Below are 103,131 nucleotides of genomic sequence, written 5' to 3'. Positions count from 1 at the left end.
CACACACACACACACACACACACACACACACACACACACACTTGTACAGGTTTGGTCTTAGTTCTTCCAGAATGACATAATGGAGCTGGAGATGATCCAGAGAAGAAGGGCCACTCTATAATCAAGGGGATGGGGGAAGGTGGAGGGGACTGCCATATGAAGATAGATTAAACAAACGCAGACTCTTTAGTCTAGAAAGATGAAGGCTGGGAAGGGATGTGACCAGAGTATAAAATTATGCAGGGGTGGAGAGAGGGAACACAGCCTTATTCACCAGATCTGAGAATTCTAAAACCAACGGCACCCTAAGAGCTAGAAGGAGATTCAGCTAAAACAAATCAGACTCTGCATCAGCGCCCCAGTTTGTGCTTTTATTGAAGGAGCTTTTGTGTCAAAGATCTCATTTTCTCATCTTAGCGGCCATGCAAGGCAGAAAGAGGAGGTATCAAGAATCCCATTTTACAGATGAAGAACCTGAGTCTCAGAGAAGGGATGAAAATTTCCTGTAGTCACTCAGTTAGTAAGAAGCAGAGGTGGGATTTGAACCTAGATCTGTTGTACTCCCAGGTTAGTGCTCTTCCTACTAGGGCAGCTGAAAAGAAGTATTAGTCTATATACCATATTGAAAACCTAAGGAATTCATTAGTCCCAAGAGATGCAAGAAGATGAAAATGAAGTGGCTTTGGAAAGAGTGAAAAAGTCATGGCTGAGAGATCCACTGTGGATTTCTAAGAGAAACTGGTATGAGGTAGGAATGTCCTGGATCTTGGAGGACAGCCAAGTCCTTCCCCAACCCGTCCTTCTGGACCCCATTAAGATATTGGGCTGGAAGCACTATGTTTTTGGCCCAGAAAGGTAGTTCTGGTGTTCTCAAAACAGCCACAGAACAGGATGAGGCCTTGTTGGAATACCCCAAGACATCAGCCTGGTGGCCAGTGGAGGTCCAAGATGAGCAAGGGGATAACAGTGGGCACCAGCTCCTTCTGGAAACTCATCCCTGTTCATCCCAGGGAATTGATCTGTTTGAAGGCATTCATTCTGTCCTAGTCATAGCTCCCAGTTTCCGCTTACCAGGTCTCCTTCCAATCACCTTCCCCTTTGTCCGTGACCATCACCCCTACTCCCACCCCACAAAAAAAAATCCACCTTAGAACCAAGTATAAAACTTTTCTGAGAGTTGATGAAGAAGAGTACTTGGTTTTTCCCACCTCTGGTTTGTTCATCTACTGTGAGGCTTTGTTTCCTTTTGCAGGAAATGGAACCAAGTGCCCTTTCCTTTTCCCATCTTCCAAAGGAACAAAAGATGCTTCCTGAAGGTTAAAAAGGAAGTCCTTTGTAAAGAACTTGGGCACACCCGAGGGACCAGGCTGAATGCTGTGTCAGGTATTATTAGCAGCCCTACACTATAGACGGTGTTTAGAAATCTGCGATATATGTCATAGATAAAGACGATATGCCCGCTGTTGTAGAAGTGTGTGTCTTAATCATGCTTGGCTTCTGTGTCAGTCTCCAGGAGCTCCACAAAGGCATAGAGAAATCTCATATTTACACTCTTGCCATATTTGCTTTCAGGTCTGTTTACTTACTTCTTCCCCCGACTCTAAATATCTCATATATTTCATGTAAAAAACTCCAGCAAGCAGCACTAAATTCTCAGGACTACTTCATAATTAACTGAATTTGTTTCTGTGAAAGTAGCCTCAAAGGAAAGAAGGTTTTATATAGGCTGGGAAAGACTGCTTTACACCTTCTTTAGAGATTTTGGCTTCCCTATAGCAACTAAATAGCTAGAGATCCCTTAAAGAAGCCAGATAGAAACTTGTTACCATGCTGGTTTCAAGGGGGAGAATGAGGCCTTTTCATTGTAGAAAGAAACATATTACTCATCAATTGACACAGAGGGCACATGTAATTTGACCTTTATAATCAAAGCCATACGCTAGTGAGGTGCCTTTAATAGGGGTGCGTCTTGCTTTATGCAACATCTCTATTCCTGAATCCCGAGTGAAGATTAAATGTTATTTTAGAAATTGCTAGAGGAGCTGGCTATTTAAAAGAACTGCACATTGCATATTTCCTTTGGACTGTCTCTTGAGGTACCTTATGGTACTTAGAACTCAGAAGGCTCTCAGTCAAGTTAAAAATGACTCTGAGACCAGTAGTGGTGATAATAGTAGCAGCTGTGGCAGCTCAGAGTAGTATCAGTCTTCTCCCCAGAGATGGTGTGCTTGTTTAGACAGAGGAACTGAAATAAGGGGAGGGACTAGAATGGGAACTCGGGAAATAAACTCACATTTCAACCAAGCCTGTCACAAAGACCCCTTTTCCTCCAAAAGTAAGTTAATTTTTTAAAAAGATTTTGTTTATTTATTTTTAGAGAGAGGGGAAGGGAGGGAGAAAGAGAGGGAGAGAAACATCAATGTGTGGTTGCCTCTCCCATTCCCCCTACTGGGGACCTGGCCTGCAACCTAGACATGTGCCCTGACTGGGAATCAACCAGAGACCCTTTGGTTCGCAGGCTGCCACTCAATCCACTGAGCCACACCAGTCAGAGCAAGACGAGTGAGTTGGAGAATTAAAAAGCAGAGGCAGTTGTTCATGAGCCCCATTCTGATTTTATTCGAAACACATGTGGATTTGATACGTTAATAAACTCATAGCAAAATTGGCCAATAGGCAAGCCACCTAGATGAAAGAACAGGTTTTTCATGCCAGTGAAGGCTACTATAAAACTACTTGGTTAGTTTCTGATAAAAAAGAAATTATTAAAATGGCTTAAAATAAATCCTTTCATTGCAAGCTTAATCAAGCTTACAGTGTTGCTTTAGGTTGCAGCTTCTCTTCATCTTCAAAGCAATGATGAGTGTGCTCCCCAGAAGCCTTCAGATCACTAGAAAAATGCCAGATGGTGCTCTGTTGCTAACACATTCACCCTGGGAATAGCCATAGCACTCACATCCTTATATTGATGATCAATTTGACTAGTTAAGTTACCATAGTACTTTCCTGATTTCCAATTTTGGACTGTGGGTCTGACAGATCATGTCTACATGGATGCATGTAGACACACATATTTGAAATGGTGGTCACACAAGTATACACACACATGCCAGCCATTGTCTCTCCACCCTAATTATCACCACCCACCTCTCAGCTCCTAGATTTGAGCTGACCAAGGATATAAGGGTAGCTTCAGAATAATGGAGAACCTCAAAGAGTTTAAACACCCTAATTTAGGTTGGCATTGTGCCTACTTGACTACCTTAGGTTAATTCCTGGTACCCACTGCCCACACCACACACAGGTGAATCATCACTGAAGAGAACCATGGTTGGTGGTGTGATTTCAGCCACAAAGCTTGACTGGTTCTCATTGTCAGCTGGTCACTTTCTTTTGGTACCAGGAAAATCACTACAGCATCAGGGAAAAAAACTGGTACTTGTCTTTGCTTTCTTGTTTTCTTCCTATCCTGCAACCTGCTTCAGTTACCAAACACTATATCATAAGTGTTTTCCAATACCTATAAGAAATTTTTGATGACATGATTTTTAAATGGATGGAACATCATTTCTTTACCATTCCCTATTATTGAATATTTTTAAGGTTTTTAAATTTTTCAACATTATAAATAGCACAGTGACCTAGATCTTTGCATCTTTATTATGATTGGATACAATATTATCGTGGAATTATTGGCTCAAAAATTCCAAATATATTTTTCTAATTAAAACACTTTTCAACATGTATATAGTGAAGCATCTTAAGTGTACATATTGATGACTTTTTAAATCCTCACACAAGGATATTTTTTCATTGCTAGAGAGAGAGAGAGAGAGATTGATGTGAGAGAGAAATATTAATCGGTTGCCTCTCGTACATGCTCCAACAAGGAATTGAACCTAAAGTTTTCTATTTATATAGCTGTCCAAATTTCTCTAATAATCACTACATAGTAGGCACTTAAAATACTTGGTGAATATACAATACTTTTAATCTATTGGGGTTTTTTTGCTTACCGAAATAAAACATGATGCGGTAAAAATTCCCCAAACTGCAGCAGTACACATGCAGCAAGGTACCCTCTCCCCCACAATTCTCCTCTCCAGAGATAACAACAATTTTTATCCATACATACTTTTGTTTATTTGTTTTCAGAGTTAAATACTCCTTTGAAAAGGTAAACTTTTTCAATAATAAAAATATTTTTTAAGCATTGTAAGTTGCATTTAATAGCTTTGAAATACACCATATCAAACTCCACTTTAAATCAATCAAACTCAACAGCAGTTCATTCTTGCACAATAAAATTCCCTTAAACTAACATTACAATACTTACCTAGCTCTTATGGGAAGGGGATGAAAACTGCATCTCATTTCTGATCACTAATGCATGATGAAGAGAATAAGGAGAATTATACAAAAATGAATATAAAGAAATCATTCTGATTTCAAAGTGCACTGTTTGGAAACATTAACAAAAACATCAAAATGATACAGGTATACATACTTCTAGTAAATTCTTGATAGGCAAGTTCAGAAGGACAATCTGTTTCTTACTACAGAAAGGAAGTAGTTTAAAGATCCAAACTTTATTTCTTTCACAGAATTTCATATTTTCCTAATTTGAAGGCATAAAACAGCAACAGAGAACAATAATACATGCAGTAATGAATATACTAGGGAAATCTTGATATTCAAAAAGGCTAGATGATAATGCTTTTTTTGAATTTTAGAATAAATGCAACAGAAGTTAATAATCACAAATGTTGCCCTGACCAGTGTAATTCAGTTTTTTGGGTATCGTCCAACAAAGTGAAAGGTCACAGGTTTAATTCCTGGTCAGGGCACATGCCTCGGTTTCAGGTCCAGTCCTTTTTCGGGGTAGGGAGTGCATATAAGAGGTAACCAATTGATGTTTCTCTGTCACATCAATGTTTCTCTCCCTTTCCTTCTCCCTCCCTACCCCTCTCTCTAAGAATAAATAAATAAATTTAAAAAAAAATAATCACAAATATTAAGGTTAGAGCGAGGTCAGTCAATGCATAAACACAATTAACATTTTATACAGTAAACTTTATTGAAGCAACGATCTATACAGAAAAGTTCACCATATGTATTACTTTTTAAAAAAATATTTTTAGAGAGAGGGGAAGGGAGGGTGAAAGGGAGGAAGAGAAACATCAATGTGTGGTTGCCTCTCATGCGCTCCTTACTGGAGACCTGGCCTGCAACCCAGGCATTTACTCTCACTGGGAATCGAACTGGCGACCCTTTGGTTCACAGGCTGGCACTCAATCCACTGAGCCACACCATCCAGGGCTGTATTATTTTTTAATAAGGATAAAAGGGCAGGAGATGAGGATAAGTTGCCTTAAGCCCACAGGAATGGGTTGGGAGACCATTAAAGGGGTCTCCCAGTTTAAATGGCCTGGTTTACCTACCAGAGATGGTAGTTGGTGATGACCGGATTCAGTTAAGCTGTAACTGTCTTGTTTCCTTCCTCTAATTAATTAGAGCTCAGTACATCCTTTTTCTTTATCCTCATCAAAAAACATTCATTAAGCACCTAATTAGATGTGGAATTATTGCAGGCAGGGGTGGGTGGGTTGGGGGTGTGTGTGTGTGTGTGTGTGTGTGTGTGTGTGTGTGTGTGTCTAACTGCTTGGTTCATGTCTGGACTAGAGAGGATTTCTGTGTTCAGTAGTTTCTGAGAATCAATAGATTTGCTCCCAGTTCAAACTGCTCCATAGAGCCTGTAAAAATGTTTACATTCTGTGACCCAGTAATTCCACTTCTGGGAATCTGTGCTTAGGAAAGAGAAATATGGACTAAGATTTATGTGTAAGGATATCCGTGGCAACGTTATTTATAACAAGGATAAAAACTGAACCCTCCCCCCTGAAATGCCCCAAATCAGGGGAATGATTAACCAGATGGCACCACAGCCATAGGATGCATGTACTATATACAGCAATTACAATCATGTTTTCAAGTGGTAAGGACATAGAAATATCCATAATAATGCGTGAAAAATCAGGCTAACAATTGTATATATAGTTTGATCCCAATTTTGTTTAAAATAGCATATATATGCAGAGAAAAAAATGAGTAGAAGCAAAGCCATAAAAATATTCACTGTAGTTATCATGGGAGGTGGAATTATAGGTGACTACATTTCTCTATATTTTTCTGTATCTTACAAATATATTTGATGAGCATGTATTATTATTAAAACCAGCAATCCTCCCAAATTCCATTTCATAAATAAACAAGTGACTGTTTCATTAATTGCTCTCTGTTCTCCCTGAAGGCTGCTCAGGACCCATGTCTGTCTGTCTGTCTGTCTGTCTGTCTGTCAGCCTGTCTCCCCACCCCCTGCCGCACACACACACACAGGGTTCTGGTTTCAGTCTTCCTTGCCTGAATGTAAGTTTCAGGGAATATTTCACCTCTCTCAAGGGAATTTGTGTTTCTCTTTCATAGTGTAATTAAAGCTTGTTGGCACTGGCAGGTGGGCAAGTACTTTTTCTGGTCCAGCTATTTCTATGGCCCTGGAATTACACCGGTAGGGGGCTGTCTGCTCTGTGGATTCAGCTTTCTGGGAAACTGCCTTGTCTGGAAAAAGGAATTCTGCCTGGGGTGGAATGGGGGGAATTTGAGGGAAAGACAGAATATAGAAAGAAACAAAATGAGCAACTTGGTTTATTAGAGATGATTCCTTTGGTAAGATTGTATTTTAGTGTCTTGCTGTTTAAAAAGAAATACCTGCATTGCAGTTCAATTGGAACTGCAAGAAGTTCTATGGAAGGTGAAATGCGTCCCTTAGCTCTGCCCAGGAACCCAGAATCCTACTATAATGAGGAGGGGGTTGCTCAATAAAGGCAGCTATCTTTTAACAAACAGCCAACAATTGTAAAAGTAAAATATGAACCTAAATTTCAAACAATAGAGAAGTATATAAATTAAAACACGAAAGTATTGGCTTCCCCAATCTCACTCCTCAGAGGTAAACTCTATTAAAAGTCTAGTATATATTTTCCCATACTTTCCCACTTTTGTTATGCACATACAGATATGTTCATACACACAAAATTACACACAGTGGTATTGAACAAAAATGGAACCAAACTATAAACATTATCCTGTAACTTACCTTTTAAAAAACCCAATACTATTCCATGGGCATATTTCCATATCGGTATATATAGATTTACCTCATTTTTTTTTAGCAGCTGCATAAAATTCCATTCTGTAAATGTTTCAGACTTATTTAACCAAGCCCCCGTGGTTGAACATTTAATTTAGTTCATTTTTCACAGTCATAAGTAATACTGCAATAAACACCCCTGTACATATATCATGGAGTAAATTTAAGGGTAAATCTTTCCATCAGCTGTGCATTACCTAACCATTTGCAATTAGTTTCCTAGGCTCTCAAGAACAGTTTTTAATGGCTATGCCAAGTGTTCTGTAAGAGTCCTGAATGGTCCGAGGCATCTTTTCCAATTAAGCTGCAGTCTACTACATACTGCATTTTAAATGGCATTATGCTTTAAGGACAGGCCACTGTCTTACTTTACTGATACAGTGTTATAATGTTCTTATCTTCATTCTAATGCCCTCGACTTGAATGGGCGCCACCTGAAGAGTGGGCTGCCAGAGGCTTATGGCGCACAGCAAGGGCAGCCAAAGCCAGGAGAACACAAATATGTGAGCTTCCTGCCTCTGCTGACATCCAGCATCTCTCCACCACTTCTGGCAAGAAAGCTCAATTTGAGATAAGGCACTTTATTTTCCACCTACTGGCTTGAGGGAAAGAAATAGGGGAACACTAATACTAATATCTGAATTGAAGGACACCAGGCTGCTTTCCAGCTCTTTTGCCTCCCCATCTTCCCCCACCCCCTTTACCCAGGTGTTCATTGTCTCCACCAGCCCTCCTGGCTGTTTTCAGGTCCTTGCTCTGACACCCTTCTTAGAGGTGACCTCAGCCATTGCCTGCACTCCCATCAAAACAAACCTGTTTTTAGAATTCTCAGTTGCCAGTATTCATTTGTGTAGTGTGACAGAGTGCTTAAGGTTTGGCATCAGGAGGCCAATTTTTAACCCTAGGTCTTTGACCAAATCAATTAATCTCTCTGAGCTTCCATTTTGACATCTGCAAAAGATGAATAATAATAATACCTTCTTCACAGGGTTGATATAAAAATAGGATAGCATGTGGGAAAGAATGTTGAAAGCAAGGAGCCATGGACGATGTGGCTCAGTTGGTTGGAATGTCATCCCATAGACCAAAAGTGCATGGATTTGATTCCAGGTCAGGGCACATACCCAGGTTGTGGGTTCGATTCCTGGTCAGGGCATATGGGTGGCAACAGGTTGATGTTTCTCTCTCTCTCTCTTCTCACTCCCTCCCTTCCTCTCTCTCTAAAAGCAATGAAAAAATGTCCTTGGGTGAGGATAAAACAAATCAAGGAAAAGTGCTCTGTGGTTGTAAAGTTTCATTATTATTTATGGATTCTTTAAGATAAACCTATTTTATTTTATTTTGTTTAAACGGGATTTCTGGAGATTATAATATTTTAACTGTTTAAACGGGATTTCTGGAGATTGTAATATTTTAACTGGGAGGAGAGCTTATTACAATGATAATGTCAGGCAGTGGAGAAGGCTAGTTGGGAAGCTATTCTGATATGGAGAATCTCTTCTATACCTTCAAGTCCACATATGTAGGGGGTTTCTGGCACCACCAAGACAGAAGACTGGCCACAGTGTCCCAGGCAAAATTGTCAGAAAAGTCTGTTATCCTTCCTATCTCTAGGGAAGAGAAGGATTGGTTGGAAGGGGGGGCAAGGACAATATAGATTTCTGTGGGCTGGCCCAGGGACCTGTCCTCCTTAAGGAGACATGTTCTAGCAACTGTTTGGTGTATTTTTAAAGGTCAAAGAGGTTTTGGCTCTATAGGATGGAGTGCTGTGACACCTGATTAATGTCTGTCCAGTACTTTCCAGAATGAAATTTAATCAGCAGAATGATTGCAGCAAGCAGCTGCCTGGAGGAAAACGATCCTGTTCTAATGGTGGCTTGTTTGATGTGTTGGCATTGTAGTGGGGCACGTACATTATTAGTCCAGCCCAGGTGGCCCCAACTAGGACACTAGATCAACTAGTAAGGAAATGCATCAAACACCAGCAGCCCCTGTATGGCTCTGTGTGGGGTCATCGCTGTCATATTGTCAGTTCCTCCTCACTCCAAGGACCTTTACTGTCAGCCTCCCTCCCACCCCCAGGGCCTTCCCTGTCAACTCCTTTGACCCCCTCCTATCATTATTATCTATTCCCTGAGTCCCCTCAGATCTATCACTCTTAGTGACCCCCAATCCCAGTTTCAAGACCTTCACTGACAGCTTCCTCCAATACACTTACACGTACATTCCCCTTTCCCCACACAGGTGCCCTCAAGGCTGAAGCAAAATAAAAAATTGCCTCTCCTCACAAAGTGACTGGGGCCCCCTGGTCTAATGAATCCTTCTTGGTCTATTTTTCCACCAGAAACACGAGAGTTATTACACTGACTTGCAGAAATTCTGTACTTGCATTATACTCCTTAACAGGTAGAAAGAACATACAGCGAGACCTAAATGACTGCCATGTGCCATTACTCAAATGACATGGTGTGCTTTATATTAAAGCTGACTACATTGGGCCTTCCTCACTGGGATCTGTGTTTTGAGATGTTTCTTAGTAGTGGAGACATAGGTTGAGTAACCTAGTCACATTTTCTTGCTGATTTTTGTTTCCTTAGTATGAAAAACTTTCACCTAAGCTTGCCAGAGTGTACCCTAAGATCACCACAGGTATCTGACCCAGGATGAGGGCAGTGCTTGGAATTATTAAGGCTCCAGTTTGCTGTGGAAAGAGTAGCCTTTGAGGACCAAAAGGAACAAAATGGATATAGCTGCAATAGCTCTCTCTACACTCAAATAGAGTTGAGCAGTCTCTTCTCTGTGGGCAGTTGAAAGTACTTCAAGGCTCCTAGGTTTTGTCTGAGACACCACCCACAGCCTTATGTATGAAATAAATCTGGAATCCAGGAAAAATAAAAAACTGACCACTGTTCCTGGCCACATTAAGTTGTGTATGTGTATTGAAGGGTCTAGAGGTAGAATTGAACCAGAGAAGGTAGAGATGGTATTCAAAGTTAGACAATGCCTTGAATAGTATAGAACAAACTATTACTGAGCACTTGCTATGTGCCAGGTCCTAGAAAGAAATAAGATTCAGTTATTTGGGAGAGAGATTTATAAAAAAGATAGGGCATAGAAGGAGTTCCTAACTAACCCAGGCAGAAGGATAGGGGGAAGCGGTGCCTGATTTAACTATTAAATATTTACTCATTCACTCATTAATTCTCTATGATATAAGTTCTGTGAGATCAGGGACTTTGTTTTGTTCATTGTTGTAGGTCTAATGCATTTGAACAATGCTTGAAATATGGTAAGAGCTTAATATTTATTGACTAAATGGGTATATGCCCACTGTGTGCCAAGCACTGTGCTAAGTACTTGGGATACATGGGGAAAGTGTGATGCAATCAAGAAAGGTTTCTCTAGGTTTCTGGCTTGAACACAAGGATTGATGTTAATTCTTTTTTTAAAGATTATTTATTTATTTATTTTTAGAGAGACAAAAGAAGGGAGAAAGTGAGGAAGAGAAACATCAAAGTGTGGTTGCATCTTTGCACCCCCAAAGGGGACAAGGCCTGCAACTCAGACATGGGCCCTGAACTAGGAATTGAACTGGCGACCCTTTGGTTTGCAGGCTGGCACCCAATCCACTGAGCCACACCAGCCAGGGCTGATGTTTATTCTTTAAGTGCTTGGTAGAATTCACCAGTGAAACTCTCTGGTCTTGGGGTATTTTTATTTGGTGGGAATATTTGATTAATTACTGACTCAATCACTTTACTTGCATAGGCCTGTTCAGACTTTCTATATCTCTTGAGTCAGTTTTGGTAACTTGTGTCTTTCTAGAAATTTGTCCATTTCATCTAGGTTATCTAATTTGTTGACATATAATTGTTCATAGTAGTCTTTTAAAATTTTTCTTTTGGAAGATGGCCACTGCCGTCTGGGGGATGAGTCACCACCAGGACCCCACCGACCACCCTCTCAGTTCCTTCCCCATGGCCTCCCACCCAGTCTCTCCCTAGGCACCTCCAGCGCACCTTGCCCCCACCCTTGCCAGAGCCCAGGGCCACCACAAATGGTGCTAATAATTTATGTAAGCTGAGCACTTACCAATATTCAAACACTAACACCCTGCAAAATAAAATAATGTAAGACTGAGAAACAGAGGGAGGCTGCCAAATTGAGGAGACAAAGAAATATGGCCCAAAAGAAAGAAGAGACCAACACTCCAGAAAAAGAACTAAGTGACATGGAGATAGCCAACCTATCAGGTGCAGAGTTCAAAACACTGGTGATCAGGATTCTCACAGAAAAGATTGAGCATGGCCACAAAATAAAGGAAGAAGTGAAGGCTATAAAAGTGAAATAAATTAAAACATACATGGAACCAACAGTGAAGGGAAGGAGACTGGGATTCAAATCAACCATTTGGAACAAAAGGAAGAAATAAATATTCAACAGGCACAGAAAGAAGAAACAAGAATTCAAAAAACAAGGAAAGGCTTAGGAACCTCTGGGACAACTTTTAACATACCAACATCTGAATCATAGGGATGCCAGAAGGAGAAGAGGAAGAGCAAGAAATTGAAAAAATAATAAAAGAAAACTTCCTTAATTTGGCAAAGGAAGTAGACATACAAGTCCAGGAAGTCCAAAGAGTCCCAAAGAAGTTGGACTCAAAGAGGACCACATGACAACACATCATAATGAAAATGCCAAAGGTTAAGGATAAAGAGAGAATCTTAAAAGCAGCAAGAGAAAGTAAGAAAGTTACCTACAAAGGAGTTCCCATAAGACTATCAGCTGATTTTTCAGAAGAAACCTTGCAGGCAAGAAGGGACTGAAAGGAGTATTCAAAGAGATGAAAAGTAGGGACCTACAGCCAAGATTACTCTACCCAGGAAAGCTACCATTTAGAATTGAAGGGCAGTTAAAGTGCTTTCCAAACAATTAAACCTAAAGGAGTTCATCATCACCAAGCCCTTATTATATGAAATGTTAAAGGAACTTATCTAAGAAAAACAAGATCAAAACTATGAACAGTAAAATGACAACAAACTCACAATTATCAACAACAGAACCTAAAAGAACAAAAACAGACTAAGCAAGCAACTCTAACAGGAACAGAATCACAGAAATAGAGATCACGTGGAGGGTTATCAGTGGAGAGGGGGTAGGCACAGCATGGGGGAAAGAGGTACGAGGAATAAACAGCATAATTGGTAGGTACAAAACAGACAGGGGGGATGTTAAGAATAGTTTAGGAAATGGAGAAGCCATAGAACTTATATGTACAACCCATAGACATGAACTAAGGGGGGTGATTGCTGGAGGGAAGGGGGGTGCCAGGTGGAGGGGGGCAAAGAGGAAAAAATGGGACAACTTTAATAGCATAATTAATAAAATATACTTAATAAAAAATTTTCTTTTGTAAGGTTGGTGGTAATGACCCCAACTATTATTGTTGAATTGTCTATTTCTCTGCAATTATGTCAGTTTTTGCTTCATGTATATGAGGAAAGGGTGTATGCTTTCTGTTGTGTATATATTTATTATAGTTACATTTCCTTCTCTGACTTATTGACCTTATTATCATTATAAAGTGTCCTTCTTCATTTCTAGTAACAATTTTTGTCTTAAAGTTTACTTTGTCTGATATTAGTACATTCACTCTAACTCTTTTGGTTACTGTTTTCATGATACAGTTAACCTTTGAACAACACAGGTTTGAACTGCATGAGTCCACTTATATGCAGATTTTTTCAATAAATACCATAAATGTAGTTTCTCTTTCTTATGCTTTTATTAATAACATTTTCTTTTCTCTATCTTGCTTTCTTGTAAACATACAGTATATAATATATGTAACATAACAAATATATGTTAATTGACTGTTTATGTTATTGGTAAGGGTTCTGGTCAACAATAGGCTCTTATTAGTTAAGTCTTTGGGGACTAAAAAGTTAAACATGGATTTTCAACTGCGTGAGGGGTTGGCTCTCCTAACCCCCATGTTGTTCAAGGGTCAACTGTACATCTTTTTACTTTCAACTTAACTGTGTCTTTGAATCCAAAGCATTTCTCTAGTCCAAGCATATAACTGGATCGTGCCTTTTAATCCACTCTTCTAATCTCTGCCTTTGTAGTGTTTAATCTATTTGAATTTGATATAATTACCAAAATGATAGGATTTCTGTCTGCTATTTTGCTTTTGTTTTTATATTTAATGTCTTTTTTGTTCATCAATTCCTCCCTTACTGCCTTCTTTTGTGTTAAATCAGTTATTTTCTAGTTTACCATTTTGTTAATGGTAAACTAAATGGTAATTACCATATTGTTTCTTCTTTTACTGTATTTTTAGTTATTTTCTTTAGTGGATTCCCTGGGGATTGAAATTGACATGTTAACTTGTAAAAACCTAGTTGAAATTAATACCATATTAATTTCATTATTATTCAAGAACTTCGCTTCAAGATAGTTCCATTCTTTTCCCCCTCTTTTGTGCTGTTCATTTCATACATCTTTATACATTGTATGTCCATTAACCCAGATTTGTCATGATTGCTTTATGCAGTTGTCTTTTAAATCAGAGAAGAAAAAAAAAAGAATACGGTATACAGTGTAAAATTAATATTATGTGTTGCCTTGACATCTGGTAAAATCAGGAGTGCCTCAAATGGCCTAACTGCAAATTCCCCTCCACACTCTGCTTCCACAGATAAAATCCTCTAGCCAAAAAACCCTGCTTGTCACAGAGACCTAGTACAATACCTGCTTATTGCCGAGTATCGAGCTTCAATTCCCTGCCAGACCATAGAAATACTTAAATTAGCCAATCACATCTTCCCATGAGAACCAGGGGTCTCCCATCTTCCTTTTTAAAAGATTTTATTCATTTACTTATAGAGAGGGGGGAAGGAGGGAGAAAGAGAGGGAGAGAAACATTGGTGTGTGAGAATCAACTGCCTTTCACATGCCCCCAACTGGGAACCTAGCCCACAACCCAGGCCTGTGTCCTGACAGGGAACTGAACCGATTACCTTTCGATTTGAAGGCCAGCCTCAACTCACTGAGCCACACCAGGCAGGGATCCCCATGTTCTTGATACTACAGAGGCTGCCTCCCACAAACCCAGGTTGTTCACTCTGTTTTCAAGTGCAAACTCTTTGTGGCTCTTTGTGACATGCAGTGTCCTCTTCCTTCAGGACTGTGACTATATGTGACTAATTGCTGCCAAACTCATCTGTCCAGTGTTTGGTGTTTAGTCATTCCCGTAACCCTAGAGCAAGATCTCTCCCTCACCAGTAGGGTGAAGAAAAGGTGATCAAAAAACAATTGGCATCATGAATAGGAAGAACCAACCATGACCAAGGACATCTGGTTAGCCTTAATTAACTGCTCACGGCTAATTAACTGGTTCCATGATATGGCAAATGCTGTCCAGCAAGAACTGCCAATTACTGGTGGACTTGCATTTTGGATTGCATGGCATTGTGTTATCTTTGCCAGGTATTGTCATCTCTTTCCACTCTAAATGCTCTAATCCTCAAGATAAGAATTGCTGCTAATTGACTATATCATGTCATGATATGCCATTGGGTTTTGCCTGCATTTGGCAGGTGGTCTCTGAGGCTCTGGACTGTGAAGGCAGCGCACACAGCATCTTGACCAGTTGGCACTTGAGTCCCAGTTATTAAGGGTGGGGCTATAGCTCTTTGGTCACTGTGTTTAGTTTGGGCAGCCATGCAAAACTTACTTGTGATTGTGCATTGCCATGACAGCCTTGGGAACATCTCTTTGTGAGGTTTGTGGAAAGGAAGGAGACCACCATCTTGGGAAGAATTAAGCACCCAACTTGCCTCATATTCATTGTTGTTCAGGCAAGGGTAGCATCCTTGCTTCTCTCCTGTGCTGTGGCTTCCTTTGCTGCTGTTGTGTATGCTCTAGTAACTCCCAAAGATATTAATGTGCAAATCCATGGTGGCCCATGGCCCAAGTACTGATGTTTGAAAAGAAATGGGAAGGAGTATTTCATACTTAATTAATCTCCCAATGTATAATACCTAGCCAATGCATCTGGGCTTTGCCTAGCACTGCTGCTTACCAGCATACCAAAGGGCTAATCTTGCAGTCATGGGGCTTGATGGATCCCTATCCAGACAATAAACAAAATAGTCTTACTGAATATGGATCTCAAGCTTGGAAAGATTGACTGGCATTCCCTGGAGGAAGAGACAGCCACCTATGAGCCACTGAACCTTTTCCAATAACCACCAAGAAGGTCCACATCATAGGTGATTGGGCATAGAGAGAAACTGGAGGCAATGGCTTTCCATGACTAGAAATTTAAATTATTATGAGGGAATTTGTAGACAGAGAAAAGAGGGGGGGAAGGAAAGGCCCTGTGGGAGAGAGTGGGGCTATAGCGAAATTGTGGACCTAATGTTCTGCTATGCCACTCTGCTGCTTATGTTTCCATGGCAACAAAGAGCTCAATCCTCAAAGTTGCAGGGAAAAAGATTAAATTGAAACAAAGGTCCACAATTTGACACAACTGGAAATACAAAATTTAAAAAGAAAACAAAATTTACTAAAATATTTTATACAGCAAAAAGACAAAAGGGCATTTTTGCGCCTCTACAACATAGGTCTTGAATAAATTTCAATATTTGCTGAAATGCACCAATTGGCAAACCTTCATGGACTTAATCAGTACTAGAGCTCAAATTACAGTTTTACCTGGGAACCCCTTAAATTTCAACAAGGTACCCTTTATGATCTTAAGGGGCTTACTTCTATAAAATAGAAGACAAATAGATATGTATCATCTTAACCTTTAGAATTATTATTTTGCCTAAATTCCCCATGGGCACACCACCACTACCATAAAATATCCTGTAGTGGGCATGGACACTCTGACCCAATGAGTAATAAATTAAAATTAAATAAAGACATTGGCACTTACAAATTTCCTTGACTAAATGAGATGCCACGGATTCCCCAGTTAAAATAGTTAATATGGCCTAATGTAACTTAAAACAGGACCTTCAAGGATGAAAACTTATAAAACCTAATTATTAGAGGGGTGATTATTCCTACTGCTCCTTGATTTAACATTCCAATTTGGCATGTTCTTAAGCCTAGAAAGAATGAACTATGCCTCATAATGAATAACTGCAATCTCAATGCTGTGGTCCCATCCATTAAGGCCCCCATATCCAATATCCAGTATTATTGGAATTACTGATTCAATCCATTCAGCAACTTGTAAATATTTTGCTATTATAGATTTGGCTAATATAGTCTGTTCAATGTCTACTTCAACAGTTTCTCAAGTCCAGTTTGGCTTCACCTCCGAAAGGACACCTTTACCAGGCTACCCATGGGGAACCTCAGCAGGTTTGTCATTACATACAATCCATAACCGCATCCACCTTTCTCTAGGAACACAGATATTACATTACATTGATGACATCCTCCTCCAAGGAGGTTCAGTTGACACATATTAAGGACATACAAATATTCACAAAGGAGTTCAGAAAGAGGATAGATCACTGCTCCATATATAGTGCAAGTTCCCACCTCCTCTGTTACATTCCTAAAATTATTTGATAATACGAGAGTTGCTCCATCACTGACACTGTCAAGAAATAGCTATTGACTCTTTCAACACCCACAATGTTAACTCAAGTCCAACATCTTTCAGAGTGTTTTTTGGTTTTTGGTTTTGTTTTTTGTTTTTTGGGGTTTTTTTTAGTTCTGGAGGTACCATGTTTGTCATTTAGAAATTTTACGTAGCTTCACTGATGCTGTTACTTGCAAGTTGACCCACCTTGAATGGGGGCTTTCTCCAATAATAAGCTCAAGAATCTGTCCAAATTGAAATCAACTGGCATTTCTGTTAGTGTCCTTGAGACTTCTTCATTGTCACTTTAGCAACCTCCTTTCATGCCTCCTGTAATCTCTAAGCCACTTATGATGAACGTAAGTTCATCATCTCCATAGGCTTCTGATGCAATAAATTTTCCTTCATAGCCTGCACTGTGTGTGTGTGTGTGTGTGTGTGTGTGTGTGTGTGTGTGTGTGTGTATAAAATTAGGGCAGCAATTGTTGACCACATACTGATGTCTGAAAGTCAAGGCTCTTACAGTCCTTGAGTCCATGACTTTTTATACACAGCTGTTTATTATGCTTTGCATCATGGAAGCAGCACCCCACAAGCACATCACAGCTACTGAGGCCTTCTGCCACAAGAAGGAGCCAAATTTGGGCTCTCTAGCAGATTTCACCTACAGGAGGGGTGGCCTCCCTTATCCTCAGTCACTTGCTAGATGCCATGATGCTGGAGGAGGTCAATCCTTTCCCAGACTTTTGACTACTTGGGGACCCTTTTTGGATTAACTAAGTGACCGACAGTGGGAGTTCATGGATGGCATTACACTTCATACTTGATACAGTTTAGTAGAATGTTGCTGTTTTTCATCCCTTAACCAAGATGCCCCTGAAAAAGATACCACACAAGAGTCAGCACAATTGGCCACACTTCAGGTAATCATTTTAACATTGGATGCCCTGGCCAAAAAAAAAAAAAAAAAGTCCCATCTGCACATAATTACAAAGTCTTGGAAATCTCTTGTCTCATAAATATAAACCAAGGTCATGCATGTCTCTACATGTACTAAGACCACAATATAAAACCTTACGAGGATACTTATCTCCTTTGGAGTTAGAGATATTACCAATAGTGATGAAGGTACTCATTTTACTTCTCAGAACCCACAATACTGGCTCTAAAAGAAGATAGTCAGTGGAACTTCCACATCTCCTATAGGCCCCAGGAAACTGGTGTAATTGAAAGGCACACTGAGTTCCAAAGTGGCAAATGGATCCCCCATTGGGTGTCACAATTACCACAGGCATTGATTAGTCTAAAATCCTTTCCCCTAGGGACACGTATTCCCTGTACCAATACCACACAAGTCCTTCAAATGCCTTTTATTGGCCATAAAGGGGACACCCCTAAAGTTAATGGCTTTTGATAGATCACCTCTCCATGTGGCCCTCTTCCTTATGGTCAAGTGCCTACTTCTTTTCCTAGGGAGGCACATCTCCTACTCACTGAAAGTCTCAGTCATAATCAAGATTTAAGTTGATGCCAAGACGTTCAAGAGGTCAGTTGTGATGTAAGTCCTAAAATTAATATTAAGTGCTGTCTTGACAGCTGGTAAAATCAGGAGGGCCTCAAATAGCTTAACTGTGTTTCCCTCCTCACTCTGCTCCCATAGATAATGTTCCCTTAGCCAAAAACTTCTCCTTACCAGGGAGACTAGGTACAGTTCTTGCTCATTCCTGAGTAGCCAGCCTCAGTTCCCTGTCAGCTCATGGAATTATTCAAATTATTACATTCTTCAGTGGGAACCAAGGGTCACCTCACTGTCTTGTTATACAAAGTTTAACTCCTACAGTCCCCGTTTGTTCACTCTGTTTCAAAATGCAGCCCCCTGTGGCCCTGCGTGGCCCTCTCCTTGGCTATGAATACATGTGACTCATAAACTGTCCATATCATCTTCCCAGTGTTGGATGTTGGATGTTTGGCCATCCTCATAACCCTAGGATGGGGAATCCATCCTTCACCAATGGGGTGAAAAGAAGGTGATCAAAACAAGAAGTTATAAAGACAGAAATACATTTATATTGTTTTTTATATTTACCTATGCAATTAAATTTATCAGTTTATTTTTTCATGTGGATTTGAGTTATTATGTAGTGTTCTTTCACTTAAGCTTAAAGGCCTCCTTTAGTATTTCTTGTACAGCAGGCCTGCCAGCAATAAATTTTCTTAGTTTTTGTTCATCTGCAAATATCTTAATTTCTCTTTCATTTTTGAAGAAAAGTTATACTGGATACAGAATTATTTTTTTAAAAAAAGATTTTATTTATTTATTTTCAAAGAGAGAAGAAGGGAGGGACAAAGAGAGGGAAAGAAACATCAGTGTGTAGTTGCCTCTTGTTCCCCCCGAACTGGGAACCTGGCCTGCAACGCAGGTATGTGCCCTGTCTGGAATTGAATCGGCAACCCTTCAATTTGCAGGCCAGTGCTCAACCCATGGAGCCACACTAGCCAGGGCTGGATACAGAATTCTTAATTGACAGTCTTTTCTTTTTCTTTCTTTCTTTCATTCATTCATTCTTTCTTTCCTTCTATCTTCTTTCCTTCCTTCCCTCCCTCCCTCCTTTCCTTTCCTTTCCTTTCCTTTCCTTTCCTTTCCTTTCCTTTCCTTTCCTTTCCTTTCCTTCCCTTCCCTTCCCTCCCCTCCCCTCCCCTCCCCTCCCCTCCCCTCCCCTTCCCTTCCCTTCCCTTCCCTTCCCTTCCCTTCCCTTCCCTTCCCTTCCCTTCCCTTCCCTTCCCTTTCCTTCCTTCCTTCCTTCCTTCCTTCCTTCCTTCCTTCCTTCCTTCCTTCCTTTATTGTTGTTCAAGTACAGTTGTCTCTATTTCCCCCACCACCACTACCCCCACCGCACCCATCCCCGCCACCCACCCTTGATCCTACCCTCTTTGGCTTTGTCCATGTGTCCCTTATACATGTTCCTTGACAACCCTTCCCTTATTTTCCCCCATTATCATACACAAAAATAAACTCAAGGTGGATAAAAGACTTAAATATAAGTCTGGCACCATAAAAGTCCTAAAGGACAACATAGGCAAGAAAATCTCAGATATTCCACTTCAGCAATATTTTCACCAATATGTCCCCTAGAGCAAGGGACCTAAGGGAAAGAATGAACAAATGGGACCTCATCAAAATAAGAATCTTCTGCACAGCTAACGAAAACATCAGCAAAATGCAAAGGGGACCAATCGTATGGGAAAATATATTTGCCATTGATACCTTGGACAAGGGTTTGATCTCCAAAACATATAAAGAACTCACATGACTCCACTCCAGGAAGACAAACAACCCAATTTAAAAATGGGCAAAGGACCTGAACAGACAATTCTCTAAGGAGGACATACAGAAGGCCCAGGGACCTATGAAAGGATGCTCAGCATCATTAGCCATCAGAGAGTTACAAATTAAAACCACAATGAGATACCACTTCACACCAGTCAGAATAGCCATCATTAACAAATCAACAAATAACAAGTACTGGAGAGGTTGTGGAGAAAAGGGAACCCTGATTAGTGGGACTGCAGACTGGTACAGCCACTGTGGAAAACAGTATGGAATTTCCTCAGAAAATTAAAAATGAAACTGCTTTTTGACCCAGTGATTCCACTGCTGGGATTATACCCTAAGAATCCTGAAATACCAATTCAAAAGAACCTATGCACCCCTATATCCATAGCAGTACAATTGACAATAGCCAAGTGTTGGAAGCAACCTAAGTGCCCATCAGTAAATGAGTGGGTCAAAAAACTGTGGTACATTTACACAATGGAGTACTATGCAGCAGAAAGAAAGAAGGAGCTCCTACCCGTTGCAACAGCATGGATGGATCTGAAGAGCATTATGCTAAGTGATATAAGACAGCCTTTTTTCTTTCAGCATTTTTAATGTGTCATCTTACTGTCTTCTAGTCTCCACTGTTTCTGATGAGAAATTAGCTGTTAATCTTATTCAGCAACCCTTATATTTAATAAGTCACTTCTTTCTTGCTGCTTTCAAGATGATCCCTTTGTCTTTTGACAGTTTGATTTTGATTTGTCTAGATGTGGATCCTTTAATGTTTATCCCACTTGGGTTTTTTTTGTTTGTCTGTTTCTTGTATATGTAGATTCATGCCATATATATATATATATATAAATTTGGGAAGCTCTCTGACATTATTTCTTCAAATATACTTTTTTTTTGGATTCTCATCTTTTAATGATGTTTATTGTTTACGGTTAGAGTGTTCTAGTTTGCTGAATTTTTAAAAATTAACTTATTTATTTTTTCAAATACATTTGTCTCTGCCTTCCCTCCACCACTTTCCCTTGCCCCCTCCCTCCCTTCCTCCCTCCCTCAACTCTTCCCCTTTGGTTTTGTCCATGAATCCTTGCTATATGTTCCTTGACTTTCCCCTTCCCTTCCTTTTCCCCTGCACACCCTCCCTCCTTCCCTCTTGTCTCTGTTGGTTTCTTTTCCTTTCAGTGTTGCTGGTCTTATTTTCCTTGCATCTTTGTATTGTTGGTGAGGTTCCACTTATAGGTGAGATCATATGGTATTTGACTTTCACCCCCTGGCTTATTTTGCTTAGCATAATGCTCTCCAGTTCCATCCATGCTGTCGTGAAGTTTAGTAGTTCTTTTTTTCTTTCTGCTGCGTAGTATTCCATTGTGTAAATGTACCATAATTTTTTGATCCAATCATCTACCAATGGGTATTTAGGTTGCTTCCAACACTTGGCTATTCAAATATACTTTTTACCCCATTCTTTCTCTGTTTACCTTCTGGGTCTCCCATTGTGTCTATTCTTGGTTGTATCTGACAGGTCTCTGAGGCTCTGTTCATTTTTCTTTATTTTTTTCTTTCTGCTTCTCAGATTCAAGCGCCTCAATTGACCTACTTTAAAGTTCATTGATTCTTTTTTATTCCTGCTCAATTTGTTGTCAAGTCCCTCTAGTGAATTTTTCATTTCAGTTATTCTACTTTTCAACCCCTTAGTTTCTACTTCACTCATTTTATAATTTCTATCTCTATTGATAATTGCTATTTGGTGAGATATCATTTTCATACTTTGCTTTAGATCTGTTAACTTGGGTTCCTTTATATGAGCATATTAGAAACATCTCATTTAAAGTTTTATCTAGTAATTCCAATGCCTGGGCTTTCTCAGGGACAGTTGTTCTTGTTTCTTTGCATGTCATATATTTTTTAAAAACTGGATATTTTCTCTAATGTAATGTGGCAACTCTGAAAATTATATTCTCTCTTATGCCCAGGGTGTTTTATGTTTTGTTTCTCTGTTTATATTATTGTTGCTGTTCTTTGTTTAATTATTTTTCTAAAGTAACTCTGTGAAGTATGTAGTCTTTGTCATGTGTGACCACTGAGAGTGTTGTTAATCTTCTATTTTTTGAGCTGAGTAGTGGTTTCACTATGGTGTTAGTTTTTTAAGACTTTCCATTAAGGCTGAGCAATAATATTTTATGCATCAAATATATATGTGATCAGTACTAAAAAGAAATGGAGTAACCTTAAATGCATTTACTTAGTGAGAGTAGCCAATCTGAAAGGGCTATATGCTGAATGATTCCGACCATATAATGTTGTGGAAAAGGCAAAACTATGAAAACAGTGAAAAAGTCAGTGGTTGCTAGGGGGTGGGAGGGATGAATAATGTAGTGCAGAATAGTTTTAGGGCAGTGAAACTATCTGTATACCATAATGGTGGATATATGCCATTATACACTTGTCAAAAATGCATAGAAAATACAATGCCAAGAGGGAACCCTAGCATAAACCATGGACTTTGGGTGATAATGATTTTTCAGGGTAGGTTTATCAATTGTAACAAATGTACTACTCTGGTGTGGGATTTTGATAGTGGGAGAGGAAGTGTGTGAGGGCAAGGGCAGGGTGGGTATGTGGAAACTCTGTACTTTCTGTTCACTTTTGCTGTAAACCTAAAACTTTTCTAAAAATAATATCTATTTAAAAATCTGTGTGTATATTATATTTCACATTTTTTAAATAAAGGAAATGTCTAGAGAGAAATGATTATCATGCTCCAAGTTTCCCATTTTTAGGTACATCAATATATTAACTTTAGACTTAATAAAGTATACTGGGTTCTCAAAATCCAAATTCTATGCATTTCCCATTACATCATTTTCCTTTGTAGAATCAAGTTCGGAATTATTAACTACTCAAGGTCTCCTAGGTCCAGTCCCGATAAATGAACAGCCATATTCAGTGCCTGAGCCAATTTTTGCAGTTGTCATGGAGCTTCTTTCTCTTCTCTATTTGTGAGGGTCTCCTTGCTGTCACAATTGAAAGTTCTTTCCAATATCATTCTCTCCAAAGAGTTGATTTCTCTCCTTGACTTCCAAGTTACAATGGCTGAGAGGTAATGACCTCCTCCTTCAGGCCCTCCCCTGAAGTTAATCATCTTTTACCCAGGGAGGAACAGTGACAGGAGTCTTGGCATATCACTTGGAAAGGTCCCTGACTCGTGATCAAGGGGATTAGACTAAGAAAGAGGTCGAGCTAATGATTAAAGAGAGAGTTAGGGATCATGTTTCCTTGTTTCTATTCCTAGCAGTACTGTACTAGTACGGGATTGGTTCAAATTAACACCTGATTTCCTATCTGTGAAACTAAGGAGACCAATCTATTTAGGCTCACAAAATACACGGGAAAAATGTTTTTGTTGATACCATAAAAGTGACTGACCAGAGAAGTCTAGGAATTTTTATAAATAATTAACCATGAATCAGTTTGTAAACACCATGCCATTCCACAGCATCATTCCTTTTTTTAGCTAGTTATTTTTATTTTAAGTTTTTTTTTTAGAATAGATTGTGTCACTGAACAGATGCATATTTTCCTAGGAAGGAAAGGAGTGAAAATGGATTACAAGAGAAGTGTAAGATACAGATCTTGCCTTCAAAGCTCTTACAATCCTATTGGAGACAAAAAATATTCATGTAGGAGGAGGAGGGATGATAGCAAACCAGTGAAGCATCTCACTGGTTTGGAGTGCATGATCATTGTTTTAAGCCAGAGGTGAGGCTGACCTTGGAAGAAGGGGAGGAAGGTTTGTGCAGCTAATTAATTGTAAAAAATTAGGGCACTGTGTAGGTTCCTTAAGAGTAAAAGCCAAAAGGTGTGCTTTTAAATGCTCCTTTGGCAGCTGTGTTTTCTCTTAAAGAATGTCTCCGTTAATGTTAACTGGAATCTGTTCTTTCAAGTCCTCAGCAGATTCTAGAAGCCTTATTTTCCTGACTCTTTTTTATCACAGTGTTGCTGCCTATCTTGGAAAGTAATAGGACTCCACTCCTTGGACAGTGTTCTACATCATAGCTGCTCCACAAGTTTAGACTGACCTTTTACCTAGTTAAAGCCCTGAAGTAAAGTTTGACTCCGTCAAGGAAAAGTGGTAAAAGATACGATCCTTTGTGGACAGTGTCTCTCAGTGAGGAAGCACAGGTTGAATGAGGGAAATGGGAATAATCTTCTCTTCCATATGTTATGTTTTCCTGATGAGCAATAATTTTGATTTATTTGTGTAATATCTATCTTCCTAACTAAAGGGCACACTCCAGGAGTGTGGTGACCGTGTCTTTTTCATTCTCTGCTGTATCTCTAATACTTAGCACAATGTCTGACATATAGTAATTGTTCTACAAATATTTGTTAAATGAGTAAAGAATTAGTTAATTAGTGGGACTTAAATACTGACATAATGTTAATGAAAACTAACACATGGGTAAGAAAAGGTGGTGAGATGTAAACTGAGGTCTTTGTTGGGAGCCATGGAAAGACTGCAGAAGTAGAGCAGTAAGTGTGGAATAGTAGGGCCTTCTGGTAATAGTGGTGAAAAAATGAGAGTGAGAGAAATGAAGCTAACATTTGTTGAGCATCTTCCTGGTGCATGCTGCTTTAACATGTATGAACTCATTTACTCTCCACAACTCCATGAAATATGTACTATTATGACACACATTTTACAGATTTATTTATTTATTTTTAAAGACTTTATTTATTTATTTTTAGAGAAGGGAAGGGAGGTCGACAGGGAAAGAAACATCAATGCATGGTCACCTCCCATGTGCCCCCTCCTGGGGACCTGGCCCGCACACCAGACATATGCCCTGACTGGGAATCGAACTGGAGACCCTTTGGTTTGCAGGCTGGCACTCAATCCACTGAGCCACTCCAGCCAGGGCTCATTTTACAGATTAAAAAAAAACAAGCAAACAACAAGACTTGAAGAGATTAGATAACTTGCTCATGATCATTATTGTGAGACAAATTCCTGTGGACCTTTTGTGTTTCTGTCTGTCTTCTGACCAGAGACACCAACTGACATTGTTCCAGACTATTTCTTCCAGGTATTTGTATAGTGAAAAGCTTTGGAAGATACAGTGTCTCCCTTTGAAACAAGGAAAGGCAAGGATTGTCCATCTTAAAGATTCATTCAGCTCAATTCAGATTCATTAAGTTCAATGTTCCTTCCCTGTAACACAACCCATAGCATGTGCAGGTGTCACTTGGCCCTTTTCAAGTACCTCCTATGACACTTGGAGGCAATCGGACCTGGCACAAGAAAATGCTGTACTCTGGTTGTTATTATTGTTGTGAAAAATAAGGTCTCTTATATCTAATTCAGGAGTCTTATGTCTCTTCCAGCATCCATGAAATGTGGCAAGGTAACTTAGTAGCATATATATGTATATATTTAATGGAATATTACTTAGCCATTAAAAAGAGTGAAATCCTGCCATTTGCAACAACATGGGTAGACATAGAGGGTATTATGCTAAGTGAAGTAATCAGACAGAGAAAGGCAAATACCATATGATGATTTTACTTATATTTAGAATCTAGAGAAGAAAACAAACAAACAAACAAACTCAGATACAGAGAACAAACTGATGGTTGCCAGATGTGACAGTGTTGGGGAACGAGTGAAAAAGAGGAAAGGGATTAAGGAGTGTAAACTGTCTGTTATAAAACAATAATGGGGATGTAAAGTATGGCACAGGGAATATAGTCAATAATATTGTAATAACTATGTACGGTGACAGATGGGTACTACACTTACCAGGTTGATCACTTCATAAGTTATATAAATATCTAATTACTATGTTGTATACCTTAAACTAATATAATATTGTATGTCAACTGTAATTTTAATTTTTTTGATTTAAAAATAATGTTATAATAATTATGTGTAGTGTCAGATGGGTAACTAGACTTATTGTGGTGATTACTCCATAAGGTATATAAATGTCTAATCACTATGTCATTATATGCTTGAAATTAATATAATATTTATGTGAATGATAATTTAAAATGAATTTTCAAAACCTCAGAAACTTCACAAGTCTTGACAGTCACACAGGTGAAAAATATCAGAACTAGGAATTGTACCCATGTCTGACTCCGGAGCATACACTTTTCCCAGGATGGTGCTGCTTCTTGAGTTGTACTCAGGGGTAGTTACTGCATCATATAATGTCATTCCTCCCTGTCTTTTCCCCATAACTATATCACTTGACCTTACCTTACTTCTCAAGCTGGATGACTTGGGTGTCCCAATAAACAGAGAAGAGTTTTAAAGCAACTGGTTATCTCCTAGGTTAATGGAAGTCCTTAGTCTATCATCCTATCTTCTTAGTCAGACAAGTTTCCCAGGGCTATGGCTCTTCCAATAGTCAGGCTTTTGTCAGACAGATTCATATTGACAGATAGGAATTCCCAGAGGAGACAACTGGAGCACCTTAGATACCTCATAAGTAACCAGCTAAGTTTAGTTCTATGGGGGACACTTATCAAACCCTACATCAAAAGGTACCTAGGTTCATGGGGTATACAATGGTGGGAATCCAAGATCACATTTTCATATATTTCCAACAAACAAATTAATTGTATAAATTGGTTTCAGTAGAGATTTCTAGTCTCAGGAGTCCCAAGTATCCCTTTTGTTCATATAGGTATTTTACCTCCATTATATACAAACTCTTTTAGTCTCCAACAATGTAGGGATGTTAGACAACCATTCTCTGTTCACTACAGCTGGAGCAACAGCTGACAGCCTAAGGTTGGGAAATGGAGAAATAGGAGGCTGTGGAAGAGTGAGGCCATTCCTACTTACCATGTCTCCAGATGACTGCTCTACCAGAATGCCTGATGATTTGTCTAGCACTTTCACCAATGTGATTACATACTATCCCCACAACAGCCCTTTGAGGAAACTAAGGTCCAAAGGGTTGAAGTGACTAACTGGTCGTGCATCACACTGTGTCCATGTAGAGCAGATCTGGGGCTAGAATTCTTCTCCTTACCATGTATACTTAGTGAGTTCACAGACCAGTGACCTGGTTTCAAAGAGGTAGAAGAGTGGAAACTTTAGGATGAAGATTCTTTCTTTTGACAGCTTCTGGTCATCCTGGCCAGAAGACAGACTCTCGGGAGGCAAAGGGCAAAGCAAAGTCAATATCAAGCCATGTCATGCTTCCTTTCACAAACATAGAGTAGAAAGGTGGCTTAAGGACTAATGTACTGCAAAGAACTGAGGACTGGGAGCCCCAAAGTCTGACTGGATCACAAATTTTTTTTTTTTGCTTCCCTGCATCTAAAATCTATCATATGTAGGTGTCTTTGGGTCTGAGATGGTAGTCTTTCCCTTGCCAAAGTCCAGCCAGATGGCTGGTCCCCCTGGCCAAATGGCCTACTGGCAAAGTTTCGAAGATTGGAAACAACTTCCCATAGCCTTCAGCTATCTCCTCCCTGGCCCCCTCCAGCAGCTGTTGCTTTTGTCTGAACAGATATTGATTATCTCATTTCTTGATTTTTGGGCATGGATTTACCAGGCTGAGTTCTACTTGGGTTGGAGTCAGAGGGGATGGGAATAAAACAGTTTAAGAAAGAACTACACAAGCTATGGTTTCTACCACCCTGAACTAAGCAAGGAGGACTGGAAACAGGGAAGGGAGGCATTTGGGACACAAACATCCATAAGATAGGGAGGGTCTTGAGAAAGTGGGCTCAAGGTTTCTTTTCTTGACTTGTATGTCTGCTTCAAGAGGCAAGAGACAAGGAAATAATTAGCTTATTTCTCTCCTGCCAGCTCCTCAGGTAAGCAGCACCATGTGCTAGAGACACTTTCTTTTTCAGAGTGGACATTAGGATTCCCCTAAGAACTTGGAAACTCATAGAACGGACGTTACTCTAATGCTTTTGTCATAAATAACAAAAGTCCACTTCGGATACCTCAAGAAAAGAAAGATTATGGTGAAGATAGGCTGGAAAACTATGAGACTCCAAAGCAGCTTTAGTTATGTGTCTTGTTCTCTTCCTCTTGTAGAATGCCCCTGCTTCCCTCTGTAAGTCTGCTCTAGTCTTCTCTTGCCTCTGACTGGAAAATTCCCTCAGTCTATAAAAGAGTTTCACAGGGTGCTAGTTGGATTGCCTTAGCTTCTTACTATCAATCTTATCTGGCAAAGCTCTCTGTGCCTGGCTACCTTATCTGTCACCAAATTGTTGGACCCATTCTTGGTACAGTCAAGGTCACCCCAAGGCCACAACTAGCTTGATTTGTTTTCCTGAGAAGGAGGCACTGAGCAGAGTATTGAACATGGCAGATGCCATGACTAATAGGTCTAGTACAGAGGACTTTCCTCTGAAGGTTTATGTCAACCTTGGTGACAATTAACCTATAAGAGATTCAGCAGAACAAAATAGAGACAGGGCCAGTTCTCTGTGTATAAGGAATAGGTAACTGTCTATGCCAGTGTTTCCCAAGTCACAGTCTTGAACCCCTGTATCAGATTCATGTTAGTGCTTTTTTAAACCTTCAATTTTCTGGGCCCTACTTCAGACCTATAGAATCAGAATTTTGGAGTTGATATCAGACAATCTGCAGAGTTAACAATCTCCTCACATATTCTGTGCACACTAAAGTTGAGAACCTTTGCTCTATATCCTTCAAGTTTCACTTGAGTTGTTGCTTCTTTCTGGAAAGTTCTTTCTGTTATCTTATCTTGGCAAAGTCTTGCTGCATCTCTGGAAGCTAAACTCAGATGTAGCTGCCTTCATGAAGCTTTCTCTGATTTCATGTCTCCTTAACTCCAACTATCTCCAGTTGCTATGGGATAGGGAACATTAGGTATATAAGAGCTGGGGTGTAGGGATGTTTTGGGGATACGAGAAAGCACATCTGGGACAGAGCTATAGGAAAGAATTAGTGTTTTCCAAAAAAGATTTTATTTATTTATTTCTAGAGAGAGGGGAAAGGAGGGAGAAAGAGAGGGAGAGAAACATCAATATGTGTTTGCTTTTTATGCACCCCCAACTGGGAACCTGGCCTGCAACCCAGGCATGTGCCCTGATTGGGAATCAAACCAGCAATCCTTTGATCCACAGGCCTGCACTCAATCCACTGAGCCACACCAGCCAGGGCGGAAAAGATTTGTGTGTTATACCCACCTTAATTTTTTTTTTTTTTTTTTTTTTAGAGAGAGGGGAAGGGAGGTAGAGAGGTAGAGAAACATCAGTGTGAGAAAAAAGTATCAATCGGTTTCCTCTCACACATGCCCCAACTAGGGGCTGAACCCGCAACCTAGTGCCCTGACTGGAAATTGAACTGGCCACCTTTTGCTCTGTGGGACAATGCCCAACCAACTGTGTCACCCTCATCAGTGCTACACCCAACTTTTTATTTGGAAAAATTTGTAAGTAAGCTATGATGAATACGAACATGCCCTTCACCTAGAAATTGTTAATGTCTTAGATTTGCACACATGTTCTTTCTCCATACACACACATACCAATATATAACACAAATATGTATATATTTGGCTACAACATTTGAAATTAAATTGCCGGTATCATGCCACTTTGCACCTAAGTATTTCAGTATGTATCCCATAACAACAAGAGCATTCTCTAATTTCGTTGTATAATCATAATACCATTATCACATCCAATAAATGTAACATTGATAGAATAATATTATCCAGTATCAATTCCATATCAAAACTTTTCAAATTATCTCCAAAACACCCTAGCTGTTTGTGTTGATACATGATTCAAGAATCATGGATTTCATTTGATTGCCATTTCTCTTTAGTCTCTTTTAAACTAGATTCTAGAATAGTGCTTTTGGCTTTTTTCTTAATGATACTGACATTTTTGAAGACTCCGTTGAAGGGTCAGTTGTTTTGTTTACACTCTGGATTTGTGTGATTGTTTCTGCATAATTAGATTCATATTAAACACCCCTGGCAAGAATACTACAGAAGTATGTTTTTACTTCCCATTGAATCACAGCAGGAGGTCCAGATGCCATTGCCCTATCAATGGTGATGGTAAATTCAATCATTTATTTAGGGTGGTGTCTTCTAGAACTTTTTACTGTAAAAGTACATTTTCCTCTTTCAAATTAATAAGTAATCTGTGAAGTAATCAGGAATATATATATTTAACATACTCTTATGGTGATTCTTGAGTGCAGTGAAGGCTGAACCACTGTTCTACACAGTGTGGTATGAGTGAGAGTCCTCCAAAGCCTTATCTACCTTCAAAATATTGACTTACCCCAAGCTTAGCATGTCTGCCTTCACCATTTGCTTCTCACTCCACCTCCAAATACCCTTTTCCTCTTGCCTGGCCCCAAATCCCTAGCATGAGAGGCATTAGTAGGCCAAAGGGGTCGTTGCCTTCAACCTGAGAGGGCTTGCTTCCTTTACCACTCAAGTCATTGGTCTTGTGACAAAGAGCCACTGGGAAAAGCAAGGTGTTTTTGTTTGTCTGAATTATTATTAATTATTATTATTATTATTATTATTGAGTGAACTAAGCCAAGCACTTTATATCAATTATATTTTATCATTATTCCAATCCAATACTTTTACAGATGGTATCATTGAGGTTCAGAAATATAATGTAACTTCCCCAAGGTTACACAGCTATGAAGAATTATAACTGGATTCAAATCCATGTCCAATTATAGAGCTCATGCTTTTAAACACTATGCTATACTCCCTAATGAGCAAGAACTCCACTTGAGTTCAGAGTTATTTGGTCATTTTCTTCTGAAAAGTTTTAGGCCCACAGCTCTCCTGAGAATGAAGAAGCATGGACAGTGGATTTACTCTCTTTCAAGGTGGAGAGATGGTTGCAACAGAGAAATCAATTGGCATTCCAGTGGTCTTACAGCAAATGAATAACTGAGCAGGGCTGTTGATGGAGAGATGTTAAGCTCTTGCTTATGAATTTGATTTTGATTTAAGAGGCAGCTGAGAGCCACCGTGATTTCTGGCTTATGCTGGCTGAATCCAGAGTGGGTTCAGGTTGGATAAATATCACTGCTTTTGTGGGGGAAATGCTGCTGCTTTATAATAGACAGGTTTGCAGGGTTTGGTGGGAAAGACCCATGTTGCCTAATAGCCCCTTCTATGCTTGGTGCACTTGATTGACTCTCTTTCAGTTTACAGATCTCTGTCCAGCCTGTCACAGTCGAAAATGCCACCTCTTAGATTATAGTTAGTTCAAGAAAACTTCTCACCCCTACCTTATACCCTCCATTCCCAACAAACAGAATAAAACTCTGTGTAGCGGTCTTCTGGTGGTTTGTATAGTCTACAGTTTTTTCTAGTCTACCAATTCTCTCATGAAAATGCCAAACCCTGCAGTGAAACAAAACAAAACAAAACATTACAAAAACCGAGGCTGTCTCCAGCTAGCAAGAGTCGTTTGTAATTTGGTGGGGAGGGAGTTATTGCACAATTTATCTTTAGTATCAGGTTGCCAACTTCTTAGAGACAGAGGCATCAGGAAAATATCTCTGCACCTGTTGCAAAGTTTCATCTATGGCTGGAGATAGACACAGACAAATACATATAGAGTATCATCCCAATTTTAGCATATGTGCTGTTGAAGCAAGCACATGTACATATAAAGTATCTTTCAAGTGTAGCATATGTTCAGATAAATGAAAGAGCATCATATATAGACACAGAGGATTTAAAATTTGGAAGGCTTCTAAGAGGTCATCTAGCAACTCCATCCTAGTCCTCACCTCCTAGCCATACATACTTAGAACATCTCTGTACTGAGATATACCAAACTTTGGGCAGATCCAGTGACAAATTGCTTACCAGCTTTCAGAGGCAGCTGGTTTCTGTGATCAGCTTTTTTAAAAAACAAAAGCCTTTTATAAAATAAGGTAAAATCCATCCTCCCAGCACCTTTTAGCGTATGGGGGCTACTTTCTTCCTCTGGAGTCACTCAGAACAAGGGATCTCCTTTTCTACCCAAACCCTCCTCTTTGACCCTAGAGGAACTGGAATTTTGAGCATCACAGTTTCCAGCCAGAACCCTCTCTGCAATAACTCTTTTCCCCCCTCTGACTGCTCCCTTTCTGTGGCAGGTGTCTCCAAGGTTCATTTTCCCAGTGGGTGCTATCCACCTATATTGCTCTGCTCCTCCCTGCCCACCAAGAAAGCACAAGGCTTCTGGGAGACTGGGCCTCTGCAGGCCCACTGCAGTGCCATTACTCTGCTTGCCAAAAGTCATTTGATGCAGCAAGTAAGAAAGCAGTTAGAGAGGTACATTGGGTTTCTGAGAGGCACCAGTCTAGCTAAGGCAGAAATAGGCTCTAACTTAATAATCTGCTCATCACACACAGTAAGAGACACCCTGACTTATTCAAAGACACCGTGGGCGGTGCAGAGGATGAATAAGCATGATTCACTGCCACTCTGGCACCTGGGGCATGAAGAATAATAAAACCCAAAGAATTGTAGCCGCCTGAGTAGTAAATTAAGAGATCCGGCTCAGCTAGACTCTAGACATCAATGTTACCATGGCAATAAAGGGCCCTAGCGTTCAGCAGCTATTACAGAGCAGGCATCTAATAGGCTAGTCTATGTCACAGCCAAAACTCTAGGGGATAGCAAACAAGACCAATTAGCATATCCATTCATTAGGGGCTGTTGTACACTTCTTCTCTTAATTCCAATTAGTCATTTGTTTGAACTAACATATCTTGCTTGCATTATACTCATTAGTGCCTTTTAGCCACTGGAAATAAGTTTGAATCTCCACAAGGACCTCATAATTTCCCAAGCCTTCAGTTTTTCCCCTAGGGGTCTAGGCTTACGCAGTCACAGGCCTATGGTCCTCAGTCCCTCAAAATGAAAGCATCTCTCACAGTACAACTGTACTTGACAGATGGAAACTCTGTTCAGGAATGTGATGCGCTAAGGGTTCTTCCGGGAACCCAGTGAAATAGGGATCTGGGGCCATTATCTGTACTATTCAGGTCAAGGAAACCCTCTGGCTTTAGCCAGTGAGCCTACTGGCCACGTCTGCTGGCCACTACTCAGAGGCTAGCTGTTCGGGAGGGGGAACTTTGGGCACTGGGGACCATACTGGCATCATCAAAGTCGGGCAGTAGCTATTCCAGCTTAAAGGACTGCCCCTCAAGGTCCAGCCCAAACCCCGCCTATTCCGGGAAGCCTTCCCTGATCTTTGCAGGCCCAAATGAGTTCACCTCCTTCATGCTTTTCGGAGATGACACCTTATGCTGGGCAGCATTCACAGGCAGCCTCAGGCCCTAGTCCAGCCTGGAGTTTCCTCACCTATGACTTCAGAGTCCACAAGGTCATGAGTGCTGGAAGTGACTCGGGTTCTAGAGAGCACTCAAAACTGCCTGGATGACTCTGATGGCAAACAACTCTTAAGGTTCACTGTACATGATCTCCCAGAGACTCCCTGAAGATTTAGCCAATCCCTAGGTAAAGAAAGTACAAAACTGCTCTTTGATGGCTCTGGGACACATTTCTCCCCCACACCCCCATAGTAGAAATGATTCACAAGAACAAATACCATAACCTAACCTATCTCATGGCAGAGGCAATTATCTCTGAAGAGTACTACCATCTCTCCCTTCCTTTGAGAGCAGGAGGACCCAATCCATAAGATTTTTTCTGTTCCTCATTAGCAACCATGTGGTTTTATTGGAACAGGCAACCAGGAAAAGGGGTTTATAGAAGCAGCTGCTAATACCTGTGCCCAAGGACTGGACATACACCCATGGTTTTAGGGACTTGAATAATTTGCCTTTGAACCTACCGTCACATTCAAAGCCTCTCCTTTCTCCCTCCTCTCTTGCCACTGTAGCCACTGCTGCATTTATGGTCCCATTGGCCACTTCTGGCTCCAGTCTGTTGCACTGTTAATCTGATTGCTCTTGTTCCAAAATTGGCAGGAATATTTTCTTCTTTAGCTAGAGTTTTTTAGTGCGGACTCATACAGGCTTTTGTCTTTGAGATCCTATGGGATTTTGTTATTTTACCTCACTCAACAATGGACATTCCAGAAGGCAGCCTGGGCTATCATCAAATACATTGCAAATATATTAACTATATAGCAGACCCCAAATTGCCTAGAATGCTAGGGAACAAGATATTCTAGAGAATGGAATATTTTGTTACCTGAGGTCACATTACTCCAAGTCCCCTTTTGTCCTCCCACTCTTGGTTTTTTCCAGCTTTATTGAGATATAATTGACATAAAACATTGTGTACGTTTAAGGTGTACAATGTGATTCAATACACTTAAACACTGCAAAATGGTTACCAGCAGAGTTTTAGCTGACAAATCCATCATGTCACATAATTACCATTTATATTTTATGGTGAGAACACTGAGATCTACTCTATTAGCACCTTTTAAGTATATAATACAGTACTATTAACTATAATCAGCATGCTGTACATTAGATCCCCAGAACTTCTTCATCATACAACTGAAAGGTTGTACCTTTTGACCAACATATACTCTGGGAACCACCATTCTAGTCTCTGTTTCTAGGAGTTTGGCATTTTAGAATTTCATATATCAGTGAGATCATGTGGTATTTGTCTTTCTCTCTCAGACCTATTTCACTTAGCATAATGCCTTCAAGGTCCATGTTGTCACTAATGGCAAGATTTCCTTCTTCCTTGTGGCTAAACAACATCCAATCATATACATGTAACATTTTTATCCATTCATTTGTTGACAGACACTTATATTGTTTCCATATCTTCACTATTGTAAATAGTGCTGCCTCCCACTCTTGTTTTTTGAAATGTTGCTAACATGACTGTGCTCTCCTTTCTGCCTTAGTAAAACAAGACCAGTTAACCTGGCCTTTGTTTGTTTTTTGAGGCTTCTGAGGGCCTCAGGAATTTCATATTTAATATCAGGAATCACATACAAGGCTCAAGTGAAGAAAATGTAAGAGGTAGAGCTTGATATCTACTGAGACCAGGTTATCCCTTGGAATATATTTTGCTTTTATTAAAATTCAGAAAGATGAATGAGTTTCTTTTTTTGACAGTGGCCTCTTTCTTTTCAAATAAGGGTATTGGAGGAGATTCTGCTAAGGAAGAGTTCCAATTAGTAACAATTTAGTAAATGGAGTCTTTGTTTTAAATTAACTGCTATTGAAGCTATTTTTATCAGAATACCCTAGACTTGGAATTATGGATACATAGCTAAATCTATCTATTGAAACTATTGTGCTATTTTTCTTTTCTTTCTTCTTTTTTAAAATTTTCTTCTTGTTTTAATCCTTTCCTGAGTATATGTTTACTGATCTTAGAGAGAGAGGGAGAGAGAGTGAGACATCAATGTGTGAGAGAAACAGATCAGTTGCCTCTTGTATGTACCCTAACCAGGGGTTGAATCCACAACCTTTTGGTATATGGGATGATGCTCCAGCCAACTAAGTCACTCAGTCAGGGCTATTAGGCTACTTTTCTTATTATGAATCTGCTCAGAATCTCAGTATCCAGTCATCTGGGTGTAATGGGAGGGGGGTGATTTGTGAAGGAAGGATTACAAACTCTATCCAGGCTTTTTAGCCACCCAGGCCCCAGTGGGGTAGATCAAAACAACCAAAAATGCCATATAATATTCTTAGCTGTTTCTACTAATTATTCTTTAGTTGGATCCCACATTGACTTCAGGAGTTATATATGTCTGGGAAACTGACACTGCAAAGTTCTGGCTTGTTCCCTGCCCTGATGCTAAGGGATAAATATAGATCTCAACCACTACAGAAATTTGGCCAGGATTCCAAGGGGTGTGTGTGTGTGAGGGGCAGTGAATGATGGGGCCATTCTGGCATGTGGGCTAGAAAAGGGTTTTTCTTAGTGTCCAAGACCCTCTTTGGGGTGGGTAGGGGTAAAAGAAAATCCTGCCTCTAAAATCAGGACTCATAATCCACATTTTCAGGATTGACACAAATAAGAAATATTGTAGGTGGCTTAGTGTGTATGTGGGATGGGTAGAGCAAAGGGAATCTTTCCTGACACCCTAGATCCTTTTGCATGAGATCAGCCAGATGAAAAAAGAAAGTTATTCTTAGCCATCTCCCCTCACCCCCAACTCCCACCCATGCCCCATCCCCTGCACACACTGATATCCAACTCACAATTGAGAAGAATGCGACTTAAGATTTTCATTGGACTCATAGTGTCTCAGGTGCTGGAGAAGGGCAGGGGGGTGGTGAGTTGCTCATCCTCGTGACCCAGAATATCTCCCCCTCCCTTTAATGATGAGCTTGCTTTTCTATAGGGCTTTCCTTTGATTCAAGGGAGGGGCCAACCAATGAGAGAGGAGCATGTTAGATTATTTTGGTGAAGGGCTCATGCCAGAAGGGTTTGCTTTTACTAGGTGCCAAGTGGCCCCAGCAACCAGTGTCTCCTGTACCAGCAGAAGCTCCAGAACTTTCATTTACTTGCCAGCCTCTGCTGCATCTTTGCCCACTGAACAGCCATGAGAAGGCAGCTCCGTTCCAGAAGGGCTCCGGCCTTTCCTCACAGTTATCGCTACAGACTTGTGAGTCCCAGGGAACAGCATTTTTTTTTTCTGCCTCTTTTTAGTGGGGTGGATTGGGGGTTGTGTAGGTCTTTGCTTGTGGCTGTCTTTCCTTGGGATGAACAAGAACAGGAAGTTTAAGGGAGCCCATAATTTCAAGAGTGAACAGTGACTCCCAGTACCCCATTTCACTCTAAATTTCTGGTTTAAAAGAGGAAGCCCCTCTTCCTATGGAAGAAAGATAAGGGAAGGGGAAGATGCCAGAGAATGAGAGGAAATTTTCTTGGGAGACTAGAATTTAAAAAGACCTTTGGGAGTCTGGGAGTAAAGGTTTTATTCTGACAGTAGGAAATTTAATCTAGAGAGAAGGGAAGGGAGAGAGGAAATGAAAGGCACCGCCTACCTAGACATCATGTCTCCAGAGCCCCTCATGTAAAGAAAGCTGCTGGGGCTCAGAGAATGAGTGGTTTCCAAGTTAGTAGACAAGCCTAAGTGAGAATGCAAGTTTTTTCACTTCTAATCTGTCTTTCCATTATGCTTGCAGTATGCAACCCCACAACCCTCTGACACTCCACCACCCATTGCCATCCTGCCTGCCACCCTGCCCTGACCAACACACACACACACATGCCCCTTTGAGGTCACCATTTACTATTTATCTCCAGGGTGCATTACAAATTTCTTTGAACCCAAAGTTTCTTTGCATTTACTTTGCTATAATTCATTAATATATGCCACACATAGTGCTTTTTTTTGAAAGAAGATGTATTCTGAAATCTCCCCCAAAGAGGACTGTGATCTGAACCCCAGGAGGAAACAAAGCTTAATCCGTTTTTCTTCAGGAATGGCCACTTATTTAATCAGGGAGTTAACTGAAGACTGTCAAGAGCCAGCAGAGGAAAACATGAATTCTTCTAACCTCATATCCACCTACAAAGGGCTTCCCCTAACTTTCCAGCCACAATTTGTAGAATCTTTCTTTTGACATCCCAAAGTTCTTTCCAGCTCTTAGAGCAGTCACAATCTGTAGGGCATATATAACTGTTCCTTACTTGACTTCTTTTCTAAGTAATGTTTCTAAGGTGTTGTATATCATTTCAATGATTTGTCAACTGGCTTGGATCTTCTTGCTTTTTAATTTTTTATTTTTCAATTCATTCAATATTATTCTGTATTAGTTTCAGATGTACAGCATAGTGGCTAGACAATCATGTACTATACAGAGTGGTCCTCCGCAATACTTTAAGTACCCAACGGGCCACATCCATAGTTATATGATATTATTGACTATAATCCCTATGCTGTACTTTACATCTCCATGACTGTTTTGTAACTACCAATTTGTACTTCTTAACACCCTCACCTTTTTCACCCAGTCCCCCAAACTCCCTCTCCACTGTCAACCATTGGTCTGTTCTCTGTGTCTATGAGTTTGTTTCTATTTTGTGCTGGTTTGGATTTTCAGTGCATCAGGGGATCTTGCTCTTTATAGAGAACATTTAATCAAATTTAGAAAGAAATGATTTGATGCAGTGAATAATCGTGTGCTAATTTCTCTTTTAAAATTAACCAGTCACTCAAACATTTACAGGGTATTACTCAATGCAGGACAAAAATTTATCCTTTGGGTCACACTGTTTGTTTTTATATTTGTTTATATGTTCACATATTTAGAGTGCTCAAAATGGAGCCACCCTCTATGCTTCAAACTCTTCCCTTTTAGGGCAATATGATGGCCCCAGCACATACCCACTACTATATCCCAACACACTCACACTATCACATTAGGGACATGCCACTTTAGGAAACTGAGAAAAACAGACCCTCTCATTACCAAAGAATCCCCTATTGGATTCTGTTAAATAGTTGCATAAAAGCACCTCTCTTGTACATTGTGAGGTTCTCCTATACCTGGAAGCAATGGAGAGGAAAAAGATATGTAAGATTCTTGATTACTGAGGCCTCATGACAGCCAGGGGGAGGGAAATCAACTCTGAGAAGGTTAATTCTTCCCGCGAGGGTAAAGCTTTAATGACAAGCCATCTTTAATAAGATTCTCATAAGAGTTCATATCTACAAATAAGAACAGGCTGAGGCCAAGGCCAATTGCCTCCTCTGTGGAGCAAAAGTGGAGGGCAGGCATATAGGCAACAAGGTGAGGAAAGTTTGTTCAGGAAATATAAAGGGAATATAAATCCCTCCATGATGAAATGTAACACTTCAAATTCTCTGAGGTTCTCACTTGCAGTAGATTCTCTGGGGCCATGAAGAATCTACCCACTGCAGTTCACATGACTGCTGAGGTGAGAGCAATGAGTTTTGTGAGAACATGTCCCTAGAGTCAGGTAGTTATCATTGACATTTGTTTAGTACCCACCCATTACCCAGCTGTGGGCTGCACACTGTGGCAGGCCATCAAAGAGTTAGAAAATATGGACCCTGCCCCCTGGGTGCTCAGAATGTACTTTGGGAAGTCAAATGTGTCTATATATTCACACCCAAGTGAGATTTAAGAACATTTATATAATGGAGATTATTTTCCTAAGCCTTATACTATGTCAGAGTCAGAAATCCTCAATTATAAGCATATACAATATTTTTGGGAACACAGAATCTAACATATTTTTGTTCTCCATAAATCTGCTAAATCACCTTTTCACACCTGTGCTCAATGTGCTAGAAGAGAAACAATGTTGTCCAGGGTACTGAGAGACTAAATTTTGGGACTGACAACTCTATCATGAACTTGCTGTGTGGCTTTGTTTAGATTATCTTCCCTCTCTGAGCCTCAGATGGACAAGTGAATCTCCAAGGTCATTGTTAGTTCTGATACAGACTGTGATATAAATCTCTACATTTGAACAAATCAGAGAGTAATTCAAGAGTGCTTATAATCAAGAGCTAGATAGTGCTGGGCAGGCTGAATGATGAGAGTACAGCCTTATCACTCTACATCACTTTTACTGGTTTTGAACAATCCAATTTTCTGAGGCCCCTCCTCACTAATGGCAGAAAGTTTAGTTAAGTGTCCTCTAAATGGCCTTTGAGGAATCAGGCACGGAGGGGGCAGCAAGCAGCCCCTGGCCTCTATCATTTGACACATCCAACCCCAACAGGTGCACAGGCCTTGCCACTCTTCGGCTTTGGACAGCAGAGAGAAGGGAGGGCGACCTCATTTTCTGTTGCTGCAGTGAGCCTTGGCAGACCCACAAAGAGCAAAGATCCAACTGTCTGGTCTATGGCTGGGAGGCATTTGAAATACCATTTGGTGAATTCTGAGTTCTTTGTTTTGTTTTGTTTTGCTTGGTTTAATTTTCTTAGAACCACTCAGAGAAGATTACAGTTTCAGATCTCAAGTAATGGCTGTAATCAGTCAATCAACAAATATGTGCTGAGCACTTATTACGTGCCCAGATTTTTGCCTAGGGGTTTTGGGGCAGTGGAGACTAAAGAAATATCAGTTGGGGTTCCAGCCCTCATGTGGTCTATTCAACCAGGTTAAGGCAGAAAGAAGTTCCAGATCAAAGGAGTAGCAAATTTTCCCCCATCACTTGTTTCTGTTGGGAAGGCAGTCTAAGTTTTGAGAAGGGGGTCTAGCAGTTGGCCCCTCCACCCGATGTCTATCCAAGGCTATGTTTAGCCACAACTTGGGATGGTGATGTGGAGCAGCTGAAAGTGTTAGGTTAAAGCTAGTTTGGACTGAGAATTTACCATGATAGACACAAGTATCTGAAACTACTCCATCCTCCAGCATTGAGCTCAGCTCTGTCCTGACAAGTCAGACAAAGTGAAGCAGGAGGCCAAGGCCCCAGGACAGAGTAGTGAAACAAGCAGTCCTAGGGAAAGAGTTCAAATGCTTAAAGCTGAGAATAAAACTTATACTTCTATGGAAAGGACACTGGATAAAAATGGGTGATAGAAAGGATATTTCTTCCTTTGACAGAGAGAAAGAAAATATGCCACTTGTAACAATGGGTATGTTTATGGGAAAGTGAAAATTTGAAGCATTTCCAAATATTGAGTTGTTTTCCATTTATATTTGGCTGGTGGGATGTGCCATTGGAAATTTTTTTCAAAAGGGGGATTGTGTTTTGTCACTGTTCCAGGATGATCAAGATGAAGTGAACCAGAACTACTTAGCAGATGAAGAGGAAGAAGCAGAAGAAGAGGCCCGGGTGATGGTGGTACCAGATTTGGAGGAGGAGGAGGAGGAGGAAGAGGAGGGGAAAAAAGAGGAGAAAAAGGAGGAGGAAGAGGGTCAGGGTCAGCCAACAGGCAACACCTGGTGGCGGAAATTGCAGATCATGAACGAATACCTGTGGGATCCAGAAAAAAGGATGTTTCTGGCCCGAACAGGTCAGAGTTGGAGTAAGTCCCAGTTGTCCCACTGCCCCAGAAGGGTGTCCTTTCCTTTTGGGCTGGTGTCCAGGACTCCTTTACCATATGTTAGTTGGACTTGTCTGCAAAGTTCTCTTAGATATCACGTAAAAGGATCAATGCCTGGGAAATGCCTGTACTATAGCAGATCCCATCAGAACAAACTCCAAGTGGGTGAACAAACTTGACTCTATATCTGAAATCCACTTGGCTCAAAATCATTTACAATGCAGAGAGACAGTAAGAATGAGTTGGGAAACTACAGAAATTTTTTTGAAGTCTCAGCACTGTCACTTTCTATCTGTGTGACCTTGGGCTCATCATTTACCCTCACTGAGCCTCAATTTCCTCACTCACCAAATGAGGGAAATAATCCCTGCCTTGCCTCTCTCACAGGATCAGCCTGAGGCTCCAATAAGATATTACAATGATAAAGCTGAAAGTATTCCGAAAACTATTTCTAGGATATGAGACCTAAATCCCTGCTAACCTGACTGAGAATTTATAAAGCTTTATCATTTCACCTAGAAATGCCAGAGAAGGGGAGTCAGGAGGCCTGGCCCTGGCCCCAGCTTGTTGGCACTTTTCGCTCCCATGGTGTACACAGAGAAATTAGCTTTAAGGGGATCATCTCTAGAGATTAAGGCTGGACCCCCACATCACTTGATCAATGAGGGAATCACATTCCTTAGTATTTCCTCTTTGTACCACATGTTGCCACCACTTCCACTTTGCAATTTCCCCAGCACTCCTCTCCCAGGATCCTACTCACCTCTTGAACTATTAGTGTTGACTCTTCTCCTCAGGAGGTTTTGCCTGTGGTCAAATCCACACTTGCCACACTCTCTGTGCAGCCCAGAAAAAGAGCAGCTGCTGGTTTGGAGAAGAAAAAAAATAGAGGATGCCATGGATGAAATAAGACGTCCCTAGTGCCAAGGGTCTAGGTTGCTGAAGTTGATGGTCATGCCTTTTAGAGGCCCCTTTGGCTAAGAATTCTCTCCCGTATCATGTATGTTTCTAATTCAGCTCAGTCAGGGTGAAACAGCCAGCCCTGCTTCCTTCACCCCTCCTCAGTTCTCAGCCCCATGCCTGCCCACCCCTGCCCACCCCTGCCCACCCCTTGAATGCTCAACTGGAACAAATGTACCATTCAGGGAACATTCCGACATTCTGGAAGCTGCAGACAAATGTTGGACATTCACTGGGACTCCAAAGGGGGCACAGCTGTTTCTCCCTCGCCGAAAGAGGACTGGAAAAACAGCCCTTGTGAAATGCGAGTGTGATTCTGGGAGAGGGTGTCCTACATTAACCCACAAATAGCCAGCAACTGGAACTGTGGCAGATGAGCTGATCCAAATTGCTCCCATGGAGAACAAATGGTAGGCCAGTAAGTAGGGATGAGAGAGGAAGTTTCAAGTTCCCAGGGAAGATATGGCAGTGGGGACACTGCATAGTAGGCCATATCCAGGCCTATGGGTAGCAGGTCTAAGGACAGTCCAGGAACCCTGGCTTCTTCTGTTCATCTGCCCCTGGGGTAAGGAAAATTATGATCCTAACATCAGACATATGCTTTGCTGCTCTCTTGCTTTGAGAACTAGGTGCCCACTTGAGCTTGGAAAGCAACATGACCAACATATTCACCCACCTATTATTATATTCTGAGCTTTTCCTTTGGTAGCTGGGCAACCTCTATCCTTAGGAACTATATGTTATTTTGTTGGATACTGACAAGAACCATATGAGGTAGTAATATTATTATCCCCATTTTACAGATGCAGAAACTGAGGCTTAGAGAGGGTAAGTAACTTGTCTAAAGTCACATAGTTAATAAGTGGCAGTACTGGGAGTCAAACCCAGGTTGGATGAACACTGGAGTTCATTCTCTTGCCATACCATCTTCACGAATTGTAGCAATGAGCAAGGCCCTGATGAGTAGGGCCTCAAGAACTGATGAGGGTATTCTGGTGTGAGGAGTGAAGAGTTGTAATCATGGGTACCTAGTCTATCTAAGATATCCAGGTCTACCTATGCTTAGGTGGGGCATTCAAGAGAGAACTTTGGATTACTTGCAAGAGTGGCCAAATGAAACTTGGGCATCCAGAGCAGAAAGAGTTGGTGGAGGTCAATGGTTTGGATGGGTATGGTGCTTGGTTTTGCCTGGGAATATTTGGCTGAGTTAATTAGCCTATCACAGACACCTGGGTAAGGCTGTGGGGACTCGGTGCTAGTTCCATTCTCCCATCTACATCTTCCTGGTCACACAAGAAGAAAGATATTTTCAAGGGAGTTTACTTGTATTCTATTGCTTTCCTTTCATCCATGAAACTGAGTCTTCCAGTCCCCCAGCACGGCTTCAGCTGTTAATCTATTCCTAGGATGGGGATGAGAATAAGGAATGGAGAAGGTGGTACAGGGCACATCCAATTAGGATAGCCAGTGGGTAGTAGCCAAGCAGCACAGCCACACATGTGCTGCTGTTTCTTCTCCAGTGACTCCAGCTGAATTAATGTTGTTCATGATCCAGTTCTGCTTTGGTCTTTTTTTTTTATTGTTGTTCCATTACAATTGTCCCAATTTTCCCACATTGCTCTCCTTTGCACCCCCCCGCTCCCATAGCCAATCCCCACCCTGCTGTCCATGTCCATGTTCCATTTCTAGTTCGATTACTAAGGATTTTTTCTCTTCTTCTCCAGTCATCTTTTTGGGGGGAGGGGTTAATTTTATTTGGTTCATGGTTCAATTTAAAAACTAGTATTGGGATTTAGCTTTGGGTACAGCAAAGTTACATGGTTTGTTCCAGTTTCTGGTTCATGATTCAGTTCAAATGTGCAGTTCCAACATCGTGTCACTGTTGTGAGCAGAGCTGAGAAAGCCCCACAGACTTGAAGAAAGCTTCTCAGCAACAGTCTCACCCTCATTTACCTTACTCGGTACTGCCTAATCCTGGGCAAATCTAATACAGACTACAGAGGAGAGATTCATACAATTATGCTTCTGGTCCGATAGCAATAATAATATTAATGATAACAATAATGAAGACTTCCATTTATAAAGCACTTGGTATCTGCCAGGCTCTGTGCTATGTTATTTACAAGCATTATTCAAGCACTATTATTGTTCTCATTTTACAGATGAGGAAATTGAGGCCCAGAGAGGTCAACAGCATGTCTAAGATTAAACAGGAAGTAGTAAGTTTAGGATAGTATATAAAGGAAGACTGAATTCTGGATACAGTAGTTGTCCCTTATCCACAAAGGATACGTTCCAAGACCCCCAGTGGGTACTTGAACCCTACAAATACTATATTTTTTCTTACACATACATATATATGATAAAGCTTAATTTATAAATTAATTACAGTAAGAATTAACAATAACTAATAACATGGAACAATTATAACAATATACTATAATAAAAGTTATGTGAATGTGGCCTTATTAAGTAAAATAAAGGTTACTTGAACACAAGCACTGTGATATCCCAATAGTCATTCTGATAACCAGTATGGCTACTAAGTGACTAAGGAGCAGGGAGCATATACAGCCTGGATACCCTGAACAGGGGATGATTCACATCCTGGACAGGATAGAGCAGGATAGGGTGAGATTTCATCACGTTACTCAGAATGGTGCACAATTTAAAACCTATGAATTGTTTATTTGGGGAATTTTTCATTTAATATTTTTGGACCACAATGTTAGCCATTGGTAACTGAAACCACAGAAAGCAAAACCATGGATAAATGGGGACTACTGTACTGTTACATATGTAGGAAAGGCTATGAGGCAAGTGCTAAACTTATTCCCATTTTACCTGCTAGAATCTGGGATGCAAAGAGGTTCTGTAACTTGCCCAAGCTTGCAGATAGAGCTCACAGGTAGCAGGTGTCAAAAATTAAATACAGTTTTCAGCTCGCAGGCCAGCACTCAGTCCACTGAGCCACACCAGCCGGGGCCAGTTTTCTGCTCTTCCCTTTCCTGTACTGTGTTAGTGTTCTTTTTGAAAAGCAGAGCCACTTAAACTTTTGCTAAATATGAATAAGATTTTAAATAAGTAGAGTGAAACCTCATTTTGCTTTGATTAGAGGCAAGTCCCATGGAAATTAATCAAAAGTTTGAATTATAGACCATGTGACAAGAAATGCTGTTTCCACCCCTTGCAAATACATATAATCATTGGAACCAAGCTGCTAGGACACCTGCTTTAATGAATAGTGAAGAATGATTTGTACTTAGGACATCAACTGTTGTCCAGAGGATTCCCAAGCAATATTCCCCCTGTACTGCTTTAAACTCCACTCCTCTGTAATCTTGTTCATGGTCATCATTCGCTCAGTGAACCCTTCGATCAGAGATGCTATAAACTGCAATCAGCCCTCTGACACAATTCTCACCAATTCCAAATTGGTGAAATCTGAATGAGCAAGAAAAGATATACTGAATCTGGGGAATTAAAAAAAAAAAGCAATCTCATGTGTTTGGGTTGGTTCTGGTTCATAAGTTCAAGTAAGGAGGCAGAGCTTGTTGGCAAGCACTGACCACTTTTATCTCTGATTGTTCTGCAGGCCTGATCTTAGTCATTTACTTCTTCTTCTATGCCTCCCTGGCTGCTGTGATCACTCTCTGCATGTACACACTATTTCTGACCATCAGTCCTTACATGCCGACCTTTACTGAGAGAGTGAAGCCTCCTGGTGAGTGCTCAAATGCCCTGTGTTATCAGAACTTACTGGACAGAAATCTGCTTGCACAGCATGTTCAGCCTCAATTAACTTTGGCTCTTCCCGGTAATGACTTACGGATTCAATTATTAAGAGTAAAAGTAAAATGGTACTTGGCAAATTATGGTCCTTTTCATTTTCATTGCCTGGGGGGAAATGGTTTCATGGGAATCAATACCAAAATATTATCCCAAGAATGGGTTAATATATCCAAGGCCTGTTTTCTTTGCCAGGAGTTATGATCAGACCCTTCGCCCATAGCCTTAACTTCAACTTCAACGTTTCTGAACCTGACACTTGGCAGCATTATGTGATTAGCCTAAATGGCTTTCTCCAGGGTAAGTTCCCCTGAATGGTGCAAATCTCTTTGGAAAGGTTATGGGTGGGAATTCAAAATTCACCTGATCAACTTTTACTAACCCCAGCCCAACCCATTCTTTCCTTACCTTGCATCCCCCTCAGAACCTGTAGATACAATCAAAACTGTTCTAGTTTATTGCCTTGTATGTTGCCTTGAAAACATATAAGCCAACTCTCCAGCAATACGAGAAGTCCATTGGGGCAGAGAACTCATCTTCTATTCTTGAACACCCTACAGCACCTAGTTATGTCCTGGGCACATCCAGATGGTGCAATATGATCAATTATAAAAAAAAATAATTCTGGCAGTGGGGGTGGGGGGGTAGTGGTGAAAAAAGAAGAGTGTTTTCCAGAACTGGAAGATCCTTGTCTCCTATACTTTCTCAAGGCAAGATAATTCATTTCTTGGAGATGAGCCACCTTGAAGTAAGAGAACAGGGTCTTTATTTAACAGCATTCTAGAAGGGAGTTAGAGGAAGCACCTCTGGGTGGCAGTCACTCCTACATTTTGATCAGAAGTGTTCACAATGCCTAGCTCTGTAACGTCATCATATACGTTTTCAGGAACTAATGAATGGCTTTTTGAGATGCTCTTCCAAAGGGTGAAATCTGAGGTAGCAGCTTGGTTAGGGTTAAACACAGAGCACACAGCCTCTGTATTTATCCAGCTATCAAAGAGGAGCTCCAGTGATTACCTGTTAGTCCTCTTATACTCAGGCTCATCAACACACTCATCCATGTCCATGTCCTTTCCCCTTTTTGCTCAATTTTTCTACCCCCTAACCTCCCCCCATCACTAGCTGTCATCCTGCTCTCCATCTATGAGTCTGCCTCTATTTTGCTTGTTAGTTCAGTTTGTTCATTAGATTCCACATATGAGTGAGATCGTGTGATATTTGTCTTTCTCTGACTGGCTTATTTCATGTAACATAATGTTCTTCAGGCCCATCCATACTGTTGCAAAGGGTAAAATTTTCTTCTTTTTTTATGGCTGAGTAGAATTCCATTGCGTAAATGTACCATAGCTGTTTTATTCACTCATTTACTGATGGACACGTCGACTGCTTCCATATCTTGGCTTTTGCAAATAATGCTGCAATGTACATGGGGTGCTAATGTTCTTTTGAATTAGTGTATTGGGTTCCTTCAGATATATTCCCAGAAGTGGAGTCACTGGGTCAAAAGGCAGATCCATTTTTAATTTTCTCAGGTATCTCCATACTGCTTTCCTCAGTGGGTGTACCCATCTGCATTCCCACCAACAGTGCAAAAGAGTTCCCCTTTTTCCACATCCTCACCAGCACTTGTTAGTTAATTTATTGATGATAACCATTCTAACAGGTGTGAGGTAATATCTCATTGTGGTATTAATTTGCATTTCTCTGATGATTAGTGACATTGATTATCTTTTCATATGTGTATTGGCCATCTGTATGTCCTCTCTGGAGAAGTGTCTATTCAGGTCCTCTGCCCATTTTTTAATTGGGTTGCATAAAGTAAAACAAAACAAAAACAAAACAAAACAATACAAAACCAGGAGCTCCAGTGAGTTTACATTACTGACTTACTATTTGTGGGGGGAAAAAGGCAGTTAGACTAACTTGATTGGCCTGGCCTGGCTGAAGTGGGGTGGGGAGGTGGAAGTGGCCAGTAGAATGTATGCTGAATTAAGAGGAAAACAATCTCTTATGTGTTGGGGAGAATCACTAAAATGCGTAAATTTTGTAATTTAATTTTAACCCTGCATAGCAGAGTCTCTTGTCTCCATTTTACAAATGGAGAAACTGAGGTTCAGAAAGGGGAACTAACACAATCAAAGTCTCCCAGCAGTAGAACCAATGTTTAAACCCACATCCATGTTCTTGACACCTTTGCTACTCAAAGCATGATCCAGGGACCAGCTGCATCAGCATCACGTGAGAGTTTATTAGACAGGCAGAATCTCAGGTCCCACCCCAGACATGCTGAATCAGAATCTGCACTTTAACAAGATCCACAGGTGATCTGTATGACCTTTAAAGCTTGATAAGTGCTGCTTTTCATAATTCTTAGCTGCTGGCATATGACCAGGAATTAGATACTCAACTCTATAAGTAATGCTTGGTGTTATTTGGGGTAAGTTTAAGCTTCAGATGCCTCACCTACAAAATGAGGGAGCTGGGTTCTTTCTGAGTCCATGTAGTTACATTTTGGATATCATAGCCAGAACAACATCTTTTTTACTTTCAAAATGCATGTGAGCTATTGCAAATGTACTGCTAGAATCTTTGCTGAAGAAAGTACTCTGAGAAACTAGTAGGTGGAGAAATACCAATTCTGATCTGATAACAGGCGGGGAACGTGAGGAAAAGCATTGGGTTTTTTGGTTCCTAACCATAGATAATATGCCCTATTTAAAAGGAATACATCTCTGAAATAGAAATCCCAGAGTATCAATTTCATTCCCATGAGGACTGGGATTTTGCAATAAGGGTCATGCCCGTGTCACATTATTTTTGATGGAACTCTCTCAAGAGAAACAATGAGCATGTGATTAGAGATTCTATTTAGAAAGTTATTACTTGAACATAGTTCTTGTTCTAAAAAATGATTAAAACAAAACCTTGAATTGAATGTAGCTTTGTCTGAAGAATAATAAAGGCTTAGCCATAACTTGAATAGATTTAGAATTCCCAGGTGTTTCCTAATAATGTTAAACCCAGGTCACAACCTGTCTAGATGAGGATCCAGCAGTACATTTGGAGCTCTATCTCTGGTAGATTGTAGGTACACAATCTCCTCTGAAAAACTGAGCTACTTGGAAAATGGGTGCATATGGTCTGGATCTAACAGAACTATCTAACAGTATCATTTAGAACCAAATTAGAAATAATGTAGTAACTTCCAAAGCCTAGATCTATGACATCTAGTAATCCAAAGAGTCAGCTCACACATAGCCTCTTTCAGCTCTCTCCCTAATAAGTACACCTTGGATACATGTTGCATTCCATTCAATGTAAAGGGACACTTAACTCAAAGTGCTTCAGGTCTCACTAGACAAGATCTCAACCCCTTACCCTCTCAGTGGAGACAATATGATTGTCATTGGTTTCTGCTTTCAACCTAAGCTTCTATTTTGCAGTGCTGACTTCGCTCTGTAAAGAATGAGGAGCTGGATTATTTCCTTCTCCTTCCTCTTCCTCCTTCTCCTCTTCTTCTTCCTCCCCCTTCACCAGTTCCACAACACACACTTCTCACTCTCTTGAATCAGTGCCTCTCATTGACCTCAAAGTGTTATGTATCCTAGGTTGAACTTAAAAGAGATTTAACCCAGGAGCTTTGCTGCCTTATAATATATGCCATGCTTTGACATGATCCAGTCTCTCTTCCAAAATTTGCCTACTATGTGCCTACTCTTCTCCTAGAAATAAAAGAGTCAGGGTTCCACATATACAATTTACCATATTTGAAAAGAAATGATGAAAAGTAGAAGTTAAAAAGTGACCTAGAGATGAATAGCCAAAAGTTCTGAGGGAATGAGAAGCAAGGGGGCAGGCATTCAAAGTGGGCTGAGAGGACTCCTGGAAGTCTTCTCTGAGACATATTGCTAATGAAGAGCCTTGTCACAGGGCCTGGGACAGATTGGGCGGGGGGCGGGCTTCCTGAGGAGCACAGACAAGCTGGAGGAAGAAAACTAGGGAAGAAGACTAGGGAAGAAGACTACCGTAAACATGGCTTTCCCCTATAGTACCTATCTAACATGGCCCTTTGCCACCCATACACACTTTAGGTTATAATGACAGTCTTCAAGAGGAAATGAATGTAGATTGTCCCCCGGGGCAGTACTTCATCCAAGATGGAAATGAAGATGAGGACAAGAAGGCCTGCCAATTTAAGCGCTCCTTCCTGAAGAATTGCTCTGGCCTGGAGGACCCTACTTTTGGCTACTCTACTGGACAACCCTGCATTCTTCTAAAGATGAACCGGGTATATTGGCCCTTGACATTCTGGCGATGATAAGTGGATGAGTTGGTTAGAAGGGCTCTGGACATTCCATTTCTCTTGGGCTCTGTCTCACACAGTGCCACTTTGGCCATTTCTACTGACAGCATCAGTAATATAAATAATCAGACAAACTATCAAGCAATTATTCTTTTCTCCTTGAACACTCCCTATTTCCATTCTTCTCCTGCACCCCAAACCTCCCCTTTTTGATGCCCTCTGTTGGGAATGAGATCCTGAGCTGTCTGGAACAGAGGATTGACATGGGGATGGGGTGAGGGACAATTCTCATATCACAAGAAATGCATTTTCTTTCTCTGCAGCCATGCCTTAGGTGTGGCAGAGCCTTACCAGGCACACCCCTCTTGAAACCAGAAAGTTATTTACATCTTCAGGGTTATCTTACTACAATTACCACTGTATAAATATCAGACACAAATACAAGGAGTAAGCTGAGCTGCACAGCTCTGAAGGTATTTTGCTTTTTTTGCTTTTTGTAACATTTCTGAGAGGGCAGAATAGGATTTATAAAAGCCCAATTTTTACTGTCAAATCTGTTTGATTTAAAAAAAAAAACGCACTGGTTTTCTTTTGATAGATTGTAGGTTTTCGCCCTGAGCTTGGAGATCCTGTGAAGGTTTCCTGCAAAGTTCAGGTAAAGTGTCTTTTTGAGTAAGCATTGCTAGCACATCTACTTCATGCAAAAAGTGGTTCATCCCTTCCAAGGTTTTACCGTGGATGGTTAGCTATGGGTTAGGTAAAGGGTTAATCTTTTTATAACTACACCTCCCTTTCGTAACTTCAGGGCCTCCCTATTTCCAGAAAGCATTCAATTTCTGTGTGTTTGTGAGTGTGTGTGCTGATGTATACCTGTGAAAGCCGAAGACTGAACCTCAGCGAAGGGCCACAGCAGGGAACAACAATATACCAAGTCATTAATTGGGATTCTGTTTACACTTCTGCTTTCAGCTCTAAATACTTGTTTCTTTGAGCTAAACAAACAGCTTTCATTACAGTCATTAGCCCCTGATTTTAAAACTAAATTTCACTTTTCGCAGCAATGACCAGTGGCACTCCTGTTGCAATAACAAAAGACTACAAGGGAGTATAAACAGAACTCCATTAATATGCTAATTCACTGTCCTTCAAGGGACCATTAACTCCTATCTCATCTGCCCCAATTAGCTCCTCTGTAGGAAAAAGCCCTAGATCTAAGGTTTGCTTCTTAAATTGGCTGTAGCTCCCTCCTGTTTGACAACATCAACTGCACCTCTAGCCCTGGACAATTGTCTTACAAATGTGTGAAGCCAGGTAATGCCGTTCTCAGTACTAGAAATACAGCTCAAAACTCCAGTCTTAATGGTGGCAGATCAGAAAGCAGCAAAGCATTTACTATTCACTTATTATAAATCAGGTTGGTACTTTGGTAGGTGTTGGGAGTGCCAAGATAAATATGCCATTCTCTGAAATCAGGGCAATCAATGATTACAGGTGCTATGGAAGGTGCAGTGGGGGTATTGACCAGGGAAAGGTTGATCCCAGGTAGGCGTGGTGGTGATGTTGAAGATGAGCTTGAAAGGTCAGGTCATGTTTGCCAGGTGAACAAGGTAGAAAGACATTCATTTTGTTCACATGTATGTGAGTATGTGTAAATAAATATATACACATGTGGGGTATGACCATAAACTAGTAGAATTGATTCCACATACTATTCACAAAAAAAATGAATTTCATTGCCTTTTAGAAGAATATGTAAATGGATCCTAAAGACCAACTCAGTCTAAAACTAGTATATTAACTGGATTGAGTCCTGCTTATATTTCCCTAGTGGAAGCCATTCATTCTCAGCCTACAATAAACCTCACTGAAAGCGGTCCTTTTATTAAAAAAAAAAAAAAGAAACATTAAGGATCTTTATGTATTCTATAATAATAAATACTGGTCAAATCCACACCCATTTGTGGAAATCAAGCAGGATGAGGTAATTACTAGAATAAATTAAGGAGAGCCATTTATGCTAAGAACGATTATACTATATTGACAGAAGTCATCCCATGACACCACTCAGTGATTTCCTAGTAGTGATACACAATTTGCCCCTTATTAGTCCGCAGACTTCTGCTTTTTAGGGCAAGACAAATGCATAACTAGAATGGGCAATCCCCTACCTGGCATGGTTTGATGAGGGCAGACTTGTCTATTTAATCATTTCCAGTACTGGGCCCCACTTGTTCATCCTCCTGACTCCACCTACTGTTATTAAGCACTACAGAGAATGTGGTCAGAGACATGAGTTCAGGTGAGCCAATTATAAGCTATGTCCCTGTGCATCTGATCTGTCTTCCAACAGAACTGAACCCACAGTTGGTAAGTTGTTGTGGGTGGTATTTACTAAACATGTTCCAACTTATACCTGCCTCAGTTCCAAAGTCCAACACTGAGTGCCAGGCCCAGTTTGACTCTTTGTATAGGGGCTGACATGGTAGGTCCTCTTGCCAGAGTAGTGCCAGGTACTATAAGCCCTTTGGAGCCCTTCTATCTGGGTCCCCTAGGAGCTAGCCCATACTGAGCACCTTCAGCCTCCTCAGCCCAGGTGTTCTATTCAGTATTTTTTAAACTGAAAAGCCAAGGCATCTCCCTGGAAATGCTCCTCTGGGGATAGGCCTGAGTTGAGCTCGGCTCCACTCTGATTTTGTGGTCTTCCTGGGACAGGTACTTGTGGGTCACACAGTGATCTCACCTGGGGTACAGGTTCCTTTACCTCAGGCTCCAACCAACTGAGTGACCCAGCACCCTACATATCCCTGCTTTTACTTACAGAGAGGTGATGAAAACGACATCCGATCCATCAATTACTACCCAGAGTCTGCTTCTTTTGACCTCCGCTACTACCCTTACTACGGCAAACTGACTCACGTAAGCCTGTATCCCCTTCAGTCTTTGCTGTCATAAAGGGCTTTAGAGTCAAAGGACACGCTGGCTGGGATCTATGTGAATTAGGGAGCACCAGGTAGTAACAGCGGGGTGAACAGCTGCTGGCCAAGTCCAGGATCCCACTCTACCAATTCCTATCACAATCACTTCTTTCCACCATATCTAAAGGATTCTCAGATATTGTGTGATCTAACTCCTTCAGTTTACAAATGGAGAAACTAGGGTTCAGAAAGATGTGACTTGCCCAATGTCACAAAGCATTGTGACAGAGCCAAGAACAGACAAATCACTGCCATTGCACTAAATTTTGCCCAAATAATCCCACTTCTCTGTTTCTCCTTGGGGGCAGCGAAAGTTTCATCTCTAGCACAGAGAGTTGACAAATACTAATTCTGGTTTGATTCGTGGTCTGATATCCAGGAAATCATATCATACTGAGTTAGAATTGGTTTTCCTCAGAGGACGATCAGACATCTGACAGTGACTTATGAGACAAATGCGTAACTTCCCCACTGTTTCAGGGCAGAGAGAGCATGTTATTTGCTTTAGCCATTTGTGACTTGGAATCATGGGATTTACTCAGTTCTCTTTTGGAGGCTATCTTAATCAGTGCACTGAATATCTGACCACTTTCATCCTATTGTCCTCCCACACAGCCACCCCTTCTCACACTTAGAATTCATTGTTCTTCCACCTACAGGTTAACTACACCTCCCCGCTGGTGGCAATGCACTTTACAGACGTGGTGAAGAACCAAGCAGTGCCTGTGCAGTGCCAACTGAAGGGCAAAGGCATCATAAATGATGTCATCAATGATCGTTTTGTGGGTAGGGTAATTTTTACTCTGAACATAGAAACCTAAGAATTTCAGGGGACCACACCCACCAGTTCTGTTTCTGTTTTATTTCATGTTACCCCTGGTAGCACCTGAATTCTTTTTCTTCAATCAGGACACAGCCAGATGGATACCTAAGAGCAGATCCTCTTTTCCTGCCTTTGACATATGTATAAAATGACATTGTGGGAGCTATTTGATTTTTCAAAGGTGGTCTCTCCTGATGACAAATAGATTATATAATTTCCTTTCTCCCAACTTAAAAGTAAAACCCATTCTTGCTGCTAGAAGTCTCACTGTAGTGCAAACATAGTATATGATAAAATTTACAGTAACCATGAAGGAGAATTTCTATGATGATTATAAATTCATTGTGTTTCCAAAACTTTGTTGTTTTTACAGGTGAGATTCCTCCCAACCAGGCTGATATCTAACCTTTTCTTTTTCACCTGCCTGGCAAGGTTCCTCTGTGGGAATCACCAACAGACCAACCCAGAATACATCTAGGGCCACCATACCTAGGGAACTCTATATCCAGGGATGCTTGAAAAACTGGCTGCCTCACATGGGCAACTAAATACTCTTTCAAAGGCTAGGGCATCTTCAACTGGGACAGAAAGCAGTACTAACTGGATATTGTTCTGATTAGAGATGAAGATTTCCACTATGACTTTTTTCTTGGAGGTGGGGTCCACTGCAATTGGGGAGAACACCTACTATGTGGATGTGATGGGTATTTGATTCATTACTCTAGGGTTTAACCATCCAAAGGCAAACATTCCTGCAAACAAGGTTGTCTCAGCTTCAGGCAGAGGAGAGAACAAGAAAGAAGATCTCCACCAACTATTTCTTCTTGGGCTATTTGTTTGACAGTAGTGTGATGTTCTTGGAGACCACTAGGAATGGTGTATTGCCCCCAGCTACAGCTCTAAGGATTGAAATCAGGGTCTGCCAACTTATACATGATAAGACAGAAAGCTCCTTCCAGGCCACCCAAAATCAAGGCCCATTAACCACCTTTCCATTTGCTTAAAAATGATATCAGGCAGATATTTATCCAGGTTTCAAGTCAGCTGAGCTGCTTTGTCTTATCTTTGGCCATGTGACCATTCCGCTGCTTCTTAACACCTCCACCAGGGGGAGGGATGGGACAAGGAGAAGAAGTCAACGTTAGAGAATAGCATATTGTCTCAGGGTCCAAAGCAAGCTTAAATGCCACCTAGAACCATCCAGAGTCTGAATATCCTCTATAATGTTTACTTTCTTCCCAAACAGAAAACTGGCAGTCTGGTAGTAAAGACAAACAAGTGAAGAAATAACTATGATATAGCATGACAAGAGTTATAAAACCAGTATGTGGAAATGCCATTGGAACATGAGAAAAAGTTACTAACTTGAGCTGAGAAAGTAGCAGGGGAAATTGCACATGCAAAGCTACAATCACAGAAGACAATGGTGTGATTGGTTAATTCTGAGCAGTTCATGTCATTGGAGTATAAAGGGCTCAGGGAAATAGCAGGTAGTGGCAGGGGATTGGGCTAGAGAGGTATGTAGGTGCCAAAAGAGGACTTTGAATTTTATCCAGAAGGTGAAAAGGAGTCATTAAAGCATTCTAAGCAGGGAAGCTCTGTGATTATATTTGCATTTTAGAAAGAGCACTTTGGCAGACACAATGTGAACGGTGGATTGGAGAGGGACAAGACTGGGGAATGGGCAATGAGGGATAAGGAGTCAAGAATGACTAAGGTTTGGAGCCTGGCTAGAGCCAATGGGATGGTGATATTGTTGATCAAGACTGGGAATACAAGAGAAAAACAGGATTGGAGAGGAAGATGTTGAGATCAGTTTTGGACATTTTCGGCTTGTAATTTCTATTGGTCAGACAGTGAGATGTAAACAAATAGTTAGGTTGGGGAGAAGGAAATCTGAGAACAAAAGCAATATTTGCTCTAGTAACTCTCTTAAGAAATTCTAAACTATTTAATCTGGGGAATTTGAGCCAGTTATGTACACATATCACACCAATCTAGTTTCTCAGTGTTTTTCTCTTGTCTTTGTGGGGAAAAGGCTGCTGCTCTTTGGAATTTCCTTCCCAGACACCTTACAACTCCTGCCAATTCTTAACAACAGAGTAGAGGGGGGCTGACCATTATTAACAAGTAATAAATGATATACGACAACAGATCTGTGGAAAATGCAAAAAACAATGAAATCGTCTCCTCTGAATCCCTTTTCTTACCAAATTCAATTATTAAAACTAACCTTAAAAATATGACACTTGAAGACAACAACTTTAAAACCATTTAAAAATCACGTCAAATAAATTCGCAAGATTCAGTAGTAAAAGATAATAACATTAAATCTGGAAAGGATATTAGAGAGCATTTAGCGAAAACAACCTGCATTGCATCTGACTCCAGGTCCAGTGCTCTTTCTACTCTGAGCTGCTGCTTACCAGGAAGTACCATCTTTTTGAAAATCAATGAATGATATCCCAAACATTTTGAAGCATATGTCAAATTTGAGTTATAATAGTTAACATTTCACAGGAATTCAACTTGGTGCTATACTTTGTACATAATAATACATTATCCTGTTAAATATGTTAACTATTAAACACACAAGAAATTATGAACATTTTGCCATACAGTATTTCTCATTTAATGGACTCCATCATTTCCACAGTTTCAAAGAAGTGTTGAAAAGTACTAGGGTAGTTTGGGTTGTCAGCTGGGACATGAACAAATACCTTTATTATACAGAACTGGATATTATAATATAACTACTAAAATTGAATTCTAACAGTTCAATAACTTCATGTGGGTTAATTTAAATAGCCCCCCATACTGTGCTGTACCAGTATTTGATTTGTATACCATTTGTTGCAATGCACTTATTTTTACTTGATTGTCAATGAGAAATACTACTTCAAAATGCCCTCATGGTTTTGTCCATGCTTAAACTTATGATTTTTCACCGCTCACCTCTCTGAAATCATTATCTTAAATTAATCTTTCTTAGGCATTTATTTGCTGCAAGTCTCATGAAGAAACATTAGTATTATCTTGGTAACTTGTTGACAATAATAAATGGATATAAAAAAGAAGTGTATGATTTTCTCTTTCTAGACTGTATCTCTGATTTTTCCATAGGAATATTGAGCAGCTATGTGGGTGGAAAACTTCACAACTGACAACTTATTAATTTAAGACATTCTCTCCCCACCACCACCTCCCCCCTCGACCTTTTTTCAACTCTTGGTGTTTAGCCATAAGAGAATGAAACTAAAGTTGTTTTATTCTGAGCATTTTTCCTTTTACAGTCTCCATGCTCTGGTTTTTCAGAAGACTACTTTGTTAGAGTAAACTTCCTTTCTTCATCAAGTTTGAGTCCAGGTGTAAGTCATTCTATGTGGTTGTATAGGAGAAGAATACTAAGAGAAAGTTTGAGGTGGAGAGAAGAAACCAAAATCCAAAAGAAACTTCAATTGTTTGATGAAAGGTTGGTTAAATGACTTTACTGCATATCTGGTCACAAACTGTCTCCCAAAGCAAATCTCTAGAGGTAATTGCAATTAATGACAGGAATATATCCAGCCCCTTGTTTTACTCAGAGACAAGGCTGCAGTAGGAATTCCTTCTTTCCTTGGAAGCTGCCCTGGCCTAAGGTCTACTAGGCTAATACGATTTGATTAGGGGAAGGTCCATGATCTCAATATACTCCCCCCATCTAGGTTCTTTATTAGAATCATTTTCCTTACTGCCTCTTAAAATATTCAAACATGACAATATAATTTAACCAAATCATATAGAAATGTGATTTATTTATGATTTTATCCAGGCAGAAAACAGAGGGTGTGTGTGTGCATGTGTGTTGAGCAATGCGGGAGGAATAGGAAGGATGAAGGCAAAGGGCAAAGAAAAGGAGTTGAAAGGCTGAATAGTCCTATTTCACAAAGTTCTTTAGTTTCAGGATAAGAAGGAAGAAAAGCTGATAGGGGGTTCCAAACAGTTTAAGAAGGATGTGACAGGCTCTCAATCCAGCAGCTTAATTTTCAGTACGTACTTCCTTGCAGACTCCTGTATGGGCATAACATTGGTCAGGGTTCCAACAAAAAATAGTGTTGGGTTGGCCAAAAAGTTCATTTGGTTTTTTCTGTAAGATGGCTCTAGTAGCGCTCAGTTGTCTTTAGTTTCATCAGAAACAGTTTTGTTAGACTGTATTGAGACAGCTTTCATATCAGTGTGCATTTAAAAAATTATCAAAATTGGTGAATTTTTGTGTACCCATTTTAATATTGAAGATGGAAGAAAATATGCAACATTTTTGGCATAATATGCTTTATTATTTCATGAAAGGTAAAAATGCAACTGAACGGGGAAAAAAAGATTTGTGCAGTGTATGGAGAATGTACTGTGACTGACTGAATGCGTCAATAGTGGTTTGTGAAGTTTCCTGTTGGAGATTTCTCACTGGATGAGGCTCCATGGTTGGGTAGACCAGTTGAAGTTGATAGCAATCAAACCTAAATATTGAGAATAACTAATGTTATACCATGCAGGAGATAGCCAACATACTCAAACATCCAAATCAATAAAGTTATTGGTGAAAATGAAAAATGTGTCTCTTATTTTATGGAACAAATTAAATGGACTTTTTGGCCAACTGAATACACTTGACAAAATGGAATAATTGAAAGGTGGGTTATTTACAAAGAGGTTACTTATAAATGTATAGATGTAGGGAACCACAAAGAATAGCACAACAACCCAGGCTAGCATATGCTAAACTCTCACTTTCCTTAGACCCTAAGGGACAGGGATAGGAAGTGGTTCCCAGAGCCTAAAAGGACTGAGTTTAGTACAATTGACTACCTTGAGAGGAGTGGTGACCTTGTGGAAGGGCTAAACTAACCCAAAGTGACCTTGCAGTGAGGGAAACACAAGAATGAATCCCTTGATTTAACTTTTCTCCATCCCTCTCATGGTAAATTCACCAAACACAACCAAAAGCAGAGGCAAGTAAGACCACTGATGTCCATACATGTCAGCCACCCAAGGAAGAAAGCAGAGTGAAGGGTGGAGAGTTCATCTGGAGGGGCAAACAGGTGATATCTAACACAGCCATCAAGTGGAAGTTCTGTGGACAGACTTCTTGGAGCCTGGTACATTGCTGGACATATCTACTGACCAACTCCAGTGACTGGGCAATTTTGTCTTCATGCATACTCTGCTCTGTGGCTATGGGGTCAGAGGCATTAGGCTTTCCCATTTTTAGGAACTTTTTTTAATAATGTTTTTAATCTATTTTTAATATATATTTTATTGATTATGCTATTACAGTTGTCTTATTATTTTCTCCCCTTTATTCCCCTCCCCCTGCACCACTCCTCCCCCCAGCATCCTCCACCCCACTTAATTCATGTCCATGGGTTGTACATATAAATTCTTTGGCTTCTCCATTTCCTATACTATTCTTAACCTCTCCCTGCCTATTTTGTACCTACTATTTATGCTGCTTATTCCCTGTACCTTTTCCCCCATTCTTCCCCTTCCCCTCTGATCTCCATTTATATGATTCTGTTCTTGTAGTTGTTTGCTTAGTTTGTTTTTGTTTTTTAGGTTCAGCTGTTAATAGTTGTGAGTTTGTTGTCATTTTACTGTTCATAGTTTTTGTTCTTCCTCTTTTTCTTAGATAAGTCCCTTTAACATTTCATATAATATGGGCTTGGTAATGATGAAATCCTTTAACAAGGTAAACCTTATCTGTGAAGCACTTTATCTGCTCTTCCATTCTAAGTGATACCTTTTCTGGACAGAGTCATCTTGGATGTAGGTCTTTGCCTTTCATGACTTTGAATACTTCTTTCCAGCCCCATCTTGCCTGCAAAGTTTCTTTGGAGAAATCAACTGATAGTCTTATGGTAACTCTTTTGTGGGTAATGGTCTCCTTTTCTCTTCCTGCTTTTAAGATTCTCTCCTTATCTTGAATCCTGGGTAATGTAATTATGATGTCCCTTGATGTGCGCTTCCTTGGGTCCAACTTCTTTGGGACTCTCTGAGCTTCCTGGATCTCCAGGAAGTCTATTTCCTTGGCCAGACCGGGGAAATTCTCCTTCATTATTTTTTCAAGTAAGCTTTCAATTTCTCACTCTTCCTCTTCTCCTTCTGGCACCTCTATGATTCAGGTGTTGGAACGTTTAAAGTTGCCCCAGAGGTTCCTAAGCCTCTCTTCATTTTTTTTTTTTTGAACTCTTGTTTCTTCATTCTCTTCTGGTTTAATGTTTATCTCTTCCTTCTGCTTCCAATCGTTGATTTGAGTCCCGGTTTCCTTCCCTTTACTGTTGGTTCCCTGTACATTTTTCTTTATTTCACTTTGCATAGCCTTCACTTTTTCTTCCATTTGCGACCACACTCAACCAATTCAGTGAGCATCCAGATTACCAGTGTTTTGAACTGTGCATCTGATAGGTTGCCTATCTCTTCATCGCTTAGTTCTATTTTTGGAGCTTTGATCTGTTCTTTCATTTGGGCCATATTTCTGTCTCAGCATGCCTGTTACATTGGGAAGGGCAGAGCCTTATGTATTCACCAGGGCGGGGCAACCCAGGTCACTGTGTCATGACGCCATGTGTGGGGAAGGGGAACAATGCCGCTTGCTTGGCTCTCGGCCAGCTTTCAGTCAAGTCTTCCACTACCCACAAGCAAATTGGGCCCTTCTGGTGCTGATTCCCGGGTAGGTGGGTTTGTGTACATTCTAGGACCCGTGGGTCTCTCCAACGGACTCTCCTGTGGGCTGGGAGTTTCTTCTGCCACTGCAACCCCTACAGGTTTTTACCTCCAGAGGTTTTGAGGCTTTCTTTTTCCCTCACTGGAACCCTGGATTGTGAGGTCTGTGTTACTGTGCAGCTGTTCCTCCTGGTTTATCCACAGACAAATTTGGGACTTCCTGGTCCTCCAGCCGCCACCTTGCTGTATGTCCTCTCTGCACCAGCTGCCAGTCTCTACCCTTCCTACCAGCCTGGATAAATGTTTCTTCTTTAGTTCCTTGGTTGTCAGACTTCCATACAGTTTGATTTTCTGGCAGTTCTGATTGTTTTTGTTTTTAAATTCGTTGCTGTCCTTCTTTTGGTTGTGCGAGGAGGCACCCATTATAGAAACATTTTTCTAATCTTTAATATTCATTCCTTTTTCAATCTTCCTTCATGCTTTCTTAAACTTGTGTCCCTGTGTATACCATTTAGAACTCTTTTATTTGCAAGTGCCAAAACAAACAAATAAATTGAAAAAACTCAAATTGACTTAAAGATAAAAAGGCATTTACTGAATCACATGACTGAAAAGCCCAGGTATACTTTGGCTTCAGGCATAGCCAGGTCCAGGAACTGAAAGAGGTCACGAGGAACCAGTCTCTCTCCATCTCTCAATTCTGCTCTCCATTATGTTGGTTTCATTCTCAGGTTCCACAAATCAAGATGGACTGCCCACATAGGCAAGCATTGCTAGACCTAAATCCTTAAAGGCTAACGTTCACTTGAAAAGACAGCTTCTCTTCCCTAATAGTTCAAATAAAAATTCCGACACCCTCATTGACTTGAATTGGATTCTGTGCCCATCCCTGAACCTATATGCATGGCCACAGGTAGAAACTTTTCTAATTGACCAGGCTCAAGTCACATGCCCATCGCTGAAGCGTGGGGTCATATCACTACCACTCACTTGTCTGGATTGACAGTCAGGAGGAGATGATCCTCCTGAGGAAAACTGAAGTGATATTACCAAAGAAGGGTGACAGGGTGTGAAGTGGGAAATAGAATAGATGACTACTACATTTTGTCAAATCTACACTTACTTATGGATTTATCTGAACTTTTAGACTAAAATCTTTTCAAAATTTCAACATTAAGATGTCTAAAGAATAGCTCTTTCACCCTGCCCTAGCATTTTGTTAATTATTTTAGCTTGGAAGAAAACAAAGGTGGAGAAACAGAGAAAGAAGCCATCTTAATTTATTCTGCATTGTCTTTACCAAAGAAAATTATATAATTCAATTCAGCATTAGAAGTCTGGCTTACACAAAACATTTTCTTTCCAGAATAGAATGATACAACCATCATAAAACAGTTAACTTGAATCAGAAAAGTATTTGGTTACATCAAACATATTCATAAATGAGAAGCAGGATGACATCCTTTCCCACCTCCAAATTCTTCTAGCTGATGATATTATGTACATAGAAAATCCTAAGGAATGTACTAATACAGAACAAAAATAAGGTTGTAAGATAAAAGATCAAGATACTAAAATCAGTTGTCTTTCTATACACTGGCAGCAAACAATTCCAAAATTAAAATAACAAAACAATTCCATTTACAATATCATAAAATAATAAAACACATAGGAAAAGATTAACAAAGAAATGAAAGACTTGTGCAAAAAAATACTACCTAGAATTTTTGAAGTAAATTAAAGAACAGAATAAATGGAAAGACATCTGTGCTCATTGATTAAAACAGCAGTCCCTGACCTTTTTGGCATCGGGGACCAGTTTCATGGAAGACAATTTTTCCATGTACTAGGGGGTGGGGGATGGTTCTGGGATGATTCAAGTGCATTACATTCAAGCTCACCTCCTGCTGTGAGGCTGGGTTACTTACAGGCCAGGACCAGTACTGGTCAGTGGCCTGGAAGTTGGGGACCCATGGATTAGAAGATTAATGTTGTTAAAATGGCAATACTCCCCAAACTGACCTACAAATTCAATACAATCCTCTCAAAACTCCAACTTCCTCTTTTACTCAAAAACTGACAAGGTAATCCTAAAGTTCATATAGAAATGTAAGGGACCCAGAAAAGCCAAAATAATCTTGAAAAAGAAAAACAAATCTAGAAGGCTCATACATTTCAGAACTTACTACAAAGCAAGAGTAATTAAAACAGTGTCACCCTGGCTGGTGTGGTTCACTGGATTGAACACCGGTCTGCAAACCAAAGTGTCGGTAGTTCAATTCCCACTCTAGGACACATGCCTGGGTAGTGGGTCAGGTCTCCAGGAGGGGATGTGAGAGAGGCAACCACACATTCATGTTCCTCTCCCTCTCCTTCTCCCTCCCTTTCCCTCTCTAAAAGTAAATAAAAATATTTCATAAAAAAACAGTGTGGAACTGTCATAAGGATAGATATATAGGTCAATAGAATGGAAGTGACAGTCCAGAAATAAACCCCATAAGTTCATGGCCAATTGATTTTTAAAAAATGAAGCTACGTCTATTCAATAGTCAAAGAATACTCTCCTCAACAAATGGTGCGTGACAATCCAAATGCAAAAAAAAAAAAAAAAAAAAAAAGAAAAGAAAAGAAAAGAAAAGAAAAAAGAAAAAAGAATTTGGACACTCACGTCACACCATATACCCATCAGAAATCGAGCTGAATGGAGTCTGACAACTACAGAATTAAAGAAACCACATCCAACTCCCGAGTGGCAGCAGGGTGAGAGGACACAATAGCCCGGCCCCCAAGAGGGACTATGCCCTGGTCCAGTGATGCTTAAGCCTGACTACTGAGTACAGAGTGGCAGCCACAGATAGTAGATCCCTGGCTAAAGGGGGTGCAGAGTGGTCTAGAGACACTTGAGGAGAGTCTAGAGATGGAGGATTTGGGGAGATAACTGAGAGAGTATCCAGCAGAATCCTGGTGCTGACTCCTCCCCCATATAGCACCAGTCACCTGGCTCAGGCAGACCACTTCCATGGGTGGCAGCAACCTGAAAGGACCCAAAAACCCCACCCACAGGAGTGACTCGGCCATGCCCTGTGGTGCCTAAACCTGACTGTTCTTTGCAGAGTGACTAGAATAATAACTGAAGGAGACAGCCACAGACAGTAGATTCATGGAAGTCTCGAACAATCTGCCTAAGATCAGACAGGGTCAAAAGCTAACATCATCTGAGGCAGATCCAGAAAGAAAAAACAACAATTTCCTACCATAGAACTTAACACCACAAAGTCAGGAAGTCAAGACAGATCAACTTAAGAATCAGAAGCAAAAGGGAAGAGTCTCACAAATAATGGGAAGACAAAGGGACACCACCCCAATAGAAAGGAAAAGAGGAATCCCCAGAAAGACAATTAAATGAAATAGAGGCAAGGACACTATCAGATAGTGAGTTCAAAACAATGGTTCTAAGCAAGCTCAATGAGCTCAGTGAGCTCAGAGAATTACAAAAAATATATAGGAAAACTACAAGGAACTTACTGAAAACTATATCATCATGAAAAAGGACATAGAAATTATTAATAAGAGGCAAGAGAAAATGAAGAATACAATTTCTGAATTGAAGAACACAGTAGAAGGAATCAAAAGCAGGCTAGATGAAGCAGAGGTTCGAATCAGTGAGCTGGAGGAGAAGATAGAAAAAAATCTCCCAGAAAGAGCAAGAAAATGAAAAAAGACTCAAAAACGATGAAGAGGCATTGAGGGAAATGCAGGACAACTTGAAACCTAACACTATCCCTATAATAGGGATACCAGATGGAAAAGAAGAGGAGCAAAGGATAGAGATCCTGTTTGAAAAAGTAAGAATGGAAAACTTCCCTAATTTGAGGAGAGAAAAAGGCACACAAGTCGAGGAAGCACAGAGGGTCCCATTCAAGAGTAACCCACAGAGGCTCACTCCAAGATACATCATCATTAAAATGGCAAATATCAAAAACAAAGAGAGAATCCTAATGGCAGCATGGGAGAAACAGGTAGTAATATACAAAGAAAGCCCGGTATTGCTAGCAGCAAACTTCTCTACAGAAACACTACAAGCCAGAAGGGAATGGCAAGAAACATTCCGAGGAATGAAAAGCAAAAGCCTGCAACCAAGACTGCTCTACCCATCAAGTCTCTCAATTAAAATGGAAGTTGAAATAAGGAGTTTCCCAGACTATCCCAAGGATAAAAGAACACATCTCCACCAAACCAGCATGCAAGATATGCTAAAGGGACTGCTTTAAGAGGATGAAGAAAATGAGTGAGAAAGAGAGGAACACAGGTACAAAGGGAAAAAATGAACAAGTACCTATCAATAATAACTCTAAATGTAAATGGATTAAATGCTCCAATCAAAGGACAAAGGGTAGCTGAATGGATAAGAAAATATGACCTGCACATATGCTGCCATCAAGAGACCCACCTCATAGCAAAGGACCTATGTAGACTGAAAGTAAAGGGATGGAAAAAAATATTCCAAGCAAATGGACAGGAACAAAAAGCCAGGGGAGCAATACTTATATCAGACAAAATCGATCTCAAAAAAAAAGGCCATAAAAAGAGACATAGAAAGACACTTCATAATACTCAAAGGAAGAATCTATCAAGAAGACATAAAGATTGTAAACCTATGTGCACCCAACATAGGAGCACCCAAATATATAAGGAAAATCTTGGAGGACTTCAAGAAAGACATAGACAGTAACACAATTACACTAGGGGATTTTAATACCACACACTCAACAATGGATAGATCTTCCAAACAAAACATCAACAAGGATATCGTGGAACTGAATGACACATTAGATCAAATGGACTTAACTGACATATATAGAACCTTTCATCCCAAAGAAGAAAAATACACATTCTTTTCAAATGCACATGGAATATTTTAAAAGATAGACCACATGACAGGACACAACAAAAGCTCAACAAATTCAGGAAAATTGAAATCATAACAAGCATTTTGTCTGACCACAAGGGCTTGAAACTAGAAACAAACCTCAAGGAAAAAACTCAAAAACATTCAAACTCATGGAGACTGAACGGTATGCTATTAAACAATGAATGGGTCAAGAATGAGATAAGAGAAGAAATCAAAAAGTTTCTGGAAAACAAATGAAAATCAACATACAAGAGTCCAAAACCTTTGGAACACAGTGAAGGCGGTCCTGAGAGGGAAGTTCATAGCAATACAGACCTACCCTAAAAAAGATACAAACATTTCAAATAAACAACCTAACTCCACAGCTTCAAATACTGGAGAAAAAAACAACAAACAAAGCCCAGAGTGAGTAGAAGGAAGGAAATAATCAAGATTAGAGCAGAACTGAATAACATAGAGACTAAAAGAACAATTCAAATGATCAATCAATCCAGGAGATGGTTCTTTGAAAAGATAAACAAAATCAACAAGTCTTTAAACAGACTCATCAAGAAAGAAAGGGAGAAGATCCAGATAAATAATATCAGAAATGAAAGAGGAGAAATAACTAATACCACAGAAATTCAAAGGGTTGTAAGAGATTACTATGAACAATTATATGGCAAGAAATTTGAAAATCTCAATGAAATGGACAAATTTCTAGAAAAATATAACCTTCCAACACTGAATGAAGAAGAAGCAGAAAGCCTGAACAGACTTAAAACAGCTGGTAAAATTGAAGCAGTAATCAAAAATGTCCTGCCACACAAAGGCCCTGGACCGGATGGTTTCACAGGAGAATTTTACAAAACATTTAAGGAAGAGCTAACTCCTGTCCTTTTCAGAGTGTTCCAAAAAAAAAAAAAAAATCCAAGAAGATAGAAGACTCCCAAACTATTTCTATGAGGCCAGCATCATTGTAAACCCAAAACCAGATAAAGACCCTACAAAGAAAGAAAACTACAGGCCAATATCACTGACAAACATAGACACTAAAATTTTCAACAAAATATTGGCAAACCACATCCAGCAATACATTAAAAAGGTAATCTACAATGATCAAGTGGGATTCATCCCAGGGATATAAGGATGGTTCAATGTTCACAAATCAATAAATGTGAACATATCACATAAACTAAAGGAAAGACAAAAATCACATGACCATATCAATAGTTGTGGAGGAAGCATTTGATAGGGTCCAGCATCCATTTATGATAAAAACACTCAGCAAAGTGGGAACAAAGGGGGCACATCTCAACATAGTAAAGGCCATATATGAAAAACCTACAGGAAACATCATATTCAATGGGCAAAAACTAAAAGCTTCCCCACTAAGATCGGGAACAAAACAAGGTTGTCCGCTTTCACCACTTCTTTTCAACATAGTGTTGGAAGTCCTAGCCACAGCGATCAGACACAAAAAGGAAATAAAAGGCAACCAAATTAGAAAGGAGAAAATGAAACTATCATTGTTTGCAGATGACATGATAGTGTACATAGAAAACCCGATAGACTCCAACAAACTATTCAACCTAATAACTGAATTTGGCATATCAGCAGGATACAAAGTCAATATTCAGAAATCATAGGCATTTTTGTACACCAATAATGAAATATCAGAAGCAGAAATAAGGAAAAAAAATTCCCATTTGCTATAGCAACAAGAAACACAAAGTATCTAGGAATAAAGTTAACCAAGGAGGTAAAAGACCTGTACTAAGAAAACTACACAACACTGAAGAAAGAAATTAAGGAAGATAAAAATAAATGGAAGTATATACCGTGATCATGGATTGGAAGAATTAACATCATCAAAATGTCCATACTACCACAAGCAATTTATAGATTTAATGCAATCCCTATTAAAATACCAATGACATATTTCACAGATATAGAATGAACATTTCAAAAATTTATATGGAACTATAAATGACCCCAAATAGCTGCAGCAATTTTGAGAAAGAGAACGAAGTAGGAGGAATCACAATACCTGACATTAAACTATATTACAGGGCCATTGTTATCAAAACAGCCTGCTACTGGCATAAGAATAGACATATAGATCAGTGGAACAGAATAGAGAGCTCAGAAATAAACCCATGTCTCTATGGTCAATTAATATTCAACAAAGAGGGCAAAAGCATAAAATGGAATAAATATAGCCTCTTTCACAAATTGTGTTGGGAGAACTGGACAGCTACATGCAAAAAAAGTGAAATTTTACACCATACACCAAAATAAACTCAAGATGAATCAAAGACTTAAATATAAGTCGTGACACCATAAAAGTCCTAGAGAAGAACATAGTAGGAAACTCTCAGATATCCCATGTAGCAATATTTTCACCAATATGTCCCCTAGAGCAAGGGATATAAAGGAAAGAATAAACAAATGGGAATTCATCAAAATAAGAAGCCTCTGCATGGCTAAAGAAAACATCAGCAAAATGAAAAGGGTATCAACCATATAGGAAAATATATTTGCCAATGATACCTCAGACAGTGGTTTGATCTCCAAAATATATAAAGAACTCCCACAACTCCACTCCAGGAAGACAAACAATCCAATTAAAAAATGGGAAAGGACTTGAAGAGACACTTCTCCAAGGAGGACATGCACAGGGCCCAGAGATATATGAAAGGATGCTCAGCATCACTAGCCATCAGAGAAATGCAAATTAAAACCACCATGAGATACCACTTCACACTGGTAAGAAAGGCCATCATAAACAAATCGACAAGTGCCTACGAGGCTGTGGAGAAAAGGGAACCCTAGTACACTGTTGGTGGGAATGCAGATTGGTGCAGCCACTGTGGAAAACAGTATGGAATTTCCTCAAAAAGCTAAAAATGAAACAGCCTTTTGACCTGGTAATTCCACTGCTGGAATTATACCCTAAGAATCGTAAAACACCAATTGAAAAGAACCTATGCACCCTAATGTTCATAGCAATACAATTTACAATAGCCAAGTGCTCCAAGCAACCTAAGCGCCCTTCAATAAATAATAGGGTCAAAAAAATCATGGTATTTATTCAATGGAATACTACACAGCAGAAAGAAAGAAGGAGCTACTACCCTTTGCAACAGCATGGATGGAAATGGAGAGCATTATGCTAAGTGAAATAAGCCAGGGGATGAAAGACAAATACCATATGGTCTCACCTATAAGTGGAACCTAATCCACCAAACAAACAAGCAAGAGAAATATAACCAGCATCATTGAAAGAAAAAAGAAACTGACAGTAATGAGAGGGAAGGATGGAGGGGGGTAAAACGGAAAAGAAGGGGAAGTGTTACCAAACAAATGGACCCGTGGGGGGTTCCCAGATGCTATTACCAAAACAACGACCCCCCCAACTTCCCCAGGGACCCTTGCTTGTAGGTCGTTGCCTGCTGCCCTTGGAATTATGGCTCTGAATGGCAGAGTTTGGTGAAAAGGAAAGGAACTATTTATTCCAAAGTTATATAGGTTTGATTAATGGCGAAAGGTCGCCCTTACACCTCAAAATCCCTTTAAAACAATCACCAGCACACACACAGTCCTGCCTTCCCCACTTTGCCCAGTTAGGCCAGTCGGGACTGTCCGGGGTACCATGCTTCAGAAGGAAAAGAACAGAAGTCTGGGGCTCAGCTAGGCAGGCCTCTCGCGGGTCTCAGCACCATCCGCTGCGTCACCCCGATCTCCAGCTCTTAATCCAAAACCATGTGGCACCTTCTCCTGGCCCACTAGCAAGAGTCCTTTCTCCCCTCTTTATTTCCGCGTGGTCTTCACACGGTTCCCCAGAGTCTGTGTCCCTTTGTCTCTCCCGCAGGCCTGCATCTCTCCTCCTTTCTCTCCCAGCTGCATTCTGTATTAAGTCTTTCAAACCTTCCTGATTAGCCTTGGTGATGTGCAAAATAACCCTCTTTTCATATGAGGAATGAAGCTATCCTGTTATTAACATGCAAAATGACTTTCATTGGCTCTGCTCCAGGTCTCCCATCCCCCATGGCGGCCTGCCTTGGGGTGGGGAGAATATATTTTTCTTGGACACCCCAATTTCTGGACCCTGTTACAAGTACCCTTTGGTGGGGCCCTGGATGTGCCCTGTTACAGAAGGGTCAAATCAAGGAACATGTATAAAGGACCCGTGGACAAAGCCAAAGTGGGGAAGGATTGAGGGTGGGAGGTGGGGGTGGGCGGGGCAGGGGAAAGTGGTGTCAGGAAAATGGAGACAAATGTATTTGAACAATAAAAAAATTTAAAAAAAATAAAGAAACCACATCCATCTAGATTGGTAGGAGGGATGGAGAGGTGGAATAGGCTAAACCCACGATCAGCTGTGGTGGATAAAAATTCAGGAGGGGTATCTCAGGAGTGAGAAGTTCCAGCCCACACCAGGCCTCCTAGCCCAGGGATCCAGTGCCAGGAAGTTAAGTCCCCATAACTTCTGGCTGCAAAAACCAGCAGGGATTGATTGAGTCAGTGGAAGAAACTTCTGGAGTTCTAAGCTGTTCCTCTTAAAGAACCCACACACAAGCTTACTCAGACTCATTCCCTCTGATCCCCAGCACTGGGGTAGCAGCTTGAAAGGCACAAGTGGCATATAGTAAGGAACTGAAGTGCCTGTCATCAAGGCGAGAGCTGGGGGGCAGCTTACTTACAGACAGGCAGACAGAGCCACAGAGCAGCCAGGTGAATGCCATATCCGAGACTCCATCAACTTGGCTAACAGTTTGCCCTGTCCTGGAGATTCTCTGAGGCTCCATCCCACCTGTTGTTAACAGTAGCTTTTCCATATGAATGGCTGATCTTGGCTCATCTTCGCAACTTCCTAAATCCTCTCAAACAAGCACAGCTGGCTCAACCCACATACCTCTTGCTAAGTGGCCTGAGGCCCAGCACTGGCAGCAACCAGCTTAGATTCACAATTAGGCTTTGCCTGGAATGTCCAAGCCCAGCCCAAGTATCAGCCATCTCAGCTTTATAGCCCAGGCAGGTGGCCCCAGGCCAAACACAGGTGGAGGTTGACTTTGGCCTGCACCACCCAGGAAACCCCAGGGCCAGCACACCCAGTGGACAGCTGAAGACAACATAGGAGCACAACCACCTGCCCCCTGCACAGGTAATACTTCACAGAGGGAGGAGGTTGTTTGTCATTGGTCACAGCCAGTCCTTGCAGCTTACTGGCCTGGATAAATCTCTCCCTGTCACCTGCCAACAGCAATCAAAGATCAACTACAAGAGCAGGGTGTACTCAGCCCACATAGAGGGCACAACTCGAGTACCCAGGTTGGGTTATAGGGAAGGTTGTGCCATGGGACCCTACAGAACACCTACTATGTTAGGCCATTCTACCAGGATAGGAAGTCATAGAGCTCAACCTAATATATAGAAACAAACACAGAGAAACTGCCAAAATGAGGATAATGGCCCATATGAAAGAACAGATCAAAATTCCATGGAACTAACTAAACCAAAGTGAGATAAGCAATCTGTCAGATGCAGAGTTCAAAACACTGGTTATAAGGGTGTTCAGAGAACTTACTGGGGACCTTAACAGCATAAAAACATCCAGTCAAAAACGAAGGACTCACTAATTGAAATAAAGAAAAATTTACAGGGAAACATTAGAGTGTGTTGGGAAACGTCCTGTCTGGTTTCAGGAACTGTAGCCCCACCAACTGGCTAGAGGGGCCCAAGGCTGGAAATAATCAAGGAGGCTTTGGGGAAAACAGGCAACCAAGGAGACGAAACCTGTCCCCCTGTCAGGGGCGCAACCCCTCCCTCCTTCACATCACCCTGCTTGGCCCCGTGATGGCTGGTAGCCAATGACGGGTAAGAGCCCTTGAGGAAAGGGACAACCTAAGCCAGACACAGCCGAAATGGGCAGCAGGACTAGGACTTGGGGGACATGGAGAAAGGGCAAAAAGGCCTGCACCCCTCGGCTTGGCTTGGACATGGCTGGGGTCCTCCTTCTATCTGAAAGAAGTCTCCTTGTCTCTTGGCAGCTCCCTCCCCCCACCTGGCTCAGGCTCAAAACAATACTGGAGACAGTCCTAAACTGGATCTGGTGGTTCCCAGGGGAAATCAGGCCTAGAAGTAAATTCTTTAAAGCATGTTTTGTTTCTCCCTCAAAAGCCATGATAACCAGCTCATGCTGGGAAGAAAATTTACATTATTCACAGACCCTAACCCTAAACCCTTTGGCGCTCTCATGTTTGCTCCCTCATGTTTACACTTTCATGTTTACTAGTTTCCTCTCGGACCCATGTAAATCGGTGTGTTCCCGCCATTTGTTTTCTTCAAAACATCATCTATTCTCTGTAAACATTAACATACTGATGTTATGAGACATTCCTATTACCTAGACCCACTGATAACCCTTTCAATAAAAGCCTTTGAAAAAAGGGGCTCGGGGGCTTCTCCACTAGAGGGAAGTGCCCTTTCTCCTCTCCTGGCAGACAGAGAAGTGATTGCGACGACTCGTGTTTATTCCCCACATCCGTGATAACCCTGGGATGGGATCTGCGGGATGGAAAGCCCTGCTCCCACCTTGGCTGGCCCCGGACACTGACCTTCAGATCCAGAAGTGCCCCACACGCTGCTCCCCACGACAAGAGTGGATGAAGCCAAGAATCAAGTCAATGATTTGGAACATAAAGACAAAAACAACCAAACAGAACATGAAGAAAGAAGAATCCAAGAAAACGAGGATGTGAAGAAAGGGGAACCCTTTTGCATTATTGGTGGGAATGCAGACTGGCGCAACCACTCTGGAAAACAGTATGGAGTTTCCTCACAAAATTAAAAATGGAAATGCTTTTTTTTAATAAAGAGGAAATGCTAAATTGATCAGAAGAGACCTAATTTACACTGACAGTCGATGAGTTTACCACTCATGGGAAAAATTTCCATCATTGGATCAAATAAGGGCTCCAGTACAAATTTAATTTGGTTATAGTGCAAGAAACAATTACATCTGTTTCATGACTGCTACACATTGTCATCATGGTCTTTGTGTACTTGTCCTATATATAGACTTTAAGTGCTGATTCTTCTGAAGCACTTCTACCATTGTTCAGATTTTGATGGACTTCAGCATTTTTATTTACAATTAAAACCATCTTGTTGTCCATAACTGATAACTGTGGGGCACATCAGGCTGCAATGCTTGCTACTTTTGCAAAGACATCCCAGAACTATGTCGTTCATATGAGGGAAGACTCAGAAGTGGAAGAGCCCAGCACAAAAAAAGTACACAATAATTATAAGGTAACTGTTATAAGATAAAAAATATATGACAGCTCATCTCATGGGAATGATTTCTGACATATGGATGTCCATAAAATCATCATTTTTTTGATGATGATTTTATGGACCGGCTTCCCTCCCAAATGCTGGCTGTACCTCGGAGATGCCTGCCCCTTTTACCAGAGCCCCATGTGTCTTAGTTCTCCTTGGCTGCCGTTCTTCTACAGTCTCATGTCTTGGAAACCATTTCAAAACTTGGTTCGAAAGTATCTTCCTGTCCAAGAACCAAATTGTAAACAAACTCCTCTTTGAAAAGAAACATTGATGACTTGGTCATTCACCTGCTCATTTATGGAGGAGAAAGAGAGTAAATTAACAGCTTTTTCAGATATTCAAAGATTAAGAGAGTTTGCAACCCAGAAATCTTCATTAAAAGAAGTTTGAAAGGATACAGTACAGCAAGAACTAAAGCAGATATAGAGACAGGCATGAAATAAAAGAAAGAATGTGAAATGTAAGGCACCAAGGGATGAAAGGTGTCTTTTTTTTAAATTGAACTGATGAAAATATCCTTTTAGGTTTAAGAGTTAGATGATTTCTTGTTTTCATGTTGTTTTATATTTTTTAAAGATCAATGTGGGGAGCATTTTTTCTTTCTATTTATATTGGGGAATAATTATTCATGGCTCTTTCATATATATAAATTATGAATAATTATTTTCATATATATAATATAAATGAGAGAGAACACCAAATGTCAAATGAGACAAAGTCCACAAAATTATTATAAAACTATTTCAAAAGTAATCTGAAACTCCAATTTACCATCTAATTAAAAATATCTCTGGTGGAATAAATATTCATATTTCAGTGTAATTATTAAGGTGTTGAGTAAAGAAGTCCACATTTTCAATCCTTTTACTGCCATGCTGATCAGAGGAGGGATGCCATTTAAAATTTCTTACTTTAATATTCTCATTTTGTGAAAATAGAATCATTACTCATCCAGGAGCATAATTGGGGATTTATACTACATAAATATTCAAATTTAATGATTTTATGGACATCCATATGTCAGAAATCATTCCCATGAGATGAGCTGTCATATATTTTTATCTTATAACAGTTACCTTATATATTGTAAAATTTTCTGTGCTGGGCTCTTCCACTTCTGAGTCTTCCCTCATGTGAATGACATAGTTCTGGGATGTCTTTGCAAAAGTAGCAAGCATTGCAGCCTGATGTGCCCCACAGTTATCAGTTATGGACAACAAGATGGTTTTAATTGTAAATAAAAATGCTGAAGTCCATCAAAATCTGAACAATGGTAGAAGTGCTTCAGGAGAAAATTTGCATTAATGGAAACACATAAATCTTGAAACAAATTTTTCCAGCTAAATGCAACTTAAATATCACCTCGACTATCTCATTTATTTCATTTGATTTTGAGTCTTACTTCTCCTTCTGTATTTCCTCTCTTGATTAATATTATTCAAATTCTCCCAGATGCTTAGTCTAGCATAGTCAACATCATCGTTTTCTCTGCTACCTTTCCACATATGCTTTTTCCCTAAACGTTTGCTTATTCTTCTAAAACCAACCTTTAATAGTATTTCCTCTTCATTCTTTTCTCTTACTCATTTGGTCATGAGACCTTCTGAATCTGTCCCCCTGCCGTTGCTGTGGTTCCAGACCTTGCTGTTGATCACCTGGATGAGGACTCAGAAATGCTTTTTGACTCAGCAGTTCCACTTCTGGGAATATATCCAAAGAATCCCGTAACACCAGTTCAAAAGAAGGTATGCACCCTTATGTTCATAGCAGTGATACTTAAAATAGCCAGATTTTGAAACAGAGTTATGTGCCCATCGGTATATGAGTGGATAGAAAAGGTGTGGTACATTTACACAATGGAATACTACACAGCAGCAAAAAAAAGGAATTCTTACCTTTTGTAACAGCATGGATGGAAGTGGAGACTATTATCCTAAGTGAAATAAGCCAGTGAGAAAGACAAATACCATATGATCACACTTTTAACAGGAATGTAAGGAACAAAGTAAACTATTGAGGAAAATAGAATCAGAGGCACAAAAACAAGGAACAGATTGATAGCAGTTAAAAGGGGAAGGGGGAGGTTGGGACTGGGTGAAAGAAGACAAAGGGACTAGAAAAAGAATGTATATGCATCACCCATGTACATGAACAATGATATGGGGATTGACTTTGGGAAGAGGTCTTGGGGGAGGGGCACAGAGGGGGAAAATTAGGACAACTGTAATAGCATAAACAATAAAAAGTTAAAGAAATAGAAGATAAAACATATTGACTTTTTATATCTCTGAGTATTGTCTATCCTGGCAGATGATCTCATGAAACATGTATTCTGATGTTTGTGTGTGTAGTGTGCTATGAATATCAATTAAGTCAAGTTGACTAATCATACTTTTCATGTCTTCTATCTGTTTACTGATTTTTTTAGTTGTTTAAAATTCTTCAGTTATTAAGAGAATGGTATTGAAATCTATGACTATAAGTTTTTTGGTTTTGTCTGCTTTTCCTTTTGGTTCTGTCAGTTTCTGTTTCATATATTTTGAACCTCTGATAAAGATTTAGGATTGCTATGTCTTTTTGATGAATTGATCCCTTTATCATTATGACATAACAGTGTTTTTCCCTGATAATATTCTTTGCTCTGCCACCTATTTTGTTTTATATTAATACAATCATTTCATTTGATTGTATTAATTTATTTGATTATTGTTAACATGTGTTTTTTTTTCCTATTCTTATATTTTAGCTTATTTGTGTCTCTGTATTTAAGGGGTTTATTATAGACCATCCATATAGTTTGGTCTTGCATTTTTTTATCCTGACAATCTCTAACATTTACTTGAGTTGTTTAGAACATTTATATATAGTGTGATTATTGACATGGTTGTACTTAAATCTACCATCTTGCTATTTGTTTTCTGCTGGTCTTATTTGTTCATTGTCCCCCCTTTTTTTCCTGCCTTCTAAATGAACTTACTGAGTTTTTAAAATGATTCCATTTATCCCCTTTATTGATTTATAAGCTATATTGTTGGTTTATTTGTTTATTTCTTTTTAGACATTGCTTAAGATTCACAATAGATATATTTAACTTATCACTGTCTACCTTCAAGTCCTATTACACCACTTCATATATACTATGGGAATTTTATAATATACTTGTATTTTCATCTTTGTTCCATCATCATACATTTTACTTCTACATGTTATAAACACCACACGACATTTTTATGTGCTTTAACCAATTACCTTTATTCCTGACTCAACATGCCATTTTTTCCCCAAAAGAGAGTTTTTATTACTTTTATGTACAGAAAATGCAACAATGTACACTTAGCCCAGCTTGGTAGCCAGTTCCTCAGGCTTGGCCTTTTCCAGCTTGACAATGCAAGCCACCAACTTTGGACTCAGGACATTGCTTCCCCAGTGGCAGTGGATCTCATTATATCTGTCATTGTAATTGGTCTGGATAGCTTCCACCAGCTTAGTCAGAGCTCAATTGTCTTCTGAGTTAACCTGTGTGGAGGCAACGGTGGTGCAGGTCTTCCTGAGGACTAGATGCTTCAGCCTGGCCTTCCCTTGATGATGCAGTAGGGAATCCCCATCTTCTGCACAGGGCCAGCAGGAAGACAACAAGCTCAATGGGATCCACATCATATGCAATCACTACCAGCTGGGCCTTCTTATTCTCCACCAGGGTGGTGACAGTGTTAACCCCTGCTCAAAGGATAGGTGGCCTCTTAGTGGGAACATCCCCTTTGCCAGCAGCTTTTTTCTTCTCTGGGGCCAGCAATCTCTGCTTCTTCTCTTGCTTTGTCTCTGGTCAGTACTTGTGGGTCAGCTTGAGCAGCTGCATAGTTGTTTGGCGCCCAAGGCCTGTGTGAACTGGTTAATGGCAGGAAGCACTTTTAGACACTAAAAGAAAATAGCCCTTTGCCTCTGCAGCCGAATGTAGCAAGGTCATTTGACAAAGCGGGTAAGGTCCCTTTTGGGCTGGATGTCTTTTCTGATGCCAAAATTCTTAGGTCTCTTCTCAAACAGGGGATTTACCACCTTCTTGACCTCCTGCTTCTTCATGACAGCAGGGGCTGGGGCCACCTTCTTCCCCTTGGCCTTGTTTCCCTTCAGCATCTTGGGCAGTGGGAGGAGAGAGCTCAACATGTCTTTTAATAACTAAATAGCATTATGTACTATCCAGAGTATGGATGCATCACAATTTATTTAATCAATTCCAAATTGTGTATTAAAACTGTTACTTTTTTTCTTTTATATTACAAAGTATATAGCAATGAACATTGTTGTGCAAAAAATTCTCTGCATACTTCTGATTATTTCTTTAGGATAGTTTTTATTATAGAAAAATACACCTAACATAAAATTTAACATCTTAAACATTTTAAGTGTATAGTTCAGTAGTGCTCAGTATATTCACATTGTTGTGAAACAAATCTTCAGAACTTTTTCATCTTGTAAATCTGAAACCTTATACCCATTAAGCAACTCTACTTTTCCCCACCTACTCAGCCTCTGACAAAACCATTCTACTTTCTGTTTCTATGAATTTAGATACTTCATATAAGTGGAATCATACAGTATGTCTTGTCTTTTTGTGTCTGGCTTATTTCATTTAACATAATGTCTTCAAAGTTCATCCATGTTGTATTATGTGACAGGATTTCTTTCCTTTTTTAGGCTAAATAGTATTCGATTGTATGTATACACCACATTTTGTTTATCCATTCATTTACCAATGGATATTTGGGTTGCATCTACCTCTTGGATATTTTGAATGGTACTGCTATAAGCATGGATGTGCACATCTCTTGGAGATTCTGCTTTGAATTCATCTGGATATATATCCAGAAGTGGTACTGCTGGATCACATGGTTGTTCTATTTTTAATTTGTTGAAGAACCTCAATACTGTGTTCCGTAGCAGTTGTGCCATTTTACAATCCTACCAACAGTGAACAAAAATTCCAATTTCTGCACATGCTTGCCATCACTTGTTACTTTCTGTTTTTGTGATAGTAGCCATGATAATTGGTGTGAGAGGATAGCTTGTTGTGGTTTTGAATTGCATTTTCTGCTGATCAGTAATGCTGCACATGTTTTCACATACCTGTTAGCCATTTGCACATCATCTTTGGAAAAATATCTATTCAACCTTCACTCTCTCATGTGCCCCCACATCTGGGTAAGCTAATACGAAAGACTGAGTACTTGCTGCTTTTGTGCCAGCAGGAGTTTCAAACCACAAAAGACCCTGTCCATGCAAAGGAACTGTCACCCAACCCGAACCATAACCACAATTAAAATCTCAAGCCAGCCTCCTTTCTGTGGTTTCTCAAACCATTTTTGGACCAACCTGGGAGGCCTGGTTGCTATCTCCAGAAAGCCCATTATGTAAGTAATAAATAATTTCATACCCTCTTAGTGTGTATGCAGTAACATCGGTCTTGACAAGCGAACCAATGTTGGGGTAGGGGTTCACTCCGTTTCTGTGTAATGGTCACAACAGATGTCTGCCATGTTGCTCCTCATGGTCTCAAGGTAACTATTGCAGCTCTAAAGAAAACATCCTCATACCAGCATTGAAGGTTGAGGGCTTGTTATAGAAGGTCTTCACTATCTTTTACAAAGGAAAACCTTACTTGGAAACTCCCAGCACATTTCCTGATATGTCTTATTTTTTCTTTTGGTATCTTTTTTTAAATTTTATTTTAATTTATTTTTTCTAATACATTTGTCTCTGCCTACCCCCCACCACTTTCCCTTGCCCCCTCCCTCCTTCCCTCCCTCAGCTCTTCCCCTTTGGTTTTGTCCATGAGTCCTTGCTATATGGTCCTTGACTTTCCCCTTCCCTTCCTTTTCCCCGCCCCCTGCTTCCCTCTTGTCTCTGTTGATTTCCTTTCAGTGTTGCTGGTCTTATTTTCCTTGCATCTTTGTATTGTTGGTGAGGTTCCACTTATAGGTTCATACGGTATTTGTCTTTCGCCCCTGGCTTATTTCCCTTGGCATAATGCTCTCCAGTTCCATCCATGCTATTGCAAAGTTTAGTAGTTCTTTTTTTCTTTCTGCTGCATAATATTCCATTGTGTATATGTACCATTACTTTTTGATCCAATCATCTACTGAGGGGCATTTAGGTTGCTTCCAACACTTGGCTATTGTAAATTGTGCTGCTATGAACATTGGGGTGAAAAGGTTATTTTGGGTTGGCGTTTTGGGATTCTTAGGGTATAGTTCCAGCAGGGGAATCACTGGATCAAAAGGCAGTTCCATTTTGAGCTTTTTGAGGAAATTCCACACTGCTTTCCACAGTGGCTGTACCAGTCTGCATTCCCACCAACAGTGTACTAGGGTTCACTTCTCTCCACAGCTTTGCCAGCACCTGTTGTTTTTTGATCTGTTTATGATGGCCATTCTGGCCGGTGTGAGGTGGTACCTCATGGTGGTTTTGATCTGCATTTCTCTGATGGTTAGTGATGCTGAGGATCCTTTCAAATGCCTCTGGGCCCTCTGTATCTCCTCCTTGGAAAAGCGTCTGCCCAGGTCCTTTGCCCATTTTTTGATTGGATCATTTGTCTTCTTGGAGTGGAGTCGAGTGAGTTCTTTATATATCTTGGAGATCAAACCTCTATCTGATGTATCATTAGGGAATATATTTTCCCATCGGGTTGGCTCCCTTTTCATTTTGCTGATGTTTTCTTTCGCCGTGCAGAAGCTTCTTATTTTGATGAGGTCCCACTTGTTTATTCTTTCCTTTATGTCCCTTGCTTTAGGAGACATAACAGTGAAAAAATTGCTGCGTAGGATATCTGAGAGTTTCCTGCCAATGTTCTCCTCTAGGACTTTTATGCTGTTGCGACTTATATTTAAGTCTTTTATCCACCTTGAGTTTATTTTTGTGTATGGTGTCAGCTGATGATCCAATTTCAAGTTTTTGCATGTAGCTGCCCCCTTTGTCAAGTACTAGATGCCCATATAGACCTGGGCTTATTTCTGGGCTTTCTATTCTGTTCCGCTGGTCTATGGATCTGTTTTTGTGCCAGTACCAGATTGTTGTGAGTATAGTGGCTTTGTAGTAGAGCTTGATGTCCGATATTGTGATCCCTCCTACTTTGTTTTTCTTTCTCAAAATTGCAGAGGCTATTCAGGGTCGTTTATGGTTCCATATAAATTTTTGAAATGTCTGTTCTATTCCTGTGAAATACGTCATTGGTATCTTAATAGGGATTGCGTTGAATCTATAAATTGCTTTGGGTAGTATGGACATTTTGATGATATTAATTCTTCCAATCCATGAGCACGGTATATGCTTCCATTTATTTATGTCTTCCTTAATTTCTTTTTTCAATGTTGTATAGTTTTCTGCGTACAGGTCTTTTACGTCTTTGGTTAAATTTACTCCTAGGTACTTTATTTTTCTTCTTGCTATATCGAATGGTATTTTTTTTCTGATTTCTTCTTCTATTGCATTGCTGGTGCATGAAAATGCATTTGATTTCTATATATTGACTTTGTATCCTGCTGTTTGCCTAATTCACTTATTAGGTTGATTAGTTTTTTGGTAGAGTCTACAGGGTTCTCTATGTACACTATCATGTCATCGGCAAACAATGATAGCTTTACTTCCTCCTTTCCTATTTGGATGCCTTTTATTTCTTTTTCTTGTCTGACCACTGTGGCTAGGACTTCCAATATAATGTTGAAAATAAGCGGTGAAAGGGGACATCCTTGTCGTATTCCCAATCTTATTGGGAAAGCTTTCAGTTTTTGCCTGTTGAGTATGATATTGGCCGTCAGTTTTTCATATATGGCCTTTATTATGTTGAGGAATGTCCCATTTATTCCCATTTTGCTGAGTGTTTTGATCATAAATGGGTGCTGTACCTTATCGAATGTTTTTTCTGCATCTATCGAGATGATCATGTGGTTTTTCTCTTTTCTTTTATTTATGTGATCGATCACGTTTATTGACTTGTGTATATTGAACCATCCCTGCATCCCTGGGATGAATCCCACTTGATTGTGATGGATAATCTTTTTAGTGTATTGCTGGATGCGGTTTGCCAATATTTTGTGGAGGATTTTAGCATCTATGTTCATCAGCGAAATTGGCCTGTTGTTTTCTTTCTTTGTAGGGTCTTTATCTGGTTTTGGGATCAGGGTGATGCTGGCCTCATAGAAAGAGTCTGGGAGTCTTCCCTCCTCTTGGAGTTTTTAGAATAGTCTGAGAAGGACAGGGGTTAGCTCTTCCTTAACTGTTTTGTAAAATTCTCCTGTGAAACCATCCAGCCCTGGGCTTTTGTGTGCTGGGAGTTTCTTGATGACTGCTTCAATTTCCCCAGCTGTTATCGGTCTGTTCAAGCTTTCTGTTTCTCCCTCCTTCAGTATTGGAAGATTATACTTTTCTAAAAATTTGTCCATTTCATCCGGGTTTTCAAATTTCTTGGCATATAATTGTTCATAGTAGTTTCTGACGATCCTTTGTATTTCTGTGGTATCAGTTGTTATTTCTCCTCTTTCATTGCTGATATTATTAATTTGGGTCCTCTCCCTTTTATTCTTGATGAGTCTTCTTAAAGGCTTGTCAATTTTATTTATCTTTTCAAAGAACCAGCTTCTGGATTGGTGGATCCTCTGAATTGTTCTTTTTGTCTCTATGTCATTCAGTTCTGCTCTAATCTTGACTATTTCCTTCCTTCTACTAGCTCTGGGATTTATTGGTTGTTGTTTCTCCAATTCTTGAAGTTGTGGTGTTAGGTCTTTTATTTGAAATGTTTCTATCTTTTTTAGGTAAGCCTGTATTGCTCTGAACTTCCCTCTCAGGACCGCTTTTGCTGTGTCCCATAGGTTTTGGACTGTTGTCTGTTCATTTTCATTTGTTTCCAGAAATTTTTTGATGTCTTCTCTTATCTCATTATTGACCCATTCATTGTTTAATAGTCTACTGTTCAGTCTCCGTGAGTTTGCCAGGTTTTGAAGTTTCTCTTTGAGGTTGATTTCCAGTTTCAATCCCTTGTGGTCCGAGAAAAAGTTTGGTATTATTTTAATTTTCCTGAATTTGCTGAGGTTTGCTTTGTGTCCTATCATGTGGTCTATCTTTATAAAACTGCCATGAGCATTTGAAAGAATGTGTATTTTTCTTCTTTGGGATGTAAGGTTCTATATATGTCAGTTAAGTCTCTTTGATTCAGTGTGTCATTCAGTGCCACAATATGTTTATTAATGTTTTGTTTGGAAGATCTGTCTATTTTTGACAGTGGGGTGTTGAAATCCCCTACTATCAGTGTGTTGCTGTCTATATCTTTTTTGAAGTCATCCAACAATTTTCTTATATACTTGGGGGCTCCTATATTGGGATCATATAAGTTTACAATGTTGATGTCTTCTTGATAGATTCTTCCTTTAACTATTATAAAGTGCCCCTCTGGGTCTCTTTTTATGGCCTTTGTTTTGAAATCTACTTCGTCTGATACAAGTATGGCAACCCCAGCCTTTTTCTCATGTCCATTTGCTTGGAATATTTTTTCCATCCCTTTACTTTCAATCTGTGTAGGTCTCTTGCTCTGAGGTGGGTCTCTTGTAGGCAGCATATGTGTGGGTCATGTTTTCTTACCCATTCAGCTACCCTGTGTCTTTTGATTTGGGCATTTAGTCCATTCACGTTGAGAGATATTACTGATAGAATCTTACTCATCTTTTCTCTTTGTACCTGTGTTCTTCTCTCTCTCATTCTTTTCCTTCATCTGCTTAAACCAGTCCCCTTAGCATATCTTGAAGTGCTGGTTTAGTAGAGATGTATTCTTTTAGCCTTCTCTTGTCTGGGAAACTCCGTATTTCCCCTTCTATTTTAATGGAGAGGTTAGCTGGGTAGAGCAGCCTTGGCTGTAGGCCCTTGCTTTTCATGGCTTGGAATATTTGTTGCCATTCCCTTCTGGCTTGGAGTGTTTCTGTTGAGAAGTCAGCTCCTAGGCGTATCGGGGCCCCCTTGTATGTTACTTTCTCCTTCTCCCTTGCTGCCTTGAGGATTCTCTCTTTGTCTTTTATAGTTGCCATTTTAATGATGATGTGTCTTGGAGTGGACCTCCTTGAGTCCCTCTTGAGTGGGGTCCTCTGTGCCTCCTGGATCCATGAGAGCCTTTCTCTCCTCAAATTAGGGAAATTTTCCATCATTACTTTTCTGAGGAGGTTCTCTATCCCTTGCTCCTCTTCTTGATATGTCTTGACCCAGCACCAGTTTATATGCCCACCTCTAAACCAATAACTGAAAAAGGAAAACAAGATTGGCTGAGACCAATCATGAGACACTTCCCAGGATCGACACATCACTGTCTAAGCAATTTTAGAGTTCTGTTAGCATCGAAGAAAGTATGATTTGCTGTTAGCTACTAACCAGCTGGCATCTGCCATACAAATGTTGATACAGTCCTTTTTCAGATATGTTATGGAGAATTTTTGCAGATGGGTCAGTATATTTTGTACTATATTATTTTATACACTATTTTTTCTGATTGGCTATTAAAATTGTATTGGCTTCACAAAATGAACTGGAGAGCTGTCTATCTTTTTCTATGGTGTGGAATATACACCTTTAACTTACAATACACATCTTTAACATTTTGCAATATACATTTAAAAGTTATTATATTTCTTTATGTATAATACACGGATTTCACAACAAAGAAATTGCTCTTGGATATTATCCAAAAGTAACATAGAAATGTTAGTATAATCTCTTTGCAGCTATATTTGTAAATAGCATTTTTTTTGCTAGTATCTTCTTCTCATTGAATATTATATTTTAATGGCTATACAAAATGATAAGGGGAGATTTTCATATTTTTCTATGGTTGAAATAGCATATAGGTTAATAGGAATTAGCATGGAATCATTTTTGTCCTTTAATAACTAAGTACAATCTATGCTTCTGTAAGTTGTAGTGCCTCATTACTCAGTCCTCTGTTTTCTACTCATCTCTTTTCCCAGGGGATCTTGTTCAAGTTCCTGGTTGTTAAACACCGTCAATTCGCTACTGATTTCCAAATTTACATTTCCAACTCCAGACCTGCATATCCCAGAAGGCCTACTTAATATCTCCACCCTGGTCACTAGAAGAGATCATAAACCACATTTCTGAAACAGTACTCTTGCTTTTTGCTTTCTTCTCCATCCCAGAAATGGTACCACCATCCACTCATTTATTGCTCAAGCCTAAAAACTAGGAGCCATCCTTATCTCCTTTCATTCCTGCAGCCTTTACAACCCCCATAAAAACAATCTAAATATGTGTCAATTTTACTCTCAAAATATATTTTCAATCTCTCTCCATGTGTCCATATCCACCAACACCACTTTAGACTAAGTCAAATCATGACCATTTATTGCTGGGTCAGCTGCAACAACTTACAAACTGTTATCCCTATTTATACACTTAATCCCATGTAAAAGCATATCTCATTTATTGCACTTCTATTGTGCTTTGCAGACATTGCATTTTTTTTTTTATAAATTGAAGGCAAGACAATCCACCAGCAAAAAGATCATCAGTCACTGAAGGCACAGATGATGGTTAGTATTTTTTAGCAAAAAAAATATTTTAAATTAAGATATTTACATTGTTTATTAGAAATAGTGATATTGCACACTTAATAGACTACAGAAAAGTGGAAACATAACTTTTATATGTACTGGGAAACAAAAAAATTGTGACTTGCTTTATTGTGGTGGTCTGGGACCAAACCCACAATTTCTCTGAAGTGTGCCTATAATCTCTATTCTATGCAACATCCATTGCAAAACTGTTCAAAGCTGATGGTACCACCACTAGAAACACTAAGATGTTGTCCCCTTATATCTTGAATAAAAGTCAGTATTCTTAATACTGCTTCTGAGGCCATGCAAGATGACACTTTTGTCTGTTTCCAACATCAAGTCATTCCAATCCCTCCCTAATTTACCCTGCTTTCACACACTGGTTTTTTTTTTTTATTCTTTGAAGATTTGAAGCTTTTCTACACCAAGACTTTTGCCACTGGAGTTCTGGGTCTTGGCTCAAGTGTCACCTCATAGAGACCTTCCTTAAACTCATTATTTATAGGGGACGATCTCAAATGTCTGTATAGTCTCTATCTCTCACCTCAACCTACATGTTAGCTTTATATCACATATTTCAATTTATAATTACCTTGCTTATTTATTTAAATTTTTCACTTATTATTCCATCAATGGGATATACATGGCATGATGGCTGGGTACTTTTTAATATTTTCCATCACATTTTGTTAAGTGAACATACTATGTGTTTAATAACTATCAAAGGAATAAAAATTATGGATCTCATGGTTAAGATAGAATCTAAGTTGGCAGATATATGCAAAAAATGAAACAAGACCACCTTCTTACTCCATACACAAGAATAAACTCAAAATGGATTAAAGACTTAGCCCTGGCTGGTATGGCTCAGTGGATTGAGTGCCAGACTGTGAGCTGAAATGTCACTGGTTTGATTCCCAATAAGGGCACATGCTTGGATTGTGGGCCAGGTTCCCAGTTGGGGGGTGTGTGGAAGAGGCAACTAATTGTTTCTCCTGCATGTTGATATTTCTCTCATTCTCTTTCTCCCTTCCTTTCACTCTTTCTGAAAATAAAAAAATAAAATATTTTTTAAAAAATAAAAAAAGACTTAAATGTGAGACTTGAAACCATAAAACTCCTAGAAGAAAACATAAGCAGTAAAATCTCAGACATTTCTCTTAGTGATATTTGTTTCTGATATATCTCCTTGGGCAAAGGAAACAAAAGTAAAAATAAGTAAGTAGGACTACATCAAAATAAAAGTTTTTTCACAGCAAAACCCCTCAACAAAATGAAAAGAACCTACTGAATATGAGAAGATATTCACCAATGATACATTGATAAGGGCTTAATGTCCAAAATTTATAAAGAATTCCTACAACTCAACACCAACACCCCCAACAATCCAATTAAAAAATGGGCAGACGACATGAATAGACACTTCTCTGAAGAGGATATACAGATGGCCAATAGACATATGAGAAGATGCTCAACATTGCCAGTCTCAGAGAAATGCAAATTAGTAGCATAATGAGATATCACCTTGCACCTGTCAGAATGGCTATCATCAATAAATCAACAAATGAGAGGCGTTGGCAAGGATGTGGAGAAAAGGGATCTCTTGTGCACTGTTGGTGGGAATGCAGATTGGTATAGTCACTACAGTAAACAGTATGAAGAGTCCTCAGAAAATTAAGAATGAAATTGTCTTATGATCCAGCGATTCCACTTCTGGGTATTCATCCAAAGAAACTCAAAACACTGATTCAGAAGAATATATGCCCCCCATATTTATTGTAGCATTATTTACAGTAGCCAAGATATGGAAGCAACCCAAGTGTCCGTCAACAGACAAGTGGATAAAAAAAGTGGTAGTACATCTAAACAATGAAATATTACTCAGCCATAAAACACAATGAAATCTTACCATTGGCAACAGATGGGGGTCCTGGATGGTATTACACTCAGTCAAATAAGTCATTCAGAGAAAGACAAGTACCATATCATTTCACTTATATGTGGAATCTAAAGAACAAAAATAAACAAACAAAGTAGAAACAGACTCACAGACACAGAGACTGGCCTGGTGATTGCCAGAGGGAAGGGGGTTTGGGGCTCCAGGTGAAAGAGGTGAAGGGATTGAGAAGTACAAAATGGTAGTTATGAAATAGTCATGGGGATGTAAAGTACAGCATAGGGAATACAGTCAATAATATTGTAATAAATATGTATGTAATAAGTGTGTATGGTTCCCAGAGGGTATTTGAAATGTCAGTGCATTTTTTTTTACAAAATGTCAATTTTGTAAAGTACATGACTGTCTAAGCACTATGAACACTTGCAACTAATACAAAATAATATTGAATGTAAACTGTAATTGAAAAATAAAATTTAAAAAAGAGAGAGAGTCTAAGTTGGAAATACACAATTGTGATAGAGGTAGTATTTAAAATTATGGAAATGAATAAGCTTATCCAAAAAGATCATATAGAATGAGAAGACAAGGAGTCCGAGGACAAAACTGGGGAAACACCAACTTTGGGGCCTTTGGCAGAAGAACAAGCAATTCAAAGAAACTGAGAAAAATAAGGCAGAGCAAAAGGAGAAACATCAATAGAATGTGATGTCACAGAAACCAAGGTAGGATGGAGTGTCAAAGATGGTATGGTCAACAGAATCAAACCCTGTTGAAAAATCACATGAAAACTAACTTTCAAAGTATCCACTAGCTTTTGTACTGGAGTAGAGACTGCTGGTGACCTTATCAGAGAATTTTCACTAACTTTGTTGAGGGGCAAAAACCAAAGTACAACAGCTTAAATGGTGAAGGTAACACAATGAAGTGGACATAGTATAGACTACTTTCTAATAAGAAGAGAGAAAGGCCAGGACGTAGAGGGAGGAAATTATTCTAAGATCAGAAGGAACTTGAACAGTTTTACTGTATGGGGGAAAAAGTACCCAGTAGCATGGGAAAGGGGGGAGGTGCCGGAAATACAGGAGAAATAAGATGTATTGAAGTCTTTGAGGCAAAGGAACAGAAGGGACTGGGATCTAGAGCATGAAGATTGGGTTTAGCAGGGAAATCTAAGGGACTTCGTGTGACTCAATTGCTGGATTTTTCTCTCTCTCTTTTTTTTTTTTAGATTTTTAAAAAGATTTTATTTATTTTTAGAGAGAGGGAAAGGGAAGGAGAAAAAGAGGGGGAGAAACATGAATTGCTTCTCATACACTCCCAGCTGGTGACCTGGCCTGCAACCCGAGCACATAGCTTGACAGGGAATCAAACCAGGACATTTACAGTTCACAGGCCAGCACTGAATTCACTGAGCCACACCAGCCAGGGCTGAATTTTCTTAATGAGAGGAACTCCAAGATTATCTGCTTAGGATGAGAAGGGAAGAGTGAAGACATCTTGAGATTGTATAGAAAGATTGATAGAGCAACTGAGAGTTATGGTAGAGGAAGCTGAACCAAAAAGAGTCCCCCTTGCACCCACTCATCCAACTCCCAGGTTAGAAATTCATTCCATTTGTCTGAGTGTTGTCTGTCTGAAACTCTTGGAAACAAAGAATCGTGTTTGACTCATGAAATTCCCAGTGCAGCCCCCCAGCCAGCCAGCCCTGTAGGAGGCATTGTGCTAAGAAAAGTAGGTCCCAGGCAGAGCTCAGTGTGAGCCCAACGTTCCCGCCAAGCAGGGGGCGTACTGCCAATGCTGGTGGGTCCCAACACGCCTTGCGGCAAAGCTCAGAGCTCATATCTGCGACGCACTACCCCGTTTATCCCAGCTGGTGTTCGTGTGGTAAGCGGATTGGCTTCACTCTTTGTTAGGAGAACGCGTGGGTGAAAAAGTAAAGAGGCCAAGGAGGAGGCCAGGACTGGGCAAGAACTGAAGTGGGACTGATCAAGGACGTGAGGGGCCAATCGGTAGGCGGCCACCGATTACCACAGTTGAGGCGGCCGTCTGCTGACTAGGCCCCGTCGACCATGGCCCTGGCCTTAGGTGACGCTAGAAGCGGTTTCCGCTACAGCGACATACTCCTGTTCATCAATGAAGAGGTGGTCAGTAACGGCGGCGGCCCGGACTTCTACTTGACCTTCTGCGAACGGCCCTGGAACGAGATAGAGGACCAGCTTTGGGCCGTCCTGACCAACCCTCAGGTGCCGCGCCCCCTCAAGAGGGCCTGCGCCTGGAGCGCGCTGGCTTTGGGCGTGCGTGTGGCCGCAAGGCAGCGCGAGCAGCACGCGCGCGGGGTCCGCCATCTGCAGGAGCAGTTGCACGAGCACGAGACCGCTTCTGGGGCTCTGGCTGCCCAACTGCAGCAGCTGCGCATGGAGCGCGATTTGCTGGTCTTGCAGTTGGGCCGTGTGCGGGAAGACCTGCAACGGGCGCTGGACGAGCGCGAGGCGGTGCGCCGGCAGTTGCTCCAGGCCGAAAGTCGGCTCCAGATGGAGTCACCACTACAGCGGCTCAGGTATGCTATGTGGCCTCCGAATGTGCAGGAGCGGAAACAGGTGCCAGCCAAAATGTCGCAGCGTAGGTTGGATGCAGGTTCCCAGACGGAGGAGACCCAGATGGCCTCAACAACAGGCGTGCTTTGCGTGCCAGGACTTCCAGATCTCCAAATGCCTGCTGGGATGACCTATCGACCTGGAAAGTGCCCTGCAGGTGGATCCCAAGAAGAGATAGTCGTAAAGTGTGAGGAGGGGAGCCCAGGCCAAGAGGAAGGTCCTGTGGGGCCCCACTTCATAAACCCCTCAGGGAACAGCCGTAGCCAGGAAGAGAAGCAGCAACCTCAGGGACAGGTGCCCAGTCTATCAAAAGGTAAGAAAACCTTTGTATCACAGAAAGAGGGGAAACCCAGACCTTGTGTGGAGGGATTGGAACTGCCTATGGTAGAGATCGTAAATAATTTTTCCAGACACTTGGCTTGCAATAAATGCAAGAAAATCTAGATGTTAATAAGATGGGAACCCTTGGCCCCAAACAAGCTCCTCACTTGAACTCAGGGATGTAGAAAAAGAATGGATAAATACTCCCAAGAGGAATCAATTTCTGGAGGCTCCCTTCTGATTGAAAACTTTTATTTACATATAGAAAATTTGAAAACCCAGCAAACAAAAATTGTCGTTATCCTTCCATCAAGCAATAACCATTTTTAGCATTAATATAGCCATTTCCACATATTGAGCTCTTCCCCCAATTTCATATTATACATGAATGTATATATGTGTATATAGCGTGTATTATTTTAAAGAAATATGGAATTGAATATGTTCATTAATCTTTTAAAGGAAAATTTCTCTAATTGCATTTAAGTTCACAGGTGGTGGACTGTGTGGATGGCTGCTACCAATTGGTTGACACCCTACAGAGGCTGACATAATGTAACATTCTTTTTCTCCTTTCTGTATCCTCCTTAACCTCCTCTCTCCCATAATACCAGGTCTTCAGCTGAGAATAATGATACTTTTAGAACATAAAATAGATTATATTCTGGGAACACTGGTTTTCCTTGAGAATGCAATTATTATGCTATAATCTGCAGCAATGTTCATATTTGTTTCTTGATTTGGTTTCTATAACATTCATAGGTGAGAGCCTGTTCTTTGTGTCTCTAAGCTCCAGAAACCTATGTGAAGCTGAAGAAGCCCTGGCTCCCAGTGCGTGAATCTTCATGAAATAACCTGGTTCTGAGCAAGCAGCCTGCACCTCAGTGAAACTTCAACTGGCTGGAGCTAAAAAGAAGGTGAAGAAATCAGGGAAAAGGAGACATTCTGGCACACGTATTTTGGAACAAGGGAGAGCAGACAGATTTTATTAGAACTTAATCTTTCTGTTGGGGAGGAGGGATTAATATAGCACAGTTCAAATGGGGTTAGGAGAATAGCATTACATTTTAGAGATTATAGCAATTTTATTGAGTTTTATTCATTAATTGAACAAATAGTTATTGCCTAATATTTGTTAGGAACTACAATTATATGTTATTATCTGGTGCATGCATTATACCCCGTTGAGTGAGTTTAACTAGATGACAGAAGAGAGCCTAATTTGAGATAGAGTGTAGACCAGGGGTGTCTGCTTTGCCTAACATGTACTATGGCTTTTGGGTGAACCTAACTGAAATAGTGTCAAGATCCATCTCTACAATTTTGGAGGCAAAGTCAAAGAGACTTTCCTGGAAGGATCTGAATGACTGAAATGCTTAGAAATGAATGGGCAGTGGCGAAGGTCAGGAAAGTGGCCTCACAGGAATGCAAGCAGGACTTTTCTGGTCTGCTTATTTCCTCCCTTGAGAGGGACAGCTATCCTCTCAAGGATAGGGAGGGAGGGGGGCTTCTGTGGGGCCTTCGATCATTTTGTTGTCTGAAAGACCACTGGGTGACTGCCTTAAAGAAAGGCAGTGCTTAGGGGGTGCTGGTTGTATACGGAAGCCCTGAGCCGTGGCCACTTGCATCTCAAGTCCCTTTCCAGTCAAGAGTGGATGAAGAGCAAAAGGAATTCCAAGGACAGACCTCGTGCTTCTCTTGGGAGGACTAGCTGGGTTAAAAATAGACTGAACTGGGTGGGACAGGCACTCTTGAGAATGCCTCTGTGCTTCTTGTCTTCCACTTGGTGTGTTCTCTGTGGGCCCCCAGAGGCAGGTGGAGCCTAGGGGGTGGGAAGTTAGATCAGCCTCCAGTTTGAACAAAAGATGTCCTAGGGTTTCCCCTCTGAGATCCGCCCAGCTCACCAGGCTCAACCTTTGTCAGGATTTTCTGATTCTAACTAATAATAAAGTGTGTGCATTTTCCTGCTGTGTCTTCTGCATAGTGTGTATCTCGGGTACGTTTGCTCAGAGGCTGCAGCTTCAATCTGCATCGTCCTTCCTTCCCACTGAGGTGAAAGGTCAATCTCATTCACTACTGAAGGGGCCCGCCTCTTCCTGTCGGTTACTTAAGAATGGGAGGGAGGGGGATTCTGTGGGGCCTTCGACCATTTTGTAATTGTCCCTGCTACCCTCGCTGTCCAAGTCCACATGGTCCCCCGAAAGTGGGCATCTCTGCTGCTCCTGGGCCTGTGGGGTATGAGAGGTGAGGTGGGGAGGGGTTTCTGCCTAGGCTACCAGACCTAATGCCTAGGGTCGAGCCTGTGTATACCGTTTCTCTGAGACCCTGTCCCGTTCGGTAGGAATTTCCCTCCCTATTTCTTTTTTTAACTTTTTTTTTGTTGATACTATTACAGATGTCTCCCTCTCCCCTCCTTTGCCCACCGCCACCCAACCCCACTCCTGCATTTCATTTCTGTTTTTCAAGGTGTTGTCCCCTCCCTCCTGTGCACAATCCCATCAAGGTGCTCAGGATTGTTTTATCAGTGCCGGCTTTAAGATACTCTTTTGTGTACTGATAGCTTCCTGGAATTTTGGGAGGATGGGACACAGATGAGACTTGGGAATGTTATAGTACATTTTAATCTGGTAGTTCTTGATGTGTAGTTTATGGACCAACAGCGTAAGGACCACCCGGGTACTTGTTACAACTGCAAATTCTCATGCTCCACTCCCCAGACCTGACTCCGGAAGTCCTGGGGTTGGAGCGTAATAGGTGTTTATGATGCCCCCTGAAGTTTGAGAACCTTTCTTTGTAATCCATAGTGTAATATGAACAAATCTCATGGCTGGTTCATTTGGGGTCTCAGAACACATTGTGCTGTCCATTGGAATGTCTGTACATCTCTATGAAAGCAGACTCAGCCCTGGGTATTATCTCTGCCATAGGTCAATGTTATTACCCCATATTTCAGGACTCACTTTTTTCATAGCAAACTGCATGAATTTTTGGCCAGAATCATTGATGCTGGCTGTCAATTATCACTTCATTCTGGGCTGGGCACACACAGGTAAAGGCAGTTAAGTTATTTAAGGGAAGAGTCTGGCCTTTGGAGCCAGAGAGACCTGGGTTTATATATCTGCTCTGCCATTCACTTAGCTGTGTGACCTTGAAAAAGCCACTGAATTTCTCTGATCCTCCAAAATTATTGGCTCCTTACCCCTGGTTCTGCTGTGATGATGAGGTAATGCGTATAAAGGATACCCATTTAGTGACTCCTCACACCACTAAGTGCCTACTATGTGACACTTTATGGTCATAATCCCCTTGGTCACTGTCAGAGCTCTGTAAAGTATAGGTATTATAGATACCTTTATTAATAGTTCTTCAAAGAGGACATTTTACTCCCATTTTACAGGTGTGCTAACTCAGTTGGGAGTTGGTGAAGCCTGGGTTCTAACCTCGATTTGCCTGGAACCAGACTCCATACCCTTTCTGCTGTATCACAGTGCCTCAACGTTTTGCCCTTATCAATTAATAGCAGTTAACAGGGTCTCCCAATACCTTGACCAATGGAACGGATTATAATGGAAGGACTCTGAGTCATAGAGGCAGTATCGGGGAGAGGGAAGTGGGTGGAGATGACAAAAGAGTCAGGCAGGCTTGGTTGATGCGGAGTGTTGGTGCTAGAAAAGAAGGTGCTGGAAGAAGAGGATTGTGGACATGGATCCCAGAGGTGTCAGCCTGGTGAAACCAGCAGAGACAGAGATACAGGAAACAAAGCAGCATGTGGTGGTTGGTATGTTCCCTGCCCCACCTCCACAGAGCACCTTGCCATCACCACTTCCACTCCTTTTCGTCTCAACTGCAGAAGGTAAGTAGTGGTTCCCATCCTGACCCTGCCTGTGGGGGCCTCTGCAGGCAGCATGTGTGCAAGTGTAGGGTTGGGGAAAGAAGCTCTCAGGTGTGACAGGGAGCAACAACAGTTTGCTTAACAGTGAGTGATAAGTGTGCTTCTGCATCTACCTGGGGATGAGAGAGCTGTGCATGATGCATGGTAAAGTTCAGGTGACTGGACTAATGAACAACGTTAAATAATTTTTCTTTATAATGGCATTTCAAATGAGGGGAAAGCCCTGATGTATGGCAGGAGTGAAGGCTTTGTCCTCTCATGAAGCCAGCTGTCCTTTGTGAGCAGAATGCAAGAGAGAACCAAGAGATTCAAAGCCCCCTCTCTTGGGAACTCACCTTCCTGAGGCCCTTTCTGATTATCAAAGTAAACTGGATTCACCAAAGCAGAAATATAAAAGGCAATGAAAACCATCCACAATCCTTAAACCTGGAGGTGACTGCTGTTTATATTTTAATGTGCTTTGTATACATGCCGACATGTACATGTATACGTATATACCAAGACAGGATGTGGTACATACTTTTTTTGTAGCCTCCCTGACTGTAGTAGTAGCTCCAGTCTGGAGCCTTCTTACAGTGGACTCTACACCTAGCATGGGTGGGTGGGTGGGTGTGTGTGTGTGCGCGCGCACATATATATACACAGACATGCACCAAAACAGAATAGTACATATTTTTTAACATGCACTTTTCATTTAACAATAAGACAGGCATATTAATATTACTTGAGAAAGTGTTTTTAAATGGCCATGTAACATTCTTTTATGTCAATGTTTCAATTTGCCTAACTAGTTCTATTTTATTGGGCATTTAGCGTGTTTTCCAATTTTTATTCTCTCAACATTATGTTACTGTGCAGCTTTTCTGTACCATGACCGAGTGTAAATACCATCACTAAAAATATCTTAAGCAGTTTGAAGGATATCTTCTTTTAATTTCTATTTCTTTGTTTACTAGGAACATTTTTTCAAGTTACTTATTCAATTGCATTTTTTCTGTCATGATTTAGCTATTCATGTACTTATTCAAGTTTACTCATGGAATATCCATCTTACCTTGTTTCATATTTATTTGATAATAAGAATATCAGCCTAACCCTTTGTCATACTTAAGACTCCCAAGTATTTTCCCTTGTTTGTAATTCAAATTCCTATCTGGGGGCATTTTGATGATCAGAAGTACTAAACTTCTATATATTGAGATATTTTCTTTTCCAGTCATTTTGTTCTTTTATTCTTAGGAAAGGCTTCTTTTATTTTGAAATAAGATATACAACCATCTACATTTGATTCTATATCTTTTATAGTTGAAAAAATTTAAACTCTTTAACCATCTTTGAATTTATTTTGGTACTTATTTTGATGTTGGTGTCTAAATGTGTTTTCCCCCAAAATAATGAACCTTGTATCTCAGCATCATTTTTCAATGTTCCATTCTTTCCCCAGAGTTGAAAAGAACCTCTTTATCAAATATCAAATACACATTAGTGAGTGTGTGTATGTCTTTGTCTTGTCTGTTGAACAGTTAGCCTATTCTTATATCCAACTAACATTTGATTCTGGTTTTATAACATTTTAATAAATGCAGTACATGTTATCATTCATTATTTATCTTTTTATAAACTTTCCTGGTAGGCATCACCTGTTTATTCTCTCAGTTGAAGGTTTATAATTTAACTCTTTATTCCTCTCAGCCCCAGATGTACTTCCTTTGATTGGATTCCGTGAGGCTTACCATATAATTTCATAATTCATTCCTTTTTAAACCTAGTTTGAGTGGATTTCTGTTCCTTAAAGTTCTGTCTCAGCCCTATTCTCACACTTCACTTCCTCCTTCTGTGATCTTATCTAGACATTTGACATCCATCGTCTTTAGGAAAAAGATCCTGATCTCTATCACTAAAAAGCTCATGTTTATTGGTCACTACTATGTACTTGGTAGCACTGTGTTACTTAATTCTTTTTAAAACCCTACAAGATGGGTAGTGTCATCTCCATTTTACAGATGGATAAACTTCGGCTTAGAGAGGTTAATAACCTGTCCAACCTCATACCACTACTGTGTAGGAAAAGCCAGGATTCAAGTTCTGTTCTGTCATATCTGCCAAGCTATATTAAATAGCATTCAAAAGAAGGAAGAATGAGTATTAAATATTCTGTCTGCTTAAAAGTTGAAAATTATAGCTACTATAGATACAGAATTCTGTTTATGGAGTTGAAACTGACACAGGAACCACTATGTTATGCTAAAGGAAGGCTGTAATAGCAGAGTGCTTAAAGATATCACCTCCAAAGACTTGACTCTGAATCCCAGCTGCATTCAATGGTAATGGATTAATAGTAAATATATGTGTAATCCCCATACAGCACTCTCCACAGTGCCTGGCACACATCAATTCTAAGATGTACATTTTTTCACATTTTAACATCTTTGAAACTGGTAGGCCTCTCACAACCACCATTTAATTGGCAATATTTATGTTACAATTGTGGATGAAATAAGGTATTAAGTGCTTAATAAATGTTCAGCTATTACACAAGATGACCACTCATTCATTGCGCAAGTATTTATTCAGCATGAACTATGTGCCAGGCACTGTTCTAGGGACTGGGACAGAGTAGTAAGCACAGCAGAAATCCCTGCTGTCATGAAACTTACCTTCTAGTGGGAAACATACATGAAACAGATTAAGTAAAATATATAGGGTATCAGATGGTGATAGGTGATAAAAAAATAAAACAGTAGGGGGAATGGACAGTCTTGGGGGTGGGGAGTGCTATTTTAAATAGGGTGGTAAGGGAATGCGTCATTGGATGACATTTAAAAAGAGAACTGAATGGAATGAGAGGGTAAGTGTGATAGCTGCGGGAAGATCTTTCCAAGCAGAAGGCAGAACAGCCTTAGGGTCTTTGAAGAGTAGCAGGGTGCCAGTGTGACTGGAATGGACCTAGTCTAAGCAGGAGAGCACATGAAGTGGGTAGGGGAGCACTGCAGATTAGGGCTGGAAACTTGAAGTATGTAGGTAACGATTCCCTGAAATCCTTTCAAACAAGCTCTATATTGGAGCATAGAAACTGCATATCGGGGCTCAGAACCACCTAGTAAGGACTGTTGTCATGGTTATACTGCACTTAAAGCCACAGGATGGCTCGAGGTAGGAATGCATTCATTTAGGGAAAGTGAGGAGACAGTTCCATTTAGTCTCTTCAACACACTGATGCACAGTCAAAATGAGTCATGGTGTAGAACCATTTGAGGGCAGAATGATAAGAGTACGTGATCAGAATAATTAGATGAGGCTACTCTGAAAAAAAGTGCCATCCAGGGCTTAAACATTACTAATGAGGTACAGAACAAACTGGCCTTGCTTTGATCTTTCAAAAGGCATGCTACCCCATCATCATCTGCCCCCTCAAGTGGGCTGAACAAAACTCAAGTTATTTTAACAATACTGGAGGGCATTTATAGAGTGACTACATCACACAGGATAGAAGAGTACAGAAGTCCAGTTTCTGTAACCATTTAAGGTAAGGCATACATTTTTTTTAAAAAACCGATTGTTTCTTAGAATCCCAGATGCGGAGCAGTTAAGAACATGGCTTTTGAAGGCAGGCAGAGCTGGGCTCAAATGTCAGTGTTGTCACTTACTCTCTGTGCAACTTTGGCTAAGTAACCAACTCAAGCCTCAGTCAATACTTTCCCTATAAACTGGAATACTGTCCAACCTCAGAGTTGCTGTGAGGATTAAATGAAATAGTGTGTGTAGAGTGCACAGCACTGTAACTGCTCAGTAAAACTATAGCTGTTGTTTCTTACTAAAAATGCATTGCATACCATGATTTCTTCTGTTCATTAAGAACAGTTCTTGAAACAAAAGGGACTGAAATTTATACTGTCGTGAAAATACAAAGAGTAAGAGCAAAGAGAAAGTAAAACGTTCCTCTAGAGTTCCAAAGGCAGTTCCTGCAGTCAAGAGAATATACATTGCATTTAAAAAGATGAACCACCAAATTGACCTTTTAGATACACAGTAACCCTCACATCACTATACAGGGTGGGGCAAAAGTAGGTCTATAGTTGTGAGCATGCAAAACACAGTTTATTCTGGTATTATCATTTATTCATTATTGTTTTTTTTTTCACATGAACAATTGTAAACCTACCTTTGCTCCACCCTGTATGAAGAACCACTCTTCTGGCTATGAGTAATTTTAAAGTGCTTCTTTCAGAAGTCCTGTGAGGTGCACAGAGTTGTGAAGTATATTCAGTGAATTAGCTGAGACAATAAAGATGGGTTCTATTGAAATCCCCCTCCCCAGTCCCACAATGCAAGGCCAGGCCATTTTTTTCTTAATTAAAAGCCATTAAATATCTCACGAGGTCCAATGTTTAATTCTTTCTGCCACCCAAAGTGTCCCTTATGTAAAATGGAGTGTGTTATCACTTAATCCAATCATAACATTTGCGTATTAGACTGTGTTGTAAGGAATGTGAAGAAATTTTCAGAAAATGGATAGCTTCTGCTCTGCCCTGCCACATCACTGAGGCGTATCTTGCTGAGAATGGCATGAACTTCGAGTACAGTTCACCAATGCAGACAGACATATGCTAAAAGTACATTTATTCAGAAGTTCTTACATTTGTTATGATTTCCAGATTTTATTCAGAATGTTTTATTGGAATTTTCATGACCAGATAGACCCCCATATTTGAGGTGTCTGAACTAAAGGTTTTAATGCCTTCTTAATGATGGCACTTGGTTAATTTGCAGACCTATGAGATCATATGATTCCTATTGACAATTCAAGAGACTAGAATTTGAGGAGTTTGAGATTATACAAATTAATCCACACTCTTAAGCCTAAGTACCTGGAATAAAAATGAAGTTATACACAGTGATAATGGATTATATGATCTTTATTATTTTAGAATCCATTGATCTAAAAATCACACATATCAGATCAAATAGGAGTACCACAATATGCTTTATTTTGCAGGTATTAATTAGTTCATTAAATTGATATATCCAAAACTTGAATTGGCAGCAAGCATCGGTTCTTCCAAAGAAGCTTAGGTGAAAACAATTCTTTTTATTCATGAGCTCAAAGTCCTACTACTATCTGATCCACTGTTGTACTGGAATAAAAGTGAACTCAGTGAGCAAAGCTAATTGAACACTCAGATCCCAGATTTGGGACTTCCTATATTTAATTGGAGTTGAAGCAGTCTTTGTTTTAATCCCCTAATATTCTGGTTTTTTTAATCTTAATTCTCAAAGAAGAATAAACACACATTTGGTAATTATCTAAGATAAAGCCATGACTCCTAATGAAGAATTAGTGATATTAGTCCCCTACCCTTCATTTGAAGGTAGAACCTTTTTAAATGAACCTAGAATTTTGAAAGTATTTGAATTTCCAATTCATATACTTAGCAAGGTCACAATCTGATTTCAATAGTCTGGGTTCTAGAAAATCATCTCAAAAATATTTATTAAAATAAAGCCATCGTTCTTTATGGTGTCATCACTTTGACCAACTAACAAATAAGCAGTTGCTTTCACAGGAGACCGTTTAAAAAGAAAACATCCCTGATATACTTAGCAAGTAGGGGAGAGCATGAAAATGCATGTCATAAACTAGAGTGTTCTAAGGGAGAAGTAATTGAGCAATCTGACTTTCTACTCCAGTTTGGAATATACGCTTTTGAGATTCACAACAGGTAAAGTAGTAAAGGAAGCTGTTGATAAATCTTCCTTTTAAACAAAATGTTCTAATTCCAGTTATTGACAAAAAGTTATGGCATCAGTTAATGGCAACAGAACAGTGCATCGTGCTAAGAGGTAGATGGGGACTTGATCCTCATATTTAATAACAAACTACCTTAACGTTTAATCTTAATTTATTATTCCATGGAACATTTTGGAAGTGAAGGCAGATCTTTGGGAACTTTTTAGTTATATAGAGATAAAATAGCTTGATAAAATTAACATCTGCCTTATATTTAGTAACAGTGTGCAAAGCAGCCATTTGGCCCCTAGAGAAATACAACACGGTGCTTCCAAATTGAAGGGCAATTAAACAGCCTAGCCAATCAAACAGATGTTGTGATGAGTGGTCGCTAGAGCCTTATTATAAAAGCTGAAGCCACTAGAGGTCTCTACCAGGATATAAATCTATACTGAGATCAACAAATTTACAGAATAATTCCAGTCCAGCTTTGGCTAGGCAGCTGATGACACTTTAGGGCCCACTTGCCTCTAGAGTTAGCTCTGGCTACTTTGAGAAGTCGATACATTTGAAGTATCAGTTTAGAACTTCTTCACATAGGAAATGGGAGAGTGCAGGAGGCATATAAAGTATAGAAGTTTGTTTTCAGTGGAGGACGAATTAACTTGCAGAACAAATTAAGGCTCTAACGGAAAAAAACATTCTAAATCATAACCCTAAAAAATCATAACCCACTCTATATCAACACCTTCCAAAAAGCTGAAGATCTTACTCCATCCTTCACCTTAAACATCAAGTCTGAGATTATCAGTATATTCCAAACTCCAGAAGAAGAGGGAAAAAAAAGATAAAAGACAACCCCATTAAAATATAGTAGTGGAGAAAACAGCCAGACTTTTGCTATTAAACAGGGTATTGTGAAGACATTTCTTTCTTTCTTTAACTAGCAGAAAAACACAGATTTAAATAATCTTGAACAAGAGGTTGAGAAAGCAAGTCTTATTATGATCCAAATTTTATGTTTGCTTCCAATGAAAATGAATTCATTATTTCCTTGATTTTATTTCCTGAAGCAAGTTAGATTCTGTAACAGCTTTGATTTTGCAAATAATGTCAAAGCCAAATGCAAGTAACTGCAACATATAAAATTATACTTCAGTAGAAATACTATCATAATCAGATCCAGAGGCTTAAAATTACTTACTAAAAAAAATTCTAAACCACATTTTTTCTTCCAACTACACTTTAACAAAGGAAGGAAAAATAGAAAAACAAAGGAAATTGGTCCTAATACATTTTTTAAAATATAAGTGCTACTCATGCCCAAGTTAGCTAGCAAGTCACTGAGGTTAGTCTGCATATCTTAAACAATCAATTGCACAGCATTTCCTGGCTTTTAGCCAATGGAAACATAACTTCTGATGGCAAAAAACCAAAACGCACTAGATTTAATTGGCTACACAGACTGATATCCAGTTCGACTTTTCCTTCTTCCAATCATATAAGAGATAAAGACAACAATTATAAGGAAGCCCAAGGCCACACCCACTGCAACAGGAATAAGAAAGTTGAGGTCAGAGTCTGCAGAACATTCTTCAGCTGTTAGAAAAGAACAGACAGAATCAAGGAAAGGAAATTAGTAAGGAATGTAATTAAGCAGAAACAGCATTTTGAAAGTGTACATAAGTCTTTTAGAACATTGTCCCAATTTTCTTATTTTCTCTATATCCACCCAAATATTTCTAAGCAACCAATCTTCTTACATCTCTCATCAATTCATCTCAAATCACAGCCAATGTCTCAGTACAAAAAGGAGAAGTTAAGGGAAGAACAGGAAAAGGTCCAAAACACAGAATTGTACTTGCCCAACATGGGATTTCATGTTTGTGTAATGGCACTGGGGAAGAGCTATATCGTCTACACTTAAGACCACTTCCTGAGTATTTCCGCACTCCCTTTCTCCCTTGCCACAGCTATCATTAAAATATAAACAAGAACTCTGTATGAACTCTGTAAGTTGAAAAGAACCTTAGGATCAAAAAATACAGTATACAATTGTTCACACAGGCAGTAGGTAACTATCAGATTATATCTAGTTATTATTAGCTGAGCAGTGGCCTGGAAGAATTAACAGCAGAATCCCATACATGAAGTCCATTCCACTGGACCACCAGGAAGGCAGTGTGTGCAACGTAGATTTTGAGCTCTGGATTCAGACAGAACTGAGTTTGAATCTTGACTCCATAAATTACTTGTTAAAGGACCCTAAGGGGTCAAGTCATTTAAACTGGGCCTTACTTTCCTCATCTGTAAAAGGGAAATAATATCTGTATTATAAGGTATTTAAGGATTACATACAATTGTACTTCTAAAGCATCTGACACACATCAGGTGACCAACAAGTGTTCCTTTCTGTTTCCCTTCCATCCCCATGTTTGTGATCCCATTCAAATACATTTAGGTTTTGAAGTAGCAAATAGAGATCAACATAAGAGTGTTTCAGCATATTATTGAAAAAGCGAATATTTGTATTTTAAAAATACTTAAATGAAGTTGAGATCATGTGTCATTATTTATTGAAAGTAGTGCAGCCCTGGTTGGTGGGGCTCAGTGGATTGAGCACTGGCCTGCGAACCAAAGAGTCGCTGGTTCTATTCCCAGTCAGGGCACATGCCTGAGCTGCAGACCAGGAACTCAGCAGAGAGAGCACGAGAGATAACCACACATTGATGCTTCTCTCCTTCTCTTTTTCCCTCCTTTCCCCTCTCTAAAAATAAATAACATCTTTTTTAAAAAAGGAAGTAGTTAGTGCAGAAGATTAAAGTGCCCCATTTTGACCTCATAATTTCAAGTTTAAATTAGTTTTACTATTGAGTGACTGGATTTCATTGGGACAATTTTTATTAAAATGGAAGAGCTTTGCTGACCACTAGATATGTAACCTCAGTGAACTTACCTCCCTTTCTGTAAAATTATAGGGTTAGAGTAAGTAACATTTAAGGTCCTTTCCAGAAGAAGGGACTAGACAAAGAACATGTATGAATGACCCATGGACATGGACAACAGACTGCGACCTGACTGTGGGAGCGGGGGACAGGGTGGGATGGGTGGAGGATAAAGGGGGAAAAACTGAGACAACTGTAATAGTATAAACATGATTTTTAGAAAAAGGTCCTTTCCAGTATAAGTCTAATTCAATTAACAAAATGTGATATTTGGTATGCTTTATGATTAACTAATAACTTGCATTTTCTTCCAATTTTATCTTTTCCTCCTCTTGCACTGCCGTCATTCATAAAAAAGAAAAATAGTTGCTAAGGTTCCAAGTATATGAATTTTAGTAATTAAGGTAGCCTATGTTGAAAGAATTTACTGTATTTTAATGAACGCCTTCAGAGACTAATAGCTGGGTAACAAAACACTGTGATCAGTGAGTTACAGAAATTCTGAACAAACTAATACACACATAGAATGAATAAAATAATTCCAATGTGAAAGTGTTCTCAAGTCTATTGATTAAGCTTCCTTCTTATTTGTTTTTACATTCAGTATCTGTGCTGCACTTATAACAAGGAATATGCCTCAACAGGGGCTGATTATCTAGCTCATTTTAATAATGTCAGCAGCTTCTCTCTATGCCTCCCCTCCCCATCTATGCTCTGCCTCACAGGGATCGTCTTGAAAAAGCAACAGCCTAGTTGCTATGCTTCACTGCATCCCTTCTGAGATTGCTGTTAGCTTACATTTCATAAGTACCAGTCTGATGACAACACTAAATAGATTTTAACACTCTAGAGAGCAACAAGATGAGGTAGAGCAACACAACACAATCTGTCCTAATTAGTGCATAGAATATTTCTATCTTTCAATGCTAATCAGGCATCCAAAGACCAACACAAGAAAAAAAAAAGGCAAGTGGTTAAATATGCTTCAATATTTCAGTCTTTATTGGTGGAAAAAAGAAACAATTTTTAAAACAACTAATTGTGGCCCTGGCCGGGTGGCTCGGTTGGTTGGAGCATCATTCCATACACCAAAAGGTTGTGGGTTCAATCCCCAGTTGGGGCACCTATGAGAGGCAACTGATCGATGCCCCCCCCCTTTCATCAATAAACATCCCTGAGTGAGGATTAAAAAGAACCTAATTCTGAAGCCAGTTTAAGTTCTACTGCTACCTTTTGGCTCTATTATTTAGAATAATGGTGT

General features: G+C 40.1%; 1 protein-coding gene and 1 pseudogene across 4 annotated transcripts; one reads left to right on the top strand and one right to left on the bottom strand.

The window, feature by feature from the left end:
• Positions 1-36,543: 36,543 nt before the first annotated feature.
• Positions 36,544-90,154, top strand: ATP1B4 (ATPase Na+/K+ transporting family member beta 4). Of its 4 annotated transcripts, none has more exons than XM_054566680.1 (10): positions 36,544-36,735; positions 40,821-41,070; positions 45,656-45,784; positions 46,045-46,149; positions 49,941-50,137; positions 50,751-50,807; positions 52,973-53,068; positions 53,787-53,913; positions 74,529-74,635; positions 90,096-90,154. In XM_054566680.1, exons 1-10 carry the CDS (start codon positions 36,673-36,675, stop codon positions 90,111-90,113), a joined length of 1,149 nt encoding a protein of 382 aa, XP_054422655.1. In that variant the 5' UTR covers positions 36,544-36,672; the 3' UTR covers positions 90,114-90,154. The 4 variants fall into 4 exon arrangements, with proteins under 4 accessions (XP_054422655.1, XP_054422654.1, XP_054422657.1 ...); XM_054566679.1 differs by having other exon boundaries at positions 40,821-41,082; XM_054566682.1 differs by lacking the exons at positions 74,529-74,635; positions 90,096-90,154 and having other exon boundaries at positions 53,787-56,697.
• LOC129065425 (60S ribosomal protein L7a-like) lies at positions 76,224-77,021 on the bottom strand (annotated as a pseudogene).
• Positions 90,155-103,131: the final 12,977 nt, after the last annotated feature.

Source organism: Pteronotus mesoamericanus, unplaced genomic scaffold (assembly GCF_021234165.1).
Source record: "Pteronotus mesoamericanus isolate MK-2021 breed Mesoamerican mustached bat unplaced genomic scaffold, CSHL_Meso_final contig_178, whole genome shotgun sequence".
Lineage (NCBI taxonomy): Eukaryota > Metazoa > Chordata > Mammalia > Chiroptera > Mormoopidae > Pteronotus > Pteronotus mesoamericanus.
The sequence above is the reverse complement of the archived record's forward strand: the minus strand, read 5'-3'. Positions and strand labels throughout refer to the sequence as shown.

Excerpts from the sequence above, each read along its gene's own strand:
- ATP1B4 (XM_054566679.1), top strand. The coding sequence starts at position 36,673 with ATGAGAAGGCAGCTCCGTTCCAGAAGGGCTCCGGCCTTTCCTCACAGT. Across the intron at positions 45,785-46,044 it reads TGAGAGAGTGAAGCCTCCTG|GAGTTATGATCAGACCCTTC; the intron begins GTGAGTGCTCAA and ends TTTCTTTGCCAG. Across the intron at positions 46,150-49,940 it reads CCTAAATGGCTTTCTCCAGG|GTTATAATGACAGTCTTCAA; the intron begins GTAAGTTCCCCT and ends TACACACTTTAG.